The following is a 120,781-nucleotide window of genomic DNA, read 5'->3' as shown; positions in this document are numbered from 1 at the left end:
GCGGCGCGGGGCCGCGGGCGGCGAGCGGCGGCCGCGGGGAGGCGGCGCTGCCGGCGGGCTGCAGGGAAATCCCGGCGCCGCGGAGCCGCCCGGAGGAAGGGGAGCGGCGCGGGGCGGGCTCGGGCACGCTGCTCCCGGGACACGGCGGAGAGCGGCACGCGTGGGCAGCCGGCGTGTGGGGTGCGAGCGGGGGGATAAGTAGCAGAGGTGAAAGGACAGAATCATAAGATCGTAAAAGAGCTCCAAGATCATCTAGCCCAGCCATCCCCCTACCACCAGTGTCACCCACTAAACCATGTCCCTGAGCACCACGTCCAACCTTTCCTTGAATGCCCCTGGGGACAGTGACGCCACCACCTCCCTGGGCAACCCGTCCCAGTGCCTGACTGCTCTTTCTGAGAAGAAATGTCTCCTCATTTGCAACCTGAACCTCCACTGGTGCAACTTGAGGCCATTCCCTCTGGTCCTATCGCTAGTTACCCGTGAGAAGGGGCTGACCCCCAGCTCCTCACACCTTCCTTTCAGGTAGTTGCAGGGAGCAATGAGGTCTCCCCTGGGCCTCCTCCAGACCAAACAACCCCAGTTCGCTCAGCCACGTGCCTGCAGACTGCCGTGCCCTGGCACACACAGCGGGTGGCTCTGGGTGCCCCGATCCCACTACCCGCAATTCAGCCTCTGAGGAAAGTACTGCCCCTTCAGAGGAAATGCCTCCTTGTGGCACTATCTCCAATTCTGCCAAAATGCTTTTAGCCACCTGATTCGTGTAACACAAATTTTATTCTATAACAACGGTCCCATCCCTCGCTAGGCCGGTTCGATCTGAGGGGGAGGCGCTGGCCCCAGCTGGGGTTGGGCACCCAGCAGGTGGCTGGAGGCAGTGGGAGCCGACGGGGCCAAGGGCTCAGCTGGAGGGCACAGGCTTCCAGTAACTCCCAATGGCTGTTGCAAAAGCCAAAGTAAATTTAAGAGTGGCCCAGAGGCTGCTCCCGCTTTCTGCAGGACACTCAGAGAAAACAGCTATTATAAAGTTTGTGTAAGCAAAAGAAAAAAAAAAAAAAAAAAAAAAAAAAGAATATTGTAATAAATGCTGGCTTCTTTGGATGCACATCCAGCTTAGCAATTATTCAATTATTTATTCTCTACGAATGCACTCCACGCTACCTTTAATCTACCGACACTATTCTTGAGAATACTTTTTCATTTTGGAGCCTAATTTAAGTGGTTTAGAACGTTTGAAATGGGACACTTGAGGGATGACATCGCTCATGCTTCTTTTGAGTTCAGAAAGGAAATGTGTGTGGGCATGCATGTGCGTGGTTTCTTGTGCTGAAGCTGACGAAAATCCACACAACCATTTCTGAGGACGAAGCGGGCAGGCGCATGGGTTCATCTGCTGTAATGCCAGGCTGCCGGCGCTATGCAGCGGCACGCTCAAAAGCTTGTCCCAGTCGTGTCGCACATCCCTGCCTTTTCCCCATCCTTTCCTTGGTTCTTCTTTTTCAGAGCTAGGTTCCGTGCCTTTGCATGTCACTGTACCGTGCCACAGTTGGTTTAACTCATGTTTCTTTCTCGTGTTCTTTCATGTAGTGACCTCCCGTGCCTCTGACCTGCGGCACCTGTTCCAGCTTTTCCCTCTTCATTTTGCTGTTGTCTTCTCCATTCTGAGATTCATGCTTGTGCTTCGTGTCACTGTGGTGAGAAGACAAGCAGCTTCTCTTTGGTTCTAAAAGCTCATTCTGCCAGAAGCTGCAGCAACACCGCTTCAGTTGTACTCGTATCGCTGGTCTTACCTTTTTGTGTCCAGTGTTAGTGACCGTAGGATTACAGAAGGCAGACTGTGCCACCCCAGTACAAGGAATGTCTTTTTTATTCTGCACTGTGCCCAAGTGTGCAGCCATAGGTCACGATAATATTTCATAGAATGTCTCGAGCTTCAAGGGACCCACAAGGATCAGAGCATCATAGAACCATTGAATATCCTGAGTTGGAAGGGACCCACAAGGAGCACTGAGTCCAACTCCTGGCTCCACATAGGACCACCCAAAATTCAGACCATGTGTCTGAGAGAGTTGTCCAAATGCTTCTTGGACTCCAGCACACTCGGTGTTGTGATCCCACCCTGGGGAGCCTGTTCCAGTGCCTGACCACCCTCTCAGTAAAGAACCTTTTCCTAAAATCCAATCTGAATTTCATTTTATCATGAAGAACCAAAGGATGTATTATGAAGAACCAAAGAAAAGTGTTCTAACAAGTAAATACAGTTACTGTTTTGAGGCACTAACATTTCAGAGAAAAGTTTCGGTTTCTCCGCAGAAAAATTGCCAATCTGTTTCCCAGCTTTGTGTGCTACAGGAAAACCTGGAGGACAGAACTGTATTTGCCAGAGCGGGAACCATGCCCCCGCTACAACATCCCGAATTCTTCCAAATTCTTAGCAGTTAAAGTATCAGCATTGTTAATAGCATGCAGATTTTGAACTGATTGCAAGGAATGATGGAATCTTCCACTGCTTGGTCCCTTTCCACCACAGATTAATGCTGTCTCTCCTGTCGTTTCAAACCTCTGACATTAGGAACTAAACCTGGAGTTTAAAGCAGAGTCTTAAGATTCCTAAATGACAGGCATGCTTGAATACTTGAATACTTAAGTCCCCATGATATCTAGAGAATGTAAGTATTAAAGTATCTGTTTAAGTGCCTTGCTGAATCAGGACGTCTACTTGTCATAGTATTGGTTTTATTTATGTGTGCCCAACTCAAGTCCGTGGCATTTTTGAACTTCTTTCCACTGGAGCTAGATTATGAATTTAGTGAGGATCATTAAGCAGAGAATCTTATGCTTTGAAATGGACTGTTCAAAAGCTGTACTTGGAGAAAGGTTTTATGACCCTTAGAACACACGCTGTTAACATAAGCTCTGGAAGCTAAGAAGTTAAACTATTTAACATAACCACTCTTCATACTACAATGGGAAACAAGAAAATATTACTAAAACCTTTTTCAAAATCTGTCTAATACTATTCTCCAGTGTTCGTTAAGGTTGCATTCTGAAATGCTATTCCTAAATGGTGTTTACTAATCATATATAGGAATAATCTGAATTTTTGTCTCTTTTTTAATAATCTGTGTGGAGTGCCAATTTTATCATGAAGAACCAAAGGACAAACACACATCAAACCAAACACACATCATTTTTGATAACTTGATGTATAGAGCTATAGGACTGTAGGGTCTGAAGGGACTTCAGGGTCACCTCCTCCATGCTGTGCCCTGGTGCAGGATCAAGCATGCTTTCCTTTTAAAACCCTTCAGAAACCTCTGGACCTCTCCATTCTCTTTTCCAGGGGAGATGCAGCCCCTTTACAGTTACCTGACACAGGCTGCTGCATCGTGGGCACAACTCTGCCCCCTGAGCCACCTTTCACAGTGCCCCACGGATCCCCATGGCACTGTGGATGGGCTGGGAAACCACAGATGGGGCCAGGCTATTCTCACACATGTACATTTATCTTCTGTTGCCAAAATCATGTGCTGATGGAAATGCCACAGCCTCCTGCGGTAGCTCCACAGCTTCATCCCTTCACTACCCTTATTTTTTTTCTGTTTTCCCAGCAGATAAAGAACTTACATCTCTCTTTGCTGCAAAGTAGCACACTTTCTTCTCTCTCTGAGCCCAAAGAACACAGGGACCACCTTCTTTATAACAATCCTATTTGGAAGCTGTTCTGTTCCCTAGCCTTACAGTTTTTCCTCGCTGATTGCTCTTACCAGGGCTACACAGTGCAGCTTCTTTTCATGGAAATTATTATGCAGTGTTGGAAAGAAATAATATGATCTGACTGAGGGAAAAATCTTCTGCAACTTGTTTGCCATGGATTATTTCTGTAACTGTCACTTTGGGAATTTCTATAAATACAATCACTATCACTCTTCTGAGAAGTGTGCATTTTCTACCATTTTTTAAACAATGAAAAAATACAGATCTGTTTTTCATCTAAATTCTTTATATATTTGAAATCACTCAGAGAAGAAAGTCCAAAGAAATGTGGTTAGCTTTGACGAAAAGAAGCCTCCCGGTGGGATATTTAACAGAATACCTAGAAAACAGCGTTGAAAGACTTATAATATTTGGAGCCCATTTTTTAGCCTCTCGTTCTGTGACCTCTGATCTCCAGAGGACCTTACTTAGCTTTAACTCATTATCTTCTGCAGTGATAACACTTCGGACACAGGGGAGAAAGAAGGGCTCATTGACCCCCCGTTCGAGCAAGGCTTTCACGTGACCTTTTACGTATTAGTGATGGATGTCTGACATGCAACTTTTTTGGTATTCCAACACTGCACACAATTTGGCTTCCCTAGCCTGCCTTTTTCTCCTGCATTATGAAACCCCACGTGCAAGCACGTGTGTGTGCAGGCACCAACCTTCCCCCAAGTATTCCCAGGCTGCCCAGTTCTGCCTGGGGGCAGCGCATGGGGTGAGGAAGCGATTCAGCTGGCAAAAGAAGGTGGTAGTTCATTGAGTGCCCCAAACAGCTTTTCTTTCTTTCATCTTCTGCTCTTTCTGGGTCCCCTAAGTTCAGACCACTTTTCTCTGCAGAGCTCCCCAGGGAGGACACAAGCCCCCCAGTAGCTGGAGGGAGGGGATGCAAACAAGTCTCTGGTGCCAGATGGATGCCACTGTCCAGAACCACCAGCAGCTTCAAATAGGTAATTAGTTAATTTTTAATAAAAGGAAGTCAATGGCTGTTTCAAGCTTAAGAGGGGAAAAGTAATAGGAAAAAAAAACAACAACTTGAAAGGATATTGTAATTGTTCATTGTAAATTGTTCATTGTATTGTAAATGTAATAAACGGATAAAGTATTGAATAAATATTCATTTTAATAATAATTGCTCCCTTCACAGACAAAGAGCAAATGAACAATGACAACTCTGCAAAATGTTGTCTTGCTTAATATAAAAATTAGCACATTGCTATCAGCATTTAGGGACTGCTTCTGAAACTGCTGAGTACTCTTGCCTTCCCTTAACTACTGTGGGAGTTGAGAGCACCTAGCATCATGAGGCATCAGGCTCTTCAGCGGTTTTAATTTAGTCTGACAATAAGGCTGAATTAAAATATTCTTGGGGATAGCCCGCAATTATATAGCATGAGCTCATTTCTTCATTATAAAATGTGAGCTGAAACCATTCATAACTGCCAGCCAATATTACAACAGGCAATTCCAGTTTTTCATTGCATGGGAAAAGCACTAGCAAGCTTTAATGAGTTTCAAAAATAGCTGCCACATCAGAAAATTGTAATTGTGCTTGTTTTTCAATGTGAATACCTGTTCAGCAGACATCGCTTGAATAATGGAATCCAAATAGACCAGGGCATGTAAAATAGCTACTTTTATTTGTCAGCTGCACACCCATTGTTTGCAGTCAGAGCTTGCAGAGCAGCTTCAGCTGTACATTCCTGGGAAGTGAATAATATCAGTTGAGATTATGCCGCATCTATTACAAGCACATTATAAAGATTGAATATAACCTAATTAGGAAATGCTGGTCTGCTGGGTGTGGATGTGGGCTGGTAAAGAGTCATTTTACATGACCTTCACTTACTGAAAATGAGAGTTCACAGAGGATAAAACAAAGGTAACAATGCGTATTTCAGCCCCTGAGCCCAGATATCACATATGCATCTCACATTCCTCTTTACCGTTGCCACTAAGCTAAACAATTGCTCCCCAAGTTTCATTTCCATGCAGCTCTTTCGTAAACACTGTGAATCCAGCAGGACAAGCCAAATTTGGTCACAGTCTTATTTTTAATCCAGATGAGAATTAGAGCTATCTCCCAGCTTTTTGTGCGGGAAGGAAGAGGTTGCAGAGGGAGGCAGTCAGAGTCTTTCCAAGGATGCGGTTGCTCTGCATGCTCTGGCAGAAAGCTGTGCTTTCCCAACACTGCCTGTGGACGAGCCCCTGGCCCCACCACACAAACCCTGCTGGCTCACACCAGAAAGTGAGCTTGGCAGCCCAGCTCTCTCCTTTGGGTCCTTGCACACTCTCCCAGGTGCTGCTACAGCAGCAAAAGATGGCAGGTACCTGCAGACCACAGTGTCCTACCTGGATGACAGGGCAATTCCAGCTGTAATGTAGCTTCAGTTTGTCTTCATTTTTGGGTTTGGATGGGATGTACTTAGAGGACTGGAAGATCTTCTTGCCTTACAATTTCCTAAAGGGCTCGTCTTCACTGGACAAGTGAAGGGGCAAGCTCTTCCAACAGCTTCACAGGCCTGCCTCTTCCTGTAGGTCCGGCCCTTCTGACATCCCATCTGGTCTGCAGGACAGGGCTGCCTCATTGCTCTCTGCTTGCAGCCTTACCACAGCATCACTCATCAGCATTATGGGATTTCACAGCTATACAAATCTCTATCAGCTGCCACTGTGTCTGCACGTTGTTGTTAGTCTGGCGTGCTGCTGGCTAACAAGAAGTCACTGACAAAATGCCTTCAAATATGTCTCATGTCTTGCATTTACCTCCTGATTCCAAAATGAAAGTTGCATTAATGCCAACAGCTGGAACAGATCAGTGCTCCAAGCTGGATTCATGCCTTACCACTGAATGGAACTGGGGTTGCAGAGAGAAAACTTCAGCATGCCAACTGAAAGCAGTTTACTATGTTTGTGGGACAAAGTCATATCTGTGCAGGTACTCACAAAGGACAGACCAGTCTTCCCACAGCATACCACAGAATGGTGCAATTGAGTTTGCAGTCAAAACCAGTAAATATAACCTCAGACATCACGGTTTTCCATGTAACTGAACACGGTACCACGATACTACCACTTGAGAATAGCTCTGCCACGCACGTGCTTAGACCTGACCTAAAAATTTACAATTACCTGCTTTCTTTGCCATGAGGCAAGTTATCTACTGGAAACAAAGGACTGATTCATCTCATCCTTCACACATTGTTTAAGCACTGTGGAACCAATTCTCCGCTGATTTTACTGTAGGTCAGGAATAGCTATGAAGATTGATGCTGGTGTGAAATCAGCATCAGGTGTCACTTAAAGACGACACTTCATGGTGGTGTACATTCACTATGTGTTTACCTTGTGCACTTCTGTATCTCCTGATGTTACCACACTGGTGCAGCTCCCATCTTGTGCCATGTAGATCAGGACCACATCTGCTTCTGCTATGGATTCCCCAAACACTGGAGTTGCCTCTTCTTACAGATGAAATTAGCTATGTCCTCTTCATCAATGTCAACAAAAGCTGCATTTAAAGTGCAGAATTTATAAAATTACCTATGCCACAAATATTCCCTAGTTCACAGCTTATACTTCACCAACCAAGTTTGAAACCGCCAACCCCCAAAAAACTTTAAAGGTCTGTTTTTTCTTGTTGGAAACTTTCCCCAGATCAGTTAATAGAAGCTAGTTGCTACCCTATTTTTAAGCCATGATTTCGAACCTGTGGTCCGTGGGACCCCAGATGCCCACTTTTAAGGAGTTTATGAAAGATAAGTAAGTAAAACATGCCTCTTGTTAGGAGGTTTTCAGTTGCACAGGAAAATTTTTAAGAGCCTGCAAAATGAGAAATACTGCAACAACTAATCCAGGGAATGCAAGTTTACACCTTTTTTTTGCTACACATGGAAAAGATTTAGCCATTTAGTTTAGATTGGAAAGTATTAGTGGGAACAAAATATACGGAAAGCTTAAAAATGGTTAAGACTGATAAGATCTGATTATTTTTTTTTAAAGATACCCCCATTCTGTAAGATACCTAGTGCATTTGCAGAAAAATATCTGAAAACCTCATAACAAACATTAGTGTTATATGTTTTAATTTTCCTAATGCTCACATCAATTATGGTAATGTTTTTACGAGTACTCCTGTGGCATAATTAGATGACCTGACATCTGGCTGAACAACCAACATGCTGTATGTGATAAAAACACTGATCAAATTGCATAGGATCATAATTTGACAGTGGTGGAAAAATTCATTTGCTTGTGATAGTTTTATTTTTCCCCAGACAAAAATACTTTCATCTGAAAAATATAAGCCTCATTAACTCCTCCCCTTCCCTCCTCACCTTCCCACGCATATATAAATATGTTGTCATCCGAGAAGATAATTAGGGAAACAACTGGACTGATCTTTTTAAATGTGGCAACAGCCTACGGACGGACAACTAATTACAGGCAAGAAGAGCCCTTGTAAAGTAAATGAATCCTAGAACAAGAAAACTCCTACTGAAGTCCGTAGGAATTTTTCCTGCAGTAGGTTAGTTCAGAATCAAGTCCTCACTATTTGTGTGTTTTTTGACACTAAATGATTATTTTAAGTCCTGTCCTGTTTTAGCTATATTATGTTTTTGAGTAAACTTGAAGCAAACTGGTATGACTGGAATATATATTTTAGAGAAGAAAGATGTGTACCAAACAATTGTCATCAGTCATCAGCCTTTGTGCTAAATGACATAATCCGTATTTCTTAAGTAACCACAATATATTTTTTTTGAGTCTGTCGGTTTTGAAGTTGGCTCTTTTTTATTTATTTTTAATGTAGTTTACTGTAGGTGTATTACACTAACGCTGATGTCTGCAAAGGCTGCTGGAGTGGAACAAATACAGTCAGTTAGTAACATCTGCCAGTTTACTAGAAACTCACAGAGTGCTTTTGTTAAAAGTTTTCCACTACTTTCAGTGGCCAGTGCTCAGGAACCTCCAAGAACAGCTCCTTCTGTTTGGCCTAAGCTTTCAGGCTGCTGTGCAGAAGTGTGTTAACCCAAACCAGGTTATACATTTGAGTTACTATCATTGGATGATGAAATTGAAAACAAAAACCAACCAACCAACCAACCAACCAACAAACACATAAACAAAAAACAATATCCAAATGTTTGTCCCAAGCCCTGCTGTAAAGGTAGATAATATGGAATCTAATAAAACTTGTTGGTCTGAGCTTGCCTTACAAGAAGCAGAAAAATATATCACTTTCCAATCATTTGCTTATTCACCCTGTCTGAATACTTGGAAAATCCATTGCATGTGACTTTATGTTTGGCTTAGAATCCCAGAATCATGTAATGGGTTGGGTTGGAAGGGACCTTAAAGATCACCTGGTTCCAACCCCCTGCCATGGGAGTTGGAGTGGGAGTTCCAACCCCCTGCCAACCCTTCCACAACGCCCACCAGACCAGGTTGCCTAAAGCCCCATCCAGCCTGGCCTCGAGCACCTCCAGAGTAAAGAATTTCTTCCTTATATCCAATCTAAATCTCCCCTTGTTTAGTTTAAAGCCATTCCCCCTTGTCCTGTCACTGCAGCCCCTGACAAAGAGTCCCTTCCCAGCTTTCCTGCAGGCCCCTTTACGTACTGGAAGGCGTCTGTAGGGTCACACCAGAGCCTTATCTTCTCCAAGCTGAACAACCCCAACTCCCTCAGCCTGTCCTCACAGGAGAGGTGCTCCAGCCCTCTGATCATCCTCATGGCCTTCCTCTGGACTTGCTCTGATAGTTCTGTGTCCTTCATGTGCTGGGGGCTAAATGCAGTGCTCAGGAGAGCAGAGCAGAGGGGGAGAATCACCTCCCTCTCCCTGCTGGCCATGCTCCTTTTGATGCAGCCCGGGATACGGTTGGCACTTGACTTCTGGTTGTCTGTTTAAGAATGTTAAGAGTAAACCTGAAAGAAATAGAAAAATGTGAAATTGTTTGCATATATCTACTTTTCCTCCATTTTGATCTAATTTGGAAAAAGTAGGAGTGTTTTTCTTCCATCAGCTTTGAGTTGCTTTTATAAATAGTTCAAGTAAATTCATCAATTTAATATTGTGAAGCTAATGGCACCATAGGAACCAAAACAGCTTAAAGCTAGAATATTAGTGCTCAGCTTTAGATGCCCAGCCCTGTGGGCTATTTTGCCTTTTTGTACTTGAAGAGGTGACTTTTCTACTCGGTCTATTCCATTTTTAACTGGACTCCTAATTGGTGTGCATATTTCAAGCAATACAGGCACATCTTTAAAAAACAAACAAACAAAAAAAACACTCTTGGTGTCATGGAATGATATCGTGATCATTCTCTCATGATGTGTCCAAATATCAAAAGCGAATTTAAAAATGCGTTGTCAAAAAAAATGCCAGAGGAGATTACTTTAAATTCTCCAGTGGATTCCATCAAAAAAGGAAAGAGCTTTACTCAGAGTTTGCTCACAGTTGACCAACTCCTGAAGTAATGAACAAAGACTTGCTCGGGCTTTGGCTTAGGATGCATGGGGAGAGATACAGAAGCAATCCTTCCTGAAGGGACTCCGTCATTTGGAAAGTGTCCAGTGGTTTGCATAAGGGAGGAAGGTATCAGCTGGGAGGAGACAGCGGAAGGAATCTGATTTCTGCATGTCAGTGTTTTCATATTTACATCAGTTTGGCCTTGCTTGCCATTGTGTAGTGTTTGTTTAAAAAGTGACTCAGAATTTATGGAGTCTTTCAGAAGGATGTCCAGTAACCTGTGATTCATGACATCCTGCAGAAGTTGCACGCTGGTTAATAATACCCTCTCTGTTTGAAACTGCATTTCTGAGCTGTGAAACATCACAAGTGCTGACAAATCATTCTAACTTAATTCTGTTGAAAACCTATTTTATGATGTACAGCCATTTGGAGTACAGGCCGACCCCACAAAAGCTTGCAGAGCGTTTGGTGGCAGACGGGCAGGCCCCACAGAGCCCATCGTTGCACACACACCAGCCTCCACAAGAAATAAGATGGTGATACCGAAGAGCTTGCACACGCAGATGCTACATTATCTAAAAAAGATGTTGGATTTTTAAAAATACAGGCTTCCAAATTACAGGTTTACCCTTCAAACCCAGTCACCATGGCCAGCAGTCCTTGCTGTGGAGCAGCCCCAGGGGCTTGGCCTGGGACTGGTCATCTTGTGGCCCACCTGAGCCAAAGGGAGGTTGGTAGGCCTCGGGCCACGCTGCCTGGCAGCGGGCCTAATGAGATTTACAAGCTGGGAGCTTTGACTAGCACATTATTTATATCTAATTTTAAATTACACTGTTATTTAGAATAAATGCAAATATTTTTTTTATTAACAATACTAAGAAATTAACGTTATTAACACCCAGGGAAATTCATATTGAAATAAGCAGTCTCAAAGTGAAATGCAAATAAAAATGTGGGAAGGAAAGTGCCATCGAAAGCAGGGTACACTAATACTGCGGCACACAGACAGGTAGGCTTTACGGATTATTTTTAGTCCCCAAAGAACTGAGATTTGGCAAAGAAAATGCTGCCTGAACTTCAGACTGATTTACAAGAACATAGTGACAATGACGTTATGCTTGCCTTACCGTTTGGGGGATTTCTTTACTACAAGGTAAGAAAGTAGCCATTTTATTGCCCTCAGCAGGAATTACCTGAAAGGCAAATATTGACCTGAGAGATAAATACCAATCTGAGCTGAATTACCTCATGGCTGAATAATTGTTTCCGGGGGTGGGGATGCAACAGTTATGACTAGTGCAGGATCAAGAAACGCTGAACTTCCACATTCCAGCGTTTGTCCTTTTGGAGTAATATTGGCATTTTCTGTAAATAGCTGTGGCTTCAGCTGAGCAGTACAGGATATTGTAAATTGAAACACTTCCTAAAAAACACAATGTCCGCACAGGTGCAGTGAGCTAGCAGGATGATATAAAGAGTTACTTGGTGACGCTCATCCTCATAAATATATGTGCCTCTTGATCCCTGTGGCCGCAAGAAACCTTTTTAGGCACCTTTTCTCTTATCATTGAGAACTCTGACATGCAAAGAGTGTTTTCAAACAGGATGACAAGGCTACATCCTGCGAGGATTTGAAAGGAATTGATTGCACAGAGCAGGCAATAGCCCATAATATCCTTCCTACTCAGTTGGCCCTCTATCACTGCTGATCTCAGTATGGGGAAGTCCCAAATAAATAGGAGCTTTCAGCTTCCCCAGTTGTGCCACATTCCTCTTTGGCATCTAAACCCCTATTATTTGCTGTCCAATGGGAGACAAATGGGTCATCGATTAGCTCACAGTAGGTTTGAATCAAGGAATGCGAGTACGTGAAATTGCAGCACAATTAGATCACCGTGGGCCGATGGCTGCTACAAACCAACCTTGCCCTATTGTTTTCCAAGGATCTGACTGATTTCCTGGTGCAGTGGGTAGGCTCCAGCTGTGCTGAAGCTGAGGGCAGGTATGTGTGCCACGAGGAGCTTGGCCTCCTCCTGGCTCCACCAGGACCTTGCCCTCACCACAGCGCAGCTCTCTGCTGGATTCCCCTTTGGCCTCCTGCAGAAGCCCAGGCAGGGAGCAGGCAGTGTGTGTCTGACTTTCCACACAGTCCAAAGCTGGGAAGTAGCTGGGCTACCCTCATGCAGGAGATCCGAAGTGTTTCTGGATCCATTAGCTTAGACAGGCCTAATTAGGCCTGTTCTACAGCCACATTTTGATCTGACCATGACAGTCACCCCTCTTTAGCTTCAAACTGTGGGAGCCACACCTCAGCCTTCTTTGTATCACACCTCGGAGCTTCTTACATAGCATCCATCTGGTGCTTCTTGACCTTCCGTCAGGAATGACCCCAGGACTCTTCCCATCTCTCATTCCCGCAGCATTACCTGTCATTAGGGGCAGGTCAGCGAGGAGGGACAGCTGGGAGTCAGGAATGGGGCACTGCCTGATGACCTTGGAGGCTCCTCGCACTTCTGGGGGCAGTTTTGAGCAGGACAGGGCCCCTTTCAGGTGCCAGCATCCTGCTGGGCATGGGGAAAGCCCCACCAGGGATGTGCTGAATAGAGGGGGTGGTGAGAAGGCACAATGCTCTCAGCTGCCGTGAGGCTCCCTACAGGCACCCCGAGGGGAAGGCAGGGGCCAGATTAAATCTGAGGCTAATTGCGCAGATTTATGTCCTTTCTCTTAACTGTCTGTACCGTTGCACAGTAATTGTGTAACTCTTATCGGGGCTGTTTGTTGCTCCTTATAGTTCATCCATATCTTATGTTTTCACTGTGTTTGCTTTTCCAAGTTTCCAAGAGTGAAAAGAGGATTTCACATGATTTCCTGGGACAGGAGACTCCACCAGGAACTGCGTCTTTTGCTAATGTGCTTTTTGCCAGTAAGCAAATGGTGACTATCAGTATTCATTTCCATAACGTAGATCTCATAACGAAAATAGCATAATCAAATAATAGCGCATTTTGTATTGCTTTAATTGATGGAAGAGAAGGGCTGAGATAATTTACCACTTCATCATCCTCCAAATTAAAAGCCTGATGCTTGAGGCCTCTACCCAGAAGTCCCATTTGTTACTATTAGGGTGGTACACTGCCAGGCCAAATTCTGATAAAACACCGATCTTTTAATGGGCTGATTCTGCTGTCATTAAGAACAGCACAGATCAGAAGAAAACTCCACAGATATCAAGGGAGCTGTAATGCTAAAATGTCAGTGAAACAGGATCTTATATATTTATAAAATGTAGTGTTAACGTCTGCCCTATGTTTGCTGATAGTCCAGTTTGAAGGAGGTGCAAACCAAAAGCTTAGCCTGACAGTGATTACTTAATTCCCATTTTCTTTTCCAAAGCATATATACCTAGATTTTGTTCTAAGTCTTATTTGGATAATTTCATTAATTCATGGATAAAGAGAAAATGAAAGAATCTGCTCTAAGTTGAAAATATTGTACTTTTTATTTAAAAGCAATGCTTTAATATAACAAAGTTAATGTACTGACATGAAAATCAACTTTTAAGTGAAGACAAATGTATTTTTATTGTATTCTTTGTAAAATGTCCTGGACCTCCATGTATATCATAGGAAGTAATTCATTATTTTTAGCAATGGTCAAGTGGTTTGAGATAAAAGGCTGAAGGCTGGACTTTGAAGGTGCTGCTGTTTTCATTAATTGGCGAGATGAACTGGATCAGACCCAATGAGTCATCGCATGAGCGCGCGGGAATGTTGATCCAGCTGTGTATCAGGATTCTCAGGTGCACATTTCTCTCTCAGAATTAATAGGGAGGCATTACACATTCAGCAAATTCTTACTAGATGGAGAATGTTTTCTCCTAAGAAGAAGCGCATGGTAGCTAAACTCCCCATGGTAGCCAAACTCCCCATTTCCTCATGAAAACTGAGTGATTTCTGGTCTGCTTCGACCTTCTGTCTTGGTTCCTTTTTTTTTTTTTTTTTTTTTTTTTCAGTGCTGTAGGGAGTAGGACCCAGTCATAAAGAGCTGTTGTGAGTATTTTCCTACGTTTTGTGCCATTTTTGCTTCTATACTACACTGAAAGAGAAAGTTAACATCTCAGGACTGGCAGCTAGCCAAAGCTTAGACACTTCTCACTTACAGAGGTTTTTGGGGCACTGTGGAGAGCCTATGCAAGAGATACCAGCTATCATGACTAGCTTTTTGATCTGGAAAAGCTTAGGATCGGATCTGCTGTGCTCTGCAAAGGTCTCGGACTACAAACCCCAGAAACACATTACTCTATTGGGAACACATTACACTTCTGGTCAAAATTGTTGAAACAATATCTTTCCTTTTAAATGCTGTGCATTTCTTAAATGTTTCATATTTTTATCAAGTATTTTGTAAGGTGTTTGGTTTCCATTCTAAGCAATTACTTAGAATTTCACAGCATGTCTTATCCTGTTGCTCCTAGGGTTTTCTGTAATACTGAGAGAAATTATTGCTGTATGTCGTTAGTAAGATTTTTCTGGTCCAGGCAAGAGAAAAAGGTGAACTGTAATCATGGAAAATTATGCAATGAACCTGAATTGTGTTTGATCCAGTTCTAGTCATTAATATATGATATAATACAGAGTTCTGATTTCATGATTTAACTAGCTGGTAGGAAGACATGCTGCTGCAGAAGAACTTTTAATATTTATATTGACATACTTTCCAACAGCAGTAGCATGCATTAGCAGCTGTGGATGATACAGCAGAACTGCCATTCCTGGCACATCCTCTGGCTTCTTGCTTGCTGTTTCCCAGCATGTGCCCTTTTCTTGCATGGAAATCTTGCCTGGGCAAATTTTGATCACTTTCTATATTTGTCTGGGATTTTCAGCCTTCTTACTGACTAGTTCTTGGCAAAAGGTCAGGCGCTGTTTTGCATGTGCTGTGTACCAACATGGGCGCTGGCAGTTTTGGACCTGTTGCATACAGAAATATTCTAGACAACTGGAGAGTGGGTACACAATGTGGATGTGTACCTCACTCATATGATGCCTGGTGCTACAGAAAGCATAGGATATGCCCCACATGTACTATGCATCCACCTTGGACCTCTGAAATCAGCTTGACATATATAGGAAGAGTCAGGTTTAACCTGTGGGCTGGCTACTGGGAGCAATTACTCTGTGGATGGGCGGTATGACTAGAAAATCCAAGAGGTATATCTGGTGGTGCCACACAGAGATAAAGCATCATTGGCAGAGTTCAGCTGATTCTGTATTCATGGCATGAGAATAGCTATTTAATAAACTCTAATTCTGTATTTTCAGTTAATTAGCCTTGGCTTTCTTGAGTGCTTTCTCAAAGACAAGCTCTCAGAGGAGATAGATGGTCTCATTTCTCACTTGGCCCAACTCTAGTTTTTTTGCGGGTCTACCAGAGATTTTGAACACAGCTGCCTTAATGTATTTATGAATACACATTAGACATTTTAATTACATTTGGGGTTTCAAAGAAATCCAGATAGTCTCCTGTAACAAGATCATTCATCCTGCACACCCCTTAGCACATGAATACATGATCCTCTGAAGTGTAGCTGAAACGCTGAGGTATAGTTCCTTTTTCAATTGACTCATTTTAACTGGAATTTAGCATAATCAGACACTATATATTTTTTTTAGATTTATGTAATTATATAAGCACCACTAAGACTACAAATAAAGCCTTAGATCATCGTGAAACAGTAATAACAGTCCAAGAAAAACTCTACGTTACCAGAAGAATGTTCACTTATGGAAGGAAAGATAAATATTTCTGAGACTCACATCATAATTTTAGCCATATCTGAAAGAATATATTTTTTTCCAGTTTATCTTTTACCTTTGGTAATTAGAAATTATGGTTCTTGCCCTGAGGAACTCCAGTTTCCATTTAGCTGTAATTTCAATGCATGCATGGAATGCAGCCCTCTGTGCAGAATGAACATGCAGCCCTGTGGCTTTCTCATGGCTGAAAATGTGCTTGTCTGGTACTCAGTGAGCTACAGGTAACAAAAAAAGCACCACGTCCTTCGCTTATGGATGTATGGGACAAATCTGTACAGAGATAGGGCTGCTGGTATTATTTCCATATATGCGAGCTTGTCAAACGTATGCTTCCCTTTCAATGGCGATTGTGTTGGGGCTCTTTGAATGGTTTTGCTTCATTAACTCTTTCATTTAGATTTTTTCAGTCAAGAAGGGTTTCCGTATCCATTTTTTTTTTTTCCTGAAATGATAGAATATATGAATGATTAACATTATAGGAGAAGAATCATTTTTTTGCCAAGATTATAAATTGTAAAGAATTCATCTTGTTTGACTAGAAGTTGTGTGTTTTTTGTTTGTTTGTTTGTTTTGTTTTTAAATAATAACTGGATTTATAAAGCCTCCAGTTCCCTCCCCAGCTAAGCTGCTTTGGGATCGGCAAAAGCAGTCAGAACAGTAGATAGATCATACCAATTTCAATTTTATCAGGAGCTGTTTTACCATGCAGTTGACTTCATGCAACTGCAAAACTCAGGCATCCAAAAGTAATAAGATAGTTTCCCCCCAAACCATAGGATTTTAAGTAATAAAAATGTTGATGCTGTTTTTATTCCTTGATGTAAGATACACTTTGTGTGACCTTCTAAATAGTCTGTGTCATATCCTGCTCTAAAAAAAGCCTACGATATTGGGTTTCATTCTCCTGAAAAACCCACTACGTCCCAGGAAACTCAGCAGATCTCTCTGACATAATCAGTTTCCATGCAGTTTTACTCAAATAATATTTATAAGTAAGAATTACTCCATATGCACATTAAATTGATCAGTGCAGGTTTTCTTATGAATATGCTGGTGTCCGTTTACACATATGTATATTAGCAATAGCTCCTATGGAGATTTAATGCTGTTTAAATGGAAGTTAAGTACTGTGTTTCTTCATTTAGCCTTGCCAGTCCCAACATTTTGCAAAACAGGAGTCAAGCCTTGGGGTTAACTTAGAAATCGCAGTATTAAAAAGTAAATAAATGCTGTACTCATTTTTTGTCCCCCCCCCCTTTTTTATTTCTATAGAGGGTCTTTACAGCATGCTTATTAGTACCGTGTTTTCATGCTTTTTGCAGAACAGAATTACAAGAACTAGTTTTTCTATGAAACAGTGAATACCATAAGCCTTAGAAATGAAACGGTATGTTGGCAGCTCTATTTCAGTTGTAACATCATTTAAAATTTTCCCACTTTCCTCCCCTGCCAGCAGTATACGAGGATGTTGAAAGTGATGGGGCGTGTATATATGTGTGTGTGTAATCTAGCAGCCTGGCTACGCAGGGTTGAGAAACTGTCACAAAATCAGTATCTAGTTTTCTGAAAGAAATTTTTTATTTTAAGTGTAGATCCCACATTTTTTGCATGTACTTAAAAATATAGGGAGGAAATCTGAATGAGGAATGCATAATGGAGTGAAAAAAAGGATTAAAAATCAAAACATTATTTAAGTTTCCAGTTCATTGCATCTAGACTGAAGTATATACTGGGCTTAGCATGGAAATAGGCAGAGGGGTAAGCTAACATTTTTAATACTGTGTATAATCCAGAAACACAAGTGTTTGTAGTGGTTTTATGCTATGTAAAAACATCAGTAGGCTAACCAGTTTTGAAAAATGCAGTAACTCAATAGTAGATGTGAAAACTACACATACAGTCTGTGACTTTCCAATAAATTCTATACCTGAAACCAATTTGATGGGGAGCACAAGTGGTATATTATCACAGTCTCCATGTTTCAGGAATATTTCATGTGAATTATGAACAAATTCATGGGGAAACAATGGCTACATTCTTCTGACAGATCAGAATCAGAGCAAGTTTCAGCAATAGCAGCAGTTGCAATGAGTTTTGTCCTCTGTCCCCCACTTCTGCCTTGAAAAATCAGAGCATGATTCCAGGCTGGCTGGAACCAACCCAAGGATTTCCAGACTTATGTAAGATTTGCATTCGGTTGGCAGTACCTAAGCAAATCATTCAAATCCTCCTTACACTCTGTTCGTTACCTTGTGGGGATACAGATTTATGGAATTATTGTAAATGAGTTTTATGATCATATTGAGAAATTCCTTCTCCTTGCAATAGATTTCTTCTTTCCTTAATCTTGAACCTGTACATAAATTTTTAAAAGTGTTTTAACATATACTTTTTTTTTGACATGTATATATACGTATTTCAAGGATCTTTAAACAGCAGTAACATACTATTTGTTTAGTCCTCATATGGTCCAATACTGAGTACTGTTTGCCCCCAGCATGTACCGAAATCAGAATTCCTGATTCAGGAACACCTGATACTTGCAAAACTCCCCAGACAAACTTTGTATCTCTGGCAGCAGATATGTTTATTCTGTACTTGCCAGTTAAGTGAAGGTGGTTCTGATAGCAAGTAAAACATGTCTTGTACCTGAAGCTGTCTAATGATGTCTCTCAGCAGGATAAATTGGCTTTCAAAGAGCCCTCTGTTAACTGCAGCTCAGCTACTTCCCATATTTGAACCAGATCTTTTCAGCTCTGCTTGGACAGATGTTTTAAGCCATCACTGCTGTGTTCTCCCCTCTGGTCACCCCAGATTCATGTCCTCACCCCTCGAGGGGGCCCTTCTCCTATGCCAGTGTAATTGTTTTTCAACCAGATCAGTTCTCCAGCTCACCCTGGTGTTGCCCAAGAAGGGGGTAATCTCAGCAAGGGCACAAACAGCTCAGGCCAGGACAAGATTGCATTCTCCAGCAAAAGCTGATTCCCATTTCTGCTGGCTGAAAGCCTTTGTAAAACTACATGCAGCCTTGCGCATCAATACGATGCACAAGATAGGCTCAATAACACATCAAAATACGAAACAGTCTGTCCTTCAGATCTTCTGTTGGTAAGGCCCACAAGGATCCATGGAAGCTGAGTACTACTGATCTGGGGAGGAGCTGGGGCTGCTACGCACACATCACCCACCATGCCACAGCCATTTGTAATTATCTAAACTGCAACCCCACAAATAGTGGAAGTACCCTTCAAAATTCACTGAATCCCCCCAAAGAGCCATTGCCCCAGATGTGCACCCTGCTTCAGTCACAGCATTTTAATTTAACTTACTTGCAATGGGGGAGGAAGCAGGTTTTAAAGTTGTAATGGGAACAGGATTTTTGATTTCTGAAAAGTGAAGTCTGTTACCTTCTTGTGGTTAGGTGAAACTGTGCCCACTAGAGGGCTCTTTTAATTTTGTCCTAATGCAACAACAACAACAACAAAAAAAAAAACAGAATGAAAATTTTATTAAAATATAGATTTAAAATTACTTAGTTAAATAAACTGTTAGAAATTGAAGGCAAATACAAATCTTACTGAAAAGGCAATCACTGACCATACTTAACTTTTTCATTCAGGAATTATCTACTAATTATTAATTATCAACTAATTTATCCTCATAACACCTTTCTGACATTGCAGTGACTTCCTTGTTATGGATGGAGAAATTTAGGTGGAGGAGATTTACCTGATATCAGATTCTGATTCAGTGATGAAGTAAAGATCCGACTTCAAATCCCTGAGCACATTGTCTTCCCACTGGCAATTTGATAAATGTATATAACTGAGAAGATGAGAACAAAGCTTTTCAGTAGCCAACCTGTGCTATAGAGGAGAATTTTTATTTAATCAATTACAGACTGAATTTGATCTGTCTGACCCTGAGGTCTGCAGTATGGACTTTCATAGACAGTTCATGTGGCTGTTTCTACCAAGAGAAGGTGAAGATAAATTTCTTCCAAATCAGAAGTGCAGAAGCACTTCACTATATACCGACAAGTGGAAATAGTTCCTCCAGGGATTTGGGTCTCAGACTCTAATCATGGGCTGTGGTGCTGTCATGCATGGGAAGGCAGCTGGAGCAAGTTGTGTTGTTCCAAATGTAAACCCTGGAAAACAACAAATATGAAACAAAGACACAACTTGTTTCTACAGCACAACCTTACCTCTGCCTTCCTCAAATGATGACAGCCCTTGCCAGGAATGCAATAGCTTCACAGGTGGTGTGGGTCACTTTGGGCACCAACAGCAGGGCACAGCCCTGAATGCCACTCTTACCTTTTCCTTCTCTTTGTTAAGACAAACCTCTAGCTCAGGTCGCTGTCACTGAACAGGAGATACCTACTGCACACAAGACATCTCAGTCCCTGAGTACAGGGAGGTAGTGCAGTTCAAACCGTCAGAACACAACCCCAGTAAGAACAATTACTTCAGCCTTTTTACTGATTATTTTCCAGGTTTTGGACACCCCACAGCTTAAGCATGACTGAAGCATTTCTCCTAGGAACACCAAGCTGAGATGGAGAGGGTGCCTCCGATTCACAGCCTGTAGCAGTGGCTATGGTAAGGACAGGCAGGGGAGGAAGGGGAACAGGTTCAGATGGAAATAACCAGTGTGGAACTGCCCTCCCCTCTCAGCTCTGGCTGCTCAGCATTTTTCCTCAAATTTGGCCCCAGATTGCAAGGCAGGAACCTCCGACCTAATCACTCAGCAGCTTTATTTGACCACGCTCAGTTTGCCTCTCTAGGAAACAGGATTACTGGGTCCTAAATGCTTCCTAGAGTCTTTCATCTTTCCTCTATTTAATTACTGCTAATTTCCGTGATGGTACTCCTAAAGTACAGTTGGAGCCTGGATGTAGATTATAGAGCACTTTACAATATCAGCACTGAATCAGACAGAGACCATGAAGCACATAAATATGCATTTCCTGAGATTTGTGAAGGGTGGGATTTTATCTTGCAGTGCATTAGTGCCCCTAAGATTGCCTAACACTATAAGTCACTGAGTTATCATGACAGTTTGTTGCCTGGAAATCCTCTTGCTTTATTCCATATACCTATTTCATTTTTGTAGACAAATCAGTTTGACACATGTTAACCTGGAACAATAACTTTTACCTTTCAGAGAGTTTTCGGGAGTGATTTTTCCCAGAGTAAAAGGTATCATTAACTTGCTGAGAGAAATGAAGAGGGGCTGAAACCATCTTCAGGAGGATCACACTCATATTTTGAGCCCAGAATTTCGTCTGAGACATAAGTGAAGAACAAGTTAAAACCAGAAAGTTCAGTCAGCTTGAACTGTAACAGGTAGGATACCACTGAACCCATAAAAAAAAATAAAAAAAAATATCCTCCATTTTCATACTTGCTTTCAGTAAGAAAGGTATATGGATTATTTTTAGTGTAATGTTAGACTACTCAGCAATATGACTCAAGCCAGCTCATGCAGCCAGCATCAGTCCACATATTATCAAGAAGTCTTTCATACGACCATTTGCACAAGCACTTTTCAAGGTGTATTTGTGGGTGCACACACGTAAGTGCAGGTGGAATGTGGAGATCAAGTTCTAAAGATGCATCCTAAATGTTCTAAAAGCCAGACCTATCTGGCATTGTAACTCCAATAGCCATTGCACTGCATCATCTGGTTACTTCCAGCTGTGGAAAGCAGATGTGAAACATGACTCTCTTCGCTTGGTAGTATTTTCTTACCGTTTCTGACTGATCAGACCGAGGGATCTGATCAACACGGGGAATTCCCAGAGATCTCTCGGCTCTGCTGTTCTAAACAGTATCTCTTTGATGGCAACACAGGCAACCCAGTGCAGTTTATAACTTGACTCAGATTACTGTTGTAACTCTCAGTTACAGTCTTGGCTCAATTTCCATCTATCTCTGGTTACTGCCAAGGACTAGAAAAGCTCTCTGTAGATCTTCCTAGCTAAGGTACAGTACCTTCCAAAATCTATTCAAGGAAGGAAAAAAATGAACAAATATACCTGTTCCTCTGTAATAATACCATGTTCCCCATGTTTTTAGCTGAGTTTTTACATAAATTATAAAATAAGATGATCAGAGCACATGTATATAAATTTAAGAAAAATGATACACTGAGTTTCTCAAAAAATGCTTTTCTGAGCCACTGTAAGTGAAATCAGTCCATTTTTTTTTAATAATAGCCTAGTTTTGATGACTACAGTGACCCAACCCCCCATTATTCTCACTGTAAATTATGACACGCACATTTTACAAAACCTATGTGTTATTTAGTTTTACTCCTCCTCCCATTTAATGTAATACAGTAGCTGGCACTTCTACTGAAAAATTCATTGAATATTTCCATATTGGCTTCCAGCTTGTCTGGTGTTTTTGCCTGGCAGAATACAGTGCATCTTTGTGCTTTATTAATGGGCTGAGCTTCTGGACAAGACCATGCTTTTTGCCACTACAGAGTTTTCTTACAAACTATGCACTAGAAAATGGACAGAAACAAAAACTTTTGTACATCCAGAGGACAATTCTCGACAAAATTAAGTAACTTTCATTAAACAAAAGCTGAAATAGAGATTTCCTCAATTTAAAGCATAAATTAAATCGTTTTAAAAAATCTTAGGCATTTTAGCAGTTACAAAATTGAAAGGATTGTGGGGGGCTGTTAGCCTTTTGACCCTAGGGTGGCAGGTAACAGTGTGAATACTGCAGATGAAGAACTACACAGGAGGACTACAAGATGTAGGTGATACAGATATAACACTGTCAAGCATTAGAGGAGCCTTTCCAGGAGGGATACAGGCTCTGGGCTGGGAAAAGTGCCATTCCTAACACTAGAAGTCACATGAAAAGCTGACACAACCCCCAAACTCTCCAGAATTATCCCAGGATCTGAAGGCTGAGTGCTGGGTGTCTCAACATGAGGTACCTTCATGGCCCTGGCACCCCGCAGTCCTCTAACAGAGCAGTGCAAATGTGCCTCTGAGGCTCGAGTAAGACCTCTCTGTATGGCATGCTCAGAGCAGGTGGAGGAGCAGAAGAGCAGCTGTGCACAGTTCTGCATGCAGGTGGAGCTGGGTCTTCTCATATGGAGGAGTTAAACAAGAGGTTTTCTTGGTTATGCATCTGTTGTCTTAATCCTCACTCATACTGCTTAACATGTCTTCTGAAATGAAGGCAATATAGGAAACTTTAGGAGCTGTCAACCTTTTGAAATCTTTGTATTACAAAGATGTTCTTAAGGGAATCTGCCAGATATTGTCACCCCTGGAGCAGAAACACATGTGTGCCTTGGTCTCAGCTGCAGTATGTCATAAACCAAGTGTAATGTATATTATCCTGGTGAGGAGGGAGTCATGCTATTGAACCAGCGTGAGTTGTTACTGAGGTAATTATGTGCTTTCTTTCCCCTTTGCCATCTCCCCGGCAAACAGGCATAGAGGAATTTTCTGAAATTAACTGATCTAAATTTGCCAAATGAGACCATGCTTTAAATGACAACAGGAAGGTCTCATGGAACTGAACATTTTATTGGCAGCATTTCTAGCTTCCGTCATTTCAGAAAGATTGTAAGCTACAAGAAATGAGGATAAAAGCAGACACAGGCAGACAAATTGGTCTCCTGAATCTTACTTATGAAGTTCAGCACAATAAAAGACACGGAAGGAGTTGCTAATTTAAACTGCCTCGACCACAGAATCACCAACTTTATATTTGTAGCCACCCGCGATCTATGTTATTTCAAGTGTGCTCCTTTCCCACCTCCATCCAAAATCTATCCTCCTACCTCAAGGTTTCTAGGTTTTGAATGAAGAAAAGTGGTGTTCTTTCTTCATTAAAAAAAAAAAAAAAAAAAAAAAATAAAAAAATAAAAAGATTTCCTTCAACTCAGTACAGGATAAAAACTTACAAAGTTTTCCTAGCCTTAGCCAGGTCACAAAGTGAAAGTCATACAAAAATGGGAGACCACAACCTAGGTGCTAGTGTTGTTGGAATGTTGGAATGTCTTTTTTTTTTTTTTTTTTTTTTTTTTTTTGGGGGGGGGGTGGAATGAGAGTTTGTTTGTTTTTAAGGAAAATGTCCTTCTGTAGCTCCTTTGTAATATTACAGAGGGGAGAGGATATGACCAACATGGACTTGTATTTCCTGATTGCTACGCAGAAGTGAGTGTCTCAAGATTATTTTGTGCACAATGGCCACCCCATGCTTAGCACTTAGCCTGGACTGAGACATAAAGAAACAAACAAGGAAGTAGCAGTATTTGAGTAGAGAATGTGAAAGGATATGAAAATGTGGGCTTTTTAAAACAGGAAGAGCTTGGAGAAGGTTCTGATATAAGGTCTGCACTGGAGGAAATAGCATGTCTTCGATGACAACGCTGTTCTCCCCTTTACCTGAGAGTTCCTTGCTCAATGTTGCAAGAAAATAACATGACTTTCATCTGCTCTAACAACATAAAAATCCAGATCGCTTTTTCCCATTGCCTAAGTGTGTTTTGAACACCAGCAGTCACTTGCTGTAAGAGCCAGAATTCAGAACAGGCATGTTCCTTGCTGCATGTTCTTCAGCACCATCTACTGGCACTTTCCCTAGTCACCATTTGGGCGTTGCATCGCCTACAGCCCTTGAGTCAATTGCAAGAACAAAGAAACCGAGTAAAAGCCTCCAAGAGACTGTCCATACATAATAAACCTAAAGACTAGCTTGGATGAATCGGTGCTTAAATAAACTTTGGTGCTCATGTGAAACATAGTACAAACCAGCCAACTTACAAGCAAATACAATTGGGCTAATGGGAATTCATGGAATAAATGGGAATTCACAAAAGTATAATGGAGGCAAGGCAACTCAGAGAAAACCAGAACTCATGAGGTGATGAGAGCATGTCTAGGAAGGGAAAAATTTACAGGAGATGTAAGAAGATATTAACCTGGAAAAGAGCCTTTGGAAGTAGAAAATGGCCTAGTATTTATTTTCCAAGACCCATGTCTTAAGAATGGCATTTTTGAACTCTTGACTGTTATTATCAGATTTTGCAATACTCCTGTTTAAATATAAAACTGATTAAGAGGGATGGATAACCGTGTCTTGTTTGTTTGTTTGTTTGTTTTCCCGTTTTCAATAAGACTTTAGATAAATGAACTCTGACTCCTCTGGCTGGAGCAGCTCTACATAATCCATTGGGACAGATTTTGTGCTGAGCTTACTGATCTCTACTATCTTCAGAAATAGTGACATTAAAGCAAAAAGGGAAACAAAATTTGGAGCACATCTGTAGCCACTGTCAGCACAACTCACTGACATCAAAAGCCCTTACTGATATGCCACAGTGGATGAACATTTCCCTCTGTTTGATGCCAGTAAGCCCCAAATTAAGCACAGCCACTGAGTTAACCTTAAAATATATTCAGTAAATTGAATAATACTCATCACCAATTTTCAGTTTTCGTTTTAGCATTCATTTCTTTGATGAAAGATGGTGTGCCAACAGTGTTCCAGATAACCATGAATGAACTATTCCTGTTGTTTCTGAACATCAAATAAAAATAGCGAAAAATGGTATAAGAGAATGTGCTAATGACATGTTGGGATAAATACTCATTCATCCTACGCTTTTTTGTTTCTTCGTATATCTAGATCTCTCTCTTCACATTTTTTAAGCAGTACAGAGAGAAAAGTATATTCTTCTCAGCATGGATGTTGACCTCTAAGTCATCTAGTCCAATAAAAATCAATTGACAAAAGGCTTCTATACCTCTCTTTTTAAAATGTTTCTAATAAGCATTATACTTAATTGCAACATCAGCAAAATGTTGACAAAGGAAAATTTTATTATTTTCAATATATAATTTAACAGGAGCACCTGCTGAATGATGTTTTAATGTTGTCAGCTTGGACTCATGAGAACACGAGGCAAAACCTCACGCTTGCCTACGCTATTGTTGCAAACATCCCTCTTCATTGCTAAAGACAAAATAACTCAGTAGCTAGCTCTACCTAGGAATTCTAGCAAGCTGTAATTCCCCATGATGTCTACAGGCTTACAAGTTTTGTAAATCTTTTTGGAAGATGTTATTTCTGTCCTCACAAAAGCGTAAGGAGTCTTCCAAAGTCACTTCAGCTCAGACAGAAATGGCAAAGTGTGTAAGCAACAGTTATGTGTAGGAGAAGTCAGTGGATAAACACACCAAGGTAAAGAAAGACTGGATGTCAAGTGAGGTTAAGGAGACAGGCTTGCAGTGACAAATGCCATTAATGTTATTTGAAAATGTAATTGATAAAGAAAGGACAAAGGCAGATTAAGAGAAAGCCAAAATGATAGAGAAATTGCCCCCAAAAGTTATTCTGGAATTGATGCAGATCAAGCTGTTTACCATTTTTACACTTCATTAAAAAGACTAAAAAGAAAACAGTGGAGTGTGCTTTTGGGGATACAAAGCATCCAATAGGCTCCTCTGTTGCAGGGTAATTTTATAATCTTTCCAAATTTAGTCATTTTAGCAAGTATCATCTCAGAAAGTTGCTACTGTACTTAAGATCAGAAGTTGGCAACGCATTATTCCACATGGCTTTTAGACAGATACGGGATGCCCAGAGAGAGCTGAAGGGCGTTTGGTGAACATATGGGTGAATGAGCTGCTTGTAGATTTGCAAGATGTTGATAGCATCACACTTCTGGCAAAACACAAACTACTTGTTCCCATTTATAAGAAATGAAAGCCTAGACAAGTGCTTGTCGTGGATGACAGAGAGCAGAATGCACCAAAGCATCTCCTAGTAGCGTCCACAGCTGAGGTAGAGATTATTTTACAATTTAGGGACAGAAACTTAAAACAATGAAACCCCACAGCTGGAGCTGGAACTTGGCCAAGAATTGAAAATGCAATGATAAATGGATCTCCTTCTAAGGGCTGCAGCTCAGTGTGTCAGTCACTGTTACAGTGTGGTCTTTAAACGTAATTCCATGTGTTAACTGAATCAAAACTACCATGTCTTTTGTCCTCCAGGGCTATGTCAAAACCTGACGTTAAAGGAAGGTGTAATTCTTTGGTCTGAGGGTAATCGCAGGTAGCTTTGGAGGATGCTGAATGTCAGTACCTGAGCAGATGGCCTGTGGTAGTAAGAGATTTTAGCTCTTATTCCCTCAGAGCATTCAGGAATTAAACATGGCATATATATGTATCTTTTGTTGGTGCAAATGTAACATGTTGTGTAATGCAAGTGAAGATTAGAAAAGCCCAGAAGAAAATTAAGGAAGAGTAAAATGTGCCTCCCACATGCACATGTGAGGGACAGGATTTTTCCATGTGTATCAACAAGTTCATCCAAGAACTACAATGAAAGGAATGTAACTTCCTGTTAATAAGGCCAAAAACTTGACAAGGAGGCTTTATAAATAATCCAGTGCAGAGACTCCTACCTTCAGTTTGCGTGGGTACATCTGTGCACCAAGAGGGTGCATATGCAGAAGGAAAAGGACTCCTAGCCTGTTCTCACCCCACGCTCGAAACCCAGCTGGCCCAGGGTCTCCCACCTGGCCGGCAGCAAGGCCTGCATGGAGGTGGTTGCCATCTTGGCCCAGCCCATGCTTGTAAGCAATCAGCCACAGCCCACAGCCACCGGGGTGCAGGTCTCAGGTCTCAGACCCTGATCTAGAGCCTTCTTTGCACACCACTTCAGAGGAACTTGGGTACCATTAGTGGTGGATGTGCCCCAGCTGTAGTGAAAGCTGCTTCCATGGCTGAAGTGGTCACTGAAATGACAGAAATGACAGCAACCTGAGAGAAGGAACGTTGCTGTCTGGTGGGCTCTTACAGTTGAGCAAGCAAATTGCATTATTATAGCAGTGAGGTAGCAGTGCTAATAGCTATATCCTGTATCATTTCAGCTCTGTTTTATATGGGAAGAAGTGGATTGATCTCCAGAGGAAACATGAGGAACCAAACATACAATTGCATGTTTGCAGAGACCCAGCAAAGTCCAAAATCATAGGTAATTCAACTAAGCTGTCTTGCTACCCGCTGCCTGAACACTGCTTAATGATGCAGGGTAATTAGAGCCGTGTCCCAGTGACAGAAGCATTTTGCTGTAGATAGACATGATAAAGGAGAAACTAGAACAGTTTTCTAGTAAAAAAATAAGAGAGTGGTTGAAGAGAGCCTCTTGAGGGACTGTAAAAAAATACTGCCTTTGGGCAGAAAGTGAAGTCGGAATTTTGTATTTTAGGTGATGGATAAGTCTGTACTACTTGTAGACTGTTTTTACAATTTCTACTATCTGGCATTCAATAAACTAGTATTCACTGAGTTTTAACCAGCAATTTAGTTGTTTAACACAGTGATATATGCACCTTAGTCTTCAGATCTGCCCCTCAGTTTTCAACAGCCCCTCATGCTTCCCCACCTCAAGGCAAAGGAGCCCACAGGAGTGCCACCTAGGGCTCTGCAAAGGAGAAGGGAGTGAGTAAAATGTGTTTGTAATGCCCACTTCAGTCAACAGTGCTACCACGTGTGATTTTATGAAGCTGAAGAATATTCAATGACATTGCCTGTTTATGTTTTAATGAACAGAACATGTTACCCCAGAGGATTTTTCACACAGCACAAAGAGAATGGAATTTCTTACAGTTCTGGCAGCTATGCTGTAATACATAATTTAGTCACACTATACAATGATGGCAACTGTCTTGATTTCTCTTGCATATGGCATATAGAATAGAACTATAATTTATTTATTAATTTATTTATTGTCTCACCTGCAATTGCTTAACCTATTTAAGACAATATTTGAGGGAACAGAGGAGAAGCCATTCAAAAAGAATAATCCACTGGTGGAAACAAAGAGTACAGATAACTATATTTACAGAAAAATTACCTGCAGTAACTCCAATAGGATACAGGATGCCAGTGCTCAGTACAATACTGCTAACTCCTTGAACAGGTACTTGAACCTGTTACAGGCTGATGATGCCTGAGAGCTATAGGAGACATAAAACAAGCCTGTAACCCTAGCTGAAACATTTAAGTCTGTATTCAAAATCCACCATCTCAGCTGAAACTTTTGCTTACCCATCTGAGCACTCCATCCAATGTACAGCTAGGGCATAATAATGTTTTAGTATATCATAGCAGCTAGACAGGGTAAGTTTTAAGAATTCTGAATTTAGGCAAATGATATGTTTTGCTTTTATTTCCTAGCTACCTGTGCTGCACTAGAATGCTATGAATTGGAGCTTTATTGCCTGTGCTTCATTAACTATGAATCGGAGCTTTAAGTCTCAAAGGGATGACAACCCAGCATTTACTAAGCAGTAGAATAAAATTGGAATAGTATCCTAGAAAAACAGAACAAAACAAAACAAAATGAAAAAAAAAAAAGTAGCATTGCATCATCTGACAATATTACTGCAAAATCCAAAGGCACTTACTTAAAAAAGTACTAAGTTATCAGTAGCAAAAACCTTTCTTATTAATTACATCATTCTACTGAACATTTTCAAGAGTATGTTTTTTCATTTTGTTGTATTTCTAGAGAACTGGAAAAATGTGCATAATGATTGGAGCTACCCTGCTAGGATAGGTAAGTAAACAATTTTTGGCAGACTAAGTTGTTTATTCTTCTTATTACTATAGTAAGGTAATTACAATTCTTACAAAGTGTGCAGAATGAAAGACTTTCACAGGTATTCAGTAGAATTTAATACCAAATAATGCATATGAGTAATTTTTAATAATGTTGTATGGATTTGACTTCAAAGAGTAGGCATACTGAGGTCATTTAATTAAAAACGTACAGAATACAAAGCAAGAATATATTCCTGACTGGTTATTAGCAAAGGGAACATGTAGATTCACAGTCTGTAAAACAATGAGAAGAGTGTTCTTGAAACAAACAGGTAACAAAAATGCTGATGGTCAAAAATTCGGTCATACTTTCCATTGGTAAAGGGAGAGGATCATCAGTCAACCCCTGGCTACTTCTTCTGTGCATGTCATAGTTTTATAAAATAACTTCTGGTAGGGTCAACATATCTCGAATACAGACTGGAGAGCTGAAAGCCAGTTAGAAGGCTGTCTTTACTAAGACAGGAAACAGAAATAAACTTGAGCAATTGTAGTTTTACTAGGAGCATAACTAGTGAGGTACTCTGATAGAGACTGGTAGGGCTGGACCTAGACTGCAAACCAGAAGGGTACAGGCAGGTTTTCCAGCTGTGACAGTTGTGCCTAGTAACTAGGGGAAGGAAAGACACTAGGTTGCTGGTAAAGTCGAAGTGTCCTCTCTCTATTTTACCTTCAGACACTCTCCTAGCTAGAGCAGACATCCACTGTGACATTTTAAGCAGGTGCTCTGACTTTCTGATTGCTTCCAAAATTTTTGCTTTTGAAAGGTGCTTTTGGATGAAGGTGCTTAGAGGCACCATCACGATGGCTCTTCTAAACAGCTGGTTTCTGTTGCTTCCTGAGCTGTGCAGTGCAGTCAGCATCCTGTGGAGTACCTGAGGGTAGTAGGGACAGGTTGAAGGCAGATGGGAAAAAGGGCATGGCACAACTCAGTAAGGGCAGGGATTATTGGGTGCTGCATGCAACAGTAACTAGGGGAAATGGATTTCTACCAAAGAGAAGGAAAATGTGGGGCATGGGTTAATGACAAAAATAATGTTGTTCTTCACAGAGAGGAGGCCTCATAAAGATGGAAGAGTCAAAATCTCCCGCCTCTGGAACCTTAGTTAATACCAAAGTTCACACCAGTGCTGGTGGTAAACTGGGAGAATGAGATGCAATAGGGTATTAGTGTTTATGGCAAGATATTTCCCCTGTTCTGAGGCTGGGAATGTTTATTTCATTGAAGAGACAGTACAGAAGTAGTGTGAAAGGAAATATAGGGGCAGCTTAGAAGTAAAGGTTATCTGGTAGAATGTAGCGACTCATGGTTTCAAGTATGCAAGTAAGATAGAAGATTTAGGTGTAATATCATCTGCTTTAAAATGAATGCAATTCCTCCTACTGAGCAGGTCTCCAGCTGGCTTAACAAATTCTATGTTCTTCTCCTCTCACTCGCTTGGCAGTCTGAGGACAAGCGATGTGCTTAGTGGACCCTGGGCTGATGCACGAGCATCTGGGGGAGTTTGAGCAGATGGTGACTTGGTGTCACACATGGTCTTGGAAGAGGTATAAACCAGGGAATAACAGAACCAAAATATATCTGTGAAATACTCATCAAGAAACACATTGAAGGACTGGGACTCAAACATCAGTTGGGCTTTGTGAGGAGCACTGCTTGTTGAGTGTGGGGTCCTTGGCAGTCTTCTTTGTGGGAGACACCAAAAATTGCCTAGAAGAAAATATGATGAAGTGCTATTTTCAAACATCTCAGTGACTCCACAGAAGCCATTAGTGGCTATGATTTCTCTCATTTTACTGTGTTTTTCTGTTTCAACAAAAATGTATGTTGCCTGTCTGCATGTGGTGAACTGCAGATGTAGTGGAGAGGAGGAAAAGTTCATTTCAGACATGAATGTTGAAAAACTTCATGCAGCATTAACTTATTTTCTCTTTAAACTAATCATATATTTGTGTACATTTTAAAAAGTGCTGATTTTAACTGTTTTTGTTTCTGATCTGGGAACTCAAAGGGCAGTCATCTGAACAAATTTTTGTTCTTGCTGAGCTATTATTACACCTTAGAGACCTGAAGAGTTCCAGTGTGTGAATTTGAAGGTAATTTGACAAGACATGTGGAATCTAAGGTGGCAAAAATGTAGATAGAGCTTCATTTAGAGAAAAAAAAAAAAAAAAAAAAAAAAAAAAAAAAAAAAAGGATTCTGAGTATAACCCTCCTTGAAATGCCAGCTCAGCAACAAGGTGCCACAAAAATTTCTTTCCAAACATTGTGGCATCTGTTAATGCCAGGAAACCTCACAGAAGTTAAAGAATGTGATTGAGATGTTCAAAGTAAAATCCTGAATTCCACTTCAAGCTCTGGTGGTGGCATTTTCTGGTATGTCTATACAGGAAAAGAAAAGTATGATTGTTATATGGGTAGGCCTACCTTGATAGCAAAATCCAGTAGCATGAATGACAAAAACAATTTAGACCCAAAAGTCCAATGTATAAGCACAGTCAGCCACCACACGAAGAGCTCTCCCAAGAATCCTGGCCATGTATTTTGTTTTCTAGCACATCTTAAAAGGCCAACCCATCAGTTTGTCTTGGCTATCTTCTGTCCTTGCTTGCTGATGCCAGCACAGCCTGCAACTGCGCTCCCTCATTTTGCTGTGATGCTAGTATTGCAGGGAGAATGTTTATGTACGTAAATGTAGACATCTAAAAGAGGGAAGTGGATTTGCATTTCATTTTGATGGTTATCCAAAATCACTTCCATACCCTGGAAAATTACTTATGGGTGTTCATTCTGGCAGTGGGCAGCTGTGAACACTCATGCTCTTTCCCTGTCTCTCTCTCAGAACACACTTTCTGAAATCGCTGGGTGGCCGTGACGTTGGTAAATGAAAGGAGCATTTCAAATTGGGTATACAGAGATGAGGAGGTGTGATGCAAATGGGCAATTTAGAAATAAAAACTAGGTAGTTGTTCTAAAGTAATAGTTCTGATTTATCATCTGCAAAATCCTTTCACCACATCTAAACCAAGGGCTTCTTTGGAACACCTGCACTTTGCTGTTGGAAGCTCATATGAGCTGGAAAATTCTTCCTCCGGAGGCAATTTATTACCCATGTAACGGATGCTACACTGCTGAATGTGTAGCATCCTGAGGTTTGGCTACTAGCTTCACTCTTTCAACACAAAGTGAAAAAATGGAGTTTGTGGGTTTGGAAGAATTTCTCTTATTGATATGGAAAACTGAGAATTTAACTTGGAAGTTCTTTGATTAACTCCTGATTCTGTTTATGCAGAGAAAAGGATGTTAACATTGGAAATTAAGTTCAAATGTGTTCAGTAACAAAGTCCCTTCTACAGAGGTAGATCTTATTTCTCCTCCTGATGGGATACCGTTCCCTGAGTAAAAAGTCTATGTGTTTTATTCCCTGAACAAAAATTCCATCTTTGATTAGGCTGCTATCATCATTTTGCATATTTAAAAATTTTACAAGCTTACATACTTTACATATGGGAAAAGCAAAAGTGTGAGAGGAAAAAGAGAAGATATCCTGTCTTGCCGATGTGTTTTTAAATTGCTGGGAACAAGTAAGGAACTAGCAGCTTTTAGAAAAAAGCACATTGAACTGTGTACCCTGAATCAGATTATTGAAGTCATTTGATTTTTCTGTGAATGAATTACAGTGTATTTTCAGACTTTTAGAATATACTTGTATTGAGTGTGTGCCTACTAATCTGACTGATATATAGGATTACAGAACCTCTAAAACTAGAAATCAAACCACTTCATCTTCCCTTCCTAAATCTTCCTTATTGGTAAAGGTATTTTTGTTCTATTTTGTATTGTAATTTCAGTAGGTATCAAAGCACTGGAAGACCACATGACTATATTCATTTCACAGGTAGGATTGCACAGGAATTGCCATTCTAAACTACTCACATCCATCTGGTATCTGATGATTCAAAAATACATACAAGAAATTCTGAAATGGGTAGTCACGAGGTGAGATACACTCCTGTGAAACAGTTATCAGACCATCACTATCTTCAAATTTCAAATGTCTCAAAGCGATTAGAACTTTATATCCCTTATTCTAGTTCTCCTCAAGATGACAGTGACAAAGATCCTTATATTAAACACCCCACAGTGGTTTGATCATTTCGCTATAGCAGTTTTGATGTTGTTCTCAGTTCTGAGGAGAAGTAGAGTGTGCTTGTGAATCTATTTTATGTAAAATCCATGGCCAGTTCAAGTCCTTTAGACAGCAAGGGCATTCTGCTGAAGACCCAGGTCTGGGTCTAAATGTCACAGGAAGCTCTTTCAGGCTGGACCGTGCGTTGGTTTATGAACCCTGGGCTTGGAGACAGCTGATGCTAGATTTGAACTGAGTGGCTTTGGACTCTTCTTTATATTCGTTAGGAATCAAAACTTCAAGTGAACAGGTAACAGTGTATAGCAAATACATGGATTCAGTGAAAAATCCTTACTAAAAAATACATAAATTTAGTTCATTTTTCAATTGGTTTGATTAGACAGGTAGGATAAATATGGTGATACCCAATGCTATTGATTGCACTTAATGTAAACTTTGCTCTGATTTAACTGTGAATTAGCAGGATTTAGAAAATGATGGCTAAAAGTAAAGCAGGTTGATACTTTCCTGGTGTGGGTAGCTGCAGCTCAGACAGGTTTTTGACTTCAGGCCAATCCCATATCAAGTCTTAAAGGAAGGACTAGATTTTTTCTGTTCTCTCTCTACCTCCTCTTTTGTATGTTTGTATTTGGATTAAACTCTTTGCAAATGTTTTAGGGAGGTGTCAGGTCTGCAAAGACAAAGAACAGGTATTGCCATTTTTGCAATGAGACATAAATTCATGTAATGGAGAATGACAGGCTTCTTGTGCAAGTGCAGTGATACAAGTAAGCAAAGTGGAAGAAACTATCTCAGAAGCCTACACCAGGCCCTGCAGCTGATCAAGTTACCTGCAAAAGTTCTGGAGAAAAAATTATGGGCTTTTGGGGGTGGGGGGAGGTTGAGCTGGACATTGGTGTATTCATAGTTTGTTGTTTTCAGGAGAAAAATAATAATGATAGTACACAATACTGATCAAATCCACTCCTTGAAGGTTGTTATTAAGGCCAACACTGAAATACTATTTCCTAAAGGGCAGGCATGTGGTGACATCAAAGTGGTTTTTCAGAATCTTCTTGTTCTGTAAATGAAGAAATGTATCTCAGATTTCATGCTTTGGTTGTGTCCTTTGAAGTAAACTGCAAACCCTGTCGGTATGGAAGAGACAAGTTGTGCTTCAAGATTATTTTATCAAACAAATATGAAATGCCAAAGCTATAGGGTTATTTTGTGTATTTATTTATTTATTTATTTGCTTAGTTAACATTTTATTTACAAATGAACTTCATGTTGAAATTTCATGTTGACTACCTGGATACTCTGTATTTCATATTTGGTTTCTTCAGGGTTCTTTTACAAGGCTTATTACCAAAGCTTCCAGTGAAGGCGAGTGCCCCGAGGCTCTCTAATCACTGGCTTCCAAAAGCTTCAGGCTACAGATAACAAAAAGAAAGAGACCACGATATAAACAAGAGCTCCTCTTCCATACAAGCCTTTGCCTCTTTCCTGATATAGACAGGAGTGGGGAGAATTGGGTCTGTCTCAATTTCTCTCCACCAACCCTTCAGTTCTTATTTTAGTTTCTCTTTCATCAGCTGTGCAATTGAAAAGCCTTCTCCCAGACTCAGCACAGACACCGGGAAGTATGAGAATCCTAACACGATAATGCTATTTAAATCTCTATGCTCTGTCATTACCTCATCCACCTTCAAGTTTCTCTTTCCCTCCTGGCTGTGGGTTCAAAAAAACATGGCCTGGCTGCACACAGCAGCTGGCACCAAGTAGCTCCAAGGCCGGTTTGGGGCCGGGACTGCAGAGCTGCTCCAGGGACAGCGCCTGGAGCCACCTTGAGGGCGATAAAATCCACTCAGGTCTGAGGTGGGCACTGAGAGACTTTGTTTTTCTGCATCAAGCATTTTGTTTTGTGTTGCCACCCAGCTCTGCTCTCCTCTGTCCTTGGTGAGGGCTGCCTTTGCCCTTACTCTTTCGGGTACGGAGGTGACATTACCTTGACTTCCACCACTAGCTTTGATCGGTGCAGAGCAAATTCCCCCAGTGTTTGGACACTGTTTGGACATCTAGTAAACACTAAATGTTTGGGAAGAGCTGGACTTACTGTCCATATGCAATGCAGTCAGTGGGCACTGGATAACTTTCTGATACATTTTTAGCAAATTCTGGGCATCCTTGTTCTGTTCACCTCATGCACAGGCTATTGGACTATGTGCCCACATTTTTATCCAAGCTTGCACACATGGAAACCCTTACTGTATGTCCTCAATGTGGATGGCAGCTGTGTCTGCCCTGACATTAAGTATTTATATTCTTCTATATTCTGTGGGGATTTAGCATTTCCCAGCCTTTAAAACAGTTTTGTTTTGTTTTTCATAAAAACCCATATGAAATGTTATTAATCTTTTTCCCAGAGTGAGAGCAAATGTACAAAATGGCTAAATGAGTCACCCCAAGTCACCAAAGAAGCTGATGGCACAGTGGGGGCTTAAACCCCCAAATCCTAGGTGCTTCTATATCTGACCTGGTGATTCCTCTGCTTTTGTGTTCCCACTGAAGCAGGGAAGGAAGCAGTGCTGGGGTTTCTCTTCTGCCTTACTCACATCATGAGTGCTCTTTCCATACAACCCCACCATCATGTACTCCCATGCAGGGCAGAGCCTCACCTTAAATAAACTTCTTGGCATCTAGTGAGTAAGTCTCTCTGATCATCTTACAGTGTTCTTGTGCAACGAAAAGTTGGTACACATTTTCTCTCTTATTAGTTTACCTCCAGGAATATGAGAAACCACAAGGAATCCACGCGCTTTGAACATGGCCTTCGCATGGAATTCCTCCCCTCTCCCCCTGTAAATCCTGGGAACCAAAATTATTTTCAGATGTCCCCAAAGAATCTTTTCACCAGATAGCTGAGATCATGAAGAATAGCTTTATTGATGAGACGTGTGGTCAATCACCACATGGTTCAGCAGCAAGGAAGAATATGATGGCACTATTTTTTGGTCAGATTTTGGACTTTTTTTTTCCTCATCATGAAATCTGGCTTCCGTCTGGCACACATGAATGAACGAACTGTGCAGCCTTTTGCCACTGCCAAGATCCTTCTAATCCTGCTCGTTAGATGAAAGGATGAGGAATACATGGATCTGCTCTGCATCTGTCACTGTAGGCAAATGTCCCCTTTATCACCAAAAAGCACACCGAGACGTAAGGCACAGACAGATTTGCTGTGCTCAAGCTCAGCTCAAAGCTCAGCAGGCATCCGGCAGCTGGATCTAAACCTCATGACCACTTGAGGCAGACAGGCCGGCGTTTTAGCCCTGAACATACTAAGCTACCATGACACTGGCATGCGTGCCTATTTTTGGTGTCACTGTTACCGGGCCAGTAAATACAGTTGCAAGTCTTGGGGTCTTCATCTGGATTTTGAATGCCACAGCTGAACACCACACTTAGAAAAACTGTACCTTTGGGTATTGAACTAGTCTGCTTACACGGCTGGGAGTATTTTCAGCAGGTCCTGTAAAGCGGGTCATGCAAAGTACCTGAAGTGTGAGGGCATCTGAACTTAATAGGCACAATTCAAGATCCTGGTCAGTGTTTATTCTGAGAAAGCAAGGTCTAATCTGCTGTAAAGTTAGAGGCACTCATAATGTTTACTGCAGACAAGGGGCCAGACAGAAGATTTCTTAGTACTTCAAGGACTTAATTCGTACCCAGCTGAGATGAAGTGGGGCCCCATTTCTACCTCTTACTCCTCTCAGTCAGCTATTTACTTCCGATAGGATTGCTTTGGCCTGCAAGCTCTACTTGAAATGAACAAGGATAACAGGACATAATCCACTGATCTCAAAATATTAATGCTTAAGAGTATGAACTTTCGGCAGTAATCCAGGTGTGATTACAATACACACAGCACTGATGTATTTCATCTTGAATATGATTTATTCGACACCATCCCAGAGGGCTACTGGGGCTCAGATCTAACATGACATATGAGAAGGGTGCTTTAAAAAAGTTTGGAAGCTTCTCTACACTTTTCCATGGATTTCCCTTTAAAATTACTTTTCTGTCACAACCTTATTGCTGAAAACAGCTTTGCTCTTTCCTCTTAATGCAAAGGATAACTCTGAAGAAGGGAAGGTGACATCATGTTTTTAAAATGCATAGCACATGAAACTGAAATGTGAAATTAAATATGCATATAGGGAAGCTTTAGCATTACAGCTCCTCACCAAGAGGTGATGTAAAGCTTTGAAAGTAGATGAATTCTGAGGCAATAGGTGATGTCTGGGGAAATAACTGAATCCTTATTTACCTGGAATTTCTGGGTGACTGAGACTTCCTGACCATCAGCTTCCCTATCTTCTTTACCTATCTCACAAATGTGCAAGTATATCTACATGTAAATTCAATGCAAAAACTGGCAACAGAGTTTTATTTTGTTTTATTTTATTTTAAAACAGCTTCTAAGTGGTCATACAGAAAGTGGAATAATCATTACTAACTTTTAAGCAAGTATTCTGATAGCTTAGTTTTGCTATAATAGTTTAAAATAAAACTGTAAATAGGTTTGAATGAAAGTGCAGGATCTTGGCTCTTCTGCTGTGAGGCTCATTCTTTGCTGCACAATCTCTGCTAAGTGCAGCAGAGATAGCTCTGTTATTACTGAACCAGTGGGTTTCAAGAGCCCAATACTTGTTTACGCTGGGAAGAAATGTTTCAGCAGAACTGATTTTTACCTACTGTTTTAAAAATACTTCTCAGAGCAGCAGCAAAAGGGATGTTTTAAAGGAAATGCTTAGGAAGTCTAAAGCATTATTTAAATCCTAACTTTCTTTGTTATTTTTTACTTCTGAGTCTACATGCAGCTTCAGTGGGTACAGACTCCAGCCTTCATAGCCAACTCCACTTGGTTACAGCTGAAGAATCTGGCCCTACCAGCACTCTGTTACTTGCAGCAGGAAAGAAAATATCCTGAAAGGTGCCTCAGGATAAGGGAAAGGGAGAGTAAGTGTAAATAAAGCAGGAGGCTGGGCAGACCAACAAGAAATGTTTAACATTCCACACTCTCCACAAAGGGCAGGTCAAGGAAAGGGAATGAGTGGTTGGGATGAAGCACATGCCACAGATATTTTTCAAGTACTGTTCAGCAGAATATATCTGGTCACGGAAACATCCACAACAAACAGAACAGCCTTGTTCTTGAACGTGGCAAGCCTCCTGAGGACCTTCTCTATGTGCAGAAGAAGGGTCTCACTATGCGGGGAAGACGCAGCTGCTGAATTCGCAGTGGTGTGTTTGAGTTCATAGGCACAAACAACACTGAGAGCTGCAGCCTGGGTGCCAGATCTTCTCAGATGCAACCAGCCGAGGCCTTGCTTGCTCGTATCCTAGTCAAACCAACATGTCCAGTTACATGTGCACTGATTGACTCTGGGCAGGTAGAAGATGGAAGAGATGAACTTGTCAAAAGTCATAACTCAAGGTTTGCAGGAAAGCCAGAAATACCTATATGACAAATGAAACTTCCAGATGTAGTGTGCAAGACTCTGATCTTTCTTATCCTCAGGTGCAAGCCAGGCTAATTGCATGAAGATCAGTTATTAACCCTACTTTTTAATTTATATAAAGTTAAAGCAACAGGTTGGATTCCATTTACAGCTCAAGTCACCCAGAGCCTTGAATTAGTGAGGCTGCAGTGATGCAAAAGTGGTATGAGACCACAATAAGGTTTATTTTTGGTTTATATTAAAATTTAAACCACACGATATTTAATAGTTGTCTATAGAGATAAGGACCTTTAGAAAGCTGTAAAACATCAGCAGAGGTATAATGCTTCTATGAAATTAACCTTCCTCCCTCATGACTCAGTGACTACTGCTTCTGGGAACTGCCATGCATACTTATAGAAACAACACCATATCACTAACACAGCTACACTCGATGGGGAAAACATAAGCTGCACTCTGCAAATAATGGTATAGAAATGAGTACTGTCAAGGTCTTGGATACCCATGAGGATATGCCCATTTGCTTGTCTGGAGACTATTCTGCTAACATCGCTTGCCCTGCCATGGTAGGACCACCAAGGACTCTCTTAAAGGGGATGAAGTCCTCCCCGAGTGGTTTGTGAGTTCACATCATACGCCAGCTGCTGCAGATACGCATCACTGGCCAGTGAGGCTGACTTGGCTGGCAAAACCTTTATTTATGGGGAATGAGGGAGAGGTAACTGCATCAGAACTACAAATCCTCCCAGCTTTTAAGGATTGCAAAGGAACAGAAAGAATTGGAGAGCTTTCTCAATTGCAATTTGGAAGACTTGCATCTGTCCCAGTTTAGCATTAATAGATTGCCATGAGTTTTGGGATAACATGCCTATGAGTACTGCTTCGAAGCAGAAGAATGAATAGCTCCACTTTGTAGGACAGTCACAGTACCCATTTTCATTTTTACTTCTTTCTCAGTGGGTTAATAGTTAGTATTAGCAGCTATTTTGCCTCATGTGCAGTTTGCAACCCCTTACTGGGTAGTTTGCATGATGATCCAGAAAGAGGTGAGCCTCCTGGAGTTTGAGTTTTGCAGACATGCAATTTTTGATTTTGCTTTTAAGATGGCAGGGTTCAGAAATCTAGCTGGAGTTCATGAACCTATTCTTCCTGTAACTGAAACCCATGTTTTAGTCAGGGTTGATTCAATTTTTAAAATAAATGTTTTCCTAGTCACAGGGAAAGCCAGTGCTATGTATAAGGGGTAGAATAACACCCTTCCAAAATCCATGTGTCATGGGTGGGTGGCCTATGTACAGGATATGCATGCACGCAAAATCTCCCTTTAAGTAAGAGATTTTTCCTCTCCCCCATCTGTTCTCTGCCACCTACTGCCATGTCATTTCTGTCATCTTTCTGCCTTCTCTCTGAGCTTTTGCATATCATTTTTTTTTTTTTTTAAATAAGATTGTGGTCATTTTTTCAGTTTCTCTAGTTGGAAATTGAGCTCGGTACCATTAGGTTTCACCAACATACAGTTTTTGTCCAGTTTTAGCTTAAGTAGAGTTTACTTTTCCTTAATGGAACTGTGTGTCTGAACATAAATTACTGGCATAAACACAGTGAGAAGAGGTTCTTACTGCTTGGACATGTCACCTATCCAGCCTGAGTTAGCAACAGCACCTACTGCCTTGAAACACCTGGAATACCAGATTTCTTTGCAGACACCCAAATGGACAGAACAGGGATGTGCCATGCTAATGTCCATGATATTACCCTTGCAGGAGGGGAAAGATGGAAGCCACTGTGTTACGAGTGCTCTCCAGTTTTCATACCTGAGCCCTCTAGCCCTTTTGCCCAGTGATGTATCACTGCTTTCCCATTGCTCTCCAGGAAAAGCTCCCTGAAGGCAGCAGGATTTTTCCCTTCCTGGACTGTGGTCACACACGTTGCATGAAACTCCCATTCCCGCTGGGAAAAATTTCATGTACAGATCAAGGGCAGCACAATCTTAGGTATGCAGTCATCTGCCAAGAACAGACACATCAATTTTCTTTCATAAAACTGTGGAATTATCCATTGCAAAGGGGAGATAAATCATTAAAAACATGTTAGGATATCAGGCAGGAAAATGTAAATAGTGATACAAAACAGCATCTGTTCCTGATCAGGTTCTATTCTTTGATCTTTGGGAAGATGGCTATTAATTAGCAGGGTCAAAGCTAAGCCTTTTCGTGGTAACAATGCTCTTCTGAACCACCTAAATTATAGATAGTTGGTTGGAGTTTTGCTATGCAAAGCTTCTCTGGGAAGGATTCTTCAGATAAATGGGATAACAAAATTACCTTAGTGTAAACAGTTCTGCAGTTAGGCCATGCTTGTAGTAGATAGAGGAGCCATTTTATAGACAACTATGAGGACTGAATCCTTTGAAATCCTGGAGGAAATTGGATTCAAATCATACTGAGATTGCTGATACTGTTATTGAGATTGCAGTTGCTGATTGCAACATCGGTATTTAGCTGCTATGCCAAGTCCCATCTGCAACATAAAAGCCATGCTGTTAACAGGCTCTGAGATTGCTGAAACACTGCTGATAAACTGCATTTCAGTCTTGCACTGCTGGTTGGATTGAAGAGTTTTCACTGAACTCACTGGATAAACCATACAGAGTCCTACTGACGTCTATATGGCTGTACCCCGTGATGCTGTGTAGTATCAGACTCTGAGGCTGGTCTCAAATCCAGAACAGCCTGAATCCCAAAGCCTAGTGTCAAGCCATATGGCAAGGGTAAAACGCTGGACCCATGGTATGTGCTAAAGCTACGTCTCACGAGTTTCCAGTCTGCCACTTCTGGAATTCGGCAGCAAACTAGAACAAGTTTCACCTGTAATTTGAATGCAGGTCATAACATTTACAGGCACATCTTTTGTTGACATGATATAATTATGCACTGCTTTTCAAATGAAAGTCAAAATGACCTTTCCAGAGAGAGACTAGTGAAAGAATGGGAAATGACCTTGATTTCTCCTACTTCTCCCACAGCAATAGGTGTTAGAAGTTCAAGGTCTGCAATTATGGCTCTCCTTGCTACAAGACATGTAGAAGACTAGTCTATGTTAATTTGCACTTGCATTCAGCCCACAGTAATTAGGATTAGAATTGCTGTTTCATTATTTTCAGGGCTGAATATTCAGAAAGTCACAGATGAGACATCTTGTCTAACGTCTAATGTGGTTTGACAACAGAATAGCTCATCCTCTTGAAAAGGATGTGTAGTTAAATACACAAACACTTCCTTCTAGCTCAGTCCAACATATGCTTGATACAACAAGAAAAAAATTGGCTCTCTGTTCATGAAAACGTGTAACGAGGCTGTTTATCATTGCCTCTGGCTGCTTTGATAGAAATTATTGAGAGTGGGGAAAACTTTGGTCCGTGTAGAAAGTTTGTAGCCAATAACAAAATGGCTGACTAAACAGTGAGGGAGGCAATATATACAATATGTGAATTGTATACATACACATATGTATACGATATATAAATCGTGTATGTGTAAGTACAGAGAGTGAAGCAATACACACAATAGCTGAAAACATTTTGAAAACATGGGCATCCCTGGTTGAGGCCTACCTTGCGACAACCATAAAGAGCCAGGTTGACATTAATATGTCACTACTGGCACAACTGTAGTATCTTATACATAAAGTAAGATAATTATTCATCAAACCCTTATGCGAAGTGCTGCAACCAAACTATGGCTAATTGTGACTGGAATAGTAGGAAAAATGTAAATCCAGTAGTCACTGGTATGTTGTTAAGGTCGTGGTGGTTGCATGGTTGAAAACTATTGCACTGGATGTTGTGAAGGGAAAGATGTAGAATTTTAAGAATGATTCACCATGTTCTTTAGCACACATTTCAGAATCATAAGATCGTATCACATTTTCAGTGTGAAAAACAGATTTCAGCCAGGATTTTTGCCAGTCCATGCATCCAGCTTACTCCCCATGGCCTGGCGCATCATGGCTGAAATGCTAACGTCTCTGTGGCCGCTCGCAGTACTGGGGAACCTAGCTCTTCGCTCCCCACTCTGCTACTATTTCTTCCCTTTTACAGCCTTGCTCACACACATTCCTTCTGGGCATGACTCAACTCTTCACCTCTCTCCGTAAGCGCTGCCTACCGATCTGGCTACTCTGAACTTCACTGTGTTTGTAACTGTGTCTCCAGCGTGCTTAATGTGCTTGATTTGGTAAAGAAATGAGGTGAGCGGTACTTGTTCAAAGGACATAACTGGAAACCAGCAAGAATGGTGGTAGGAGTTGTTTAATCTGATGTTTGCAATTCACAACCACCTTGAGCAGACTTGAGCTTTAAGTGGTAATTAGATGTAAAGTTAGAGCTGTATTTTATTTTTGAGTCCTTTGGGGCTAGCATCAAATTATTGACCTTAAAAAGGGCTGAGATATTTCTTTCTTAAAATGTTGCTACTGTTTGCTAAACTACTCTTGTAGAAACCAAGTAGCAAAACATTGCCAGATCAGAGGCCTTGCATTGCCCTACCTGCAGTGATGCTCAGGTGCATTACAAGTGGGAACAGAGAGGAGACTTCTAAGAAACCTAAGTCTTTCAGTGAGGTTGTTTCCTCTGTGGTAAGGTGGAGCAGCACTCTGTGGGCCCAAGTCCTGAATTTGTAATAACTGACCATGCAGGGGTGCAACATACAAATATTGTATCTTAAACCCCTTCTCTTCTCCCCTCCCACCACAGCTTATTGTGCACCCAGATGGAGTGCTGCTTGGCCCTCTGCTGTGACCCTTAACTCTCCATCTCCAAAAGATTTTATTAATGTATAGGAAAAGGGAGGCTAATAGCTAAAATATGTGGGGATGTACTTTGGAGAGTGATCCCTCTAGCTCTGCTGGCTACGATTTTGCACACTACTACCAACTAGACCATAGCAACAGCTAACAACAGGGACTTCTCTCCTTCCCCTTCTGCCTGAACGCTACGTACTAAAAACAGATGCTAATTGCATGCTTCCAAAGAAAAAGAGAAAGAGCGAGCTGGGGTGACTCAGGACATATTCCCACTGTTGTGCAAGGAAAAACGGTATTTAGATATGTGGAGATATGCCTGTGGTTGACTGTGGCTTGTTGGGGGCAGGGGACGGGTGCACATGTACACACAAAAACTCACAGGCACCACCCTGAACTATTTTAACTCTTGGAGACAAAACTGGTGATTATCTACCATCTAAGTTGTTAGCAAATGGCTATTCAGTGCCACGGGGGGACAAGCTGAACTCGGTTGACAAATAAAGAATGGGATAATAAACAGAATTTTATGTGTTTCTTTTGAAGCATAAAACTTACTACAAATTACATGTCATTAAACAAAGGCATAAAAACTTATTGAAAAACAGAGGGTGGCAACACTAAGACAAAAATGTAAATGTGACTCTGGTGCATATATTTTTACCTGAGGGAAATCAATGCCTGTGAAAGCACTCAAGACAAGAATGCCTATGAAAATGAAAACATTCAAGGCAAGAATTTATTACCCTACAATTATTTTTTTTTTTATTCTGTTCTCCAACATCCAGTCTAGTTGTAGGAATGCAGTGCTTTGGAAAGCAGTCACCCTTCTTTCAGTGGCTGACTGTAAGCATTGACAAGGAACTTAGGGCAGCATTTTGACCTCAAGTCAGACACTTAAGTTTATCGTTAGGCATCTAAATAGTTAACACCATCATCTTAGCTAGTAAGAATTGAAAAAAAATGAAAAAAAAAATTGAAAACTTTAGAAATGCTAGCTGAAGTTGTTTATATACCTGATTTCCAAGCACCAAAGCTTGACCTGCTGTCTATAACCTTCTCATGCCTTCAGTTACTTTAGTTGGAGGGATTATGAAACTTGACTTGTTATATGACATCACATGCCACAGCTATGGTTTTTGTCACTGGGAAACTCTGGATGCTACAGTCAGGTTATTAATTAAGAAATAGTTTATTTGCCCTCTGCTGTGACTTACGTCCATACTGGGCTTGCAGCAAACTTTGTTCCAAGCAGTTTGTTTCTCCAAGCTCTCTTTCAAGTATTTCCTTGACAGTCCGAGTAACAAAAACTATCATGGAAGGGCAAGTCTGGTTTCCTTGGTATGTTCATTCCTTGCCTCATGTGATCGAAGTTCTCTCTTTAGGGCATCCCCTTCACCTTTTAGACAGACATAATTCCTCTTCATTAAGCAGCTAATAAGATTGTTTATGTGGACTGTAAGTGGCTAGCAAGAAGGAGAGCTATTTTTACAGCCACCAAAAAATGAAAATTATGGCTCTTGACACCCCTTTGTAATAAAAGCCTTCCAGTTTGCCCAGAGAAATTGTGGATGCCTCATCCCTGGAGGTATTCAAGGACAGGGTGGACAAAGCTATAGGCAACCTGGTATAGTGGGAGGCATCCCTGCCTATGCCAGGGGGGTTGGAACGAGATGATCTTCAAGGCCCCTTCCAACCCAAGCTGTTAAATGATTCTATGACTCTATGAGGTCTCATTTGTTGCAGTGAACTGTCAGGTTCATTGCTAGATATAACATTACCCTACAGTTCCAGCCTCCAGGTTTTAAAGTCCTCCAGTAAACCTGCTGGACCATACAGGACTCTACTGCCAGGAAGGAGCCGGGGGGAAGCACGAGCAGGAGCAGTAGATTGGAGGAAGCTCCCCAGGCTCTGCAGCCAGAGGAAGAAGCCTGTGGTGGTGAGGGCCAGAAGAGAAGCAACAAGCAGCTACTTGCCAGTGGTCACCAAAGAGCCCCTGATGAGACTGCAGCTGTGAGGCCACAGCTTGTTGCTCTTGGGCTCTGCACCGCAGGGTGCAACTCTCCATGGAAGGAAGGAATGACCTTCATGTTGGGCACAAAGAATCACTTATTTTCCTATAATTCACTGTCCTGTTGGGGCTGGGTATGAAGGTATAATCTGTACAATTACAATAATTGTTATGACAACTGTGCCCTGAATATTTCTAGGCAATGTCTCTGTCAGGCCTGATGAAGGGCTCCAGTTTCTCTGAACGTGTGCATTTGGGGAATGCTGGTGCAGATGGCACATGTGGAGCCTGATGAAGAAACCAGGATAACTTGCTTCCAACCTGCTAGCAAATTCATGGCAATTGCAGGCACAGTCAACAGGCAAAGAGGTCTCTCTGCTGGTAAGGGTTTGTGGTATTTTGGAGTGGTGTCTGTATAGACCTGTCTTTTTAAAGCTCTAGATGCTGTTGTCAGGATATTACCTGTGAATGTGAGCTTTCGTCAAAAAGGAAAACAGTAATTTAAAAACAACAATCTTCCATACAGTAAAGAGAAGCTTGAAAATGTAAACCTTACGTGTCCCCAAATCATGAAGAAGCAAAAGCAACATTTATTTATTTATTTATTGAGGTTTACAATTCTTAATCCAGGTTTTGGTGGATGCCCAGCAATGGGCTCAGTTTCACTCAGTTGTTTGGCTTGCCCTGCACACGTCCTATCACAGGAGAGCCAAGTCCAGCTTTGTTTCTCTTACCAGTACTGCTGGAGCAAGATGGTTTGCCTCTGTGAAACTCATGTTTACACTGGCTGCATTGTGGCCCCTTTTTGTGGTTCCTTCCCTCCTTCTGGCCAAATACTTAACTTCCCAGTGCCTGAATGGGTGAGTGAAAGGTTCAGGGGTGAGTGAAAAGCACCATGAGAGACGGCAAAGAGAGGAGGGTTGGGAAAGGAGAAAGAAAATGCAGAGGAAGAGGAAGGAGAGAGATCAGGAAGGAGTACAGAAGTCAAACACTTTGACTGAACCTCCAGCACTTCCAGACAGAGGTCTCTCGGAGCTCTAAACAATTTTATTTTTGTCTGGTTACTATAAACTGATAAACAGGAAATGTGTTAGAGCAATAAACAAAGGACAGGAAAGAGGAAACACCACTAATCAAACAGGAACACAGCCTGTGAACGCAAAGGAACAAACAACAGTTACATTTTGCCCCATTATCTCTCAGGATTGAGAATGATAGCAAAGTACACTTTGGGTTACTGAGACAAAACAAAAAATAGAGACACGGTTCTGGTAAGACAGAAGCAAAGATCAATGTATCAGAGACGTTATGGGGTCTGGTTTATTGCTAGGAAAGAGGATGGAGGGTCTTGGCCTTGTGCAAATTCTAGCTGCTGTTCTATTTCTTACACAGGATAGCTTTTCAAGCTTGTCTGTGTATGCATCTGTAACTTCTCCACCTTAGATCTGTCTCCCATCTTTTGCCCACATTTGCATCAACATAACTAACCTGTATTGGTATGAAAACATATACTACACTGTGCTGTTGTCAAAGCTAGGGTATGCTTGTGCTGGCTGGAAAGCAAAAATACAACTTCTCTCATTTTTTTATACATATATTTTTATATACATATACATATATTTATATATGCTTTATGTATTTTTATTTATTTTTTAATTATTATTTTTTCTGGGAACATCCTATTTGGGTATTCCAAAACCCAACTGGACAATGCCCTGAGCAACCTGCTTTAGCTGACCCTGCTTGAGCATGGGGAGTTGGACCAGATGATCTTGTGAGGTCCTGTCCAACCTCAGCATTTCTGTGATCTTGTAAAAAAAAATCCAAACAAATAATAATAATAAAAACCAAACAACAAACAGGCTGAAGATTAAACGATCGGCAAATCACAGTGAAGGACAAAAAGGGGAATATTCTACAGAGCACCTCTGACTTCCTCATTTCTGGAGTTCCCCAAAAAGCCAGTAGATGCTGCTGAGTGGAGGTGACTGGAGAGCTGACATGACCAGGGACCAAGCAGCTGAGAGAGCACTCTGAGGTTTCCTCCTCCAGACACTACAGATGGCTGTTCCAGCAGAACCAGGAGGCAGTTGGTGAGGAAACTCGTGGGTTCTGGGCCAAGAGAAAAGAAGTGCAGGTGGAGTCCCAGCAGGATGTTTGGAGAGGGATTACATGCTGGCACAGTTGCATGTAGAGATGTGGCTGGCTCTCACTGTGTGCCTCAGTCCTCTTAGTGCTCCTGACCGAGTACAGTTTTGTGTCCAGCCATGTGTGGATGCTGAGCTTGGACTTGAGAACAGGCATGGGTCCAGCTTGAGTACTTTCTCACTGAACTCTACTCATCACTTGCTTCTCTGACTTCTCCTACCAAATGGCCTTAGGTGGTGATCTAGTTCCTACCAATCATGACAAATTGACTTTGATACTCCTCAATAAGTCCAGCAAGGAAAGCTTTGGAAAGCTCCTACCCAACATAAGGATGGCAGAAGGATGGACTGAAACAAATCCATCTCCCTTGCCTGCTTTGGGTCTCCTTGCCAGTAAATAGCCCCGCAGAGGACTGCAGAAAAGGCAATAAACAGGGTTAACACCTGCCACCTGCATGACCTTCCCATGCGGCAGCTTAGGGAAAGGGATCAGATACCATTTCAGCCAAGATGCAGGTATCTGCAGCTTCCAGCCTAGCTAGCAGTGAACTGTGCCTGAGCTATACCCATCTAGCTCTGACGGGCTGTGAGCACATGCTTTTTCCCTGCAGATGCCCCAGCTTCTGTCAATAGACATGCCTGTAACTGGCATCAGGTGACTTCAGGTGTTGGCTGGCTTCAGCACATTTAGGCTGTCAAACACAGACTTTGTTCATTAGTTTCTCTCCCCACTGCACATTCTGATTGTCATCCTGATTTGTGTTCCCAGCAAAAGCTGTGGCAGAGCGGCGTGTGTGGGGAAATAACAGGTTCAGAGCAGACAGCCAGTTCCTGTGTTACAGATCTTTTCATTAGGCAAAGGGCCCAGTCAGAGCAGACAAATACAAAGTAATTAAGCTAATTAATATGTGTATTAAAGGCCCTGTAATTGCATAACAACCCATCCCTAGTAAAATGGCAGCAACGGGACAAACATCAACTTTTGCCTATGTGAAATAATGCCAAGGTCATGAGCAGCAACATGGAGTGTGGTAAGAAGGGCAGATCTCTCACCCTGGGCATACAAAATAATGCATGTGAATAAACTAAATAGCACAAAACAGTATTGGCATGTATAAAAATGCCAAATTTGGCTCTGTTTTAAAATGCTGGTAATTGTCTACGATTGTCAGGCACATAAGCTTGTTCTGCAGCTTTAGTAAAGTGGCACATTTTCCCTCACATTGTGGTTGAACCCTTGCCTTATCTGCTAAAACTTCTGATACTTGATTCTTTTTCACACACTAAGTGCAGAACACAGCTATGAATAATTTTGGTAATAATGGTATAGCATTCACACAGACCAAGCACACAGCAAGCAAATCCATTATGCATCCCGTTTCTCCTCACTGTTATGAGTAAAACTATTTAAAGTTTAATCAGTCTTGGCTAGGCTCTTGTTCTGATGTCTAAGTGAAAACAAAATGAAAAATCTTTAATGAAAAATTCCCTAAAGACGTTGTGTGCCACTAAGCTGATACAGGTGCAATACACCAGCTTGCTAAAGCAAATTACTCTGGCTTTGAAAACCTGAGACATTTACTCCCAAGTCCAGATTTTAAAACCTTTAAAAATCAAATGTTAGAAGTAAAAACCTGGGAGTAAAGCAAACCAAAGTCTGCAGAAGTTAGTTTTGGCAAAATTAGTAAAGAAAGCAGAACAAAATAAAATACGATAAAGGGAAGGGGAAATCCACAAGCATAAAGGCACTTACAGTGTGATTTTTTCAAAGTGGGATTTTCACCAAAATCTTTGCATCAACTGAAAACTTGATTAAAACATACAGCTTGAAAGGATTTAGTGGACAGGGCTCTTGTTTATTACGTGAGACTGTGATGGCAGTCCAGGTGGAGGCTGTAATGAAAATACTTGCATGATTTCAGTCCAGTTTCTTTGAAGGTTAACCCAACATCACAAAACCGTCACAAAATGTAACACCCATTGGCACGGCAAGGGTTGCTTCCATCTCTAAAGCCCAAAGACTGTATGGAGGGTATGTAAACTGACCTACAAATTGTTTGTGGGATAGTGGCTCAGCAAATGCAGGTTAAAATCTTTTGATGCTTATTATGGCTAGTTTGGAGAAGATGAAAGGCCAGGTTTTCCAGAAACACCCGTGTGTCTGTCCTGAGCATGAAAAATATTCTCCAGGCGCAAATGGGTTCAGTGTGTGCACAAGCAAATACCTGTGGGCTCCTGGCATTCAGGCCAGTCCTGAGTGCTGTGCACACTCATGTCACACATGAAAAAAGGAATAAGGAAAGCAAACAGCATCTTTTTAGGAAGTATGCTATAACCCCAGAATGCAGAAGAGGACAGAGGAGAATTCAGGTGAAATTGGAAACTGGCCCACATACCCTCTCAACTTGGCAAGATCTTTTATGAAAAGCTGATGAGAATCTCTGGAAATCCTCTCAGGAGGTCCCAAGATAGGTCTGAAGCAGTCTCCGGGATCCAAACACCTCAAAAACTTCTTCTCTTGAGTCTGTTCCTAAAGAAGATACGGGAGGATGAAAATTGTATTTTTTGCCTTGCAATAGAGTACAGAGGATCATTTTCTTTCGTGACAGAAGAGCTGTGATATGCTGCCTCTGCCTGTTGCTGCCCGGAAAAACAAGTCTGTTCAACTCAGTGTGATCGCTGGCTGTTGCAGCTTAGGGGAAGGGGAATTGCAGCAGATGACCTTCCCTGTGGATTTGCCCCTGGTGCTTAGGGAACCATCACACACACAAACATCTGCCTTTAGTGGTGCTGGGGTATGCATTACAGCCTTAGCACAGAATTTGCATTAAATGCAGTCCTGCGCTAGGTCTTTTATCCAGTGTCATCAGGAAGGAAACATCTCCTGCAAAGCAGGCGTCTCAGATTTCCAGCTCAGGCTGCCAAGGGGGCTGGGTGGGTGCATTGGGCTCCCTCAGCTCTCCCTGTCCTTGTTCCCTCCTGTGTCCTGCCATAACAGCTAGTGGCATGAAGGGGATTGTCCCTCAGTATCTGGGTACCTCATCAGAAGACAGGGCACGAGGAGAGCTGTGAGTCTCCTGAAGCTGAAATGCTGACTGCAAAGCCCGTGGAAGGTGCTGAGGGGAAGAGCAAAGCTCAGGGGCAGGTGAGGACCTACCCCCACCCAATGCCAGAGGGAAGCGTTCACTTCCCACTATTCACCACCATGGGCCTTTGCTGCAGCCCCAAAAGCAAGTCAGAGTCAGTCCTTTTCACATGAAGAGGGTGCCGTCTTGCTTTTCGCATCATGAGAAGGGTGTTGGTTATTCTACAGACATTAAATGTCCTTTATTTGGGGGCAGACTCTCCTATCTTCCAGAGGCTGCAGTAGTCACATGGCTGTCGGATATCAGGAGGAAACACCTTTGCAGGGAGCACTGTGTGCCTGACCCTGTGACAGCAATACGGAAAATGCCTGGAGCAGCAGACCTGCAGGCACCAGAGGTCAGCTAAAAGCTTGTTTAAGGACTCAGAGGTGTAATAGCACAAGCACACCAGCACCACAGCGGTTACAGCGTGCTGAGAGGCAGGAGCACAGGCGGCGGGCAGCTCCTGTGCCTCCCCGGGCAGGTGCATGCCGACAGCAGCCTGGGGGTTCAAGGTCTGAATTCGGATAGAGAACGGGGCAGGCCAGGGCCTAAGTCCCTCCAAGGGCTCACTGAAGGTTTTCTGAATGGGTGAAAGAGAAATTGTGCTTTTAGTGAAAATTAATAAATAAATGAATAGTTGTAAGTATTTGCGAGTTCCACAAAGCAGACGCAGTCACAAGCCCAGGTAGCATCTCCCGACTCAGCCCTCAGAGGCAGCTGTACGCACTTTCCCCTTCACTGGGGCAGGCTGTGGCTCTGGTTTGTAAAACCTCGCATCAGAAGAAACTGTGCATTAGTTCCTTCCTTCTGCTTAAGAGGGAAGTTTTTATCCTTCTGCCAACACGAGCACCCAGCCAGAAAGCGCTCCCCTGAATGACTGCCTAAACCTGCTTCCACCTAAGTAAGTTACCACTAAATTCTGCTGAGCCAGCATTTTTGCATGGCACAGGAGGGACACAGGTTTGCCCAGTGGCTGGAACAGTCCAGGACTCACAGGCGATTGCTGGTGGCCTTGCTGATGGGCTGGGGCACAGCACGCTCCAGAGGATCTGGTCAGCCTGAGGCCAAAGTAGTCAGGAGACTGCATGAAGGTGCAATGTTTGGTCTTGGGTCCTAACAGACTCAGCAAGTCCAGGGACCCACAGCACATGCCCTGCTAACAAACACAGAATAGTGCAAATATTAAGGCTTTCCTTAGGCTTTCCTTAGGCTTTCCTTAGGCCTTTCCTTAGGCCTTTTCAGCAGCCTTGTAAATGTAATGACCACTGATACAGATATTCCACAAATGTTATTTATAACTAGAAATTGTCATGGAATTACAGAAAGGGTTAGATTGGAAGGGACCATCTACTCCAACTTTGAATCATGAATAAAACAATTTCCATGTGAAGCCCAAATGCTGTAGACCATATTCTCACTAACCCCCAGATCATCATCTCTATACCAAAGGTGAAACCAATGTCTTTTTTTTTTTTTTTTTTCCCAATGATGATTTATTAACAGGGGACAATGGCAGTGTGCCACTTGTGCTATGCCCAGCCCAGGGTGCAAGTAGCAAAGAGACAGCACTGGGCACAGGGTATCTCTACGTCAGGAGTTCTCTGAGTCTTCTGGGGCCCCTAAGTTCTCCTTCCCCATGAACATTAGTTTGTTGTTATTGTCATATACTTATTTTTCTTAGCATCTAATAGAGGGTGTCCATTTGCTTTTATGACTTCTTGGAAAGTGAATAGTTGCTGTCCTTAGACTGAACCATTGCTTTGTTAATCTATGCCAAATAAATTGCTTTAAAAATGAAAATCTTTTTTCTCAAGGTAATTCTTTTTTATAAAAAATACATTTTTAAAAATGTTCCCTATGTTTCTAACCTCATTTTTATGTTTCCTTTCCTTGAACCAATTGCTCATTCCTGACCGATTCTGTTTCCCAGCATCCTGCCTGAACATCATTACACTGTGGATGCATTCAGGCTTTGGAGAGTTACGTTATTCCCTTTCTATCGCTGCAGAAGGAGCAGCTAGTAACATACTGCTTTCTCTAACACTCTTATTTATAGAAAAATAATATATTACTTTAGGGACCAACTCTCTTTTTTTCTGGTTATTGATCGTATAGTCTGATATCCATCAATGAAGCTTTTTATTCTGCGTTATCTCCATTTATAAGACAATAGAATCAATGTGAACTTTAAAAAAGAATTGTTAAAACGCACAAGCTCCTTTATATGTGATAGCAAGTAAAAGCTTCGTGCAATTAAAGTACCAGTATTAGTTTGGTTTAGTCCCCAGATGTGCACGTTTCATTTCTCTCTCTGAAGACCTCAGTCTGGCTCCGTATAGCAGGTCTGTTAAACACCTCCCCTGTGACATCCATGTTTCAGCAGAACTGCTTGGCTGCTGGAAGGATTCTGGAGTTTGTATGTTTTGCTGTCTGCATGCTAGAAATGCTGCATGCTGGGCACTGACATCACCTTGTCCTGAATCCCATCTCTATGGTTTCAACTCTTCTGCTTTCCCATGCTTATCTGAACCCCTCCGGCAGCTTGTTGGTTCAGTGGAGACATTTTTGACTCTTTTATTCTCAGTCTAACAAGCAAACACTGGCAATGTAGCGTGAGTGGATGGCTTTATTTGCTGAAGTCTGCCTCGCAGGGGAAGTTTATTGGCATATTTGAAGAGCTGAGGATGTTTTTGTAGTATCAAAGCCAAGCTGACCACGATAAGACCCTATGGGGTGGGACACCAGGGTATTTTCTGTGTTTAGTTAAACTCTTGTATCTGTGAGTAATTTAACTGCTGATTATATTTTGTTGAATACTTGTGATTCAGTTTTCTCCAGATGCTTATAAACACAAGGTTCTTAGTCTATAAGCAACCCATAGTCCAATGCCAGGGTTTAAAACAAACAATAGCTGAGATTCAAAAAGCCTATAAATGAATAGGTGTCCCAAAAGGAAGTGAGGGTGAAGTCTAGGAGGGTCACTGGCTTCTCCCAGAAATGGGCTAAGCGAGACAGAGACTGATCCAAAGCTTGTTGAAGACAGTGAAAGGAGTCCCTCACTCCAATGGGAGACTAAGGACTCTGTTACACCCAATAACACCACGAAATACAGGGAATTGTGACTGAAATGTTATGACATGCCATGGTCATTTGGGGACAGGATATTTGGAAGGAATTTCTTCTTTATGGAGAAGAGCAACAGAGAGCTGGAATTTTATGTATGTGAGACTGTTTTTGCATAAACCTGTGGAACAGTAGAAGTTACCCGTGGCAATCATTAGCTGAATACTAAGAGGATTCCTTGCTTTATTTTGTCTGGTCAAGGAAATGGAAAGAAACCACAAACATACAGTGCAAAACTACTTACAAATTCCTGTCATTGCTTGCTGAGCTGATGTTTATACAGCATGTGCAGTAGGTACGGTAGCATGTTGTGCATACAAACCATTGTGCTGTGACTGCTGATCTGGTAGAACTCACTGCTCAGTTTGTAGCTAGCAGACAGCTAAGAAACATTCACACTAAGCATTACTTCTGCTAGAAACAACCTTCAGTGTTTATGATGGTTGCAAAAAGAATTATAAATACACCACAATTTCATACAGTCTGAGTATGAAATACTCCACAATTTACAAAAATATCAGTTCCATCATTTCCAGGAAATCTGCCCTTCATTTTCCTACTGACTGACACGACTGGCTGTCAGGACCCAGCTAACCCAGACTGGTTTCTTGTGGCACAGCAACACAGGCAAGCACGGAAACCTCTCCACTTTCTGTAGCAGACATTGTAATCATCCACATATGTGAATTATGCAAATACAAATTAAATAACCTCCATAATACTTTGCTAGTTGTACATTGGATCTTTTCCTGTGCTAAGCTCTTCTCTTTCCCTAGGACCACAATTTCACGCTTTTTGTGTATCTGCTTTAAAGTGCTACCTAAATAGAGACCCACTGGGGAAAGGAAGAGGGGAGCATTGCAATTTGACCAAGCCATCCACAGAGAACAAACTGAGAGTGATTATGATGCAAGAGGATATGCTTGTGTTTGTAGATGGTAGTGTTAGTCTAAAGAACCTTTTCTAAGATTGCTCTAAAAGGCTATCTATTCATAGTCTTAATTTTGCAATATCTCACTGAAAATTTGAAAAGCTAAATGCCTACAGATGCACTTCTGACTTTCATATATCTGCATGTAAATCCATGAGCACCCTTCTACTACTTCAGAGTATTAACTAAAAGTATGCTACACAATGGTATTAGGAACATCCAAACATTTCTCAGGTTTTGCCTTTCTTTTCAGAAAATTGAAGCTTTATAATATTCTGAGGTATTTTTGCCACATATGCTATGTAAAGAATTGTGAAGAATATAATTCCAAGCACCAATAAGCGATTGAGCAACCAGCCAAGAAACACCACAAAGGAATGTGTTGAGGGAACAGTTCAGGTAGATGTTTTGGCGTGTTTCCTTCTACTGCACCATTAAATTCTGGAGGAGTGGGCTTGCCAGGACTCAGGGCAGCCTTCTATGTAAGTTACAGTCCAGCGGGGCTCCCAGCCTTGCTAGGTTCACACACCAGAACCCTGACAGCAGCACTGCTAAAACGTAACTCTGAAAACCAGGTGCAGTGGCAGAAGACTGGTGTTCATATGCTCACAGTATGCCCCAAAATCTCACCCCAGCAGCCACTTGCCACCAGAATTTTACCAGACAGTTTTGAAGTCCCCTACAAATCAATATTTTTCAAAAAAAAATAGGCCTTCCATGGAGGTTCATGAATTTTGTTCTGGAAACACTGACTGTAGGAAGTTTTCATCTTCTTTTAAAGTGCTTTAGAAATTCTGTAGTAGTTTGTTCATTTTTGATAGCTCCCTTGGCTTTTCCCCTACTCAGTTTTGCAAAATGCTTTCATAAAGGAAATAATTCGTTAATGGTGGTAGCCCTTAGCACAGGCCTAAATGAGGGAGGGAAGTCCAAGTTCCCCGTTGCTGGCAGTGGCAGCACATAGGAAATCCTTGCCCAGTCCTCCCTCCCAGTAGCTGGCACAGGACATGGATGCAGAGCAAAAGGTCAGCGCCTGGGGAAGCGCTATATCTAAGGTGATTCCTATTTATTAGGGTTATACAAAAACATATCCCCTGAACTCATTAGGGAGACTGGCAGAGAAGGGAGTATATCGCAGCTGAAAAGGAAGAGAGGAAGGTGAGCTGATAGCGAGATCTCCCTGGCCAAAAGGCTGCAAGCTGAGTTAAAGTCTGTGCTGCCCACCGGGGGCCATGGTCTGTACAGGGCCCTGATTTCAACTTTAAGAAACTTTATTCAAAAGGAATGATCTTGAGCAAGAGAAAGGGAGAGGAATAACAAAGAGCTCTCCTTAGAGCTCTCAAAAAGGTTGTCCAGGGAAGCAAATACAGACTACGGGGCTCTGAAGTACTCACAGGTTCTCTGTTAAGTCTGCTATGGGGACGAGCCAATACTTTTCAAAAGAGAAAAAAAGATCCTTTCTTAGAACTCTTTCCTTTGACATCTAAGTATTACTTCGTCTTATGTTTGGAGTGACAGAATGAGGTTTTTCCTATTTTCACTGAACCTCCAAATTCTTAGTGATAGAAAACTGTCATGTTTAAGCTTTTCCCAGTGGCTTATTTGGTCTTTAGCTTTTCTGGTTCAGTCTTGATTCTATAGCCTCTGTATGTAAAGCACAAGCAGCACAGAGCTGGCTTAAATTTTGCCTGCTGTTCTTGCTATTAGGAGTGTGATTTCAATGATGAATGTTTATAACACAGCGTGAGGAATTTCATTCTCCCCTGGTAAACTGTGTAGGAGATTGCCTTAATGGACAAAGAAAAACGTCTGTTGGACTGTAGCCAGAAGCTTGGATTTGCTTACAAAGAAGAAAATGCATGTTTAACTTTCTGGTATTGTGTACAGAAGATACCTTTAAAAAAATATATTCACCTCTCTTCTCACAACCTAAAATGGAAGCAGTAAAAGATTAATGTGTTTTTCACTGTTTTATGGCAAATCACTTAGCTGTAGCAAGTTCAATGCTGCCTCTTGACCAGATGTCTTACAAGGCTGTCCTGCTCTATTTGCTTCTACAAATACCTCTAGCTGGGAAAATAAATTACAGATGACCATGAAAACGTAACGAGAACTAAAAGGTATGAAAAGAGAAAGTGATAATAGGCCTTATTCGCAGGTGTAGGGCTTCTGATATGAATGACAGATCAAAAGCTGCAGCCCAGTTTTGACTTCCTTGAATCTTTGCTTGAGTTAGCCTTGGGACCTAAATTCAGCGAGCCATGACGTTAGTTAGACTTACACTTGTGCAGTTCGTTTAAACAGGGCCCAAATAAAGACTTCAGGATCTGTGCTGTTCTGAAGTCTACGTGACACAGAGCATTCTGGGCTCGAGTTAAATTCACTGTAGAGCAGTTTCTCCTCTACAATGAAAAGAAGCAGAATTGCTGTGTGTTGCCTGGGTAATCTATTATGTTGCACTTACTGCAAAGGAAATACACGTGCTCAGAGCGATATTGCAGAACAGCTACTTGCAGGTAGAAAGCCTAAAAATATTCAGGTTGAACAGTTGCTTAGTTTTTTACTACTTGCTTAAAAGCTGTAGATATCCAGTGAAGGAGAGTTTCAAACAGGATCCAAGCATCACTGATGTAGCAGGGTGTGCTACTGTCTATCAGTCTGAAAACAGGAGTCGAGAACTACTAATTCCCCTATGTTTACTGCCCTCACTGATCTGCACTAAATATCCATTAACTGTATCTCCATGGAATACAATATATGCCAGGAATGGAAATGCCCAGCAGCCACAGCCCCTGGAGCTGATGGGTCTCTTCCACCTCTGCATCTCAAAAATGCCTCTTTTTCCTTGGATCACCTTACCCCTGCTGCTGCTTCTGGGCTAGAGAAGGATGGTTGCTCCTTCTGCTGTTGGCATTGCCTCCGGTGCTCTGGGAAAGGAGACCATCTGCTTGGTCATCAGAGTGCTGGAGAATCAGATTTTATCCTCCAGGTTTCTGGAAAAGTCTATCTGTCCAAAGTTGGATCACACTGGAAATGTGGGCTTGATCCTGGTTCCACCCCACAGGTTTGCAGGCTCCTTGACCAACGGCAGCTTCCTTATAGCACTGTCAAGGAGCCCAGAAAGCATGCAAGCTGCTGACATAGGAAGCCAAGTATCCCTGCAGGGGAAGCAGGCAGCTTGGGATCCTGCCTGGCTTCTGTCAGAGCCAACGGGCTACTCAGAAATCTGTCAGTTACAATTTGTTTTTGCTTTTTTTTTCCCAAATGGAGAAATGTTCTGTCAGAAATTTCCATCGAGCTCTGCCCTGTGTTGCCACCGTCTTTCCAGATGAGAATGGCAAAAAGGCCAGAGAGCCTTGCAGAGTGAAGGCGCAGGGCCCTGGGAGACCTGGCATAACAACTGTTCTGCAATGCTGGCTACCGCAACCCAGCCATGAATACACTTCCGAAATGTCAGATATTCCCTCCAGAATTAAGTATGTCTATTCACTCCTGTGTGACCGCCAAAACTATGCAGGTGCCTTGCCCAGAACTTTATATAATGGGTTTTATGCAACACTGTAATCATCTGATAGAAAGTTCTGCTTCTTATTAGAATCCTAGAATTGGTCAATGTTTTCTGAAATTAAAAGGAAAGCGAATTCTCCCAATATTTTTTCCCAGAAAGAAGTATATGCTTCTTTTATTAAATATCCAGCTGTTTAATAACTCACACTTTTTACCTTATCTGACTGAAATACATTGATAGCTTACATGAACAGTGGCATCTATCTGAAATATACAAAGCTACCAAAATTGCTGGGCCCAAGAGTACTAGCACTGAAGCTGAGCTTTTGAAATGAATCAGGATGTTGCTCCTGATAAGTAGTATTGTTAAAATGTAAATGTGGCTTTGCTTTCTCAGCTTAAGCAACAAATCAATTATCATGCTATTTCTTTACATGGCAACCCTCCATGTACTACTCTTTTCCATGTATTAGAAAGTGAAACACAATGGAAAAAGGAAGCTTGTGCTTAGTGCACGTTTTTCATCTCCTCATGGTACTTAGAAGTAGATATTACAAAGAAAACCAACTAGGACCTAAGTAACAACTTGACTTTTTAAATGTAAGTGTCTATAACCATGCTGTTTTGTAGCTTGGATTGAGCTAACTTCTATGCTTTTCTGTTAAACAGTGATTATGGTCTTAGTGCCATCACAGATAAAGACTGCCATTGCCTGAAAGGGATTAAAGTATAAAAAGAGATGCAGATAAGAAAAAAAATACACAGAAAAATCCATATTTGTTTAGAAATAATGGCCAAGTTTCTTTGCTGCACCAGACTGCAGTTTGGCACAACTTTTTGGGAGAAGGCAGCCAAGATAAGCAGGGAAGCTATCACAGCATCATGATTTTCTGCTCATCCTCCTGTTTCAGTTCAAAATAGATTGCAGTACATCTTGCCAAAGGTTGAAACTAAAGTCACCTTTTTTAAGACCAAAGAGAAAATGATGGTCACATGGGCTGACCTCAAATATATTACAATCCAAATATCTTTCTCCAGTAATTTCCATGACAAGGATTGTCTTGCAACAGGCAGAGGTCAGAATACCCTAGGCATATAAGAGCAAGCGTCAGAGTCGCCTACAGCCTGAAGCAGATGGATGCTGCTGTCCTACTTACGGATCTGTTGCCCTTTGAAGGTGCCTTTCTCTACACAGAAGTTAGAGAAAGCCCATACCTATGCACCCTGGTTACACACTTAAATTCAGGAGAAAGGAATCCAGGTCACGGTCACCTTTGATGTAGAGACAAGCTCTCTAAGCCTTTAAAATTTTATAAACTTTTTCTACCTTCCTTTATTTCTTGCTTCTTTGGTTTTACCTTATGATTTTACTTTTGACTATTCTGCTTTTATTCCGTGCTTCTGTTCTACTGCTTCCCTTTCTCTTTGATAGTTTTTTTTCTAAGGGTTGAAGGACAAAATGCTCAGAGCTGAATCTTTGTCATCAAGGGTCAGCCTACACAGAGCCACACCATGAGAATTAACTTGTTTCAGATCAGCACATGAAACAAGAGCAAACACCACACAGAGCTCTGCTGCTCTTTTAACTAGTGTATGAGATACCAGTTACTCTCCTCCTGGTGCAGGTGTTTTCTGGATACAAGCAGGTTAGTGCTGTTGTTCCTTTGTCCATGTGTACGGTACCCTTTTCCCATTAAACAGTCCCAATCAGTGGTGTACCATCAAGGTGCACTTCCATGAGAGGGATCGAGTCAGTCGAACTGCTCACTTTTTCCTTCGGCTCTTGATCATGTGCTCCTGCTTTGAGTTTATTCCACCACCAATCTGGCAGAAAAATAAATCAGAAAAAAAAAAAAAAAAAAAGGTTTTCAGACGAATTGGTGAGTTGAGAGCCCCAGTGAACACTGATTTCAGGGCAGGGAAAGGTGTAAAATCAGTGGATGAACAGGACTCCTGCTTGCCTTGGCAACAAGCTGTTGTCCAAGCAGCTTTGTTTTCCACCATTCTTCTTTGCACCCTCATCCTTTTTTCCTCGTTTCCACACCTGAGATCCCCTGTCTCCTGTTGCCTTATCGCTCATTTAGAGTTTTATCTCTTTACTGGAGATAGAGATAAAAGTAGTGAAAACCAAAGGCTAACATCTCTGTTTTTTTGCTGCCTCACCAAACCACCTGAACCTCTTGAGATCAGCCTCTGTGAGGGTACACCTGAAGCGCCCACCTAGCACCCAACCACCCCTCAGCGGGACTCTTACGCAGTGACCAGTGGAGAGACCCGTGGTGTCCCGGCCCAGCTCCGTTTCACCGAGGATTTCTCACACAGGGATTCTGCCGTGAGGTTTCCTGTTTATTGCCGGGCTGGAAATCCCACACCAGCCTTGCATCGCGAACCGGGAGCCGGCAGAAGCCTCCAGGCAGCGCCCAGGCCGCAGGGCCCCGCCGGGCCCCTGCCGGAGCCATCGTGCGGCGGCCCTCGGGCGCCCCCGCGCGGTCCCGTCGGGGCGCCATGGCAGGGCGGGCCGGGGCCATGGCAGGGCAAGCCGGGAGATAAACGCGTTTCTTCTGGTAAAATGTGCCGCAAAACCCTCCGTGGTCAGAGAGACCAGCTCCCTGCGCCACGCTGGAGACCGGTTCCCTGCGTAACCCGCTGTTGTAGTCACAGTAGTTCGTCTTGGCTGCAATATTTCTAAATCTGGAGCAAAACTATAGCGACGCGAACACGCAGACACAACGCTCCCGTTCTTCACAGCTGTCTTAATGCCCTCTTTGCACAATTCTTTTCCTCACAAGGTGGCAGCAGGAGAACGACGAATGAGAAGGCTGCCCCCGTTACTTACTGTTCGGCCGCCAGGGGGCTCTAGCTCAGATCCAGGGAGAAAAAGCACCTCAAACGCCAGGGCCAGGTGCAAACAGCAATTAAAATACATTCTGCACTTAGGTTTTATTTTAGCTGACCTGCTGAAAAACCAAAACAAGGGACTTGAAACAATCTGCAAACTCGAATGCTCTGTGTGTGTATGTTCTCACGTGAGTGTAAATATGTGCGTGCGTTGACTGTAGCAGAAAACCTGTCTTCATGTTGCGTATAGCATAATTTTTATATGTACAAGTACTTATGTAGCTATAACTTTAACATTTCTCTGGTAATGCAGAAAGGGAAATGCAAATGCTAAATGGTGAAATGATTTACCGGAGGACGCATACGTGTCTGCAATAGAGCCAGGTACAGGTAGTAAGCTCTGTGTTACCAGTCTTTCATCAACAACGCAAACGGCTGTCAAAGAGTGGTGAATGTTGACAAGTTTCATGTTTACTCAAATTATTAGTAGTAAAATATTCACTATTTTCAACTTCATTTCAATGAAGGGGAGGGAACTCTGTCACTTACTTTAAAAATATTTGAAAGTAGTCAAAGGTTGGCTGATGCTTAGCATCATGGTTTAGTGGGTGACGTTGGTAGTGGGGTGATGGTTGGACCATATGACCTTGAAGGTCTTTTCCAACCTTAATGATCCTGTGATTCTATTCTAGTCTTTGCAATGGTATCAGCTGAAAACTTTGATATGTAAATGACTTACTCTTTAGAGATAAAGAAAAATGTCCACTGAGCATAAAGAAAAATGTCCACTGAGCGGCTTTTAGTTAGGCAGGGACTTGACTTCATGGATTTGTCTTGTCTTCATTTTATGATGTCTTCCCTTTATGCTACAAGCCATGGTTAATTCTGGGTCTTATGGGAGATGCAGTTATGCTTGGCAGTGTAAATGTGTATGTATAGAGTAATGATTTGGGTTGGGTTAGGTGTGTGCTGCTGAGTCAAATCTCCCCGTAGTCCCAGCTTGGCAAGCTTTGCTTCACCCTGTGGAACAGGCCTGGGGCACTGGAACCACACTGTGGGAAGATCCATCACAGAAGCATTGGGTATGCACACAGTCCCTGCAATCAGATCACAGCTTGTCAAAAGTTAACATGGGGCACGGCAGGGATGTCATGGCCTCAGCACAACTGCTTTGGCTCCAGATGCACGCCTGTCGGTCCCCACCACTTGCTGATGTACTCATAGCTGCACTGGCCTAGACAGAAACTTGAAATCAGAAGGGAAAATTTTTGACAAGCTCAGAAAGGCTGGTACAAAAATGAGGCAGAAACAATGGAGGAACACACCATATTCCCTGAACAAAGTTCGTGTTTTTATGTGAAATTACAAACATCGTAGGGACATACATTAGGCTATGATGGAGGGACAGGTCTGTGGAGTTCAGTAAGGGCACTGCCATTTGCAGGTAGAAATTGTAAATCTCTTTACTTTAAAATGTTCTGAAATAATATAGGAAGCAGGAAAAAAAGGACATTTCTCATTAAATAGAAGAAAATGGATTGGGTGATGTGGCATACATGTACACATACACGTGTAATTGTAAAGCTTTGATGGACTTCTGAGGATAATATACATATAGATGTAAAATATATGTTTGTACACACACTTTTCTTATGTTTTCATGGCTATTCCATATCTTTTTCCTCTTTGATGTATACTCAGGCATTCCCATGACAACTTCTCTTTGTGAAGGCATCAGGCAGCCCTGTGGAGTTACGGCTAATGTAACCTTGCATATGTATTCCTATTGTTGTCTCCACAATATACACAAACTTTTGGGCTGCCAGTTCTCATTTCTTGTATCAAGGAAATTGAATAATGTACCTAAAAAATTAACATAGCTTGCATAAATATATCTTGATAATGGCCTTGGGCTTTCTAGTGAGATGAAGACAAACACAAAGAAGCAGGAGCAGCACTTTTTTTTTTTTTTTTTTTTTTTTTTTTTTTTTTTTAACACCATGGCATTAGTAACCATTTTTGCTTAGCTGAAATTGCAGCACTGGATCACATCAACACAATAAATAAATGAACAGATGGTTCTGTTGAACTAATTCATTGAACTAATGAAGCCAGGTTTCCTAACAGGTTGTATTTTGTGATTCAGCTCCCCCTGCAAAATGCATTTCTCCTGTGTGGATTCTCAGTTGTGTAACAAGGAGTAAGAAATATTCCTCATAGTTGGGGAACAAGTTCAGAGTTTTCCCTTTTAAGACACCAAGTAATTCAAAGAAACTTGCCATTAATTAATTTCTCTGTTAAATCTGACTGTGATCAGTGAGAGATTCAAAAATACTGGAGAGGATGCAGAGGTACATGTGCACACACAGAGGCATAAAATCAGTGCAGTTACAGTAATTCATCTCCTCTGAGAACTATGCTAAGCAGTATACCTTTATTTGAAGAAAAGAGAAAATATCAGTGTGCTATTACTGATCCCCTGTTACTCCAATTTATTATTTTTTCATTAAGGGCACTGGACAATTGTCCAGGGCAAGAGCTGCAGAGAATGTTGACAAGATTTATCAAGATATATTTATGCAAGTCTGAAGGTGAATGCTTCCCTTCCCTTTGAGGTAAGTTATATATATATATTTATAGCATATGACTTCAATAAAACTTGACAAAACAGTAGGATTTCTGACAGGCTGGTAGCAAGTCTGGTCAAAGGTATTTTAACTTTTGCAATATTTGGTGATTTATTAACAGGGTTTGATTATATGCTTACAACTGCTGAAATAGTAAGTATGAAGTGTTAGTAACATGAAAAAGTTCCTGTATTTGTCACAAGCAGCAGATTAACATCTAGGTGGGGGCCATTTCCAAAAAGGAAAAAACAAACAAACAAAATTGCAGCTAAAGAATTTTATGTTGATAGTAAAATGCAAATGGCTTTCATAGAGAAATTAGAACACCAGTAAGGTAATATACGTCTTGGCTGGAACTAGCATACATTGGTTACTCATAATGTAATGGTGCTTTCACTCTTTCAACACAATTGCTCAATAATAAGTTAACTTTTCTAGTCTGACACAAAACTACTGTCCAAACTCAAAATATCGCAATAGACCAGTTAAACGACATGGCCTGGTTTTACACACTGTGCTGTGAGCAGGCAGGTGTGTCTGCGGTGCAGCTCTGGTGTGCTGAGCTCATCTGGGAATATCTGCCTGGGGCAGGCAGGGAGGAAGGCAGGATGTTACCAGGGTCTCATCACATCAGGTCTGCTGACCATCATGAAACTTGCTGGAATTTCAGTATACTGACCTTTTTTTTTTTTTTTTCCTGTCAAAATTGGCTGAAGTTAATTTATAGGTTCAGGAGCTACTGGATGAAGAAAATGTCATGGCACTGGGGACAGAAGGACAGAGAACAGACAAGCTGGGAGCATAAGCTCTGTCTCCTTAGGAAGTAAAGCTAAAAGTACACTGTCTAGCAATGGGCCTGACGTTTTCTAAGAGATGGTGGTCTGGACTTGGATGTTTATTAGGACTTCAGGTACAAAGTCTGGTTTGAACTGGGAAAAAATCCACATGCAGAAGAACAGCACTTTTTCTAAAAACAGTTCCTTTCAGTTTGCTTAGACTAGTTATCAGATTTAGGCCATTTTAATGTGCCAAATCTAGGTAAATCAGTGTTTAGGTCCTGGCGTGGGGAGCTGTTGTCCTCTGGCAGGTGACATGCACGCAGTGACTTCTACACTTCTGCATTGCAATGCCTGGATAAGGAGGCTGCAGGTGCAAAGCAAGTTAGGAGTTTGGTTCCAGACCTGTGACCTGATTTTCAGTTGCAATGCATCCAGAGAAACTAATGGCAGATTTAGAAAGCAGTTCTCACAGACCATTACATCTGAAAGCAAGTAGCCAAGTCTAAGGTTGCAAGCCTGTTTCAGCTGTGTTTGTCCTCAGACTAATTATCATTTTAATAACCTTTCCTGTTTTATTTGGCTTATAGAAAAATTTTTGGCAAATGGTGTTGAAAAGAGAAAATACAAATAAAGGTTATCCAACAAAAATTTGTAACAATTCCCAAACAGTTGAAATATGATCAGCATGAGGATTCATGTAATCTAGTGTCATTTTTAAACACTAGTGGATATATAAATAATCATTTCTACTATAGTAAAAAATATTATTTGGAAATTATTTCAGTAGTTTACAAATTTCAAATTATGAACTTTTTATTTATTTATTTATTTTTAATCTGGGAGAAATGTAGAATATTGAAACAGGATTAATTTTTCTATCTTAATAGACTAACCTTCCTTTCAGATTGTGATTTGGCCACCTATAAGGCTCCTTCCATCTTCAGGTTCTTAATGGAGAGTTAGTTAGCAGTTACTGTTATTATATAGGAAATCTTTGTTTAAAGATAAACAGATGTTAGAGTTTTAGACTAAAAGATAGATTTACATTTGCTAATTTGCATTAAGACTGAAATTCTGTTTGGGAACAAATTTACGTTCTTGGTACCTGTTGAAAGTACTTATTTTTTTTATTATTTTAAATTTTTTAATAGCTACTTGCTTTTCTTTGTTTCTGAGTGATATGGCTGGGGAAAGTTTTGACAGTCGAAGAGCAATCTCTTTCGTTGTGCAGTCGTAATTATTTCCTTAAATGCCTTTTGTGTGGGCCCTCATGCAGAAGAACAGCAGTTTCTTTTGCAATGCTGGCAGGGCACGTTGTGCACGGGCACCCTCCAGAAGCCTTCAGGATGATGAATGGGCACAGCGGGTTGTCTGACGGTCCTTTTTCCAGGCCAGAAACAGGAGGAAATACTGCCACGGGGGAGAAAGAATGGTCTTGAGCCACGGATACAGATTTGGGGATGTAGGAGCAATGCATCCCACACCCTGTCAGACTCAAGTTCCTCCTTGACTCTGGGCAGAGTGTAGGAGACTTCGGAGAATTAGGGTCAGCTTTGGGCTGTCAGATGGCTGAGGTACTATTAAGCTTTCCTGCCAGGCCTGGCACCCGGTCAGGCTTTCTCGGTGATTTTACAACATCAGGCGTCCTCCGATGCAATGCACACACACTCTCTGACTCTTAGAAGTAGCAGCAAAGGTGAAGTTAGTAGAAACGAGCAGCCAGCAGCCCGAAGGCAGACGCATAAACAGGAAAACTCGCCCCTGAACGGCCAAGCCGCGCACCGTCTGCGGCAGGTGTGGCTCTCGGGAAGCCGCGGCCCCCTCACAGCGCGACCCCCGGGCCGGACCCGCACCCGGACGCGGGCAGGCCAGGCCGGGCCGGAGGGCCGCCTCCCGCCCCGGGGCTGCCGCAGGGCGGGCCCCGGCAGCTGTGCCTCGGAGGCCCGGCCGGCCGCTGCCTGGCAGGCCCGGCCCCCTGGATCCGGGTCTCACCGCCCCCTGCGCCGCGGCGGGGCCGGGAGTGGCGGCGGGCCCCGGGCCGGGCCCGGTAGGTAGCGGGGCGGCGGCGGGCCCGGGGAGGGCGCCCTGTGGGGAGGCGGCCGCGGGGCTGCGGGGCAGCGGTGGGACCCCGGTGCTGGGCTGCGGCCTGACAGCTGGGCGCTGCGGCAAGCCGAGGACGGCAGCTTTTGGCGTTTAAAAAAAGACAAGTATCAGCTAAAGCAGCGGGAAGGTCAGAAGTGAAGGCGGCGGTGCTGTGCGGATAGAGCAGCGTGCTCCCCTGCTGCCCCCCCGCAGCAGAACAACTCGCTGCTGTGTTGGTTTTGCTGTCATTGCACCTAGGTTGTTATTGCAGAATCTGCTGGAGTTGCACTGTGGCTTCCCATCTGCAGCACGCACCGGTTATCTTAGCCCTAAGCTTTTGCAATTTAAAAGCAAAGTCAGCCGTTTAGGTTGAGGGGGGACGTGTCTTTAACTCTGTTTCTGTTCTCTCCCAATTTTAGGAGAGTGCAGAAATGTCTCGCATCGAAAATAAAGGACTAATACTGGGCATAATGGCAGGGACTGCTGGAATAAGCCTGGTCCTGATTTGGTACCGCAAGGTCCGAAAACCTGGTGCAGCTGCGCGTATACCTGACTTCGCAGATGTAGGTAACAAGCTTAATTCTGTAGGCATGCAACATGAAACTTATAATGAGCAAGGGACGGTAATGGTTTTACACAGAAGGCAACTGCAGATACTAGAAAAATTAAATGACTTGCTAATAAGCGTGGATGAACTGAAGAGAGAGGTGAAATTTCTGAAAGAAGCTATCCCAAAGCTTGAAGAGCTTGTTCGAGACGAGCTCCAAGGGAAGGGAGATGCTCAGAGAGTTAGCCCGTCACACAGAGCAGCAAGGCGGAGAAAAGCTGAGACAACCCCTGCAAAAGAAACTACCAGCTCTGAGGAGGCAGAAAGTGAAGGAGGGTGAGTTAATAATACTTTGTTCATGCTACATACACATTGCAAATTGTATTGTTATGTATGTGAAACTTTGTATTGTAAACAGTAGCCCTTTAAAAGTTTTATGTATATTTTAAATTTCTCTCTAATCAGGAAAAAATCAGATTAGTTGTTTTTAAATCAGGGAAAACTCTGGATGACCATCTGTAAGTCTGCACTACATGTGAAGTTGGTTTAATACAAAGCACATTACAGATTTCTTCCAGCGTGTTTGGCAACCATCTGATGCCGTATTGCTACATAGCTATGTAATGAGAGGCAAAGTTCATGATAATGCTGTGATTTTAAGAGTGCTTCCAGTAAGATAGTCTTGCCTCAAGTCTCTGACAGAACTTGTTCAAACTGTCGGAGTGCTCTCATGCTTTTCATGATAATTGTCTTCTTTGAGCCTTAAAGATGAGCTCTTACAGTGTTCTGCCAAAAGGTATTACATGCTGTGGAAGTTATGTCTGAATGCAAAGCATGTACAAATGGCAGTTTGTTTATATACATTTTGTTATTGTGTATGTTTCCTGCTAGCTTAAAATTAAGCATGAGGGATTTCAGGTACTAAGGTATGAAGTTCCTGGTTTTGATCATGGCGTTTAGTCCCATTGTGGTTCACGGGGCTTCAGCTGAGGAACGTGCTGAAGGATGAGGTGTACCAGGAGTTCAGGAGAGGGACTATATTTTTCTATTTTCATACGTTGCCTAATACACAGTAGTAATGTGAAAATGGTGATGACATTACTTTCCTGTAATTACATCTTTGTTTTGATATAATCAGATTAGATACTTGCATGCAATTTAATCAGGGCATGTTTATAGCAAATTTTTTTTTTGGTACCACCTCCTAAGTGTGGTATACAGACATAATGCTGCCTACACTAGTATGTAAATTACCCATTTTAAGTCACTTTTTTTTCTTTAAGGAGGCTTTAATATAATATTCTGAAGAGAGCAGAATACGGCACATAATAATTAATGAAATTCTGCTTTTGAAGAGTTTCTCCATATTCACTTTAAGTTCCTTTGGGCAGAATTTCTCCTTGAGCTATATCCCAGCTCACATGCTTTGTGAGTCTTTTATTTTGAGACCATATTTTGAGATTCCGCAGTTATATTACAAATTAGTTCTCTTTTTTTCTTTACTTTAAATATTCAGTATTGGTAAGGATCATCAGAAACATTTCTTCTTCATGTGGTATATAAATGTTTCAGTTCTCTATTTCCTCAAATTGTTTCATTTTGTGGGGGAATAGGTTTGCAGAGGCCTTTGTACTGAGCATAAAGTATTTGGAGATGTAGGTAAGGCTAAAGCACGGGTTTACAAATAATCAGGTTCCCAAATACAGAATAGTTGTTATCCCACACCTAGCAATTGGGATCACCACACTTTCTCATCAGGATAGATGCATTGCTGTTTGAGAACTAACCAAGGAAACTTGTCTGTTCAGGTTCTTCTCTGTGATGAAGAAACTGAGGAGATGATCCGACACAAGTGATTATAGTGTGCAGGAGCTTTGAATGTGTCCTTAAGAGAGGCCTTCTCTGACGAATATTTGTGTAGAGTTGGAAGGAAGGAAGATAATTCAAGGTTATAGATACCAAAGTGATTAATGCTATGTGCTTTATCAATGCCATTTTTTAATCTCCTTTGAAAATAGTTTTTTTTTTGTGTGCATTTTTTTTTCATAACACCTTGTTCTTGATGTGTTTGTTTGCATATCTACTCTCTTTAAGATAGTTTTATTTCATTTATATAATTTGCTTTTTGTATTTTTTCTTCATCTTATAAATGATCGTAGGTTATTAAGCCTGGTGCCTAGTGTGCATACAGTGAAGTTGTATATAGTTTTTTTGAGGTCATATGTAACGTCAGTGGCAGTTGTGCTTATTCTGTGAGAGATTTTTCCTGGTTAACACATCACAAATTCATGTGTTCTAAGTATAAACACCATGTGCCCTGCTTTTGCTGTTCTGCAGTGAATCCATACATGGCAATGCAATCAGTTTACTGGCTTGTGAATGAGAGAAATAATTTTGTTCTTTGTTACAAATTAAACTTTTAAAATGTTTTTTTCAGTTGTTGTACTCTATCTGAGATAAGGTACCTGCAAGGTGTTCCACTGCCCCAGCAATATTTTAATGATCCAGAAGCCAGGGTTTTATTTGTGTTAAGCAATTCTGGTTTTAAATGACACATGCATAGATACTGGGAATTGGCAGATGAAATAATCATAAGAGTCTTATGCACTTGTGCTGTCTACTACATCAGTTTCAGATTTGCAGAATTCTCCCAGCTTTTAATACTACCTATTTTATTTTATAAACTATTTGATTCTGGCAGTCCTTGTTCTGGCTTTGATCTGTTTTGGTCATGTTCCCAACATCACTGTTGATGTTTAACACCTTGGAGAGAGAAGCTTTGTATTTTGCCTTTCAAAAATTATGTGGGAATTCTAAGTGGAAAAATATCCCTCCTCCCGCTTTTTAAAATAGATATATCTTTGCATAATAAAAGCTATCCTTTAGGAAGGTGTGCTGAATGCATGAGACTGACTGAATGCTGAAGAGTTCTGGTTTCCATCATTCACTTCCATTGTTTACTCAGTCTTTAAGATTTAAGGATGTGTAGCAATCACACATTCATTTACAAATAGAATAAATTGTGTCTAGACAATCACCTGGCTCACAGAGTTTCACCTAATTCTGCCCTACTTGTCATTTTAAAGCCGCTTCCTCCCTGGTGCAGCAGTGATGAACCGTTGACATTAGTGTCGTGTTTGGCCTCAGTCTTCAGCAAGGCTGTCACCCAGGCTTTTCAAAATGCTTTTGGCATCAGTCACCAGAAAGGTTCACAGCAGTAGTTTTCCTTCTGATGTTTTATTTATATTTTTTTCTTAACATTTCCCTTCCCTGCTTCTAAGAATTCCTTCACTTACCATTTCTTCATTTATTTTTGCTGCTCATTTGTTTTCAGTGCAGTTGTCGGCTGACCTGACTCTGGTTTGGCAACCTTTTCCTCCAAGGCTGTTTATTATTACTGTTGGATGCGTGTGCTCTACTGGGTCATCCATGCCAATCTGATCCAGATCAGTCTGTGACATATAATCACCTTTCTACTGAATTAGCTGGAGCGGATGAGAAAGAGTTTGTGTCAGCTTATGATTTTTTAAGTCGCCAGGAAAACAACAGATGATGTTTGATCTGTCTCAAAGTCGGGGTGTTGAGAATGGCCAATACCTGGTTAGGCCCCGTGCCTGCCAATTAAAAGGGAGTCCAACAGTTTTTGAACCAGCAGAGCAAGTTTACACCCCAGCAGTGTTTTATACCAGGTAGCTCAGTTGTTGTTTTTGGGGGGGTTTGTTTGTTGTTGTTGTTTTAATGCAATACTACCTGTCTGGATTTTGGAACAGCTTAACCACAGTGCGGTGAGTCACTAGCATGGTTTCCATTTGTTCTTTGGACTTTGAACAGTCCTTTGTGATCTAACAGAGTCCTGTTGGTTGATCATTGCTCCTCACATTCTTATCACTGTTTTCTCTTTTAAATAAAATCTATTGGTAATAAAGGTGAAAACAGTTCACACTGAGTGTAGACAGTTTTCAAGTTCTTTGAATTTCTCAGATATTGGTTTATCACATGTAAATACTCTCTTTTCATAGAATCATCTAGGTTGGAAAAGACCTTCAAGGTCATACAACCATAGAATCGTAGAATGGTTTGGGTTGGAAGGTTCCTTAAAGATCACCTGGTTCCAATTCGACAGGCAGGGACACCTCCCACCAGACCAGGTTGCCCAAGGCCCCATCCAGCCTGGCCTTGAACGCTTCTAGGGATGGAGCATCTGCAGCTTCTCTGGGCAATCCGTGCCAGTGCCTCACCACCCTCTGAGTGAAGGATTTCTTCCTTATATCCAATCTAAACCTATCTTCTTTCAGTTTAAAGCCATTCCCCCTTGTCTTATCACAACACTCCATGTAGGCCCCTTTTAGGCACTGGAAGGCTGCTGTAAGGTCTCCTTGGAGCCTTCTCTTCTCCAGGCTGAACAACCCCAGCTCCCTCAGCCTGTCCTCACAGGAGAGGTGCTTCTCTGGACTTGTTCTAATAGGTCCGTGCCCTTCTTGTGCTAGGGCTCCAGAGCTGAATGCAGTACCCCAGGTGGGGTCTCACAAATCCCCTCCCATGCCCTCCCTGCTGGCTACTCTGCTGTTGATGCAGCCCAGGGTAAGATTGGCTTTCTGGGCTGCAAGCATGCCTTGCCAGATCATGTCGAGTTTCTCACCAACCATCATGCCCAGGTCCTTCTCCTTAGGGCTGCTCTTGATCCAATCACATTCAAACATTTTATATTTATCATCTGATTACACTTCTTGCAGGAAAACACCAGGTGAAATAGCAGATATCAGTGTTCTTATGTCTTGCTTTACAAATGTTTTATGTAATGACTCTTCCTTTTTTCTTGATTTCCATTTTGGATTACTTTCATCATCCCTTAGATTAGCAGTTTTTGGACTGTGTTGAAACACACTTGCTTCACTTTGCTTCTGTTTAGTATTGATAAATATATAAATATATATAGAATAGCTCTTCATAACATGCAGCTTGCAATTCTATAATGAGCAGATGTATAAGCCCGCTAGTAGGTTTGTTGAAATCAGTTATCAAGCTCTTTAGATTATAGCTTTATATCAATAATATGTTATACTCTTATTTTGTCCATAAGTAGCTGGAAGGACCTACTGTCTTGAAATAAAACTTGCTTCAGTTCAAATTGGTAAAGTACAGCTTACCCCATTGTTAGGAAAAATCCTTGCTATTTATTTTTTAATAGTCTATGTTGCCTTCTTAACATGTTATGTTTTCATGCTTTAAAAGTTTCAACCACAATGTGGACTGAACAGAGAGCTAGTAAGAAAATTAATGTCATCAGAAACAAACCAGAAAAAAAGTCCTTTATGCCTAGTTTGCCAGAATGGTTGAAGTGGTGTTTAATGTTTGATACTTGATTAAATTACCTTGCTGTTATTTTACTCCCGTGACTCCTGAGCAATGTGGGAGTTTGCCTGGGTTGCCTGACTGGTGAGGTGGGAACTCACCATCAATAAGTCATGTAGGCCAGGGCTGTCAGCTTTGTGGTCTCCCAGGAAGAAATGTCAGGAGGCAGCAATGTCAGCTCTGGAACTGTAGGTGTAGAGACGAGGAAGGAAGGACCCTCTGAAAGCACTATTTTTATTTTTCTTAGGAATGAAGGGAGAAACGTAGAGGAATTCTGATGCATCTCAGGTGGTAACTAGCATGCCCAAGCTTAACCACTTGGTGTTATTTACACTCTCTTGAACGATTTGTTATCAGGACAATTAATTTCTGTCCTTCTCTTGAAAAACGCCATTTACATCAAACCATGCTCAGAGAGAATTTTAAACATTCTTTCATTATCATAACTTTTCATTATAATAAACATTCAGAGAGGATTTTAAATATTATTTTATTTGCAAATGCCATTTTCTGTTGCTTAGCATAGCAACACAAGCTCCAGTGCCTTAGCTTAGCTCAGTGTCTGACTTATGTCAGCAGGAACATGGTAGTACAGTCTGTTGTAGTTCCTAGAAATTACTGGCATTGTCTTAACTGAAAAAAAAATACTGTTGCGTTTTTCATTCCCCACAGGCTGTTTGATAGGTATTGGTTTGTCACCATTGAAGCATGCAAATGAACAAGTGAAATGAAATTTTTGCATTTCTTATCAAGCCTTAAGACGGCCTTCTCCACATTTGAGTTCTCTGGGGATTCATAATTCAGATAAAGAGATGAGCTGGCAGAGAATTTCTCAAAACAGTAGAGGGGGGAAAGGAGTGGGGAAGAAATGACCTGTCCCCTCTGCTGTTTCTCAGCACAGACATGGCCCAGAGGTCATGTATCTCTAGGAGAGGTGGGATGAGAAGGGTTGATGCAGTATGGTCTGATCTGAGGAGCTCATTCTTCCATGGTTAGCTCCCTAGTTAGTGCTCCTACAAATTCAGCTTGAAAATGATGGGACTGCATCCACTTCAATATAACTTGCATCCACTTCAATATAACTATGGAAGAACAATATGCTCTGGTTTTAAAGATGTTGCAGAAAACCAAAAAAAAATGTTCACTGACGTATGAATACAAACTCTGAGGACATGACACAGGATTTGTCATCAACTTAAGCATTATCAAGATTTGGTGTTAATATAAAGCAAACCTAAAGGAATCTAGGAGGTTCCCCATCTCTGCTCTGCTTTATGTTTTTTGCGTTTGTTTTTATTATTTGTTTGAACATTTAGACTCCTCTTCCCCATATTACTGTGTTAATATGTTGCAGAGAAATCCTCATGCCACATCTTGCAGTTCTGTGACTTTGTAAGTAGTTGTAAATGGTCATTTACAAGCTGCAAGTGGATCTGCTGATGTTTTAGTTCTGGTCGCTTCCTAAAGCAACTTACTGAAAATAGAAGACTTAAAAGCCATAATTATTAACCCCCATTCATATTGCTAACATTCTGCATTGGTTATATATATGGAAAAAACAGTTTTTATATATTTTGACTGTCCTGCTCTAGTCAGATTATTCAGTTGCTTAAAGTATATTGTCTTTTGCATGCTTTTTCTGCTAGTAGTTACCAATTAAAAATCTTTGAGCTTAGCAGCTAGTACTTCTAAATTATTATTTTTCATTAGAACAAGATTATCATAAGTTTATTGCAAAGATTAGGCTTTTCTGCCCATATTAGTACATAACCAAATGGTTACTTTTAAAAAGTAATGCTGTTCAGCTGCTCTTATGTGAAGTTGGAGGGCACTAATATACGCTCAGCACTTCGGACAGTAAGGCCACCTACTTATCTCTGTGTGGTATTTATGGCTTTTGTAAACATCTCTTTGTCCTTGCCTGCCTGGTGCTTAGTACTTCTGTGCTGAGCAAAATGAATTAATATAAGCTCTTTCCCAATTTCAGATACTCTGACCTTCAGAATGTACAAAAGCTACGTAAACAAATTGATAACAGTGATATTATCACTTATATTTAGATCTTAAAAGCGTTTAGCAGAACATTGTATAAGTGATTCTTTTAGCACTTCTGGTTTGGTTAGTAAGCTCAGTCCCATTTCAAAAAAATACAGAAACTGAGGCCAAGAGTTCAAGAGGCTTACTCAGGGTTGCAAAGCATGTCATAATACACATTAATGATTTAAAGTGTTCTGTATTTGAAACACAAGGACACATGTGTTTCTAATGTGTATCTACATTTTTTCAATGTAGTATTAGGCAGGAAAATATAATTACTTGCCTGTTATATTTGGAATTATGGTTATCCTTTTGAAGATAGAAGTTCTGTAATAACAATAAGCTTGATTCCATGTATTAAAAATTATTTTCAGGTTGGACAAATTGAATAAATTACATGCTGATATATATATTTTTTTGCGTTTTAATTTCATAGCGATTTGCTAATATTTGTAGAAAAGATGGTTATTATTTTCTGTGATTTTTAGTTACCTCACAGCTCATACTGATACTGAAGGAGACTCTGAGGAAGAAAAGGGGTGTAAGAAATCACCTGATGTCACCGTGCAATCAGAAGAAGAAGAGTTACTTAATCTTCTACAGCAGGTGGACAGTTTGCACAAGGGTTCAGAAGATGATAAGAAGGAGAGCTTCAGGCTGCTACTTGAGAAAGATGACAAGGTATTAAAGTGTAAACTTAGTATTATGTTGCTGTTAACTAATGGTTAGGTCTACCTCTGAGAACTTCCTTAATATAAGCATAAAGATACAGGAATAGAAGATGCAATGTCATGCACATATTTCAAGGTGGTACCAATATTCACGTTGGGTGGGCATGGAAGTTGTATTATTTTATGTACCATCCAGGCATTTGGAGGTTTTGTTTGATATGTGTATTCTTACATGCAACAAAGAAATATATCAGGGGCTTTTTTCTAGATAAATGAAACATTCTTTGCTGGTTTTATAATTGCCCATATGAGAAAGTCCTGTGGAATAAGATAGTAACCAGACCAAGTGTCTTGAAGAAATGGCATTATGAGCCTGCAGTCTGCTTATACCTTTATGGTAATCTTCATGTGAATTTTTCCTTCGATGACTTTACTGTGCACTTGTGTAAATCTTGATACAATTTCAAAATATTTTATGGTTAGTGCTTTATTCAATTTATCGTTTTCTTCTGATTTGACAAACATAAGTAGTCCTGATTATATTTTCATTTACATATTGAAATACCCAAGCAAGCAGATGAGATATGACTTGAAAGTGAATGTTGTGCACATTTTATACCTAAAGAAAGTATGCATCACATGGTTCAGGGATCTGTTGTGCTTTACTGGCTTACCTTTATATTTTTAATTAAAAAGCAACTTCAAAACTGTTTTTTGAAATAAAACGTATTTAGACCATCTAGGGTATTTGCAATAGCTGTCTTCTCCTTTGGCAATTGCAAATTGGTATCTGTTTCTCACATAAATTAGAAGCCCTGTAGAAGGATATAAACTGTCCAAAGATTTATGACATGTTCGTCTAACCTACTCTAAGTATTATTAAAGGAAACTGTGTAAATCCCATTCTGATCAGTTTAATTACTCAGCTGTCCTCTACTTTCAGTATGAAAACCGTGTGGATTTCCTTTGGAGAGTTGCACGTGCCTATGGAGATATGTTTGAGATGACTGCTGATACTGAGGAGAAGAAGAAATATGTTTCTGATGGTAAATACATGAAAAATGTTTGTAGAATGTCATGTGAATGTGGTGAAACATGCTTTGAGCTTCAGTAAAGTTTTCCAGTGCAGTAAATGTGAGTATTTTTACTGTAATAAAAATGTTTTGCACAAAAAACTACGATGTTACACGGCTTCAGTTCATTCTTTCCTCATCGGAGAGATCTAAAATTAGTGAAGGAGAAGTATTGCTGGTCACGACTGAAGGCTGTTGGCTCTGGATGGTGCCTTAAAATCCTTTATTTTGATGAGAATCAGATGGAAAGAGAATGTGCTTACAACATTTGCCTTCTTAAAAGGAAGGTTTCTTTTTCTGCTTTTCTGAGGCAAAGGAGCATTCCTGCAAATCAGCAGCCTCTTTTATGGTGATGGTAGGGGTAAAACTCTGTGAATCTGGAAACACCGTCCACAAAAAGCGTAAGTCAGGTGTTGAAGATGTTGCTTCCAGGTGTCTCTCCCCATCTATCTTGTTTGACAACTTAGCCTTAACAGGGTTCTGATTTTCTTCTTCATAGCTCTTTTTTTTTGTTGTTGCTTTTAAAAGCATCTCTTCTCTTATTCTTTTTTTTTTTCTGTCTAGTTGCATTTTACATTTACAGTAAAAAGTTTACAGTTTACATTTCCCTTTTTATTTTGAACCTTCTCTTGATTGCAGTAAAGCCTACTTCTTTTCTACCTGTGTCACCCTCTTCAAGTCTGTTTGACACATTTTTCTTATGGTAATCCTTTTTGCCTGTATCTGGGAATAAGTCTCTCTCTCCTTTGTTTACGCATTTCCTCTCCCTTTTTTTTGCTACACCAAATTAAGGTTATGTAATTGTATTCACAGCATTCAGATTGTTTTATCTTCTATGACTCTTTTCACATTTTTATTTATTTATTTATTTTCTGTCAACAGTGACTCCATCACTGAAAAAGCAATTTTGACTGCCCTTTGTCATCCTTGAAGGCAGCGTCTTGCTTCTGGGCTATCATTATATATTCTATAACTAACCTTAGCTTGTCCAAGTTCCCCATCCCTATCCTCTTACCATCTAAATGCTCATGAAAACTTGTGCTACCTTAACCACTTAATTGATACTCTCTTTGCTTTAGTAGCAGCTTAGCTTTTTGTATGTAAGTTGCGTATTGCTGTGAGGATTATGACACAAACCACGTTACAACAGTAAACTCTGTTGTTGTATCCTTTGCCTTTACCAGTAACTAAATGTCACCTCTGTTGCAGGAAGATAATGGCCTTGCAAAAGACAGGGAGAGAAGGAATGACTTAGGTGTTGAGTAATCAGCCTTGTCTGTCTCATTCTCACCAAGTGCTGGGTGGCGGCAGCCTTTTTTCTCTGTTTTTGGAAGTAGTGCAGAGGGATTGAGGCTGCAGGGGAGCTGGCAGTAGTTTTGTCGTTTTTTATTCCACTAGGTTGGAGGACTGTGTATGCTGCTCATTGTTTTTATGAAGTTAACTTGTAATACAGAAATGTCAGTGTGGTTTAATTGGTTGCAGCTGAGGTTTTGCAAACAGCAAGCGTCTCCTCTGAACTTCTTACTGGGTATGTGGGTTTGATCAAGCCACCTACTGTCATCTTTATTCAGTTAAAAGTGGAACCTAATGAAGGTCTTTGTACTGGAAAGGAAATTTAACTAGTTCATTCTGTACCCAAGCAGAAAACAGCTCTCTCTCTTTTTTTTTTTTTTTTTTTTGTTCCTGACAGGTGCTTTTCTAACTTGCTTTTAAGGGAATTCTATCTTACAAACACAGCCACCTTCAACAGTCTGGTCTAATCCTTCCCTGACTTAGTTGCATCTGAATTAATGAAATGAACTAAGAGAAAATACAAAATAGCAACCATTTTATATATATATATATTTATATATACAAATAAGATAGGGGGAGCACACATATATATGTATGCAAATGATGTAAAGCCATGATTGTCTGTCTATATGTTTGTAAGAGGAAGAAGCAATTTATTTGCAGCTAGAGCATATCTGATTTCTTGGTTCTTGAGAGTTGCCTGAAATGTGGAAGACCACAATGAATCCTTTAATATATTCTATTCCTTTTATAGGAAAGGATAAAGCTGAAAAGGCTGTCCAGCTGGATGCCAGCAGTGCTGAGAGTCACCAGTGGTAAGTTTGAGAAAGTGATTTTTTTTGTAGTTATATGTATTTTCAAAGCCAACAAAAAGACAGCTGTCTCTTGGCTATAAATAGTGCCCACAGCAAGTTATATTTATCATGCTGCAGTTGGACATCAATTTGATTAAAATATTCATAAATATCTTTTTATAGTTTTATGGAAGTCAATTACTATCACTTGTAGCTAAAAAATTACATTGAAATATTCTGTGAAACAGTTGTTTTAGCATGTGAAACAGCTTACTACCTATACTTTAGTAAGTACCATGAAACTGAGATGTAAATTTTTGCTGAAATCAGTGTATTACTGCTTAGAGAAACCACAGTTTCCTATTTTCCTCTCTCAACAGTTCCCAAAATAAAGTCATTCAGTCTCATATTTTGTCTTTACTTTTATGAAAAGTAAGCACCCTCCCAAAATTTTGATAATCTAAACTCCAATAATTAAAAAAAGACAACATTATAGAAGTTTCAAATAATTAGTCAGTTTTTGTTCTATCATGTCATCTTCCTCTAAGCCTTTCACTTGGATTAATCTCATAGACCTTGCCAGAAATTAACAAACTCTTTGCAAATTGAGTAATTTTTATCCAATCAACATGATCAGGTAGAAGATAATTCTGCTGAGTTCTAACCAGTAATTCCTCACATTGCTCTTTTGCTAGTCAATTTTATTGAACTTCTGACTTCTTTTCTAATGCTCTTACTTTTCCTTTCCATGTTCTTAATTAATTTTATTATTATACATACAGGTTGGAAATTTGCTTATCTTTCAGATATCTAAACCCTGTCCCAGGCTTTCTTTGCTGTCTAAAAAGAAGTAGCCGCTTCTGAAGTGCAATCCTTCTGAGTTAGGGTGAGATTAATTTTTCCTCAGGTTCAGTTGACTGCTTCTCCATTGCCAATAAAGGGAGCACATGTTGGCTAGCTCAGATTTAGATACTTGATTAGATACAGATGATTTTGTTTAATTAGATGACTCTGATTTGGTCTTTCACTCCTCCTGAACTTCAGCAATGGCTATGTTATTATTCCCTTCTGCATTCCTCTGAGCACTGCCATATTTCTATGATTTTTGTTTCCCTTTTAGCTTATAGCAATTAGTGATCAAAACACCCACTTTGCAATAATGGGGTGCTAGAAGTGGTGTGCTGTGGGAATCTTGGCTAAGATTCATCATCACAGAAATTTGCATTTACTCTTTCCAGTCTCTTGGAAGTCATGATGCTGACTGCCTGGAGGTGAAACCTAGGCCCTAGGTGTCTGTAATATAGCAGCTTAAGGTAAAAACCTTTGCTTTTGGCCTTCCCCAGCTGCCTGTTAATGCCAGTCAGCTGGAGGTTGCTACTCTGGTGGCAAAACTAACAGAGAAGAGGATCATCTGAGCATCACTCCTCAGGTCGAGGTGATTTGAAGCACATGTATCTAGATCACGTGCTGAAAGCAATCTGCATTTCTGATGTTTGCCTGGTCACAGTCATAGTCACTTCTTCAGATAATGCTGGTAGGCCCAGCTTTAGCTGAGAGGGGTATATAAACAAACACAAATCTCACACATGCATGACTGCACATTCTTCTCCACTAGGCTGTGAGAGTGACAGAATCTTGTAGAATAAATTGCAGTGGCAGAAACTATGCTGACAAAAGCTTGCACGCTATTTGGGGAGATGTAGGTGCTCCGTTGGACTTCCCATGTGAGACCCTGTACCGGCAGGCACATCTAGCAAGGGAAGAGTTATGAGTGTGAGATGTGTTCTAGGGGTTAGTTGAGAAAGCCTATCTGTACGTTTTAAGTAGAGAAACTCAACATTTTGTAAGCTACTGCTTCTTGTTACAGGCAAGAGATTTTTTGTATGGCTTGCGGTTGTCATAATCTTTGTATGTGAATTGTAAATAAATTTTCTCACTATTGAACTGGTGGCTTTCTAGGTATATAGATAGACATAACAGATTTGAATAGCTTGGTGTAATATTTTTCCACATTATTTTATCTGTTTATTTTTCTTTTCTGAAATCTTTCTGATTTGATGCATTTTTTTAAAGTGTAGCACTCCATACAGCTCCAGCTGAAGCACCGAATGGAGTGAATTTCCCTCTTGATATGATCTGGAAAGACAATCGAATGTTTTTGTCTAGCCTCGCAATTCTTAGGCTGGGATCCCTGTACATTTTCTTCTGCCATGCTGCTACTTAACCAGCAGTGGGATTGTTTTGTAACTGCACATTTGTTTTCTTCTTCCTTGATGTGGTACTTTCCACAAGTTGCATAGATTTCATGTTGACTTTAGACTGTTTCTCTGGTTTATTGAGGCCATTTGGGTTGCAAATACTTGTGTCCACTTTACCATCGTATGTTTTTTTTTTTTTTTTTTTTTTTTTTTTTTTCAGCATTGACTTCATTAATGTCATTAATGAAATAACTGGAAGGTAATGGACCCAGGAAAAAACTCTGTGGAACACCTTTAATAATGCTCAGGTTCACATGAACCTTGTTCTGCAATTGTCTGCAGGTGATTTAATCTAAACAGTGTTTCCATAATTAGATTGAGAGATGTCATGCAGGACAAAGTCAGTGGGGATAGTGAGGTCTATATCCCCAGTGCTGCATTCCTTTAATATACTGAGCTGGTTTATCTTGTCAGGAAAAAAAAAAAAAAAAAAAAAAGTGGTTTTCTTGGATAATTTTTGTTCAGGACAAAATTAGGTTAACTGCTTTGTGTACTTCTACACTTAAGGAAAAAAACGCCTGAGAATGTTTTCAGGTTAGGCTGGTTTGTCTGTAACCCCTGTCCTGTCTTTCTCTTTCACTTTCAAAATAGTAACTATTCTTCCTTTTCCTTTCTTCTGGGACATTCCCCATTACCCAGGAGAACTTCATTGTCAGCTATACGTCAGATCCGCTTTGGTTGGGTCTGGCTGTTGCAAATTTATCCAGTTTCTCTAAACAGTATTTTACATCTTAATCGCCGTGAACAGGAAAGAAGAGTTCAGGGAATCTTTCCTGTATAAACTGGGCTCTCAAAGTTGTATGCAAACAGGATTTTGCTTAAAATCATAAATAGCTAAGACAATGTGTGAACAGAAAAGTGCAATACAAATAAGGCATAAAGAAATAACATGTGAGCGTGTTAGGAAATCTGTAGTTAAAGATGGTAAGAGAAAAGAAATGAAAGTAATGAAAGATCTTTATACAAAAATATTAGGATTGCTAACAGTGGTCACTTAGGGAAGAAGCATTTACCTGTTTTACAGTTGAAGTGCACAACACAACTCCAGGTTGGCATGTAAACATATGCCTTATATATGTACTTGCATTATGCACATCTACATTTGAGTAAGGGACTTGTCCTACCCTTTTGGGGGATGGAGAATTATCCTCTGATAGCCAACTTGGCATTTGACAATGCCAGGATGTTTGTGTGACATGACATACATCACGTGTGATATTTTGGGGTCTGTACCCTTCTGGGCCGGTAGCTGGGAGTGATGGGACACCCTAGGGCAGCTCCAGCAGCAGTAGGCAGAGCAGTGCGGGCAGGGATTCTGTGAATTGAACAGGGGCTCTATCGACTGTAATTGGAGATCAGATACACAGCGAGAACTTGGGCTGGCTGCAGATGAGTAGCTCAGCATGAGGGAAAACAACATTGTCTCAGACTAAAATCCTTCCTTTTCATCTCACTGCTGATGTAAAAGTTTGTTAAGCCACGTAAGGTAATTGAAGAACCTACTACATAGCCTGCGTGAAGTAAGTTCAACGATTTGTCAAACAGAATTTTTTCACTTTTCCTGTAAGGTTACCTGTTTTGGTATTGTCTGCTGCTGAGGAAGGCTTTCTGACCTTGCCTACAGAAAGATTTGGTTGATTTCTTACTAATCTACATTTTATCTTTTCTGAGGGGTTTTGATATTTCCTACCAGCACAGCTGAGGTTTTAACTCATGTTTGGTATAGCTGCTAATCTACATTGTTCACTCATGCATTGTTTCAATGTTGTCTTAAACTGTTCAATAAATGAGTAAGGGTTAAATGATAGACCTGTTCTTTTCCTGGTCATATTCCCTGCTCTCTACTTCTGGTTAACCCCTGGGGGACAGGGATATAAGCAAAGAGGAAATTGATTTCAACCATGTTGGTTTCATCTATTGTCCTTTTCTTTTTGGTTATGAATTGTTAAATACTTTCCTTTGTGGTTCTTTTCCTTCTGCTATATTTATAGAACCTCTTCTTATTACTTCATATTTCTCTTGCAGGTTGCAATTCAGTTTGTATTAAGGATTTCTGAAGTATATTTTCAGTTAATTGTTTTCTATTCTTTAATACCCATCCAATTAGGTATTAATGCTAGCTTAGCTGTGTGAGTATATTTTCACTTTTAGGGCCAATTCCTTTTTGATTTTCAAGTCAATGGAGAACACTTCACTGGAATGGAATTAGTCTTTACAATTATTTCTTGCCTTTCCTCTGCATCAGAAAGGGTCATTTGCAGCTGCAGTGTTGAATATTTTCTCATAATAACACTTTCATAGAACTTTATATAATCTGGCACTCTTTTTACAGTTCAGCCAAGAGTAGGGCAATAGACCTCTAAAAGTTTCTTTTGGAAGCTTATCCCTGTTGCTTGAAAGCTCTGTTTACAGCATAAATAAAATATGTTTTGGTCCCACCCTGACTGATGTAACTGTTCAGTAAAGCCCTAGTGCAGATGAGAGTTATACTGGCAAAAACATCCCTTTTCCAGAGCAGGGTTTTTCTTGTGCTGTGCAACTGCTATAAGCTGTCTGGGACGTAAAATGTAATTTTTTATCTGCAGCAGGAGAACTTCGTGGAATGATTTTTGTCAGCAGGCTCTTGCTCATGTAGGCCTAGAGTTCGGTTGTTGTGTCTTACACACAATGCGATCACACTTCATATTGTGGTTGCCAGTCAGATCACTAAACCTTTTTCAAATGGTCAATTCTAAAAAACCTTAGTAAATAGGAACACTGGCAAATAAAAACATAGCTGTAACCTTTTATTATTTGTTTGATCACCCCCAAAGAGATGCGGAATAACTACTGTGTGTGGCTTGCCGATTTGTGCAGCCTGTGTTGATTTTCAAGTTGTGAAAGAACCTGCGTGCAGAAGTTGGCATAGGGCAGTTGCAGGTCATGTTTTCCCCACGTCTCAAAAAATGTGGGTTGATGATTCCCAGATGATAAATGTGAACCCTCACAGTTCATCTTGGACCATGGACCATCTTTATCATTGAGATTTTAATTGGAAGTACTAGGAGGATGATTCGGTACCGTAGTTACTTCAGATGGCAGTGCGTTACGATTTTACAATTACAGAAAACACAAAATAGACACGTTAATAGTACACAAACTTTTACGTTCTTTTGCAAAACAAGTGGGTTTTTATGTTTGTAGGTTGTTTTTTTTTTTTTTGCTTGTTTTTGTTTACAACGTTTACAAATGTTTACAAGATTTTGGTCCAGAAAGCTTCTCTGCTGTTACCCAGGGCCCTGCACCTCCTTTTTTGCTGAAGAGGCATTGTTACAGTTTTTGCAAAGAACAGAAGGGTTCCTAGACGCAGACAGTTTTTGTGCCATTTACTTAGAAAAACCATTTGGTGCACTATGTTTTGGTTTGTTTGCCACAAACAAGCTTAGTGCTGCAGTTATGTTCAGGTTACTCTGTAGATCTTACCTGCTGATAGGAGTTTTATAGCACATGTGCTTCATTTAGACCACAGTAAAATTATCAAGTGAAAAACTAGTAATCTTAGGTGAAGACTCCTCCTGAACCACGGCTGACCCCAAGACTTTTCTTGTCATGTACTATTAGTAATAGAATTATAACAGATAATTTATAAGATTGGTGGGGCTCAATGACAGAGAAGTATTTTTCTAGTGAAATAAAACTCTTAAAAGCATATTTTACAGGATATTGTCATACTACTGACTTAAAATGAAATCCATACCAGGTATGTAACTAAACACAACCTTCTCTCCTGAGTTACCCCTTATTTAGAGTGACTTCGAACTGTAGCAGAGACAGATGTTACAAGCTACAAATGTCTATTTCTGTTGTACAGTCTTGCTTTTCAGGAGTAGATATCTTGTCCAGAAATACTGCTCTCAGTCAAAACTTGGTGTAAGAAAGTTTCAGGTTAGTAGTTATTTGTCCTGTATTAGCTCTATGGGAAGACCAAAAAAGAGTTTTACAGCAATCTTTGTTCTTAATTATGCTTAATCTTAATCAGTTGTCCTTAAATTAATTATTATTTTGGAAAAAAAACATTTAAAGTTTCAAATGCAGAAGGACAAATTTAGAAGGCATTTCTACAAGTGTGTAACTTGTCCTATAGTAAGTGGATCAAAGAGGTGTGTATTACTAGTTAAAGAGCACTTAAATGACATACTGTTGCAAGGTCACCTCTAAGGACTATGTGGTTGCTGGGATTACAGATTAGATAAGTCATTTTTTGAGCAATATCAAAAAAAAAAAAAAAAAAAAAAAAACTAGGGATTTTTTTTTCTTTTTCTTTTTTCTTTTCCATAGAACATTGCAATGTTTCTGTTCAGAAATGTTGCAGTGCCTCCAGATGTTTGTGGTCCTTTTTATGAAGTTCTCTGTCTGCTCATGTTTTTACTTTTTGTGGTGTGTGTTTTCCTCCTTGTGGAGGGGAGGTAGCAGATGTTGACGCTTGCGTGACAGGAGCGCTTCACAAAGGTCTTCAAATAGTCCTGTTATGATGCATCCCCTGAGAATAAGGTTCTTGAAACAGCAATGCAGCAAGTTCAAAGGAGGTGGGTTTGAATTGTGAAAAGATTAGACATTTTTTTTGGCAGAATGATCACAGGGAAAATAATATTGGCAACCAAGTGATCCCTGTTACCTTTCTGTCACTGTCAAGGGCAGTTGTGTCGCTATCTGTGAAAGCTATTGTTTCGCTCTGTTTCCAGATTTGTGAAGACTATACCTGGCTAACTTTTTCAAGGTCATATTTGCAGCTGTAAGGACTACTAATTTCTGTTACAAAAATAAAATTTAAGTTTTTGGAACACAATTCAGTTGTGGGTTCCACAGTCCCAGAAATGCAACTATGGCACACATTTTCTACTGGTGAACTTCTGTGAATGTCCCTTAGCAGCAGCATGTTTTCTTGTTTTGATTTATCGTGTTAGAATTTATTAAGCCAGAATTCTTCAATGTCCTTACTTTCATATTTTGTTTTGTTTTACCAAAATACGGCTGTGTTTTTCATGGAAGTGCCATCTATGCAAGTATTTGCTACGTGTGATGTTTCCCTGGAGCTCAGCTTCAGTGCTCTGGTAATTTTTTAATATGAAAACTATTTTTCTGCCAATTTCTACAACGTAGACTTAGATACATTCCAAGTTGTAAAAACAAAACAAACTAAAATAAAATATTAAAAAGCCAACACCCAACAACCCAACTCCTAAACACTTCACTTTGCACCTTGGCACATTTTACTGTGTCCATTGGCAGTCTTTCACATTCTTAGCCACTACTTCTGTACCCTCATCCCCATGAGGGAGTGATAGCAAACTGATGCTTTATTTTTCCTTTGCATCTTAATAGCTATGCCTTTATAATGATGTATCATTGTATCAAAGTGATACAACTTGAAGCATTCAAAACTCTGATCTCCAAAAGAGTAATGGAGCAGGAGTCATACGCAGCTATATAAGTTGCAAAAATCTCCCTACAATTCAATAGGAATTGATACCTTGTTGACATCAGATCACAAAGAAAGCTTTAGAGTCTGGCTGCGTTACAGAGACTGTCAGAATACATCAGTCCATGAAATATGTGTTCGAGGGGATTGAAGGCCAAGTAGTAAAACGGGATTTGGAGTGTCCTAATGTGGCTTAATTTTGACTGGAGGCTTTAAATCTTTTCTGTATATCCATCTCATATGGGATGGATAGACTGTGGTTGCCAGAGCCTAACTGTCAGTATCATCTCCGCATTTTTGGTTCTAAAATTCATGTTGCTTGCGAGCATTCTTGATTTAAAAACTTACTGTATCCAATCCACCTGCTGCTCTTCCTTTGGTATGCACCTCGTGGCTTTATCTTGTCAGAATATGTATAGAAATTCTGCAACACCACAAGGGGTTAACATGAATTTCCCTTGATCTGGGAAAAAAATAATAATAAATTGAGTTTTAATTGTGAATGATTAATCTGCATAGAAGTATTTTATCTGTATCAATTAAGTTACATGACCATCTACGTTACATTTATTTTGATGAATTCCTGTGGCCATTTGTTGATATTAACCAGGGATAACATTAGCAGTTAGATCACTTCTTTTCAGTGCTGCTATTGCATAGCTTTTTATTTTTCTCTGAGAAGACAGCATAGTAGTATTTTAATCCTGATTTTCACAGAACATAACTAAGCAGCAGTTGTGAGGAAAAACAGGAAAACTTGCTTGCAAAAGATATAATGTATTCACTTCTTAAGGTATTTAATCATTATTGTGTGACTTTTATTTATTTTTTCCCCTGTAGTTTTTATAATAGACAAGATGCTGATGTGTTTTTATTTTTCAAATAAAAAAATAAATAGTTAACCCCCCGAGGGCCTTCAGTTGCTGGATGTTTCCACGTGTGGCCACCAGATGGGGTAGGACACTGAAGAAGACGGAGGAGCTCAGCTGCGGGGTGAGGATCTGGGCAGCAGGAGCACTTCTGCTTTGCCTTGCGATGAGCTGTGCCATGGACCTGGCAAGACGCTTTCTGGATTGTATTAAAAAAAACAACAAAAAAAAAAAAAAACAGATGGAAGCGTATTTAGCTAGGCCCTCCCGAGTTTGCACTGATCATTTTCTTGATACTACTGTCTGGATCAGTGAGAATAAAGTTTGCTTTCTTATGCTTCTTTTTTCAACTTTTAAAATCATTTCAAACATCTAAGAATTCTTTCCAGGCAAAACCTAATGCAATTAAAAAAAAAAAAAAAAATTATCTCCCAGAAATGATCATCAAATTTTAACTCAAATTAACAGATTTATGCCAATTTCTTTTTTGTATAGCCCAGTTCAAAAGTGTAGAATAGAGAGAAAAAAGAAGGTAATACAGAAAGACATCCTAATTTTTTTCTTGGAGGGGAAAAAAAAAAGCTTTTAAGTTAGTAGGTCAGCTTATTTTTCATTCATTGAAAATTTTACTGGGATTTCCTTCACCGGTGATTTTAGCTCTAAGTAGAAGTTTTTCTTTGAACTGCTTTAGACTAAGGCCCTCTTTCTTGTCACGCACAGACAGGGAAATACTGCAAGGTACTGGATTAGCTTGTTCGCTTTTCATTGTTTTCTTTTGTAGCAGCAATCCGTTTAGCTATGGTATGCTGAGTTTATCAGATTAGCACTTAATGAGTAAAGGGAATAGGGGAAACGTTGCCTGAGTTACTGAAGCCTAATAAAGGTTTCCGTACCTTCCCCCTCTTTCTAAATACCTGAACTTTCCTGACCCCCTCCCCCCCCTTGCTTTCTCCCTCCCTCCCAGCTCTTTCCCATATGAAATACTCTCCTCTTGCAGATTTAACCGTCAGAAGCAGTGCTGCCACAGGCTGGGTTTTGTTCTGTGCTCTTTGGTCACAACATAGGTTCTGCTCAGCAGAGTTTGACGGGCTGCATGGAGCTCTTACAAATTCAATGACTCCTTATGCTGACTTTCATGCCTTACCTGGGAACACTTGCAGACTAACAATGCAATAACCTATAGCATGGGTATTCCTAAATTAAAAACATTAGGTATGACTGTAAGCAGTACAATTATTTCGTTATGATAACAGTGACATTTTAATGAGAATTCACTGGAGCTTGAACAATTACATTATATAAAGAAATTCAAAAAAGCTGAGGTTTAGTAATGCTTAAAAACTGTGCACCATATGGACTGGGGTTCTGTTAGCATCATTAACTTAACCAACTTCTTGCACAACTCTCTTGTTTTTCTCTGTACTTCAGCATTTTTTCCCCCTTTTTAAAGTTTATTATTTGTTTTAATTCAATATTCGTGAAATTTTTAATACAAAAGTAAAATTCTGAAAAAATAAAACATCTGTATTGGTTTATACTGCTTAAATATATCTTAGGTGGTTCTTCTGGTTTTGTACAGAAATGTAAAATTATCTTAATAGCAATGAACATAGGCCCAAGAAACGAGAGACTGACATACGTGGGAGAGCTGTCTTATGAATAGGAGTTTCTGTAGCTATTGAAGTAATAAGGACAAAGCAATAAAAGTTGAAATGAAGCATCAATAAGTCAACAGTGTTGTTTAGAAAATAGCCTTCTACAGAGAGGCATCTCTGAAAATATTTTCAGTTTTATCTGTTTAACAATTAGACATTTTTTTAACAGAAATGACCTTGTATTTCTTTTATCTCTGGTCACAGTACACGATTTCTGAGATTTAAAAAACAAAACAAAAAAACAACAACAAAACAACCTTAGCAATATACAGCTAGTAATGGCAGAAGGGATTTTCTAAGAACAAAATGTGTTGTATGCTTTTTAAGTAATTTTAACAATGTTAAAAGAATGCTAGAGGCTCAGAAATGCACAGAGATGCTTGAGAAGGGTAGAAGATGACTCTGATTTTTGAAGCTTGTGTGGCTGGCTGCTGAGCCCGCCTCAAGGATTTGCCTTCCCGGGTGAGATACTGTGGCTGATGGTGTTCGCGTTCCCAGAGTGTCACAGTCTGGAGCACAGTGTGTCCAGTTCAGCTTTTGTCAATGCTGGTGCTGTCTGGAGGAAAAAATCCCTGTTTTTTCACTTCATTGACAGTGTCATTTAAGCTTCTTGTTTCCATTATTTGTTTTGTATTGTTCTGTTGTCTGCTCCTGAATATGTACAGTTCATGCCAAACTTCTATCCAGCTGTCAAGATGGAAGAAAAACAGTTGTTAATCTGTGAACTAGGTATTGAAATATTTTGTAATTTGATTCAAAGGTTTATTTAAATCACAAAAAGTATGTGTGTGTGTTTTTCTTTTCCCCTCTCAGGTTTGCAATTATGTGTGGCTATATGTCTCAGTTTGAAAGTGTACAAAACAAAATCAGGAATGGTTATCTCTTTAAGGTATGTTTTTGTAGGCTTTTGGTGTTTTGTTTAAGCTATTCCTTTAAATTATTTCCTTATATAGTGTCAAAGAGATTTTTCCAACACAGTAATTCAGCCTCACACGTTTATTTTGGTGTCGGTGTTAAAGTTATTTTTATGTATGCAAGCAGATTTATGCTTTGAAAAAAAATATAAATAAATTGAGGTTGGATTCTGGGAGGAACATCAAGATTTCTGTTACAGTCCGTAGTGAAAGGGAAGAGGACAAGGAGTAACAATTCTGTTCAGAAAATCAAAACATACAAAATGTAAGCAATGAACTAACAGTCCTGCAATCATGCTTCATGCCTCCTTTAATAAGTTATGTTTGTTTTAACAGTGTTCTTTCAGAGATAATTGTGTATTCTAGTTAGCAGTTTTTGTTGCACGTGCTCCCTACCTCTTGTCCTCAGTATTGGTCTGGCTCTTTCTACCCACTGCCCTCCCTCCAAGCCAATGTCCCCTCGTTCTGGGTATCAGTGAGAGACAACAAATGTGTGACAGGTCCCCATCACATCCAGCCTGTGGGAGGGCTTGGAGCGTCGCATTAACTACATCCAGGCTGTGCCAAGTTAGCTAAGCCCCAACTGCTGCAACTAGCGAGGTAAGAAAGGGAAACTGACAGAAATAAAACCAACCAGCCAACCAAATGAACAACAACAAGACAAAAACAAAACAAACAACAACGACAAAAAAAAAAAAAACAGAAGTGCTGCAGTTGTTTAAGGATGGGGTTTAAAAAAAAACAACAGTGTTATTTTCCTTTTCAGTAAGTGTGCTCTTCAGAAGTAATTTCTGAAATCCAAGTGAATCATTTGGCAATGCTAAGGCTTTGGGGAAAATAATAGCATGAAAACATAGTTTCTATGTGATTAGTTTGCGGACAAAATGATAGAATAATAGTCTCTCATATCTGTATGACTTGGATATTTTAGTGACTGGCTTAGTCAGAAAAGAAGAGAGATCTGAAAAAAATGAAACCTTAGAAGAGAGATTTATTTTGAGACAAATAGTACTTGGGGTGAAATAACGTATTTCTTTTTTCTTTAAACTCAGGTTGAGAAGTAAGAGCTTTCTTCAGTAAATTAAAGAGAGAAATAAAGTTATTTATGACCTGTAATGACAGTGGTTTTGGAAGAATCACCATATTAGATACTTTCTAGCTGTTACTGTTTCACTGGAGCAGAACCCTTTTATTTCCTGAATTTTACATTATAGTAACATTTTTTTGTGTCCTGTACCATGTCATTGGAGAAGTAATGTTGCAGGGTGGAAGAGTCTTCAATGATGGGTGCTGGCCTGTAAGAACAAAGACAGTGGTTGCTTTCTCACTGATCTGGTGTGTGAGAGTTCCCTCATACTAACTGTAAATTAAAACAACAACTGAAGTTGTTGCCTTTTTCAGGCAAAAGTTTTCAAGCTCTTTGATTGAAGTTTTGAGCAGTTTATTTGTGGTCTTGTTGCATTGCGTGCAAAGTTGTTAAATAATTCTGTTTGTGGTTTTCCTCCATAAGGAAGGGATCTGCTAGTTAAAATATATTTAGTATATTAGAAGATAATTGCAGCAGAAGAAAACTTCTGAATTTGTATATGATTTGCAGCAAGTCTCTTAGCATGTAAACACACTTTCCAAGCAAACATCTAAAGTGACACCATTTTTCTTTTTAATAGGAGCACCTAGACAAAGCAATTGAACTTAAGCCTCAAGATCCCTTTTTATATTACCTAAATGGAAGATGGTGCTATTCAGTAAGTTTTTAAAATATTTTTTTGTAATCTTACGTATTGAGTATAAAAAATTATAATGCATTTGAAATGAAGTAATGGGACTTAACACATAGTAGGTGCTCATTGAAGTAGATGTTTTGAGCTAAATGAAGCAGTGCATATACATTTCCTGAATTAACTTCCACGTGTGTGATGTTACTGGATTACCATACTGGCTTGGTAAATTTCAGGAGAATGTCACAACAAAGATACATGTATAAAATCTGTTGTTCACCAAAGTTTTGCAAGAAACACAAATTTTGTTATTCCAACTCAACAAGAGCTTTTAAAGATTTTATTAATGATGTAGTGATAAGTACTCATGAAAAAAAAAAATAAAATAGACTGGTTTGCCAGTTTAGCAGTATTTTAATTTTTGTAAGCAAAAATGATGCTTTGTGCTTGCAATATGAGAGTTGCTCTGTTCTGAGTCCCACATCTTTGATGGCTCATATGACTGTCCTTATCACTTCATCTTTTATGCTATGAAGAATCTTGTGTCAGAAGAAAATGTTCTTGCATAGTCTAGGCTGTAAAAGATCGTTGGGAGACTTCTCAGAGTAGCAAAGGCTGATGTACAGTGAATTCCAGCCCTGCCTTTTTCCTCCAGCTACTTCCAGTTCTAGTCATTACGAAGTGCCTGCAAACTGGAAAGAAGGAGTTGCCGTGTTATTTAGAACACTGCAGCCTCTGACTTTGTTTCTTTATCTGCAATAAGCCTTAATACCAGGTAATCTTTCAGCAGTTCTTTCAGATCATATATATAACTTTCAAAAAGCTTTCAGCAACTACATTTTTTCTCAGTTGATCCGAGTGAAGAATGACACAAACTTTTTCAAAGGGCTTATTTTGCTTTTCATCACAGTGTATTCTTCAATGTCAGCATTAGCAATGTGAAAGTGAGTTGCCAAAGGTTGTCCTATGTTATGCATGCTGTCCTGCCTTTGAAGAGCATCTCTCTCTACAGTGATTCCTTAAGTGCTCTCATATGATGTCCAACAACTGACTGCAGCTTCCATTTATGTCAAACACTCCCAGATGTTTCTCATGGCTTATTTAATGCCGGAGCTATTGCATTTGGAAGCTTTACATGTAATCTCAGCATACCTCATTTTGTTAATACTGTGCTATCTTTTAATCGTATTTCACGTTAGTGACAGCCAGCACTTACTGACTGACTACATGTGGTTTGTTGCGCTGTATCGTTATGAATTCATGTTCCACACTTGCAGTATCTATGCAGTACTTCCCTTGTGAACAATAAAGCCACAGGTTAGCATTTGCCTTAGGGGGTGACCTGGCCAGCATTGTATTAAGTGAAACTATGTCTGCTTAAACAGATGTAGCCACTGAAATAATTCAGGTTGATTTTTTTTTCCTTATTTTCAGTTCTTGCTTTCTATGACTTTCTTGCTTGCCTTGACAAAATAGTAGCCTGAAGGACTAAGCGCAGACTTGCATAGTACAGATAAATGCAAGTATAAGACTGACTAACATTTTGTTTTAATTTCTAGGACTGTCAGCTCTTTTGCCATTTGTATGCTTTCAGTAGCAGGATAAGTTGATTATTAGGGAACATTTCTCGAGTACAGAAGTTAGATCTTAATCCTAGGCCGGCGAGGCTGGTGATACTCCCGTTAGTTTTAGCAGACTGAGTGAGTAAGTTTCTGTGCTGATCCGCTAATACAGGTTTTGGTCATGCATGTAATATAGGTAGTCTAGGAGCTTGTGGAAGATGCAGAAAATCTCATGATCTTATTCTGCAGACTATGGTGTTTCATACTGTGGTAATTATCCCTAAATTAGGCTGTTAGCTGTGGCCTTGGTTCCAAATCCTTCCTCGGGGTGGGAAGTGTTTAAATAGTATGTATATTACACTTCCTTTGCATTGCTGCCTGTAGATGGAGCGATTAAGCTCCTCTTAGACCCTCCTTTCTTTTCTATTTAGTCTAGCTGAGGTTGAGGCTGGGAAGGCTGTTATCCACTGCAAGGAAAATAAAGGGGAAAAAAGGGCTGACTGAGGAAAAAAAGTTAGTTTGTACTTTTAGCTTTAGCTCACTTTTGGGTCAAGCTAAGATTGGCCTTAACATTTGTTCTTCCATAAGTGTTGCTTATTTGATTTGTGCAGTTTTGCTAGAATTAGCCATTGCTTGCATTTCTCATTGCAACACAGTCTTTTGTGAAGAACAGTGGTGGCAACGTCACACATGTTGGGTGTTCTTGCTGGGCCAGATCTGAAGCTGGTGCAAAGTGACACAGTGTCTTTTAGCAGGACAATGAGCTGAATTGCCACTGCTTCACAGCACTGAGCAGGTTGGTTGAGAGCCAATAATTTCTGTGTGCCATGTTGTTGAAAAAACATTTTTTTTATTGTTCTGATTTCTTTTACCATTATAAAACCAGCAGAGCTGTACAAAAGAGGTAGATCCTGGTTTGATAGGAATGTCATCACTGCTTTCTTAGAGAATTAATTCTGGAATCAAGATCAGGTAGGCAAGATTTATGAAAGATCAGTTTATAGATGTCATAATGGGCAAAGTATTGTCTGTAAGAGCTGCATGTGACTTAAAATAAGTAGTGTTTAGAGCCTTTTAAGTTGCAGCTTTTTGTTGTTAAGAGACAGTGAAAATTACCTTTGGCGTTCAGATCAGCAAGAAATATTTATTAGAAGTGAAATGATCAATGGTGCATAATGTATAGTAATTATTTCTTTCTTTAGAATTTTGTGAGCAATTGTCTGCTAATCCTTAAGAATTTGGTGTTTGTTTTTATTTATTGCTTTAGTGTTTAGCTTTTAAAATTGAGTCCATATCTAGTTAAGACTTCTGGCTACTTGCCATTAAAGGACTGACACGAAATTGTTAGCATACACTTGTGAAACTGGATCAGAGCCTCTGGTAAATGTTAGTGGGGTGTTAAAAATTAGATTTCTTGGAATTTTGGTTTTGTAGGTTACATGCCATGTGTTGGATTCACTTCTGGTGTATCCCAATTTAATCTGTTTGGGTTACATTGGGGAACAAATTCACCCAGTTCCTTTGTCTGTGTGCTCTGTAAGTTTGCTTCTCTTACTGGAAAGTGAAAAGCCCAGGGAATTCAAGTTGGATAAATGGCTAAATGCCTGTGCAGACTGTAGGTTCATCAGCTGGCAAGAAAGGGAATATTTGTGTTGGAAGCCAGTATTTTAAAACTGCTCTCTAGTTATTTAATCTCTTCCAGAAGTCAAAACCTTGTAAAATTGTATTAAATAATTTCACGTTAATATATTGTAATTAAAAAAAAGGGGGGGGGGGGGGGGGGGAACTCTCTGGGGATATTGAAGTAGGTACCATTAATACTTTACTGAAGATGGATCAGTGGGATAATTTTCCTTTATGGAAGACAATTGTGTTGTGTCACCAGTGAGCAATTAGCAAGGAAACATCGGAGGTGGATATCTTTTAGGGGTGCAGGTCCCTCCTGGCTGAATTTTCAGTCTAAATGGCTTAGTTTCCTTGGTGCCAACATCCTGGAGTTTGAAAAGAGTCATGATTGGGCATGGTTTGCATCTCATCAAAACCAAATGGGAGACAAAACTGAAAAACAGTCTCCAGTCACTAAGTGATCTAGTCAATATGTGAATTTTGCTGATGCTCATGGAGGAGAAAGGCATATTAGGGTATCTCTTTTTCCAGTATTTAGGAGCAAACCACATTTTTCTGCCTTAATCTTCGGTGGAAAGAATGGTCTGATTGGAGAGTATTGCAGTCAGCTACAGTTTAACTCTGTGGGTGGCTTTCTTCTTTCTGGTCTTAGTAGAGATTTGGGTAGAATAAGCTGATGAGAACTTGCTCTTTTGACAGCTCATCAGTAGAGGTCTTTCAAGCCAGCCATCTCATTAGCTTTGGGACACAGAAGAGCGGCCTCACCTCCTTGCCAGCAGCCAGGCTGTTGTGGTGACCCACACTGCTGCAACTCTAGGGCAGCTCAGGGGTTGGCTGATCGTCCCTCAGGCCCTTGGTTTTTTACCTCTTCTAGAGGAAGTGATACTAGCTGTGCTCAGTATGGCAGCTGGGGAACGGTGTTCCTCTTCAGAGTGACCCAATACACTCAAAGGAGATCTTTGGAAACAGTGTTCTTGCAGTGCTTTTGTGGATTTTAGGGCTGCTGGGAGGGACTCGTATCAGGAAACCTGAAAAAAAATGCTTGTGGAACCTGAAAAAAAAAAATCTCAGTTAAGGTTTGGACATCATTGGGGTGAGATTGTAATCAACAATCTCTTCGTACTTTATTTTCTGTGGACCTTCAGATACGCTTTGCACTGTTTGAGGTAACCTTGACTGTAAAAGTTAAATTTTCACTACACTGGAGCATGCTGCACCAGGGTTTCTGCTGCCTGGGCTTGTTCACACGCAGAGAACACTTAATAGAGTTAGTTGGTGTGCTAGGAATAACGTTTCCATTTCACTGAACATGGCATAAAAGATTTACTGTAATAAAATTATTTCAAATTAAGAACAGTGCTTTTGTGTGTTTAGGGGAAGGGTATCGTTATTGCTCCAGGACACGATTTTGTGTCTTGCATAAAACAGCTCTATTCCCTCCTCGGTCCTATGGGGGTGCAGACTGACACAGGTGGGGTGTGGTTAAGCTGTTGTGATGGGATTCATCTCACTTGTCTGTAGCCATCCACAAGGTACAACTGTCTATGCTCCTTTTGTAGTTGAGGGAAAGAAAGAAGGGGAAGAGAGGAGCGTTCATCCAGGACTATTGTAGGTGAATTAAGAGCAACGTCCCACTAGAAATGCCGCTGTCCCTCTGGACTGTGCAAGGAACCTGGACAGGCAGTACAAACTAGGCACTCCGCTTATAGGCAGTGATAGTTAGCTGCAATGAGTTCCTCAAGCCAGAGGATTACCAGCTGGAATATCTAGATCATTACAGAACTATCAGACTATCTGTGTAATAGTCATAAAGTATAGGATTGAATCCAGCGTGTGTTGAAGATAAATCACTATTGTCCCTACGTGTGTTGTGTTTTTAAGCATTGCTTTAGATTGGTTGGGTTTGTAATATAAAAATGGCCAAGTGTATTTTCTTTTAAAACGTTTGAATAGTGCAAAGCAGCCCCCAAGCCAGACAAAATAAGGACTAAAACCTCAGTAAATCAGTTCTGATTAAATCTTGCAAGAAAATAAAACAACTGCCAGGAAGGACTTGTGTTTTCAATAGGTAATTATAACTCTACATGGAAAAACTGCAATTTTGTTCCCTCATTATTGCATAACAGCTGACACGTGTGTGGTAATTGTATCTGTGCACTGTATGTATACCCTCGGGGTGCTGGGTGGTCTTGCAGAGAACAATACATGCAGATCATTCCCTTTATTATTCCCTTTGTTATTTCCCTCTTATCATCATTCTATAAGCTCACTCTATGATGAGATGGACCTAGAAATAAAGAATACCCCTCCCTCTTGAAAGAGAATCAAGAACGCTGCAGCAGAAGAAAACAATATCTTTGCAAGAATCCTTTTGACGTCTTTCACAGCATATGTCTTAGAAACTAGACAGCAGCCAGGAAAGTGAGGTGTGTGAGGGAGTTGTATGCATACCTCCAATTTGAAGTTTTAATCAGGATGCTGCAGTTTGTAACAGAGTGTTAAAGTAGTTCAGGATGGGGGGAAACATTTTGTTGTTTCTACGCATGAGAACTTGAAGATTACCAGAGAACTTTTCAAATAAATAAATAAATGAAAATTCTTCACTTCATTCTCTTAGAAGGTGCTTCAAGTGTGGGAGATGAGAGAATGAAGAAAGTTTTATTATTACTCTTTCTGGAAGATCATTTTTAATGGGTTTGGATGAAAGACGTACTGATGGCATTTAACAAATAAGGTGTTGAACCCTAGCAAACAACCAGCAAAACTTGGCCAGGATGCCTTCTGTCTCCCATGCAGTGTTGCTCGTATGTAGCTTGAATCATTGAGGCCAGCAAGAAATCCTGGTCCTGTGCATTTTCCTGTTGCTCGCTGGCCTGTACGTGGATTCTTTGCAATGGTATTTTTAGGACAGTTTGCAACAAGAAATGCATGGAGATAGATGCCTGTTCAAATGAGAAGTGTTCTGGCTGATGGCTGTGGATAGCTATGTGTCATGGTGCCAATAGATTCTTATAGTTTACCATAATTAATTGTAACCTAATAGATTATTGCTGAGTTCTGCACAAGAAGGTAGGGGAAAGCAGCAACAGCCCTAAAGAGACTGGGAAGCCAGAGAATGAGGCAGGAATAGTCTGAAGCTATCCAAAACCATTTTGGTTTTAACAGCAGTAGAGCAGCCTTGAGCTCAGCACTCAGCTGTGTTATTTGAATCACCTCTGCCTCTGAAACAGAGCTGTCTGTAGATGTGATGACTCTTATTTCACCTCTTGGCTCTCCAGTGAGAGGCTCTCTTTCTTGGACTGCATGTCTCCCTTCTCTGCGTTGCGTAGATCATGCTGGAAGTTGCTGGTAAAACGCAGAGCCTTCATGTTTTTACTGTTTTTTAACTCAGACATACTTGGTGACAGGAGCCATCAGTGCCCTGGTTCAAATAAATACTGACACGAAGGAATCAAGTTCTGAGTTTTCTTTACAGATGTAGTAGATGTGGCCAAATGAGTGTGGCTTCTCCATTTCAACAGGCTCCAGTCTCGCACTGCATTCCTTCCCAGCTCTGTCCTTCATTAGAGATGTGAGGTGTTTTCTGCTCTGTTAGGTGATGGAGCCAAGTACTCTGTGGCAATAACCAGAGCAATTTCTGTCAGCTGTCAATATATGTAAGGGAAGAAGTCATGTACATTATGTGGCAATGTGAGCATACCTTAAAGTCCTTTTCATAGCCAGTTTTCCTGAAGAAATGAAGCCCTTGGCAAATGTTACTTGTTAGGAAAAAATGAAACCTCTCTCTTTACAGTGATTGTGACCAGCTTCTGCATAGTAAGTGAATTTGTTTTATGAGGGCCAAAAGCACTGACATGTTGACTGTAGCAGTAACTTTTCATAATGTTGAAAAGCAGTCTTTACATGGACTACCATGCTAAGCAGTCATGAAAACCTTAACAGGTTTAAAGCATTGTTTCTAGCCTTAGAAAATAGCATGGTCTTATGATACCTAAACTGTACTTTAAAATTCATACATTTGAATACTCTCATATCAGTGATGTTGATGTTCTGTATTTCTTAAAGTGTACGTTTCTGAGTTAATGGAATCTAATATCCAAAAGGCTATGCTTTGAGTTGGCAAATCAACAGCATGAAGCATTCCTTTACAAGCTTATTTGCAAAATAAGTTGTATAAGTAGTACAGTAGCACAGGACAGTATTCACTCCAAAACTGAGAAGCAATCCTAAGGGCTTTTGATTTATGTTTCTATATTTTTATTATAGGTAGCTCAGTTGTCTTGGCTTGAAAAGAAAGTAGCTGCTGCTCTCTTTGGGACTCCACCAACTTCAACAGTAGAAGAAGCATTGCAGAATTTTCTTAAGGTAGGTCCTGTCCAAGGGTTTTCCTGCGTGACTGTTTACCAGCTGCTCTGTGTGACTGTTGTCAAGATGTCTGCTCAACAGATTATGTTCTGTGGCTATAAATCAAGGGTTCTGCTATACACCACGGAGCTCTATAATAAAATATTTTTTTCTTCTCTATTTTAAAAATAGTTTGGAGATGAGTGGCTAGCACTTCCTTCAGTTTTACAGGAATCTTCAATTACTTGCTGTGTTAATAGTTATTGAATTCAATGCAAAATAGATATGGATTAATTATTTACGCCATTGAAACAAGGTAGCAATAACTACTTATTTGCCCACTTTTGCAGCAGTGTTAACATAGGTAAGGAAAATTTTGACATTGTGACACTTAAGGTTTTCTGATCTGGGGCTCTTCTTTGAATTTCCGTAGAAGCCTTTCTTGTTTGTGGGGTTGAAATGATACAGAGGAAGGACCTTTACAGTGATGTAGAAAAGAACATCACATAAGTCCTTGTTCTGGGGCAATCTATTTGAGTGCACAGTTATAAGAAAACACTACGTGCCTAAAGTGAAGCTGTCTTTTAGTGTCTTTTGTATGAGTTGTTTCGAATTCTGGGCCTGATACATACAAGTTTTTCACTTGACTGAACTGAAAGCATAAACTTCCATCATTACAATTACCTTCAGACAGTTTCTCCAAGGACAAACATATTTTTCCCCACTATGAAATCTGTTTATTTTCTATGTTCTTTCTGTGTCTGTTTAAAGATGGCAAGATTTTCTGAATTTTGGAGAATACAATACATTGCCATCTTTCCAATGTAGAGATTTTATCTGTAGAGTCAAAATCCAAAGATGGTAGAAATAATTCGAAATACACACTTTAGCTTCGGGGTGTTTCATGGGGGGCTGCAGAGTGGCTGTGGTTTTAAGTCAACTTCTGCAGCAGAAATTGAATTACCTTCCAAAAGACAATTGTGTGGCATTATACAGTTTGAGCAAAAGCAGCATTTTTTTCATTCAAGAATTGCAGCTACAGTAAGTTTCACTGATGTAATTTTTCTCTCCTCAAAGCTATTTGTTGATTTAAAGCTGCTTCTTGGTTCATAGATGATTGGTAATATTTGTACTCATCAATCAAGGTTTTACATCCTTGATGTGTTTTAAAAGGAAGATGATCTTGAACTTTTCAAACTACCTAAATTTTTCAGAAGATGTTAATGTAAAAAGAAGGGTGAACCCAGAGCTAGAAGATAAGGGTCTATCAGAAAAATAATTGAAACATTGATGAATGCAGTTCAGTATCAGTTATTCAACATGTTGATTGTGTGTTAATTGCTTTGATGAGGGAATAAGTATTAATAATCTAGTGACAGCAGTGTCTTTTAGCCCATTGTGTAAATGAATGGATCCAATAATGTTCTATAGAATGTTCCAGTATCTTTACTAAGCATTTAGGGAGAGAGGAGACTGAGGAATACAGAATGTTTTTGTGTGCAATATCAACAACTTGTGTGCCTGGTTTAGTGTTTTGATTTTTTTTTATTATTATTATTATTTTATTTTATTTTTAAATTTTCTTGGGATTTTTTTCTTTTGGGGAAATGCTAAACATTGTGGTGCACAGTAGGGATGATTCACTCTGATATTTGAGGAAGTTTAGAAAATGTTACACGGACCATGTAAATCTCCTCACGCAATTTTTATGTCTGTTTTGTTTCCTGTTTTTTATTCTTTAGGCAGAAGAAATGCATCCAGGATATTCCAAATACAATTATGTGTATTTGGCAAAGGTAACCAAGTTCTGTTAAAACTAATGGTTTGTAGACTCTGGTATTCTTACAGTGGTCAGATTGGAAACAAAATGTTTTTTCTTCTCAGTGTTATAAAGATCTTGGCCAGAAAAACAATGCACTGAAGTACTGTGATTCTGCACTGTCAGTTCACTCAGTTACTAATGAGGTGGGTATTGAGAGTGATAAGTTGTTCTCTTGTGACCGCTGTCCTGCTTTGGTACCCATTATTGCACTGTCAGTAATAATGTTTCACTTTTTCCTCTGAACACAGACCCTTCCTTTTACTCCACTCTAGGTTGGCTTATTGCAGTTGTTTGTATCTACAGCTGTAAAGAAAAAAATAATCTTTGTTTGAGGGAAGGACTGTGTCAGGGACTAGTCTGTGTCAGAGGCTGTCAGAAATTGAATTGCAGTCTTTGTAATTCAACCCATAGCTGTTGAGCATGTTACTGTTCTGAAATTTTGCCCCAGACCTACTTTTTCTCAGTTGAAATGACGTGGGATTTTTGTCCCACACTATCTACTTCTGTTCCTGAAAGCCTGTTTTGTGATCTGTGTCGAGGCCTGTGGGGCACTGTGTGTTGTTAGCTGCAGCAGAAGTGGATGAATTGTTCAAACTGGGCTTTGTCTTCAACCACAATGTGATTGAAGTGGCACAGTTATTTCAGTTACATCTGCTGCAACATAATTTATTCTAAAAGATTATTAGATTTCCTTTTAGACCCTTTGGAGTACTTTAGTATATGGGAGCAAAATTTCTAGAGATATTTGTGAGATTTTAAGTGATTGAATTTCTCAAATGTAAACCAAGTCATGGCAAGAAGGTTCACTCTTGCTGTCTCATCTCATGTAGAAGCAAGTTCCATAATTACCGACCTATGACTGAAAAAGTCTTACCATCCTAGAGCGTGACAAGTTCAAACCTGAGCTTTGTCAGCCTAAGGGACCCCCTTTGAGCACAGCAGATGTGGTAGGGAGAGAGAGAGGTGATTCCAGAGATGAATTGGCCCTATCCCATTTAATTCTTTGAAGTTAAGGAAAAAGACCATTAAATAGCTCTGTGTTTTGATTGACAATAAGTGCTGTGCGTGGAGCACTAACATGTTTATGTCAAATGTTCCCACTCAGAAGAAAGACCACTGCATGCCTCACCAGCAGCTGCTCCTGGGTGGCATTTATTTTTGGTCCAAATTAGAGTATGTACCAATCATAAATTAAGCAATCATTGCTTAAGTTCATTGTTTCTTTAAATATGTACTGATGTAGATTGTATCTTAACTCTGCTTTATTCTTTACCTATTGTTGAAACGTACCTTCAGCTTGCCTATGTTTACAGAAGGTTTTTACAAAATTATCAGTTATTTTCTACCTTTGTTGCATTAAACATAGGAGAAATGGTTTGAGAGAGAGAGCGTGCAACTGCAATTCCTTGAACTCTGCCTGTTTTGTATATATCTGCTTTGATTGTGTTCATGCATTTCCATTTATTTTTTTCTGTATTTAACCTACTACACACCAGGTCTTCTTGCAATGAACTCTGAAGCTATCCAATACAATTGCAACCAAACACATATATTGCAGAAACTTCTGGTGGGCAGAAGGCTGTGTGTGTTTAGTGAACTGAGTCATTCAGCAGGTTCATCAGACTCCTTGGAAAAGTACAGAGAGAGCATGGAGTTGTATTCATCTTTCGTAACGGCAGCTGGACAAAGTTTCGGTGTCTAGCCACAGGTAGTTGCTGAGGCTCCCCATAAACTCGGAGGAGAAAGAGAAAGGCTTCTAGATGCTTCATCCCAACTCTGTCCCCTGATGGCTGAGAGAGACTAGGTATGAAGACGTGTGTAAGATGCATACATGAGACACCTGACTTCCAGACTGCATAGTTAATGGGAGGTGAATCCTACCTCTAAAGGCCAATGGCATCAGTCTAAACATGAATGAGCCCAGTTCAATCCACAGAGTTCAGTGTGTCCTGGGCCACCCTGGGCACAGGGGTTAGTCCCTGCAAAAAGGAACACCCTGTCGCATTTTTGAAGTGCCAGCAGCCCAGAGGTGAGAGCAAGAATTTGGGAGCAATTTGAGGTGCATGTGTGTTCTGTCAAGCAGAGTGGTGATGAAATAAGAATTATATTGGTTTGTGAACTGTAGAAGCAGCAGCAAGCAGCACCCAAAATCCTTTGTCTACCTGAAGAAGATAGGACATTTTGACTAATCCTATAGACATCACAGATTTGTCTGCTTTGGCTTGTTCACTTGTTTTGTTTGAGTTAAGTTTAGAAAAAAGGGTCCAAGAAAACACAGTATTGGAGCAACCATGTGTAATTTTTTTTTTTTTTTTTTAAAGCAGTCAACACCAAGCAGGTAACACCAAGCTCACACATGGGAATTACTATAAAATGGAGATCTGGAACACAAACTGCCAATGCTAACTGTTACCATGAATCCCACTTGAATTACAATATTACGTCTCATTTATTTAGAGAAAAACTATTACCAATTTTGGGGGAAACATGTTGGAACTGAAATGGTTCAGAGCTTGGAGCTGTATGTAGGAGTAACGTTTAGTCAGGTTAGTTTAAGGGAGGGAAGAGGCTAATAACTGGAGACTGAATTGCCTACAGCCCTGTAAAAAACAGGGTTTGTGGTCTGAAAGAGAAAACAGAGTTCAGCAGCAGTCTGACAATTTCTTCCAGTTTGCCACAGCACGGGATCTCAAGGTTGTCAGCAGCATAGGATGTTGTCACAGTCATGTGAAACCCATCATTCCTAAGTATAATCATCGTTTCTCATGTGAGATTTAAAACACCTCTTTCTTCAGGCAGGGGAATTCCTTTATTGTTTCTAAATGTTGACGTTTTCTGAGAAACATATATATATATATATGTATAAAGGCATAAAATCAGTTGTAGACTGAGAGACATACTTGCTGGAATGGTGCCACGTTGAGGAAATGTGTAGTATTTCATGATACAAATCACCCTGCAGCATAACTACAAAAAATAATAGTAGATAATGATTTAATTTTTTTTTTTTTTTTTGCTTCTGAGCATCCACAGATTCCATTGACTTCAGTGGGAACTAGAGGTACTCGGCATCAGTAAAACAGCCCATAGCTCATTTTAATCCTCAGGTCAAATTCTCAGCTGGTCTAACTCAGGGTACTTCTTTGACACATTGTCTAGGATTCATTTCATCTAACATTTCAAACTAAGTGAGATGGTTTTGGTCTTGAATGTTGTATCACATCCAAAGATCCTTTCTGTGTGTCTGCTCTACCACTTAGAGACTATCTTTTTCATTCAAGTGGCTTCCAAACAGAATTCCAAACAGAATCTTACAAAAAAGGGGGGGGGGGGGGGGGGGAAAAACAAAAAAAAACCCTACCAACCAACCAAAAAACTTGAAAAAGGATACCAAAGAAGTAATCAAGGTAGAGACAACTTCTGATTGAATGACTGACTCTTGTAGATCCTAATATTAGTGTGATTTTTTTTTTCTTAGTTTGGCACATTTTCAGCCAACCATTCTATGAATTATTTTTTTTTTCTTTTGAAAGGGGATACAAGAGATTTGGTGGAAATTAGATCTGTGAAACAAAACTCATGTTACAGTACTACGTTAGAGACCTTTCTACTCTAAACAGAAACCTCTGATGAATCACACCGCCCTTCCTTGGCCATAAATACTGTCACACTATAGAGTGGTATTACGTAGCTGGAGGTGCATGGGACATGAAATTGTCCTGCTTTTCTCTGGTTGCTGTCCAGGTGGATAACCCCTAGGTCCTGGGAAACCTTTACCCCTTCAAAAATAGAGATCCTACGGCTTAGCACTGCTGTGAGTTATTGCAAAGTGTGTAACAGCTGCTCTGCTTATCTCATCAAACTCGCACTACCCTTACTGAGACTCATTGTTTTGTTATGTGCTCAGAGCCTTGTTGAGTGTGGCTACATAAAGGGCTGTCAAAACCAGATGTGGTGGACTACTGTGATGGGAAAATACCTTTTTCTGAATTTGGAGAAAAAAATACTAAATTTGAAAACATGTATGTTCTTCTTCTATTCAGAAAGACAAAATGAGTGTGTGGGTGTCCGTGCTTGATTAAACACGTAGTACTTTTCACATAAGTGGGATAAGGTGCATTGGCAGAGCTAGATAGATGACACCAACTTCTTGTTTATAACAAAGATTGTTTGGCATTTTCATGGGAGGAACTTGTAGAAAATGTACATATAAATGTAGAATTATGAAGTATAAATGTGAAGAAATTACTATTTTTTCTTGTGTCTGGAGTTGAGCTTGGGGGTTGGGAATGAACTCTACTTTTAGGGCCAGTGACTCACCACAGAGGTATTAGCAGCCTAACAGAGAAAGATGTAGTGGATTAATTCATTAAAAGCTCAAAGTTCAGGTCTCTCCAACATTTTCTGAAAACAAATTAAAAAATAGTAGTTACATTACAATAAATTTCTTCTTCCTGATTTTCTGTTTACAGCTCTTCTAAGACTGCAGAATGAATGTTTGCACTAAAGGTTTCTGAAAAATCTTACTTCAAATGGAGATAAAATGTTCCTTGGAGCTGAGAATGTATTCCACAAAGTTATTGGTGACTTTAAGAAAATACTAATTTAAAAAGCATTCCCTCCTTTCCAACAAAAATAAAGGCAATTCAGAGTTAAAAGTAAAAAGAAAGAGAGATTTAGATATTACAAAAATTTATCATTCTGACATTCACTTCTTACAGCTAGAGCATGGCAGGAAGTGTAAGGGTTGGTAAGGAATCTGCCTCCAGCTGCAGTGATATTTGAAAAGCTGGGGAAACCAGTGTGGAAGAGAAGGAAGTAGATGTAATAATGATAAGGAATGGTGGCTGAATGTTTAAATAAGAATGCAGCCGCTTAGAAGAAATAATGCCTGTTTTTTTTTTGTTTGTTTTTTACATTATCATAATTAGCTTCCCAGGTTATTAATTTACATTTTGGATTTTGTTTGTGAGGAAAAGAATGGGAGTTTAAAAGGGGTTGAAGTGAGGGCAGATTATAAACTTCAGCTTCTATCAGTTGTTCCCATCACAACAGACCTTATGAGTATCTTTAATTTCCAAAACAAATTCAAGAAATTCCTCCTCCAGCCACCACTGACTGGTTCTCTGTAGCAGACCTTGCTGTGATATTTCCAATAGATCTCATTTGAAGCTGCTGCAGTTCTTTTGAGTGAGGTTTTAAGGAGGAAAAATTTAATTTGCTTTTAAAAGAAGGGTAAAAATGATGAATTTTCTCTTCATCTTCCTGTTTTTCCCATGTTAAAAGATATATCAAACTACACGTGTTTCTCAGTGCAAAATGTTGTTGTCTTCAGAGGATATTAATTCCTTTAGATTTTATGTGCATTGATATCCAAAAGCAGAAGTCCATAATGCTTCATTTACTAAGGAAGTATTCATATTTGTGTTCATGTTGAATTTGGGGCTATTGTTTTCCTATAATACTGTTTGTGAAGTTGAACAAGAACTTCCCAACAGCTACCACCAATCCCAAATTAAAGATTCTTGCGAATATACTGTTTGTCAAAAATTATGGTAACTGCTAAAAAAAAAAAAAAAAATACTATTCCTTAAATTGTGGTTCAGTTTACAGTGAATATGAGTGCTTTGAGCTCAGGGAATAGTCCTTTTAAAAGCTCATTGCAAAGAGATCACATTTCAGACTGTAAAATGCTGCTAAAAATGAGACATTTCTAAAAGATCAGCTTAAAGAAGTTGAGACCTCCTTTGTTGTAAATTATTTTATCAGTCTGTTTTAATGATCAGGATGATTTTCAATCTGCATCTTTTTGAAGTTCTTGCTGAAAGGTTTGTTTGCGTTGTCTGCTTATACTTTTTCCCCCTCCAAAAACAATCTCCCAAAATGCTGAAGATAATTTTTATGGTGTAGTATTGTCATACATAAGGAGAAAGCCTGCATTGATAGATACTGAACTTATTATATTTGTGTTAAATTGAGTAGTTTATCACACAGTAGTGGAGGCAAAATCCTGACAAAGGCAGCACAGTTTTGGCACAGCTGTTAGTGCAGCAAGACTGCTCGGCAGTCAGCTCCTCAGAGCACGGAGCGTGTCTCCTGCTGGTGTGCTGGTGGTGCAGGAGAATTACTTCCAGAGGACGATTCTCCGAGGCGTTGTGGGATGAAGAGGTGTGCAGTTACTTTCCTGGTTTTGAAGAGTGGCTGAGGGACGTCAAGCTTCCAGGAGTTCAAAGTATGTTGCCTTGGAGCCAGTAGACAGGGTGGAGGGAGAGTCTCCACAGGCATCCCTCTGAAAGGGCTGTAACTGGGCCCCAGCGTGTCCCAGCCGTTGCGGTGCTGGCTGCTCAGGAGGAAGTGCTGTAGGTCCCACGGTGATGGGGGAGACCTGGAGAGAAAGGGGGAACGTCTTGGACACCAAAAGCTCCATACAATAATTAAAGGAAACCAGAAGTATAGGTGCAACTTGGTCTTTAAATTAGAAAGTAATCTGCTGGTGGATAAAAATTTTACACAGCCAGCAATTATTCTGAATTGAAATCTGCCATTTTTTGATTTTTCAACAGCAATCCTATAACCAGCTGAACTATTCATTCCCAGTTATCTGGGTGTGAAAGGGTGTTTTCCTGTCTTCTCAAAGTATAATCAGAACATGTTGAATTATTGTCAACTACATATTTTAAAGCTGTGCTTACCTTGATCCTAGGAGCCTTGAGAAGTTACAGTTCATCCCCAGAGGAAGATACTAAAAATATGAATGAACATAAAGCACCCTGACTTGTGATGTACAGCAGTCCTACAGAAAGTTGCAAGTGAATGATTGCATTGGTTTATTGAAATATCTAAGGGCAAAAACAGCATTATGCCTTGGTGTGCAAACAAAAACCTACTACGGTCACACCACGTGTGAGAATCTATCATGACACTGAGAATGGATAGCATATAGCTTTATATGATTTATATAGTCCACAAGAGCTATTGCTCTCTAATTAACACTCTTTGTGCGTGGTTAGGAGCCTTTTTTGTTACAGCCCAGGGTTTTTCCTGGAACTGTGAAGGAATGATACAGCTGTACCCAAAAGCAGGGGTGGCTCTCAGCACCTCCTTTCTGTTACCACATATCAGAGCACAGATTTGGACCACCCTCGCAGCCCTCACATTTAACATACCATGCAGCCACGCTGACTTCAGTGAAACCCTACAGGATGCATGTCAGCTCGGGATTTGGCTCCGGTTGCTCAGTTATGTTGTAGTTGGCTGGAGTTACCATTTTGTCGGTGGTCATGGGGGTCTATCTGTTCTCTGCTGACAGTTGGGACTTTGTCGACAAGTGCACACATGTGTAGTGCCTGGGTTGAGTGTGCTTAGTGCATAAGGAAATAATTAGCTGAGATGGAAGGTAAAATCGTTATCTTTCTGTCTCGGTTCTAATTGCTTTTTAAGTTTTATATGCACATTTATATGTATATGTCTGCGTGTTTGCTTATTGATATATATATATTTTAGCAGAGATTAGCTGTAAAAATGTGGGCTATATCCAGTTAAGCCAACATTCCCTTCATCCCATCAGCTATCTCTTCTGTCTTGCTCTTGTTTTCAACTCCCTCTCTTCCCTTGTTCAGCCCCTGGCCTCCCAGGTCTTTTTTTCCTGTGCACGTCCCCTGCGAATGATGAAACAGAAAAGGAAGGCAACTAAAGAGGAAAGGGGGAAAATGCAGTCCTTGACCCTGTAACTCCGAATACCCTTTGTGCAGCAGTTAGCAGAACATTTGAACTCATATTCAACTCTGAAAATGCTGTGAGAAGTGTTTAATAAATGTAAGCCTTGACAGTAAAAAGTCAAGGTTGAAAATGGCTGGGTATTCAGTGAACGATGAACTAAGCCTCAGGGGGAACAAATGGGACTGGCGCAAAATACATTGCATTCCTCATGACTTGCACCTCTTTCTCTTCCTGCTGCACTCTAGAGGGAGATCAAAGCCTGCCTGTCTTTGGGGAAAAAACAAACAAAACAAAAGAATTAAAAGCAACAAAAAAGTTCATTTTTTAGAAAGCCACAGACACAGAAATCCGAGGAAGAACATTGTCCGAATATAGCACTTACAGCTTTGTTCCAATTAACTGTAAAGGCTTGGATATTAATGAAGTTTTCATCCTTAAGACTGGAGACAGGCAAAATGAACAGCATTCTGGGCTCCTCTCTCCTTCTAATGTGACATAACTCTCGGTCTGCAAGGACCATATCCAAGCGTGACAAAATTGTTCCCTTCACTGGCCATTCTCAGCTTTGCTTTTAACGCCAAGACTGATATTTAAAATGCTTCTGCCATCTGGGTTATTATTATTGACTGGAAGCCACTGGCTCAATTAACGCAGTCCATTAAATAGTTTGTAATGATTATACTTCTTGTTCCTGATACAGTCTTGTTTGGAACTGGTAACCCAGAGTAGAAAGTCTTGAGCATTTGCAGTTTCTTCTCCAACTAGTTCTTAGAACAGTCTTGGTTTTGCTTCATTCTTTGTCCTAAGCTCTGAGGGAGATTCAGGAAAGATTGCTCAATGGTTTTGAGACCTTGCAACTCACTAAAGCTCCTTGTTTCTCTCCTTAGAAGCAAAGGACTATACTGGGCAATTATACGTGATTGCTTGGAGCTGTATTTTAAAAAGCTGTATCATGAAAAATGAGTAAAGAAATCTGTCAACCCATGAAATGCTGGACACTTTTCAGATATGACAAAACCTGCATCCGCATTATTTTTGGCTTAGAAAAGCGTAAAAAAGGGTAGGACCACATACAATGAAACCATTTTCTTAATAATGTGGGACAGTACTAGCATTTTACTTTTTTGTTTAGTGGAGTTTGGCATAATTTTCACAAGTTGACTATGGTGAGTACAGAAAAGAGTGTATTTTTGTTAAATTAATGAATGTATTAGTACAGATTTTGAGTTTCCCAATTTTTATTGAAAGCCGTGGGCTGGTGCTCCAGGCAGCCTGTACTGATGTGGAATTTAAGGGGTGCTGAATTCAGCGTGATGTTTCCTTCTGTTAGAGTATTTTGGCAAGAGCTTACTGGCTTTGCACTGTGTGCCTTCTAAGGCCTCTGATAAATGATTAGGCAGATAGTTTAGCCTATTGTTGCCAGTGGGAGCAAGGCAATGACTCCAAGAGAAGCATCCAGCTAATGTATTAATGCCTTAATCCAGACCAATAATATAATGTATTTTGACGTGTCTGGCATATGGTTTTTATCATCTCAATATTCTTCTCTGTTCCTCCATGACATTATGGACAACTAACCAAAATAAAGAGAAGCAGGGATTTCTTCACCCGTAAAATGTATTTTAAAATGTCCAGTATTTTGTTCCAGCTCTTTGGTTGATTGGATAATGAAGTGATCCTGAAATTTAGTGATTACTTCACTGTCTGTCAAAAGTATTTTGTTTCAGAATTGCCTGTGGCATTATCTGGGAAAGGAATACTCTGTCATTAGAAATACTTGGACAAAATTTGTGATGTGCGTGTGCTTTTTGATTTTGCACTTCTAAATGCACATGGGTGCATATATTGGGTGGTTGGACCCTTACCAGTCTGGAGGTATGAGGTGCTGAATTTTTAGAAATGTGGACTTAAACCAAGGTGCATTTTGGAAGTTTTGCAGCAGCAAGCAAAGCATGTTGATTATATCCAGGAGACATTTCAAAAATAAGCAGAATTATGGAGTTTTATGTACTGCATGTGCTCCTTTCCTGAGGTTATATACGGTTATGTATGGAATAACCAAAATATATGTCACTGGTTACCTTTGAAAGAGTTCTGTGGGCCGGGCTTGGTTTACAGCAACGTGCAAACTGTGTACTTACTAGTCGGGCTAAAGGAGCCTTTCCCTTCTGTCCTAGGAGGTATAATATAGTATTGGCTCTGACCACAGCAAATTATTTGCCTCTTTCTCACTGACCGGCTCTGCACTGCTGGGAGCCCAGTAGCATAGGTAGAGCCCACCACCACCAGTCTGGGTGGTACTGAGGCTGTAGTCAATCCATGGTGGTGATTACAGGGAGGTATGGCTTTATACACTGAAGCCACTATCTAACCTTTGTCGTTAATCACATTTCCAATTGTTTCCTTGTTAACTGGATATTAAATGGTTAGCAAACATCACAGAAGTACCCTTAGAAAAAAACGCACAGTCAGGTTGCCAGCTTGCATAAGGCAAGGCAGTACTTTATGCACGGTACACCAATGACAGTTATGGCCTAGGCTGAAAGGCTTACTTGTCTGCTGAGAAGGCTATTTGGGGCTAACATTTTAAGTGCTTTAACAGAGCTGTAAAAGAAGGGCTGCCATCTGGCTCTTGTTTTTACTTCATGCTTTATTTTTGCAATCACTGACAAATTAACTTACTATGCCGTCTTGTACATTCTGTGGCTATTACAGTTGTGTGTTATGTCTGTTGTTAGTAAAGAAATGTGGATAGGCACGTATTAGCAAATCAAGGGATTTATCCTATTTAAGTTGATGCATGATTGTCTGTTTCTTTCAGGACAAAGAGGCCCAGAAAGACTTAGAGGCTTTACTTCTCACACTGAAGTTGTGATACGATGCACTTTTTAACTCTTCATGTTGTGATAAAACTGAAGAACTGAAACGAGAGTCTGTAGTGATTGGGGACTGCAGGTGAATTCCAGCTAAGTCAGTGGGAAAACTGTCACTGATTTTTGTTGGCTTGGATCTTGGCCTTTGAGCTTCTGGCAATTATGACATGAAAATGATGCATTCATTTTTGATTATTTATAATCTTGTATTGAAGTTTAATTTTAGATTGCTGACACTGTGAATTTGATTCTCTAAACATGAGGTCCACTGCTGGCAATGGACATTCTGGGGATAGAATGCAAAATGCATACGTCTTACTCTTTGAAAGATTAATGTATGATGCCAGCATAGAACTGCATGTAGCAAAATCAAAAACAAAAAATGTTTCTATAATAAATTATATTTGTATCAACTAATCTACACCGTTGTGTACAAAAGGAAATCATGTATGTGTGTGTTTACACATTATTCTTATAAAATTAGAATCTTATTAAAGAAAAAGCTGTTGCTTCCACAAAGGTCTTTTTACTTTAAACCTACTGCTGGTTTTACATGGAAATTGTGAAAACTTTATAAATAAAATATTTAAGTTGTATTTTATTTGTAACATTAACAAGTACGATATTAAAAATCTGACTGATGAAATTCAGTGACTTGGGTGAGTATATTACAGGTGTGATGTTTAGTGACTTTGTTACGAGATCCCCATCAAGTTTGTGAATCCTGGATCTTTCTGTTTAAGCAGTTGTCTAGTGGGATGGTGTTAATGTGTTTCATGAGAACTTAGTTCAGCATGTGACTGTCCCTAATCTTTTGTGTCATTTGTACAATGTAATTTACACATAAAAATACATGCTCTGTCTGAGCATGTGGGGCAGGAGTGTTTTCAATAAAATGTAGTGGGCAGGGAGATAATTGTGTTCACCATTGGACTGATTCAGAACTCACCCAAGTGTGTGGAAAAACAAAGGTCTATTTTCACTGGTTTTTTTTTGTTGTTGTTGTTGTTTTTTAATTCAGGGTCTTAATCTAGATGTGGGGAGTTTATCTGGAAGAAGTAAATATTTCTGTTACAGTAAACAAAGGAAATATATTGGATAAGGACAACTGTGCAGTCCCTTGGCTTGTTTGATGTGTAAGGTAACATGGACCTGTTTATGGCTAATATAAGGAGGACTCAAATGGCACCAATATATTGAGCTAATAATTGGGCCTTTAATTTAGGATAGTGGCATTACCTTATGGGCACCTAAGGAGCTATTGTGGCCTCAGCAAAGATCTAAAAATTGGGCTGGTGTGAAGGAGTATGTATCCATATGACCGAAGCATCTCATAGTCAGTAAGAATGAGCTTTTAACTAACAACAGAAGGCAATAGATGCAGTGGATTGGAGGAAGACACATGTGGAGTTGTGTTAAGTTTAGCCTGAATCTATGATGCCTTATAAAGTACAGAGATTTTTCAAGCTTTTCATAAAATAAGGCTGTCCTTCTTAAAACATTTTTGTTAAAACTGTATTTTCAGAAATGCAAGCATTACTGTGACATAACTGAACAAATTCTGGAAGTTCAGAACTGGTTCAAAGCTGTTGCTGTCATCTTCATAGCTTTTTATTATTCCAAAGATCTTCACAAATCGAAGTAATCATTTTATACTGTTACTGCTCATTCTGAGGGAAAATAGTTCCTATACCTGTTTTCAGTCCCAAAGTTCTCCTTTTTTCCCTTTTTCTCTAAAATTGTGTGTGAAATATGTGAGAGAGATCCTATCAGATAGCTCCTTCTGTGACAGAACAACTGGTGTGTGAACAGAGAAGCTTCAAAGGTGACATGTCTTGATTTTGGTAAGGGGCTTTTGGGAAAGGCTGGTTTTTTACATTTTCATAACCAATGCAGGAAGCATATCACAAATGGATCTATGAGAGTGATTGGTGCTTAGGGTTGTTAGCAATTCACTGTCACCAAGGCGGATGCAGTAAGTAGGGCTTTTACTTAAATAATTTGTTGTTATTTAATAAATAGTTTGGATTATCCATCTTAAGTAACAGGGTGGAGGAGATCTGGAAGTGGAGGTAACTGTGGAAGATGATGTGTAGATTACAGTGAGTGGCAGGCTAGTCATGGGTCAATAATGTCATGTTCTGGTGAGAAAGCAGATTTTATACTAGAGTGAATAAATAAGAGTTCCCCATTAAATGCACATGAAATAACCTTTTCCTCTAATTAGGCCTAATAAGCTCTGAGCTGGAATACTATATCCAGTTTCAGGCATCACACTTCAAGCAGGCTGGGGGCTAATTGGAAAGAATCCAGTGGAGAGAGACAAGTAAGATGAGAGGGCTAGACAACTTCATTTTGTGTGTTAAAAAATGAAAGTATTTGGTTTGTTTAGTCTGTAGAAGCAACGAGCAAAGGGATACTCACATTTGTAAAAAAGCTATCGAAGAAAAGACGGGAAAAAAAAAAGGAAGCCTTGTTCTCCAAATCCCATGTTCACAAGACAACAAGTAATTGGCAACCTTTGCAAAGCCCTGCAGTACATTTCCTGAGAACATTATAAAATCATTTACACAAGTTTTTAAGAAAAAATTGAAAATGTCTTTAAATGTTGGCGATGTTTAAGGCACAGCTTATTCTCTGGCAGGGCATAGTCTGGATGACTGTTTATGATCTCTCTTGGCCTTGTCCCTTGTGAGCCATGGATGCTCCTACACCACTTCCACACTCGGGGATTGCGGCTGCACACGCTGGCTCTGAATTTGGCCCCAGACTACCTAATGAACTTATGCTGGAAACATTTGCCATCAAGTTACAAGACATGAATTTGAAGATTTGCGTGACAGCTGCCCTCAACAATCTATTTATTGCACCTATGGTTTTATTGCACATGCTTACATTTTTAAATGAAAGTTCTGATTTTATAAAATAGATTATTGATCTTTCTATGCAGCTTCCTGAACTAAGTGCATTCTGCTGTTTTAATTTTTCACTCATTACTGGTCTATATGTAGAATCACAAAATATCATCTGTGAATCAAAAAGTTGGTTTTAATATATTTGTCCTAAGGTGCCTTTCATCGTTTGCAGAAATACTCCTTGCAGAGGTAAGAAACTGCTGTTTTATACAGATACGTTATTTTGTGCTTTTTATATAGTTTCTGGCTACTGTACATGAGGATTCTAGTCATCTTCTTTGTTTTCTGCAGTGGTAATCTGAGAACTTTTGAAGTTGAAGCTTTTTTTTTAAAAAAAAAAAAAAAAGTTTTAAAGTTCCCTTAATTGTTCTCTAATTGCTCCTTAGAATAAAGCTTTTCCCCGTCGTTCTAGGCCTAGGCTATCAGTTCTCTGTGACATATCAGTTAGAGAAACAGCAAGAGCAGTTCCAGAGGGCCATATGTTTTCTTTTTTGTTTAAAATATCCATAAGCAGACGTTCACTTCCGTAGTTTTGTCTCCTTGGAGGAGCTACGAGTTAACCATATGAACCCCTGCAGGACTTTAAGCCCTACGGATGAGGCCACAGGCTGTCTGAAGTCTCTGTGTCCTGGCAGCTATGCCTGCTACCTCCTTTAGTTCTTCTGCTATGGTATCTGTTGTTTGGTCTCTGCTCCTGTATGTATAGTGTACATTCCCTGGGGAAGTTAGTCTTTGTGCATGCATGTTTGCAGAAGGTGAGTTCAGGGAGCCTTGATCCAGTAGTAGCGTTCATGTGCTTCCTACAGTTAAATTACTTGTTCTGCCTTCCTGAATAATTGAGGTGTTTCTTTTAATGTGGTGAAGCTAAGGGCTCTGTCAGTGGATTCTGATCCCTTTGGGATTGCCCCTGTGCAACAATAGGTAAACACAGACTAAGTTAATTTATTATTATTATTATTTCTAGCAATTGGCCACTGGTTCATTGAGGAAACAGAAGTATACGCTCTCATACAACTTTGTTTAAATTACTCTTTCCTTTTTCAGAGTCTCAGGGTGATTTACATAGTTTTATGTATTAATATCAATATGCTGACTTCTGGAATGAATTAGGAAACCGTCCAACTGTCCAATGGTGAGTAGCTGACAATTTAGAAAGGAAAGTGTCAATTCCTTTGTCCCGTTAAATAAACAAAACAAAACCCTGTTGTTATAGTAGTAATAGCCTGAATAAAATAAATAAATTAATTAATTAATTAAAAAAATAAAAATAAAGAAAAAGAAACAGTGAAGAAGTGACTACCCAGTAGATCCAGCCATGTCAACCTGAACATACCTGTTTATGTGGAGCCTACATATCTTCAGCCATCACTACCTGAACACCTTCCTTGTGAAGTGCCGGGCTCTAGGGAGGATCTGTGGAGTCCAGCAAGGTCCATGGATTTTCTAGATTTTTACTGGAGGCTTTGGAACATGTTCTGTGGTGTTTTATTTCAGTGGGCACAGTAGTCATGATGGATGCATTACACATATTCCAAAAGAGAAAATTGTGCAGAAATGTGACAGTTTGTATTGCAGAATTCATCCAGTGCAAACTCAGAAGGACTAACAATGTCTGAAGGACCAACTTTACTTTTTGTGGTGCCTTTTTTTCTTAATTTTTATACTGTATGTAAGCTTATATTCTTATTTTCCAGCACTTTTCCTTTTTTACAGATTCTCCCAAGTTCCTTGGAGAAGAGATAAATTGAATTGTCTTGACAGTACAAAAGGAAGTAAGCTTTTCTGGCCCTGTCTGTGTTTGTGTAACCCCATGCATGTGTGACACTGGTAAATGAAGCACTAGAACTACAAATGTGAAACATCAGTACTTTCTGAGGAAATATTTTACTTCATTACATTAAAATAAATAACTGATTATTCTAGAAGCATCTGTAGAGGCAATGTCCAATGTGAACTTGAACATAAACAATCTGAGCCCTGTGCTTGGTTGTGCTACTGACCCATGATGGGAGTAAGCTATTTGCTCAAGTTACACGCATGCAAATACCATCTATCCACTCTTCATTTGTCTTGTTTACTGTGATTAATTATGAGCTGATTTGAATTGCCTACCTGACAAAACAAACAAACAAAGTGACACACGATTGGCTGAGAATACTGTAACCTAAACACGTTGTAGTGATGGGGGTGTGAATATAGATGTACTTTATAACCTACCAAACTATGTTAAGGTTTCTAGTTCATGGATAAAGGAAATCAACGTGACTGATGAAATTTTAGCACCTGGGTGATAGAAATGTTCTTTTCTGTTGTTTAGGAGAAAGTGGCACATCAGCAAAACAGACTGAGTGATTTATTTGTGTTTTTGTAATACTGGAAGAGGATCATTTCTGAAGGAACGGAAGGTCCTTTCTAAAGCTCCTGATTGTGGTTCTGGATTAAGGACTGGTTGTTTTCAGAATGCTAGGACAGCTATAAAATCATATATGAAGTGTTAAAGCAGTAATGAAATCAATATTTTTCAAAATAAATTTTAAAAAAGAATGCTTATACAGCAACATTTTTGAAGTGTGGCAAGGAATTCTTACAAAAACACTATTAGACTGTGGATGGTTCAAAGAAAAACATGTCAGGCTCATTTCTCCACAGTGGGGCCATCGCAGGGCTTGAATGGACCATCAGTGCTACTCTCAACAGCGGCAGCAACTCCCCCATTCCCAGGCTGGAACAGCAAAACTTTTTACCTTTTTTCTTTTTTGTTGGAGAACATATGCAGCAGTAAGCAGCAGAATAAGCTTCATTTTCTAGGCCTCTCTTGTTCTTTGTATCACTAGCTGAAGAGCTGAAAGGGAAGATGAAAGCTTGGGAAGTACTTATGCTGCAATTCCAGCTTGGTTTTGAATTTTCAGAAAGCTCATGTAGACCCATGGATACATGGAAGCTCTTTCAGCCACTGGAGCTCATCTGTGAGCACTGCTGTGGGAAGCAGCCCCAGCTGGTGGGCTGTGGGCTGAGGGTGGCAGAGCGGTGCTGAGCCAGGTTCCCCCCCCCACCTCTGGGCCATCAGTCCCCACACCTGGGGCAGGGATGGGCCCACCTGGCTGAGCGCTGGGGAGGGCAAGCCCTGAGTGCCTGCAGCTGGGGCTCAGGTGAGCCCTTCTAGTGGAGGGTCAGCAGCTGGGTGCTGAGGCTTCTCTGGGAGCTCTTGATTTAGGCTTGTGGGCCTGGCTGCTTTTTATTTTTGGAAGAAGTGTGTTGGTTGCTCAGGAGCTGTGCTGCTGCAGGAATCTGCTGGAAGACAGGCTGAGCCTCTGGCTGCTGGAGGTGAAGAAGGGGGCGAGTAAATGCCTTGCTGAGTATCCAGTTTTATCCTGCTACTTTTGTTTCAGAGCCTTTGGTGCACCTGATGGGTTTTGTAATGGTGTTTCACAAGGTTGTGTGTTTGTTCCTGGCACCTGCCAGGGTTCAGTTAAAGGAGAAAATCTGGAAGCTGCCCGTAGGAAAGTTAACCAAGTGTGGAAAGGATTTGGCAAGTCCTAACAAGGAGACATAATAAGTTTTGAGCCTGTAATTACCTAAATATGGGACTCTCCATGCAGGGCTTTGCTGTCCCTGGGGCCTGCAGACAGACATGTGAGGGTGCCCTGGAGCCTTCCTCTGAGGACCTGCCCCAGCCCCTTCTGTCCCCTCAGGGCTTGTGCATGTGGCAGTCACAAGTGAAATGAAAATGTTTCTTCCGTTTCTTCCCGCACTTTAAAAAATGTTTTTGTCTGTGTTCTGTAACTTCGGTAAGCATAGAGAGATACAGGGTAAAAAAGATGTATTTCAAGTGTGTTACTTACGAGCTGCTGTCCTGTGGGAAGAGCTTGTTCCTGGTAAGAAAATGGCGGCAGGAGTTCTAAAGTCACACTAGTACTTCAGCTTGTGAATGCTGTTGTGTAGTGTGTTTCTGTATGATATATTTTAACCACACGTGTTTTGTTCAGTTTCCCTGTAACTCTTCACAACACCTAGTTATAACCCTTGTTGATGGGCCTGTGTGAAGTACTGTGGCCAGAGTGACCTGGGCTCCATGGCTTGAGCATCTGCAGGAAGAGTTAATGCTGACGGCCAGCAGCTGGCATCTCCTTCATTAATTTGTAGCCTTGCATGCAAGCTAAGCTTTGCTGTGTTTTTCTTGAACTGTTCAGAGGTTACTTAAAAGTGATTTTTATACTAGAGAAGGAATTTGAATGAAGGAGGTTTTGTTATTTATATGAAACTGAAGTGAGTGTTTCATGTATCAATGATACCAGATTAAGGCAAATCCGATGATTGCATTCATCTGCACTGCAACGTGCTGGTTTCTGTAGGTTGCACTGGATTTACTTTGGCACAAATGCTGTGGCTTTGGGACTTCATCCTCTCTTATTTTGAATGTTGAGTCGTAATTACACATGTAGAAATTGAATGGAGACCACAGTTCCTGTGTTTGTGTATATATGCATATAAAATGTTTGTGTGAACCTATATGTACCTGTAAGTTTAATAGTGGGATTATAGTAGATATGAATTATTTCATTTTGTAGCTACAGTAAACAACACGATTACTTCGTGAACATTTTGAAATTTGTAATATGTGAACTGAAAATTTAAGAAAGGTTGGAGAAAGGTATTGGTAGTAGGTTTCTGCCTGCACAACCTGATTTAAAACTACCTTGTGAAAGGGAGCTGCCACAGCTCAGCACTTAACTGGGTTTCCCTCTGAGAGGGAAGACAGAAAAAACATCTGTTGAATACAATGTGTTGCTTGTAAACTCCAGAGGAAATGCTGGGTGATAGACCACAGGCTCATCATGACCAGAGCCGCCAATTCCTGTTGGAATCCCCTGACTCAGGGCAAGCAGATTATAAAGGAAAAAGGTGAAAGATACTGTAAGCTAATTTACTAGTTATTCTTGCTTTGGAACTGGGAGCTTGTGAACTCTGAAGGGTTTACTGAGTCAGTAGAAACCAAACTACCTCTAGAAATCAGCACTGCTTCTAAGAGGGATGGTTATAATCAGCATCTCCAAAACATTGTACCTGCTATTCTTGCCAAAACATCATACCTAGTTTTCTTGCCAAAACAGGTGGAGTTTGCAGTGGTACTTCAGGTAAGGAGAAGTCATAAACAAACCTTAAACCAGTGAGCCTTAGAGCCGGTGCTGCAGGGATGGCTGAGTGCTGTTTCAGCTCAGCAGGTGGGGCGTTCAGCAGTAGCCACGGGCCTGTCCAGAGTTTGGCCCGCGAGTTGGGGCCCCATGACCAGGAGGGAAGGTGAATATAAAAATGAAGTCCTTGGCAGAGATGCGTGCCTCTTCAGGACTTCAGTTCTCAAGGATTTTGGCAACTAATTTTCAATGCTGAACATGGATGACTTTCTTTCTGGAGTTGCCTTTGATTGCGTTTTTTGAAACACAATTTTATTTGTTTAATCCGTTTTCTTTATTAGTGTAACTTAGCTGTCTTGTGTAGTAGTTCTGATTAACTAGAGTTTGCCACTTTTTAAGCTAGAGTGCTTTAACTGGCAGTCTTAGCAGGAAAATAAAGGAGAAATTGTAGGACAGGAAAAAGATTTCAATTGTTGCTCTCCAGAAAGATTTCATCCTTTGAGATATGGAAGTTAAAGACAACATATGAGTATTTCTAAACAGCAAGACTTAGTATCTTAAACATGCTTTTACCTCCTGGGTCTTCCAGCTTGATGCCTATTTGGAAGGACAGGGTCTTCCAGTTGGAGCATCGTTATCTGCAGGCAGAAAGTACTAGGGAGAAGCAAAAGCCACCCCTGTGTCCTACAGTCTTCTTTCTTCTGTCTTCAGTCTGCCTGAACACCTCCTGTGTAGTGGGAGGTTGTGTGCCTCATTAGAGATTTGACCCAAAGCTTGCTGAGGCTGCCTTCCTTTGACTTAGGTTTTGTTGAAGACTCC

The 120,781-nt window shown here is 40.4% G+C and overlaps 1 protein-coding gene and 1 long non-coding RNA gene across 5 annotated transcripts; both read left to right on the top strand.

The window, feature by feature from the left end:
* Positions 1 to 27,783: 27,783 nt before the first annotated feature.
* Positions 27,784 to 40,341, top strand: LOC118164787. 3 transcript variants are annotated; one of them, XR_004749673.1, is made up of 4 exons: positions 27,784 to 27,885; positions 27,971 to 28,074; positions 29,614 to 29,661; positions 38,719 to 40,341. It is a non-coding gene; the product is annotated as an uncharacterized LOC118164787 (long non-coding RNA). The 3 variants fall into 3 exon arrangements; XR_004749671.1 differs by lacking the exon at positions 27,784 to 27,885 and having other exon boundaries at positions 27,945 to 28,074; XR_004749672.1 differs by lacking the exon at positions 27,784 to 27,885 and having other exon boundaries at positions 27,945 to 28,074; positions 38,708 to 40,341.
* Positions 40,342 to 67,145: 26,804 nt separating this feature from the next.
* RMDN2 (regulator of microtubule dynamics 2) lies at positions 67,146 to 112,565 on the top strand. Of its 2 annotated transcripts, none has more exons than XM_035322141.1 (11): positions 67,146 to 67,295; positions 67,750 to 68,213; positions 75,755 to 75,947; positions 76,881 to 76,983; positions 79,058 to 79,118; positions 90,151 to 90,226; positions 91,919 to 91,996; positions 99,424 to 99,522; positions 101,244 to 101,297; positions 101,386 to 101,466; positions 111,864 to 112,565. In XM_035322141.1, exons 2-11 carry the CDS (start codon positions 67,762 to 67,764, stop codon positions 111,915 to 111,917), a joined length of 1,251 nt encoding a protein of 416 aa, XP_035178032.1. In that variant the 5' UTR covers positions 67,146 to 67,295; positions 67,750 to 67,761; the 3' UTR covers positions 111,918 to 112,565. The 2 variants fall into 2 exon arrangements, with proteins under 2 accessions (XP_035178032.1, XP_035178031.1); XM_035322140.1 differs by having other exon boundaries at positions 67,158 to 67,295; positions 67,744 to 68,213.
* Positions 112,566 to 120,781: the final 8,216 nt, after the last annotated feature.

The sequence above is a fragment of the Oxyura jamaicensis genome, chromosome 3 (assembly GCF_011077185.1).
Source record: "Oxyura jamaicensis isolate SHBP4307 breed ruddy duck chromosome 3, BPBGC_Ojam_1.0, whole genome shotgun sequence".
Lineage (NCBI taxonomy): Eukaryota > Metazoa > Chordata > Aves > Anseriformes > Anatidae > Oxyura > Oxyura jamaicensis.
This window is presented reverse-complemented; position numbering and strand designations above follow the sequence as displayed.

What these genes read in the sequence shown, in the direction of transcription:
- RMDN2 (XM_035322141.1), top strand. Translation starts at nt 67,762, where the DNA reads ATGTCTCGCATCGAAAATAAAGGACTAATACTGGGCATAATGGCAGGG. An exon ending in GAGGCAGAAAGTGAAGGAGG is followed by an intron (nt 68,214 to 75,754) that starts GTGAGTTAATAA and finishes TGTGATTTTTAG; the next exon opens with TTACCTCACAGCTCATACTG. An exon ending in ATTATGTGTATTTGGCAAAG is followed by an intron (nt 101,298 to 101,385) that starts GTAACCAAGTTC and finishes TTTTCTTCTCAG; the next exon opens with TGTTATAAAGATCTTGGCCA.